Source organism: Rhopalosiphum maidis, chromosome 1 (genome assembly GCF_003676215.2).
Source record: "Rhopalosiphum maidis isolate BTI-1 chromosome 1, ASM367621v3, whole genome shotgun sequence".
Classification (NCBI taxonomy): Eukaryota; Metazoa; Arthropoda; class Insecta; order Hemiptera; family Aphididae; genus Rhopalosiphum; species Rhopalosiphum maidis.
The window spans coordinates 25,288,725-25,410,620 of record NC_040877.1 but is presented as its reverse complement, the minus strand read 5'-3'; the positions used below and the strand labels follow the sequence as shown (position 1 = coordinate 25,410,620).

Here is a 121,896-nt window from a genome sequence, read left to right as displayed (position 1 = left end):
TATATATTTTTCTTTTCGCTATTAAAACATTTTAGCGGCACGCAAATCTACTAGATAATATTCTTACATTTAAATTTTATAATAGGTAAATTCACTGTATTATTGAGCATAAAGGAGTTAAACGGGCTCTTCAAAAAGTACAATTTGCTATGTTATGTATTTGTAAGACAATACTTTCATTCATGTGTGTATAACATCTTAAACTATGGGTGATATCTTAATAGTGTATGCACAAGTTTTATTGGTTAAAGCCGTTTATTTAACTAATTTGTTTTTATAATATTTATTAGATGCTTCAATGTTTTCCAGTCTGATGGTAATACCTCATGGATTATGAACTCACTGAATATTTTTATGAAATAAAGACCTATTGAGTATGAGCATCGATTAATGTGTGCAGTTACCAGGAAGACAATATATTATTAATTATTATACTTATTTATTCTACTTTTTGATTTTGAAACTATTTTGCCTATCAGAGAGTTATGTTATTAATATGTAGATAACATTTGATACGTATTATAGTCGTGATCTGGCTGGTGTCCTTTGAGGCTTAGTGAAACGGTAAAAGACCAAGGGATTAAGAAAGTTCAAAAAATAGGGACTTAATGATCTTAATAATTTTAATGGTCTGATTATTTACAATTTTTTTTTTTTTGAGGAACGTTTGGTAGTTTCAAAATGTGGGTACCAGTTTAATAAGGTTTTTAATCTTTATTTCAATATTTTTTTTGGATACCCATAGTACCTACCTATTAAATAAAACTCCACGTACTAATCGTACAATTTACATTATATTAATATTAAAATTAATTTAAGAACTTATGTTAAAAATTAAATACATTTTATAGTTTAGGATTGATTTCTACAAGAGTATACAATTTTTATAATGAACTAAATATTGAATTATTGATTATAGTAGTTTTTTATTATTATAATAATTGTAGATATTCAGTGTTTCGTTCTGATATAAATATATCATTCATTTTTGTTCAATATATTGTTAATAACATTTGATATGTAAATAAACATTTTTACTGGATTTGCCTGATTTGGGTATGATATTAGTATATATACTGTATTGTATACAGTAGAACCTCGATTATCCGTGCTCACTCTTCCGAAAATTCAAAAATATATAAGGACTGTAGATGTATAACATTATTGTATATATTTCTAATTATAATTAAATACAAAATTTCATTATTATAAAATTTTACCTATGTATTTCTAATTATAATTAAATAAAAAAATTACATCATTATAAAAGTCTTGATTAACCGTGATTTTAATTTATCCGTGTGACCCCCCTCCCCACCATTACCCCTGATAATCGAGGTTCCACTGTAAATAAAATTGTTTATAGTTTATTATGTTTGTATAATTCCACGTGTATATTTACATGTTTAATATATATTAATTTATATATCTTATTGAATGATTTCAGTGGCGTATTTACGGAGCGGTAGTTACCCTGGATCCCCCTAGAACCTATAAAAATAAAAAAACTAAAAATTCTTACATATTAGCAAACCCCGATTTATGTAGGCACGCGTGGGCAATGCAGTTTTTTCCCGCGAACAAAATATTTATATAAAATATAGCTTAAAATTAGCCAACGGACGCGGTCGAACACTCAAAAACCTGCCGCCGTGCGTAAGGTGTAACTAAAATTTTCCTTGTATTGTATATATTACCAATTAGTATTCATTAAGGACCATGTTTACTTACGTAATATTTATTTTCTGTACAGAAATTAGCGAGTGATATGGACGACTATTGTCATAATGCCATATTTCTACAATTTTAACATTTCATTATTTTTACGTATTAACACGAAGTTGACAACATATTAAACTGCTATCGAAATAATATTTATTTTAAACGTGTACTGAGAATAAATTATTAATATTCAACTACGAGCTACGAGGCATATTTTAATATTCGTATAACCTATATTATATACTAAACTTTTAAATACAAAATCATATTATTTATTAATATTTGTGTCGGTTCATAAATGTCTCTGAAAGAAAATGCATAGGTATTGCATAGAATCGTTTTGCAAATCGTCAAATGCAATGATTTTTTTTTTTAACTAACCTTTTGTATAAAATGAGTTATTATAGAATATTTATTTTTAAATAAATTGTTTTCTGATTTGTGATATTAAAAAACATATTTGACAAAACCTAACATTTAATAATTATTTAATAAATACTTCCAAATTTATTTTTTTTATAGTTGTATACTTGTATCTATTTATTGTTTGAAATTGAAATAAATATGTCTTCAAATAAAAAAATAAAACAAAGTTCATTGAAATCATTTATCATTGCACCAGTTGTGTGTCCGCCAGATCAGACAGTCAAATCTCCAACATTATAAATTCTTGAACCACATACAACAACAAAAAACGTTCTTTATCGCCCAATATTGATAAATTTAATATATTTTTTGTCGGATTTATTAAATCCCCCCCCAGGAAAAAATTGAAAATATGCCACTGAATAATTTTACCAGGAATTATTTATCTCAATTTTTATTTAGAGAAACAAAATTTAAAAGAAAAAACCAAAAAAATAATAATAATAATATCAAAAATAAACGTATAAAATTGATACAATTAAGATTTAGACCAATCTAAAAAATAAAATTAAAATTAATGATGTTTTTTATTATAATGATATTAATGAAAGAAAAACTATTTCTATTGATATCTTATCTATATCTTAAATTTTACCAAATAGATTTGCATAATGAAGCATAATGGCGGCTGATGTTTGGCACTGCATCTAGTCATAACTTTTTGGTATGTATTTTTTCAAAAACTCAAAGAAATAATAATAAAAATTTATGAAACCATTTTAATGACATTTCCAGTTTAAAAAGTTGGCTCGTGAGACTTTTGGCACACTGACACTCTTATACTTTTATTGATTGGTACCTACATACAAAATAAAAAAAACCTTAGTTGATCAACATTGTAAAACATTGAAATTGAAAAATAAAACAAACACATTTGTTGATCTGTTAAAAATCAAATCTAGTACCACGTTATAGTCTTAACTAAAATACAAATTGTCACAGTTTTGCAACTAAGTATTTATTGATGGAAGCCCAAGAATATTTTATGTAGCTTAGTAATAATTTTTATATCTACCTAATCAGTATTTAATGTTAGATACTGTAAACTCCATTTGAGCACGTTGGTAATTAAATAGTAATAATAATATGTTTAATTTAAAATGAAACCATTTGGACTAGGGTACTAATAGTTTTAATTTCTCTCCTCCTCTCAGGGGTACTGTTGATATCATCGGTAGTTGTGGCATTTAATTATTGGTGTGCTTTACCTATTATAATTTTTAATGTTATGCTTATGATAGTACATAAAAATGTTAATTTGTAATTTTAATGATTTTCTTATAAGGATTTGTGATGATCACGTTTGCCTAGTTGCTCTTCATCCAATGCACATTTACTACACATTATGGCTTAATACATTCAAACTTAAAACACCCACTGTGTACACCCTCATATAGATAACTAGTATCCTAGGTCCCTAGATGTCTTACAACACTTGCCATAGTGATTTATACAATGTCAAAAGATGTCGTGATTCTCAGTATTTAGCCTAAACCCCTAATTGTTAAAAATATTTAGCTAGATACCAAAAAAAAACTAAAGATCACTCAATTATTTTAAATCCATAGTTATATTATACAAAAGTTGCATAGGCATTTTGTTCTTCAGTCAGTTAATTTACTCTACTTATCTATATCTCAAATATTGATAATATAATATATTTAAAAAAATTTAAAACTATTGTTTTTATTTAATTCATCAATTTCATTATATATACAAACACATTAATATTATAAAGTCAATTGCAATAATACATTTTTACTTCACTTATTATTTAATATTATTTTTTTTGTTTTTTAAAAGTACTTATCAAATGTTAAAATTATACATAAAAAACATATTCAGTATATTACATTTGTTAAATAAATACAACAATTATTATTTAAAAAATTAAGTTCATTTAAAAATTAAAACAATTAAACAGTTTTGCTTTTAATTATAACCTAACAATTTTAATTGATTTGAAACTCCTTATGAAGGATACACACAAATAACGTTCTTAATAATTTTTCTACAAATTGGACAAGTAGAAACTTTCTTTTTTTTTGCTTTTTCAAAACATTCAATACAAAAACACATGTGTGAACATGGTAATAATACAATTGAAGGCTTAAATGGTTCAAGACATATTGAGCATTTTGATGGTTCACATGGCTCATCTATTAATAAAAAATATAGTGTTTATAATAATAAAAAAAAAATAAATATATTTAAATATAATGTTGTACTTTTAGATTTATTGACTTTAACGTTTGGACTGTGATAAGGTACAAATTCATCTGGAGATACCTGATAATTTATTGGTTCTTCTGTATTAAACATCGAACAAACTACTGTCCCAATAACTGCTCCTAAAAAACATAATATTGAAACATTACATAACTCAAATATTATATCCATGTACATTGTACTTATTAATTACTCTATAAATTTTTTTACAAAAATAAAATAAATAAATCTATTATGTAAAATTAAGAAATCTTACCAAACATAGAACCAAGTCTTCCTCCAGCCATAAAACCCAGAAACGTTAATCCTCCAACAATAAGGGATGTTTTTACAATAGAATTGGGTGGCATTTTAATATGAGATTAAACCAATACTGCAATGAAAAATCATATGAGATTATTTAACAGTAAATTACAAATGTTCTATTAAAAATATTTAGAAAAATGTAATTTGCTAAAAAAACTTTCACTATTATCATCTAAATCTTAAAAGAGTAACAAAAAAATATTAAAAAAAATGTCATGCCGATGTTATTTTATACCTGATAAATAATATTATGTTAACTTAAAAGATTCAAATCCGCAGTCAATATATCTACACAAATATTTTTCCACTTCTTTTTTATGAAAAATTTATTATTTGCAAATATACTGATCATATATTATATATTTACTTTGATTATTTATGAATAAACAAATGTATAAAAGTCAATAGTTAATATTAATCATTTATGTGTTAATTTTACATTTAAATTCTAATGATAGCTCTTACCAAGTAGCTAATAAGTGAGACTTTTTAAATGTAAGAATATGTAAGAATAAGAAGTTTGATCTTGAAATACAATACTAACATAAATGTAATAAATTTTGTTCTCAGATTCTTGAAATTTGGGTATAAATCTAGTTTACCAATCTCGTTTTTCAAAATGTGTGTTTTAAGGCACAGAATTTGAATGTGTTTAAAAAATTGTAGCCCATTTTTATTACAAAAGTTATACCAAAAAAACGGGAAAACAACTGATTATTTTAAATATTGTGGTATCCTTGATTTTTGATTGATTTTTTTAGTTGAAAAAGTGTGTTTTTGTACGCTGGTTTTTGAAGTAAAACAATTTATTTGTTTACAAGTAATCGCATTGAGCAAATAGTCCATACAGTTTAGAGGTGCGCACTCAAAATGCATTTGATTTTACCCAGTGACATATTTTAGATGGTTTTGCATAGCAAATAAGAGAGATATTTTCATTTGAACAGTCCAAATGAGCGAATGGGCCATACACTAGAATTGTTCCGAAATTTGTTATACCACGAGTCCACAAGCTTATTGAACTATATTGTCATACCAATATTTTATATTTTTTTCAGCACCATTTAACATTTTTAATAAAATTATATTTATTTAAATTGAACCAAAACCACGTAGTGGCTCTCAGTCCATCAAAAAAATTGTCTTACATAACATAACTTTTCCTTAAAAATATCAAATACCGCACATTGGTCCATAGCACAGATATATCTAAATAAGTATATCTTAATTCGTGGTCAATAAGAAAGTAGTTGATTAATGAGTAATAAGTTAAAGTATAGGTATTGTATTATTTATTGTGTAGTAAGTTTCAATCAATTTTCGACGATCGCACTTAATAATGTTACGTATAAGAATATGAAATTATATTTTAACTAAATCATTAGGAACTATGTAATAGTTCGTTTGTTATGGTGTATACATTACCGGTATAACTATTGTCAACGTGAGAAAATTGGCTGTAACTCCTAAAGTAATAAGTCAAGTAATACTACTAACTAATGAATAAATAACAATTAATATTTTACTTATATTGTTAATTGTTATCGAGAGCGTGAAAAGAGTTTGCAGACTTGAATAAGTAACTAACTAAGGTGACCAATAATTGGCAATTACACAGAATTACAGAAGGAAGAATTTACCATGTTAAATAAAATAATAAATAATTCGTAAACAAAACAAGTGATAATAATATTTTGATAAACATAAAAACATATTGTTGTTATCATTTCTTAACTCTTTGTGTAATTTCCAGTTATTTAATATCATCATAGAACACAATTTACCTAGTCCTAGACGGTAGATCCTATAGTATTACAATTTACAGTAGACGCACTAGTCACTATTGTTTGAGACACTACACAGTTATTAGTCGCATTCAGTCGATTTCTCAATCACGTGAACACTAATACTGTTCACATTGTAACATTTATTATTTATTAGTTGATATTAAATTTACCCACAACTTGCTGCTACACAGTATTTTAGTCGATGCTTGCGGTTCAGCGACATCTTTTACAAATTGTACGGTCGAATGTTCATACTTTGAATTGTACATCACATGAATACAATCGTAACTTAAATAATTAATACAATCGGGCTGTGATTCTGGAGAATAATCATGGCCGAAAGTTCGAGCCTGTGGACTACCAAACAAAGGATTCGTCATTTAGATCTACCAATCAAAAATTTTGTCGAGAACGCAATTCCTTACCAAGTGGAGACATTGAAAACCTTAAAATCTAATCTTGCCAAGGTTAGTGTATTGTCTACAGGTTATACCTATGATTTTATTGTTCTGTTATGTAATTTTTTGCATACAGCAAAGACGTTTAGAAAACCGTAGCAGTATGCGTCAATTACAAATGAAAGCTTCACAATCCATCAAACGCTCTACAGCATTGCTTAGAGAAATGGATACCTTAAGAAATCAAGTTGCTGATGTTGATCTACAAACTTTTGATAACTTAATGAATCCAAGCAGGCAATTGATATTGGAAGCAATTGATATGTTTAAAAGTAATTTTTTTAAATATTTTTTTAGACATTAACTACGGTGAATATTTTTTTTTTTTTTGGTTTGAATAGATGAAGATTTATATGAATACAAATCTAATGCTGTGCTAGAAGATATGTATAAAGACAATACTGAACAATTAGAAGCAGAAAATCAAAAACGTATGTTATTAATATCTATTGAAGAAGAAAAACAAAAACAGGAAAAAATGTTGGCGATTGAATCCGATGTTAAAAATGTAGAGAAAGACATACAAGGCATTCAAGATTTATTTCGTGATCTCAGTAAATTAGTAAATGTATGTATTAGAATTAAGCTTCCTTTTCATTTATCAATTCTAGTAACTAAACTATAAAAAATATTATTTATTTATGCATAGATTTATTATTAATATATTTTCTCTCTATAGTTCTTTCTTTCATAATTATTACATAACTTTCAACTATCTAATCATAACAATTTATCAAAAATAACACATCTGTTAAGATTCTTTAGGAAAATTAATGTAAAAATAAATAATATATATAAATTATAATAGGTATAAACATAATATAAGAAAAAATTAAGTTACAGCCTTCAAATAAAATGTTTTTCTCATATTACAAAATATATCCATGAAAATCTCATAAAAATATGCAAGGAATAATATTACATGTCACTATTAATTAACAGTAATAATTGAAGATAAATTACTTTGATTTGATTTTGATTTTTTATTGGGGCATGTTTACTACTTATTAAAAGATCGTAGAAATCAAGCTATTTTATTTAAATATTACAGATTTTGAAAAAAGTTTGGAATGGATTGGTTTTACAATGTTTTTTTTTCTTTGCACCCTTTTTCAGGAAGCCAAAACATTTCAAAATTATATTGTACGTCTATTAGATAATAATTGAGTCTAGTTGCTACTTTGGTCTTTGAAGAGACAATTTTTTATTTAATAGTTAATTTTCTTAAATGTAAAGAAAATAAACTTTGAAAAATGTTGAAGAAATTTCAGCAAGCATGGGTTTCTTCATGATCATTTTTCCATGATGTTTTATAATATTAATTATTGCTTTCAAATTTATAATAAAACATCACTATTGTTGAGGTGAGTGAAATGTAAAAAATGCCAACATTCATTTTTGTATCTTGTCAGTCTATGTATTACTTTTTTTCCTGCTAGAAATCTTATAAGTAAATATGTCCCTAAAGTAAGAAGTAAAATTTACATTTAAAAACTTGCAAAAATTAATTTGTTCTTACATATTTTGTATACTATTTTACATGAGCTTTTTTCAATTTATATTAAATAATCTCTAATTTCATTTTTGTAAATACTAAAAAGTACATTTTTGTGTTTTGTAATTAATCGTTTAATTTGTCTTAACTATTATTTTTATATTAATATATGAAAATTGTCCAATGATCAATTAGTTTATTTTTGTTGTATTTTTGTTGTTTTTTGTTTAAATTTTAGGATCAAAAAGAAGATGTTGAAAAGGTTGAAGCTCATACTGAGACAACTCAAGAAAATGTAATTCAAGCTGAACAGTCATTACGTAAAGCAGCAAAATTGAAGAAAATGTCTTATCCACTTATTGGAGCTGTGGTTGGGTCTTGTGTTGGAGGTCCATTAGGATGTTTAGCTGGTGCTAAAGTTGGAGTATTTGCCACTGTTACCTGTTTTGTATTAGGTAATATTCATGCTTCTGCAATAAATTCTGCAATCTTTTTACAAAAATAATTATAGTTGTTAATATCAAACTTAAAAAACATGATCCGGTGAAATGAAGATAGAAGTCTTATCATATTGAGGAAATAATTTTGTTTTTAAATTATTGATGTGTTCTATATATCATTCATTCTTTAATTTCATAATTTTTATTAGAAAATCTGCTATTTTAGTGGTTCACCCTATATTTATTACTTAACAATTTATTAATTGTAATATATTGTTTTAATAAATTAATATTATATTGAATTATGATAATATTTAATATTTAAGAATAAAATTTATTCTTAAATAAATTTTAAATTATTTATTCTTGTATTTAATACAAGTATATATACTTAATTTATAGTTTATATACCAGATGAATTCTTTCAAGAATATATTTGATAATAATATTATTTTTTACTCTGATATCTACATACTTATAAAAGTAGAAAATACATTGGTTGTTGGCAGCTACAACGATAATTATTTTATATGGTTCCTCAATAAGTCAATAAGTCTATTTTTATAATTAAATTTTTATTTTTTTTTGTTTTATAATATCCTAGAGATACTCTGAATAATATTAAATTAACAATTTATATTGTCATTCAAAAGAGTAAAAACTTTAAAATTTTGTAAAAAGAAATATTCTCCAATACATAAAAGTTCTAAAATAATGAATATTTTACATTAAATTTATTACCAAAAGCTATTTTAATTTAATTTTACAGGATTTACTGGTGGAAAAGTACTCAAGGATAAATCTAATGCTGTGGAAGAAACAGATAACACAACCAATATTTTAATTAATCAAACAGTAAAATCGCATACCGAATAAGTGATTTTAATGAGATTATAATGACAAATTGAGATTGAAATGAGTAGAAATGGACAATAGTTTACTGACATTATCCAGTTTATATATTTTAATTACTTTATATTTTTATAAGTCTATGTATGTTATATATATTTTTTTAATTATATTTGTCTAAAGATAATTAAATAAAAATTAAAATAACGCACTGTTGATAAATAATTATAGGTAAAAGGTAAAACACATTATTTATTCTCTTTATATTAAATTGAATATATTTATTGTTTCTAATTTTGATTGATACATATAATTGAATAGAAACAACACATAAATATAAATACAATTTGAACTCAATTGGTCAGATAAATACTATAAAAAAAAATTAATATTAAATTGTAAGTATGAAATAAACAGAATATTAAAAATTATCTACTAACTAAAATACACAAATTAGGTACCACAAAAATAAATAATTAATGTCATATTGTAAATCACTACATATATTATATATACAATAAAAATCACATAATTAAATTTTTTATTAATCCAGTCAAAAGTATATTGTAAAAAAGTAATTACTCGTATAAAAGTATATGTATAGTCGTATAGACCCAAATTATAGGACAATTTGATACCATGATCAATTAGTTAATATAATATAAAAAATAATGTCCTTTGAATTATTATAAAATTATTTATTGCATTTACAGTTTTGATAAATACAGTGCATTGTATTTAATGATTGTATGTGTAATCATTATAAAAACAAATAAGAACTGTTTACTTATATTCACATATAATTGTATATAGTTAACAACAAAAAAATCCAGCTCCTTCAAGTGATTTTTACTGTATACACCAATATATGTTACACTCAAATCAATAAAAACACAAATCAAGTAAATATATACTATACTATTCTACACATTTTAAATAAAAAGTCTCTGGTTATTTTATGTTTAAGTCAAAATGTGTATGTATTTTAAATAGCACATTATTGTAATTTCACTAATACAAACTAAAAAGTCTTATGAAATATTAAATATAAATAAACGCATTGTTATTCATGAAAATAACTACAAAATAATAAAAAAAATTATCACTTTACGAGTATTCAATAGCACCCAATGTTAATCATAAAAAAGTAATGTACACTTATGACTAACAGTGTTTAATTGACAGATACATATTTTTAAAACTTTAGAGTCAAAATAGTTAAGTCTTTGTGCATGTAATAATAACTATAGGTACAAGAACAAAGGAACCACAACAGAACCTACAAAGAGGAACATCTTTTTTCAAATAACACAAGTATAGCTTACTAAATAATTGAAAAACTTTAATATAAATATATATACAAAAAATATGGCTGGTTTTATTTAATTAAAAATGTTTGTATGAAGAAACTAGTTCAAACAATTTTATGATATTTACAATTAAATAGTTAGTAGCTAGGTTAAGTCTTCTAAATTTTCTAAATATAATAATTATTTAGATCAAAAATTATAATTATATAATTAAATAGTTTTAATAGTATAAATTAATATAAAGGATTACTTAATTATTAGTTTTCTTGTTGATAAAATAAATATCTGAATTTTTTACTAAATGGATAAAAAAATTATATTTTCTATTATTGAAAATATTACATTTTTTAAGGTTCTTATTTTAATTTTGTTTTTCTAAAAATAAATGTTAGTTGTTGTAACATACTGGGATATTCTTAATTTTATATTTCAAAACTATTAAGAGATCACAGTAATTCAGAATTCACAACATTTTTCTTAATATATAATTAGAAATATCAAATATAAACCGAGGCTATATTTTTTTCCTTTACCTCATTCAGTATATAATTTACAAATAATGTAAAAAATAATTAAAAACTAAAACATAAATGACTATTTAATTTTTAAGAATAAATTATTAAAATCCTTTATACAATTTTTTTTAAATACATACTTGGTAATTTGTAGTAAATAGTGAGTGATAACTCACTTCATTATTTATATACTATTATACTAAAAAATCATTGAGCGTTGGATATATATAATAACAACGAAACATTAAGAAATATACATGAGAAATTAAGCTACCTTTAAAATAGTTATTGTTTTCAAGGAGAACTTTGTTCAAAAAGAACATCATTAGACTGATTATTATAGCTATAATCCAATTGTCCTCCTCCTTCATTGACCATGTTCTGTGTTATATTTGATGAATAGGAATGTTGCATAACTTGTTCATTCTTTAAAAATAAAATAAATAAGTAAAATAAATAATTAATAAGTAAAAGTAATTTTACTCGTTCATGTAATAATAAAACATCAGAAGAAATTAATGGAGGCGTTTCAAACAGTTCTCCACTGGCATCGGAACAAATTATTTGATCGGTAGAGGTCTCTTGTTGAGTTGTTTGCTCAGAAGGCTGCGAGGATGTTTGTAAAGAATCCTAAACATGGTTTTTTAATGTTAGAACAACTTTAAATTGAAACAAACAATAAACCTATGTTACATACATCCACAAATGTTGGCAAAATTCCACATCGGGCCATTAATAATTGTTTAGTTATTTTCTTTAGTTCCTCCTGTTGTTTGACTATAGTTTTTTGCAATTGCTCTTGTTTCCGTTGTAACTGATTTTGAATGAGATTTTCCTGTGACTACATTTATTTTTGCATTTACATTAATGTGTTAATAAGAACAAAATATAAATGTAAATTAAATTATCAGTTTTGGTTTTAATTTTTCATAATTTAAAAATTACAGTTGTTATGACATTTTAATTTGAATGCTATTTTACAACTTATTAGTGTTATAAATTTATAAATATGAAATAACATAGTATTAAACATATATTATTTAAAGCAACTATACTTACTGGGGAAACTGAGCCAGCAGGTAATTTTACTGAAGATTGGGCATTTTCTAAATAATTGTTTAATGTTTCAGAAATATCTTGTTTGTTTTCTATCAATGTCAACGACTCACCTTCACAATTAGAATTTTGAATATCTTCAATTGATCTAATTTTCTAAACATTTAGTACATATATATCAACATTAATTATATATTTATTCAGTAAAAACATATTTTATTTAATTTTTGAAAATAAAAAATTTATTTTAAAATTTTTAACTACATTAGGTTGATGTTTTAAAAAATAAAATATTTTAATTGAAGTTGTCGAGACATAATTATGCCTTAAGAGGATGTCAGAGCACTATTTATTTTCCCTTTGAATCACCCGTAACATGGCAAATTTGTGTTCAGTTGAAACAAACCTTGTGTTATTAGTTTTGGTATAAGAGTGAATTGACCAATTAAACAACTTAAAATTAAGAACATTATGTGTGTTTTAACCATTTTTTTTTACGATACTTAAATTTGTATGTAAAATGTTATAATATAAAAATATTCTTATCTTGCTACAAAATTGAGAGGAAATTGACGAGGTGGCAGATTGAATAATGGTTTAAATATATAAATATATCATTGAAGTTTTTAAGTAATATATCAATAGTTAATATTTTGATTGGTTATTTAAAATATTATGAATTCTAAATTGTAAGCTAATCAACTAGAACAGTCCAGTAGATGACTAAGATTATCATAACCCTAAGCAGTCTACCCTGGCTATTATTATTTACTAAATTATCAAGTTGATACTATTTAATTAACAAACCATTTTTGGCGAGTCTGTACTTTGTTGTTCATAATATCTCTTTGGGTATGAATCATAATCACTATTTGATGATTGATGTTCAATTTCATTTAAAGGAACGTGCCATAATCTTTTTTTACTATTCTTTCTTCCATCATTAGTCTCACTTTCTTTTTTAATAATATTAAAATAATTTATGACTTGATGATGACAAACAATGAATTCAGGTTTTGAGTTCCATTGGTGGTAACTGATATAATATCTTGATTGTAACCATATCCATTGTTGGCCTTTGGTTAAAAACCGATAGTAACAAGATGTTCCTTCGCCTTTCAACATAACTAAAAAATAAATAGTTAATGTTTACTAAAAACATTTATAGTTGTTTACTTACGAGCTTGGTGTGATAATATTACATCTTCTAGGTCATCAATATGGTAATATTCATAACCTGATGTCCCTAGTACTTCAAATGGCATATAGCCAATAATTGATGGACCTCTGAAATTAATACAAAAATACACAAAGTTAAAAATTAAAAGAAATTGTATCAGAATAAATATTTTTTACCTATGATCGAGGAATAAAAATTTCCATTCTAAACTGTGTCTGGAGGTGAATTCACTTTTTATATCCTCCATAACTGGTAATTCTTTTAATAACTGTGGAGTCATAATTCGTCCAATACCAACAAATACTAGGCTAAACATTAAAAATAAATTTTGTTTTTTTGAACTTCATAATTTATATTTCAAAAAATGTATGACTTACTTTAGGTCATCTTCTTCACTGCTAAATGGAGATGAAATCCTAAAATTGTTACCATGATATATTTCACTACTTGGTTGAAAGTAACCGAAAAATTGCACCAATTCAAATTGACTTTTTTCCTCTTTATCTTTAAATGGATCATGTCTTTTACAATGGCAAGAAAATACAATTTGATCTACAGAAAAATAAATAGCATGTATTCATATTAATATTTGCAATACTGATACTTATATTTTATAAATTATTACCATTATCATAATTCTTAGAAAGTCTGGATTCTACAATTCGATCTTGTAACATTGAGTGATCAGCTTCATGAATTATTTTGAATATTGATAAATTTTCCATGGTTTTCTAAAACAAATATAATTTTATGAAAACCACAAAGATATTATAAAGGTACCATTATATACATAATAGGTATAACAATAACGATTAAAGGCAATTAAAAATAGTACCGGAAGATAACCAAGAAGAGCAGTGACAGTTTCTGAAGCATGGAGAATTTTTCCTAATGATGTAAATACTATAATGAATTCATCCAGTGCCTAAATAATTATGAAATTACAAAATGTAGCTTAGACAAAAAAATTTTAAAAATTGATTTTACTTCTAAAATTATATGTGTAAATTCTTCATTCAATAGGAATTCTGGTTTCCAATCATTATCTATTTCGTGTACTCTTGAATTCAATAATATATCTAAAAACGATTGAGAAGTGCAATTTATTATATCTTACAACAGAACAAATAAACACAACAAACCTTTCTGTTTATTTAAATAATTTATAGTTGTTCTCAAAACAGTAGACTTATCCATTTTTCTATTGGTTGTGGACAACATGCGATTTAATTCGTTGATTAAGTTGTTAAATTGATCCCTGCGTTTCTTCTCACTTAGGTTTCTTGACTTTCTAATGATTATTGTTTTCATAACATATCAACGATTAGTAGTAGATACACAACGGTCACAAAACATTGGCAATACCTACCTTTTAGTATCGTCTCTATCGGTCAGTTCGTCGTCATACTTGTCACTGTTGAAACAAGAAAAAAAAATATCCAAGTCACAATCAACGACAAACTACACCTGCCCAATGAGTATAAAATACAACGATGTTTACACATTATACACCAGTCGATCAACTGATGTACAATTGGTCGATTAACCCCCCATAACATTTACATTAGATGGAAAAACAATTAGATATAATATGCGTGTGTTTGGTATGTTTCACACAAGGTTCCCAACCCATCAAAATCTCCACATACGCGTCGTGTGTGTTGCTCGTAAGCACATTTACAGATCGACTTACTCGGATTTCTTAGTGGAGGCGCTACTCAAGTAGTTTGACATAGTGACGTGCGGTCCAGGTACGTATATTACGGGCTTTTTGCTTTTTACCTTCAGGCGCCACAGTACACAAAGTTTACATTTTTACATGCAGCACGGTGTATAATCGGGCCCATTGGTAAGTGCACAAAATAAACAATATTGGGCAGAGTGAACGAGACTAGTTTTCGGAAAACGGCACTATTATGTATGCTCGATGCTGGCGCCTGTCGGCCTGGCGCATGACAAGAGAGCGTTGTAGACTGTAGTTACTGGCTAATCAAACTGTATATATATTGATATAAAATGATATGAAAAAGTTTTGATTTTTAATGCACCGCGAACGGCAGTCGAACCATTTGCTATAATGTAAAAACATTTAAAACAATTATACTCAGGTCCATACTCCACAAGGTAATCGATAATAATAATAAATAATACAAACAACTTTAGACATAATAATGCAATAAAATGTATTATTATAATATAATATGACTACAATCTAGATATGTACACACATGACCAAAACGGTGCACACAGATAAATAAATTATAAAGGTAAACATGAACATTTATAGATATATTATATATATATATATTAATCCGTGGAAATGATACATAACACTGCTATAGAGCCGCTACCCTTACGGACGGTGAGCGATGTTTGTCTAATGCAATTGCTTAGTCCGAGAAATTTGTGTTGAGCTTAAAAATTAAAATTTGTGTGGATGAATGTATAGTACTATAGTCAATTAACATAGTATTTTTTTATTTTAAATTGTTTGTTGGCCTATGTCCTATAATTAAAATTCTAGATTACTATGTACAGTTTTAGATTATATATTATGTTGTAGGAGGTATAGTGGGTGGGTCATTGTTTAAATACTTTGCTTTTAGGGTTTGAAATATGCTCGTCACGCCCCTGCTTACGGATAGACATCGATGAGGACTCGATTGAATTTTAGGGGAGGGGACTACAATCTTTTACATCAAATTTGTTAAATAATAACATAAATTAATAATATTAATCTTAGTTATATGGAGGGCTAAGCCACGCAGATACCAGCTCGCCCAACCCTCCCCCGCCGCTTAATCGCGACCAATGAAAGTATGGTGAATACTGGGTGTAGAAGTATTATAATTAGTCTGAAGCCTCGTTATTGTCAGGGCTGTTGCGACTGTTGAGTCATTGAGTCTTAAAGCCTCCAGCAATCATTTCTGCCCCTTAAGTTCCAAACGGCTGCTTACTACCTTAGACATGGCTAAACTATTAAATATTAGGTAATTTTAAAATTCAAAGACATCTTTTTCGTTTAATAATTAATTTATAAAAAATAATTTGAAATCTAGGAACTTATATCTCCAACAATAACAAATACTCAATATTTAATACATGTCGTAAACTCGTCACTATTTACAACTATTATTATTACTTAATACTTAAAAGTATGAATTTTGTTTGATTTAACTGATTTATGATATCTCCTCACTTCCTCAGTAGCCGATTTGTGATTTTAATATTTATATGATTATTATTTTATAAAGGACAGAGATGGTAAATTTGTTTAACTTGACGTGCATAAAATTGCATAATTTTTGTTTTTTTGTTTCTTGCGTGTCGATGCCATTAAATTATAAAAATATTTTAAAAGTACCTATATATATATATAAGAAAAATGTAAAAAAAATGTTTCGCCGATTTATTCTCTTTGATTATTTGTATTGTCAGTTTTACTTTATTATTAAACTTTTATAAATTATAATAATGTAAATAATGTAATTTAATATTTATTTTTATTATTATTATTGTTATTATTATTAGCTTACCGAATGTTTTTTTAGAATTTGCTAAGTAAAAAAGGTAACATATTGTTTAATTTAAAATCATGATGATTACATAAGAATTGTATTAAACTAGGTATGCCAGTAACAGGAATTTTAATATTATAATTAAAAAGGAAAACGTTCCTGCCTAATAATAATAATGATAAATGCAACATCCAAATTATTTATTTACCATTTTTACCATTAACGTAACACAAAGCTGTTGTTTGTCGAGTAGTTAGATTATTTAAAAATAAACTAAGAAGTCTAGGTCTCAAACCGAAATCTACACATTTTTTTCTACTTATAAACCATGGGTAATGGGAATTTCCCGAGTGTGTCTGGAAATGATTTTAATTTAATGTTTCGAGTGCATTCTTATTAATTTAATTACCCAAACTCTAGAGCACCATGAGCCAAGAGGATGTCAACTGGCTTAGATAGAAGTACACCCCAAAAATATTTGGTTATTATTTTTTATTTAATTATTTTAGCCTAAAAAAAAAAAAAAAATTATAATAATATTTAAAATGTACCCGGTCGGGTGGTACTGCTGAGTGCCTGCCCATAAATGTTAAACTCCTGTCACTAACCATTATAAGATATCAAATTTGCTTTTTGTATTAATTTTTGTATAGATTGTAAATTATTTTAAATAGACGAAAAAAAAAATATTTTAGCCTACAACAGTTTTTTAAATATTGTAGTGTGAGTGTACTAATATTTTATAATGTTTATAATTTAATATAATTTATTTATTTTTGGTTGATATTTTACTGCTATAATTTTCTCATTGCCTGATCTAATTTTGTTAGATATACTTATATTATTATGATTAAAAGTTTAAATCAAAATTGTTGCTTCTATAACAATATTGTATTTATATTTTTAAGAAGGTAATATTATTTACGAATAGTAGATTTCTCCTACGTAGGGGAGTATCGACTATAATGCAAAATACCTGAATACAAACATAATGTAATATACAATGTAGTAATATAGATATCATTATAGTATATGTATTATCAGCAATACAATTTAGGACGCACTTGGGATTTATCAAAATTATTAGCAATATAATCACAGACACTTTTGGGCTCTTAAAAAGGCACGACGATATAGATAACGGGATGCACCCGGGCAACGCCCTTGATCCTATAGGGCTTAGGCTCTAAAACATAAATCTTATGATCGTAAATCACCATACCTATACTTACAGATCACTAATATTCTATATCGTCTATAATATATATAACGACATAGTTGGTTGTGTTTGATTGCTTTATATCGAAAATCTAAAAAATTAAAGTGAGTGACAGTCATGTGAATGCGAGAACCACCGTTCTTGGACATTTGTAAAAAAAGTTTAAAATGATAGCAGCAATAGATAGCGCTACTATTATCGTTTAGATAATTATAATATAACTAGTTGTTCTCGTGTACTTCGTAGTCTGAAAAAATGACATTTCTTATATGATTCAAACTTTGTTTAACTTGTTATTTAATACTGAATGAAATTATGTTTATAACTTTAAAAAAAAAGTATCTTATTATTTATATTCAAATAATAAAATATGTACCTAATATTGTTTAATAATAAATCAAAAATATAAATATTTCATAATCATAAAGTGATAGAAGATAGCACGGTCTTAGAAGATATTTCTTCTAAGACCATGGAAAATAGGATGCCCAGAAATTTATAGACATTTACCTGTCCATGTCGGCGAATTTATTGTTGATATGAAGACCAAGACGTTCGTAAAAATAACTTGTTAAAATGTCCTAACAAGGTTATTATAATCGAAGAAAACAAAGCAAGTTACGAGTAGAAGCTGTACAAATATGTGTTGAGTGTAACAATCTGAGCGGTTTTGATCAAATATAAAACATAGGTTTAAAATGTATCAAATTGTGATAACTATTTTATTTACTGACTTATTTATTTTCTAACAGTCGGAACAAACTACCAAGTCGCTTGTATACACAGACACTCAGTGAAACATCTTTTAACGGATACCTTTAATTAGTACACTTCTCAATGACGAACAAATTTTCCGGTCCATAGCTCCTTAAAAATACTGGATTGCACTCCTCTAAAAACAGACGGACAACAGCTATATACCCACAAAAACGAACATATTGTATATATTATATTTATATAAAAACATTTATTTTTTCTTTATATATAACTTAATTTGATAGGTATATACAATCAATAAATAAATAGGATCGTCCTGTACTCCTGTACGAATGATAATGAGAAAAATACACATTACACGAACAGTAGATGATTACTCATACACATATGTAACTATTATCTACATTCAGTAGGTATCGTACATTCATACCTATTTATCATAGCTTCAGTATGCCACATTGCCACGTCATAGTGCCGTACTGTCGCCTTTGACATTGAAAAATAAAATCGACATAATAAATTAATAAAATGATGCAAAGCAATAAAGCGTTCGTGGATTAATCACCCGATTCAAAGTTGAAAAAACTCAAATCGGAACCATACTCAAGTCATGGGTAGATCTATTGCATAAGTGGTAAAATGAAAACATTGAAAACGTAAATGGGGAGACAAAAAAGTTTATAAGAGAGCATGACTTTGAAATAGATCATGTGTGTAGTGACTATAGTTTTAATCTGGACTATAGAGTCATATAAAGTATTTTATAAGTATATGGTATGGCATTTTATACTCAAATGTATTCATGCACTCTTCGCCAGCAAAAAACAAATATTTTTAATTCAATATACTCGTATTATTATGCATTACAACATCTCCATCGCCTCGTTCAGAATTTAAAATATGTAAATGGTCAATCATCGTCAATCAACATGATAATATTAGATGATTATCCGATAACCTATATAGGTAATACAATTGATATCGATAAGTAGGTATCAATAGCAGGTTAGATATTGTATACTGTCTACCTATCTATTAAACTAGAAAAAACTTAGTAGTTTTTTATAATATTATCTGTTATGAATATGATATACAAGTACCTATGAAATAAATGTAATTATAATTTATTTAGTAAAACGATTTTTTTATTGTGTATATGTTTTTATTGTATTCGATCATTGCTTAAAGTATAGAAGAATTTTTAAAAAACAAATCTACACGTTCATTTGGACCAGCGCCGACCATCTATTGTATAATAAAATAATATTTTTTATTTTACTATTTTGTCCGGAATTTTTACGATAACCTAACCAGGGCAACTCCAGAGTCTTGGAGGTGGGCTAAGTCATAATATTCATAATAATATCATACTATAGCATATTTTATTTATACTTCATAATAGGTAAGGTATACTAATAAGTACCTATACGGCTATATAATCATAACTATACACTTGCACGTTGTACAGTTGTACGCGTCTAGAATAATCGATGGTATATATAATGTATAATACATATATTTTTTTAATTTTGTTTTTTTACAATATATAGTTTTTTAGAAATATGGGTTTAAGGCCTAACGCCTAAGGGACTAAGAGAGGTGTTCTCTAGGCCTTCCTGGAGTCGCCTCTGGTAGGCCCTAGGCCCGAAGATATACCACATAAAGATTCAAGAGTATAGATAGATGATTGTGTAATATTTGCAACTGATTGTAATTGTGTAAATAACATTATAAATTATTATTTATTAAAATACTTCGTATATAACATGCCAGATTGTAAAGTACATTCTTATAATCTTAAAATAATATAATATTCTTAATATAAAATGTTTACATCTACTTACGATTTTATACATTTTATTTTATATGACATGTTGAAAATTCAAGTCATTTTCAATCATTACATTGTTTAAATAGAAAACATCTTTATAAGTCAGATTAAAAAACATAATGTTATTAAAATTTTAACTAAAAAAGATGGGCTGCAATTTAGAAAAATATTGTTTTGCTGAGCATGTGCGGAAAAAAGTTATTAATTTGAATTTTTAATAACTAACCTACTTATACGGTTATTCTTATGTTGGTATAGTTATATAGTACTTACCTATTTCATTTTTGAAAAGAGTAATTTATAGATATGTGTTTGTAAATATGTACTTTTCTTTCAGCTCAATGCTATATCTTATCCACATTATAATCAAGTATGAACTTAAAGATACAAAATATTAATACTGTATTAAACGAAGTACCTAGGTACACATATATAGCACTCATTAATTAATAATTACGCATAAAACCTACTCAATTTAAGTGTTATTATTAAACGTGATGGCTTACTTAAATACATAGTTAAACATGTATCAAATATATACAAATGTATAATATTTTATTTTGACGAATAATTGATATTTTTTATGAGTTATTATATACTTATAATATTTTGACAACATTTAATATTCACAGTTAAAATAATTATTTCTCTTCGAACAATTATTGTAATTTTGTTATAATTAAAAAAAATATTAATAGTAAAACATTTGAAAGTTATATTATTAACTAATGCAATTATAATTTTTAATAGGTTATGAAATTTCGTGTTTATAGTTGAGAATCGTTTTATACTTATGAATTGTGTAGGTACAATACTACAATGTTTATCATTAAATTCAAATTTAACACACCCATAAGAGTTAACCTTCTTAATAAAGAGATATTTAAATAATGTGTGGAACACTTAATATCTACTATATGTTCCCAGGCACGTATACAGGACGGGGTTTTTGCCCCCTCCCCCAAAAAAAAATAATTTCGAGTAACGAAGTAAAAATTGTTTTATTATGTTGCGGCACAATTTGTATTGCTAAATTTTATAACCTCCTCGAATTTTTTTTTATACGTGCCTGTATGTTTTTCTTTTTTTTTGTTTAAAGAACACTAAACCTAACCTAACTATGAGTGGTAATATCAAAAAAATAAAAGTTTCAGTATTTAAAGCTTTTAAATATTATCATGATGTATTAATGTATTAAATTTGGATATTAAATATATAAATTTATAAATAATTTTATAGGTACTTGAGTTGTTTATTTGTTATTTTTTTACAAATAATTGTTCATGATTTTTAGTGTTTTTAATAGCCACAATACCTTGTTTTTATTATTCATTCCTAAATCCTAATTCTCGTTAGTGTTATTTTAACAGTTGCAGTTGCTAATATTGTATCATAATTCATAATACAATATAATAAAAATAACTCCGGAGACCGGACTATACATATTCTCAACAATTATTAAAGCGATAGCGTTTGAGAGTATTAGAATTAATGTCGCCATACCGGTCATGTTTCATGATAAAAAGACTTTTTCAAAGTTTAAAAAGAAATTTGTCATAATACAGGCATAAAGTGTATCCAATTATAATTACTATTTTATTTTATAATTACTAATTTCAATCCTATATAAGAAAAATAATAATCATTTTTTGTGAGCCAATAAATCATTACGTCTAAATACATCTTCATCTATTTCTATGTTATATCCTAATATACCTACTCTATTACCAACAGCTTTCATATAATTCTTATTGCCCAAAGCACTTTATCTCTTTAATTATTATTCATCATCATATTTATAGATTATCTAAATTTTTTTTATAATTATATGTTATTATCATTTATTGTTAATTATGTATAATTATATAATCTAATTGTAATCATTAATTTTATGTTTTATGCATTACTGTTCCTATGTGTGTAAAATTGTAATCACCGAACTGTATTGATTATTGTTGAAATAAACAACAATAACCAAATTATATTTAAATAAAATTAAAAAGAAAGGTATAATATTTAAATTTTTTCTGTTTTAATATTTGACTTCAATTCTATTTTATTAATCTTCCCACATTTTATTATATTTAAACTGTCATTTAGCCTAATACAAGTTTATATAACTATAAAGATTGGTAGGTACTTATACAAAGTTTTGTTGTTTTATAGTTTTATTAAATTATTAATTAATTAAATTTACAATAGTTTATAAATATAGCGTAGGTATAGGCGTATATTTAATAGGCAGTCACTTTCTATCTAGAATTTAGTATTAAAATACATTAAGATTAAAGTCTATAGGATTATTTTTATCGTAGTAACTTTTTTTTGTATTTAAATACTTGATACAATTAATACTTTTTAATATTATTTTTGCATGTCTATATCACTCTACTTGAAAAATAATAGTATAGAATTAATTGAATTATAAATATTACAATAAATAATAACTACGTACTATTGTTTTAGAAAAAGGAAATCAATTAACTTTTTTTCTTAAAGAACACTCACAACTTATAAGAGCGTTCACCAAAGCTTAAACCAAAGGGGGATAAGTTAAATAATAATAATACCAATACAATTAAGGAAATTTTAGCTTGTTACAATAAAGGATTTCTTATTTATATGGTCAATATATAGACAATGATTGCGGAATTAAATAAAAAATGTACTGTAATAGGTATTTTTCAGTCAAAATATTTAATTGCAATTTTACAATGAAAATATAGTATAATATACTTTTCTCTTTGGAAAATATTCACAAAAAAGTCAATAATGTTTTTTTGTCATTTTAAGGGGGGGAGTGGGAAACTCCAATGAATATAAGTATAACACTAACCTAAGTAGAGATTGGACTATATGAGTAATATGAATATATTATACTTATATATTGATATATAAGATAATATATGTTAATGTGTATCAACTGTATAATATAATATACATTGACAATTATTATTTCATTAGACTTGTTAACTTGCTATCTTTAAATACTAAAATAAATTAAAGATTAAACACAATAAAAAGATAAACAATGTAAATATAAAATAGGTAGTAACTAATAAGGCGTATTTATCTAACACTCGAGTCAAGACTCATAGTCATTATATCATTAAATGTCTTACCATGATAAAATATTTGTGTATGCTCATGTAAGAGTAGTTGATGAATTGTATTAGTTTTTAGTTTATAATTTGCATTGCTTAAGTTAACATGTTAAAATTATTATTTTTAATTGTATCTTGCTCCTGCGTTTTTGCGCAGGATGCAACCGAGGTAAGAGAGAAAATGGATGTGTTCCGTTTGCCTAACAATACCGAACCAATATCCTATAGGTTAAATGTACAACCTTTTATTGAACCAGAAAATAACAATTTCACATTCATTGGTACCGTATTAATAACGATTCGCGTGAAAATAACAACAGAAGAATTAACTTTAAATGTAGATGATTTAAAAATTAATAAAATCATTGTAAGGGATACAAATTCATCATCTACAGAAGTCGAGGTGACCGGAAACCATATTGTGGTTAAAAATGAACAACTTATCATTCAACTTAAGACACCTGGACTTATTGCTGATCGAGTGTATGAAGTTGAAATCGCATACTCTGGAGAGTTACGGAACGACATGAGTGGTTTTTATAAAAGTCGGTACACAGACGAAAAGAGTAAAAACACCAAGTGAGTTTTATTTTAGATACATTCGTAATTATCTAGTACGTATATTTTATAAATTATAATTATATTTTATTTACTTCATTGTTACTCGAGTTAAAGTAGTTTAAAATTATTTTTAAATCAATAGAGACTAGATGATAACAAATAAAATCCGTTATTTTTAAAAACACATTGTAAAATCAATACACTTCGCTTAATATATGTATAACTGTTCCTAATTCAAAAAATGAAAAAAAAAATTTGGCTTATTTAACACATTCAATTTTTACAACTTATAAATAGGGCTAAGTTTATTACTCTTTACTTGGGTATACATAATACGTTTATAGGTTGGTAGTTGCTATTTGAGCATTGCCTGTTTGAATTTAAATTTATTATTACCCGTATGAAGATATATATTAAATGTATTCCATTTTTTTTTATATATATTACTCTTTTTTTAGTATGGTTTTTTAGAATTTAGGAGGATAAAATCAAACATTTGGGAAATTTAATCTTAAGTACAGGGTCGTCTTTAACCATTTTGAGGCCCTGGGCAGTGGTATAATGGAGCCCCTATGAATTGGACAGAGTACTATTTTATTAAAACAGGTAAATAGGGTGGTGCAGGAAGACAAAAGTAGATTAATTTAACTATAAATTATTTTTAATTTTTACTTTTTTATTATTATTATTACTATTAGCGATTATTCTTTGATTTTTCTCGAAACAAGTTTATTTATTGGTTGATGATCTGGCAGGAGCTAGGGAGTCTCATCGATCACGAGGCCTTGGGCACGTGCTTAAAATGCCCAATGGGAAAGAAGTGCCTGCTTATGTAAACTTGACGACAAATTCAAACCTGTTTTTAGAATTCTTTACAAGATCATTCGTACTGTTGGAATGAAAACGTGTCTAAATTTCTATATTCCATATTTCCACGTGTGTTAGATATTAGATAAATACAGAAAATCATCGTTTCCAACCTCCTTAATTACTTTAATTTCAAGTATAAACTTTACGTACAACTAATAATGAATAATGTAATAATAAAAATAATTCTATTTACTATTATCTGTATCTAGTATACAATGTCTAATTTTAAATCATAAATTTATCATGTATAGAAATGTATGTGATGTTATAGTAGTATATCCTATAGATAAATTATGTTAAAATTTTATTTTACGTAGGAAATAAGAATAAGATATATATGTGTACATATATTACCATTATGAACTATACAATTGTTTATTAATTTATTATTTATTTCTATTCTGTATTTATTTTAGGTGGTTAGCTGTTACTCAATTTGAACCTACTTATGCTAGAAGGGCGTTCCCGTGTTATGACGAACCTGCATTTAAAACACCTTTTTCAATTGAAGTCACAAGATTAGAAACTCAAATTTCTTTATCAAATATGCCGATAGCAAAACAAACTATCATAGAGTAAGCTTATAAAAAATAATAATAAAAAAATATATTTGACAAAAATAAGTTTTGAAAAGTTATTTAAATATTTTATATTTTAAAATAAAATTTATATTATACAGATCTCCAAAACCTAATTATGTATCTGATCAGTATCAAACTACAGAACCAATCTCTACGTATTTAGTAGCATTTTCAGTTTCTGAATTTGTTAACACCACGAAAGATCAAAAAGTTTATATTTACACGCATGCAGACTATATCAATCAAGTAACATACATCAAAGAAAGGGCGAATAAATTGCTCAATCTGATGGAACTTTACACAAACATACCTTATACATATTCAAAAATAGACCTTTTAGCAATTCCAGACTTTTCGTTCGGTGCGATGGAAAATTGGGGATTAAATACATATAGGTAAAAAAAAAAAAATATTTGTTAATAACAATTATTTACATATATTATAACACACGAGTATAATAATTCAAAAGTAATTTTTGAATTATTAGTGATTACTGATTACATTTATTATGTTTTTACTTTTTGTTTTATATGTACACCATAGAGCGCAATTAGGGCAAAAACGGGAAGCTATTATATTATATCATTTCATATTATATATATATTGGTTATCAAGTACAAATTAGTATAATATACTAATATACTATACTATATGCCAGTACCGCCGAACACAATTTTGAATAGTCAGATCAACAGTCACCCTTAATTTAAATGTAAACACCCACCCTACTATAATACTAGCGATATTTTAATGATTTATACGATTAATTCATTTATTACTCATATACCACATCTACCACATCTAAAAATTTGGTTTGGTCATGATCAGGCTTCAACCCCAAGTTCGGCGCCACGGTAGTATGTACTATAATACTCATTTGACTATTTTAATTAATATTAAAGTTTTAGCTGAAATATATTTTAATTATTTTGATTACTGGAAAATTAAATACGGTATTCAGCTTTCACTTTTTGACTCGCAAAAAAAAAATATCAGACAATTACCATGTCATAATATCCAATAGGGACTATCTCCTCCATCACTATAGGCACAAAGATCGGATATGATTGATAATTAGACATTAAAGCTTAATATAATGATGAAAATAAACATCAGCAATGCAGACCGCATATAAAATAATTAATGCAAATTTAATTGCACCTTGACCTTTTACTTTACCTTTAACTTTAAATACCTAAAGTTTTGACTAAATATTCACTATAGGTAAGTGTATTCTCGAAGAACAGTTAACGGTATTTTTGACGAATCAAAGTTCACTCACTTCTAGGTACATCAACAGCTAGTAATTATATAAAGTTATAATAATAATAATTATTTTCGTGTAGGTATTATATTTACCATTTGATTTTTAATTTAATGAATATAAGTATGGTAAAATGTGTTTCATTCTTAGCCTGAAATAGATACTTATAATTTATAAAACTAAGTAGGTACTATACTCGTACTATAGGTTCTTTCTTGTTAGTTGTTACTTTATTATTAAATATATGTTCCAGAGAAAAATATTTACTGGTGACAGATAAATCTACTGAAAAAGATAAAGAAACTGTAATTACAACGGTTCAACATGAATTGGCACATCAGTGGTTTGGTGATCTTGTAACATGTTCTTGGTGGAATTATGTCTGGTTAAATGAAGCTTTTGCCACATTATTCGAATATTTTGCAGTTCATGTGGTTAGATATTAAAAACGCTATTGTTTTATGAATCAAAATTAATTAAACAATAATTGTTTAATGGTCTCTATAGGCAGAACCTGACTGGCGTATTGGAGATATATTTGTCATTGAACAACATCAAGAAGCATTAGTTTACGATCATAGAACACGTCATCCAATCACAGCAAATGTTAAAGAACCAAATGAAATTCAAAGTATTTTTGATATAATTACTTATAACAAAGGTGCTTCAGTATTAAGAATGTTAAAACATGCATTGAATGATGATATATTTAGAACATCTTTAACATTATACTTAAATACTTATAAGTAAGTTTTAAAAAAACTTAAGTAAGTTATTAGATATAATTTAGATATTACTTGATCAAATTCAGTATTCATTAAAGTTTAAAAATTTAAGTACTTGATCGCAACTATAATAATAGTATCAATCAACTTCATAGAGTTTACTACATAGAGTAATTAAACACCTTTAATCATATAATGATATTAAGAAGTAGGAAAATATTCATATAAATACTTACCTCTCGAGCTGTGCCTATATTATTATTCTGCTCATAAGTTTTACATTCCAAAGATTTTTAATCTAAATTTGTTCATTCATGATTCATGCAAAAAATGTTATTATACTATGGTATTTATATTTTTGACATATTCACGAAAGCAAAGTTTTTTTACACAGCTGTATATAATAACTTCGATACTTTGGTATCATAAATAAAATGTATGGATATAATCATACTTAATTAAATATAAAAAATATCAAGTTCAGTTGTTATAATTGTAAATATTAAAGAACGCTGTAATGGCCGAAAAGGGATAGTGTTAAGTCGAATAGTCATGATTAAAAGGGAACTGAAGTTTTAATAAAAAAAAAGAAGAGTACTACATTTTGGCTAAACATAGTGACGCTCGTTTAATATAGTAGATAGATTAGTAATAATAGGATAGATAGATAATAACTAATAAGTATAAATATTAAAATATTAAATATGTACCTAACAATTATTTTACATGTAATATCTTGATATGTATAATTTAAAAAAACGTGTATGTAGGTAAACACTTAATAAAGACAAAATAGGTCTTATTTAAGACAATGTATTAGCTTATTACCTACCTAATTAATTTTTCTTTAAAAATTAACTAACTGTAGTTATTGTTTAATTTTAGATATAAAGCTGCTGAACCAAAAAATTTATGGAATTCATTTGATAATGTAATATTTGACGCGAATTATAAATCAGGAATATTAGGAAATACAATTACAGTTGAAGAGTATATGAGGTCATGGACTGATCAAGCAGGATATCCTGTAGTAAATGTCGATTCAGGAAATCCCAACTATCTTATTGTAACTCAAGTATGTCGTATTTATATAAGTATTAGCATTAAAATTATTCAATAATATTCATAGGCGTGACTATGGGAGGAACTGGTCAACTGGATATGCACTGCAGACTCCCCCTGCGGATACTATCTTGCACCATAAATTTAATTTAAATTTAACTCTTCAGATACTTAGGTATCTATATTAAAATTTCATTTCTGTCCACTGTTCTCACAGTGCCTAAATCTAAATCTAAATTATTTTAATTATATCCGATTAATTATAAGGATTTAGTTTAGATAGACCTTATGGCTTATGAAAAACTCTCAATTATATTGTAGATACTTATTGTGGAGAGCGATGAGCCGATGAATACCTATTGGCTTTTATAGGACTATAGAATACATCTATGAATACTTATTGACGTTTTACAATGGTAACGTGTTTTTCATTTTTGTGTCCGTCATTAGTCATCACCCACGGAAACAATAGAAATAGTTATATCTTTAACTTTCAACTTAGAGATTTGAATTTGCCATTAAATATTCATAGGTATTAGCATTTTTAAAATATCCTCTTTTCGTGCTATTTATAAATATTTAAAATTTTTGATTTATTAGTTAAATTATTTTTTTTTTATGGGGGGGGGAAGGGAAATACTATTCATTTGTAGGTCAGGTAATTTATTTGTTGCTCCTTTTATTATTTTATTACCTTATTTCGGTATTTTGGAGGAGGTTTAAACTCCCAAAACCTCCCCTGCGTTTGCGCTTGGTTAGTATTATATATTTACAAAATAAATAAGATCGTAATAAACGATTGCCTATTATAATAAAGGTAGGTATATGTATATTAAATACCTATACAATTTAGTTTCGTCAAAAATTAATTCAATCTATATTATTTTTATAGTTATATACATAGGTAGGCAGGTATGAGGTATCCTAATAAAATTATATATGCTGACAGATCATCTCTAGTTAGAATCAATCGTATGTCATAATTATTTAAATTGTTAAATTAAAATTATACGTTATAGGTAGGTAGGTAGGTACCTCATGACACATGCTATGTACGATCTACTATACAGTCGATTGGATTTCCTAGTTTTTTTTATCACCTTGCTCACAAAAAATATTTACCAACATATATAAAAAGTAAATGTGCTATATTGCTATAATTTTTAATTATTCGTATTTGTACTTAGGTAGTAGGAAAAAGCAAAACTAATGTTCAATTAATGTATGGATGAGGGCTTTAACAAATAGGCTTCCCTTGTCATGGCCCACAAAGGTGGTCTGTTCATGTCTATGATAATTTTTGATATAGGTACCTAAGTATTTAACCCACTAAATCCATTTAGGTAGGTACTTAATTGTTATTTAAATGACATGAAAACAATTATTTTTGCAGAAACAATATCAAGTAGACGTACCTAAATTAAATTACACAACTTTGTGGCATATTGGTCTTACATATACTAATCAAAAAAACCAACAATTTAATAATCTTCAACCAACTGTTTGGATGAATAATACAGAAAGCGAAATAACTATACCACTAATGAATGATGCAGGATGGGTAATATTTAATCTTCAATCAACAGGTACCTATGACTTTATTCAATATCGATTTCATTTATTATACCGTTTACAATTTTTATATAATAAGATTTATTAAAATAATTGTATTTATTTGTTTATAGGTTTTTACAGAGTAAATTATGATGTCAAAAATTGGTATCGACTAATTGCCGAGTTGAGGTCTAACCCAAAAACGATACACGTTCTTAACAGAGCACAACTGATTGATGATTCGTTCAACTTAGCAAGAGCAGGCGAATTGTCACATTTTATACCATTTACCTTAGTGACTTATTTAGAGAAAGAAGATGATTTTATTCCAGTGGTACTCAGTGAAGAATAGCATGTCATACATTGTAGAACGGTTAAGACGCTGTTCACATACAGGAGAACAAGTTCAGGTAATATAACTGTTTGTATTTAAAAATCAAATTTTCAAAAAATATAAAATCTAAAAAAAAATTTTAAAACCTTAGAATTTTGCAAAAACGTATGCTGAAATAGTATATAAAAAAGTCAGTGACCAATACGAGAAAAATGACGGTCAACATTTGACAAAGACTAGTATGCAAGAATTCTCAAATTGGGCATGCAAATTAAATGTTGAATCATGTGTTAAAACGGCCTTAAATTATTATAATGCATGGGAGAAAAATGGGACAGAGTAATTTATAAATCGATTAATAGGTATATTTAAAATTTATTTTAAATTAATCCTTACATTTTCTCTCAATAGAATACCGCCAGATGTAAAACAAGCAGCCCTCTGTAGTGGTATCAAAAATGGAACTACTGAAACATGGAATAAAGTTTTTGAATTATTTAACAAAACGTCATCAACCTCAGAAAGACAATCATCACTATTAGCATTGGCTTGCAGTACAAATAAAACAGTATTGTCAGGGTAAATATTATAACATATGAATAAAAAAAAGCAATAAAATGATGATTTTAAATTATAGAATCAAAAAATAATATTCATTGTACTTTAGGTATTTAAACCTTTTACTTGATACTAATTGTCCAATACGTCCACAAGATTATAAAACTGTGTTTAAATCATTAACATCAACTCCAATTGGTATTAACGCAACAACCGACTTTTTACAAAACAAAATCAATGAATCTCTGAGTAATATGTGGGAAGGTGAAGAGATGATTACGCTTATATACTCTTATTTGGCTTCAAGTGTTGCAACAATGAAAGAAATTAATGAGGTATATTACTTGTTTAAATAAAGTAACACACTAACATAATATTAATGAATAAAAAATAATTGTATATATTTTTATGTCTTTTGAGATATTATGAATGTATAAATTTATACTATTTTTATAGTTAAATGCAATCAGAAATTTGACTTATTTATCACCAACATTGAAAAAATCATTTGACGATTCATACAAGGAAGTGGAACTCAACTCTGCTTATTTTGAGAGATGTCATCCACTTATGCATGAGTGGTTCAACCCATCCGATTCAACTACTCAAGCACCATCTAGTGCTATTTCAAATTCATACCCGCATATTAATGTTATTGTTTTATCTTTGTTTTTTATAACAACACTAGTAAATATTAATTATTTCAATGTAATGCAATAATTGTTAATCTGTTTATAATTTATTAATTGTATATTGATGTATCATTTGTGTTGTTAAACAATCAAAATAATATCAGTTATTAATTTTTAATTTAAATTATCTCCCAGCATTTTAAACTAATATCAGTGTTTTTCAATTGTTGTTCATCGTTATCATTTTCATTATGCCTCTGTCCAGATGCTGTTGCTAATAGAGGAAGAGTTGGATGTAAACTGAAAATAGTATTACAAAGTTCACTAATTAATTATAAATATAATAAGGTTATATATTTTTTTTACAAAAGATAATCATCATTGTAATTCTTTAAAAAAATTAAAACTAACCTTATTGAAAAATAAGTCTTAATTTATTACAATTATTATTATTTAATATCTATTAGATGTTATTTCAAACTATTTAATAAGTAAATGTTCATATAATCTGTTATTACTAACCTGACACCATTCACACAGTCATTATGAACAGAAATTTTAGAATTTAAAGTAAGAACACTTTCTACACCATCAGACTTTTCAATATTTTGGTCTAATTTCCAAGTACTAATTTCACCTGTACAATTACCTGAAAATAATATTAAAATTAATGATATTTTATAATTGTCAAGTCTTATAAATAATCCATATAAGTAAATCAACATTCATCAGTAATTAAAATATTGAAAGTTTATAAAGAGTTTCCACAATGTGATTTAACAATCATTAAATTATATTTAATTAATGGTCTTTAAAAATAATTCAATTTCAAAATTAGAAGTTAAATAAATGCACTTTACAAATTATATAATTTTTGAATATATATTAGCTATTTTAAAATTAGATGATTTTACCTGAAACTAAATATTGTCCATCTGATGAAATGTCAAAACAAATTTTTTGATTAGTAGTCACTGTTCTTTCAGCAGAATATAGAGTTTGACCAACATTCCTTAAATCCCAACATACAATATCATTATCACCTTTTCTACTACCTGAATATAATTTCAACCCATCAGGTGAAAATTGTAATTGGGTAATTCCTGACTTATGTCCTCTTAATATGTACATAAGTTGATTACCGCCATATATACCTGGCAAAATATTTTTTTAAATACTTAATATTACAGTAATAATTATATAAAAGAAGAACTCACCAATATCTTTACTGTATGTACCAACGGCAAAAATACTCCTGTCTACTGGATTCATAGTTATGGTCGATATTATTGATCTATGCAAATCTGTTTTAGTAGATATTTCAGTAAATTCACGTCCTGGACGGTCTGTACGGAAAATATTTAATTTTCCATAACTACCACAATAAATTTCTTCTCCAGACCAGTTAAAACATAATGAGTTTACATGAGCCACTTCATCAACACTGTTAGATAATAAATATTATGAAAGCATATAGTACGATACACTTTATACAAATTACAAATTAATATTTTTACAAAATTAGGGGGTATTACAATGTCAAAAAAGATGATTTAAGATTTCCTTTTTCCACAAAAATAATTTTGAAGTTTAAACACATTATGTACATATATATAAAAATACAATATACATAATATATATATTAATATAACTATATAATGAAATAAACAGGTATACCTAGGCCCAAGTTAAGGGAGCAGGGGGCTACTTCCCTATAATTGCAGTTATTCATAATTACTCAACAGTTTGAAATCAATCATATAACAAGTCTCATCAGTTTTTGAAGGAAATTCTTATTTTAAAACAATGCTTAAACCGAGAAGAAACTATCTATATCATGTAAATATTATTATATATTTAATAGTTTCTAAGTTATTAATGTATATATATTATATATATAAACATACTGATCATATACTCTATAAGTTGCTTCTAATTCTCCATCTACAGCGTTCCAAAGGTGAATAGGTGATCGGTTGCTAGTACACAAAATTCTGAAAATATCATGACAATAATTATTAATATTAAACTTGATATTAATTAATTTAATATTTTAGTTTATATACATTTACTAACAACTTTACATCTTTACGATTTTGCACAGTGTTTGGGTACCATACATAATCATATATAGTACCACCTTCTTTAATCTCATTGACTTTTTGAAATTTTTTACATTGATTTGTTTCGTCTGTTTCAATATTGAAAATTCGAAGTCTTCGGTCTTCACTATTTGTTAAAATACTCAGACCATCAGTTGACCTATTTATAATGACAAATAGTATTGAAAATTTTGTATTATTAACAAAATTATTGATAATTTAATTATTTTACCATTTGCATCCTTTTAAACATTGTTGAAATTCTTTGTCATTCACAAGGAAATCATCAGAACACGTGCAAATGAGTTGTAAGTCCTTAAATTGGATAGGATGATTGATTTCCATACTTTTTTTTTGAGTATCTATCAATGAGTCTGTACTCACTACTTACTAATTTTAATATTGTATTTGAAATATTAAATAAGGTAGGTTACAAGGAATATGATAAAATTTAAAATTTATTCTATTATTTAGTTTTAAATTCAACAATAAATAATAATATATCATATACAAATTTAAGGTACCAATAAAAATTTAATTGTTACTAAATTATTATTCTTATGAAAAATTGTACAAAAAATGTTTTTTTAATACAAAGAAAACACAATGATGAGTAAACATTTTTAAATAATATATTTTAAAATTGATTGTAATTTATGTTTCAACTGGAAACTTCAATATTGTTATAAAAATATAAAACACAAGCTCACAGAAAAATTTTTGAATTGTAAAATTATAAAAGGCCAAACTACCACAGGGAAAAATAAAATTTTGATAAGTGATAATCAACGCGTTACGCATGTAGTTTGAAATGATAAAAACGGCTCTAAATCACGGTATATATTTATGATAACATTATGTCTTTTTTAATATTTTAAATTTGATTAGACAAAATCAGTTATTGCATGGCAAATTATTAATTTTATTAAAATTATAATTTGTCATGAGTTATAGGATGATTCGCCTCCCGCCATTCAAAACTTTGTAAATTTTTTATACTTATTTCCATCAATCCACCCATCTTATAATCAATCACTAATTTGCATTTAGAAATTAATTTATGGTTGTATTTTTCTTGCTATATTTATTTATTATCTTCAAACATTCTCAGTACCTATATTCAAATATACATCTATACAAATAAAATAATAATAAATTATAACTATTAATCTTTATTTTTAATCGCATGATCTACTTTTATATAAACACAATGCGATGATTAATGTATTTTTTTAAATTTATTAAATATTAATAAATAAATGAACCAATATTGTAGTACCTAATAAATATTAAGTTATAACCAAAACAATGTGATTTTATTTAATTAAATATTAATAAAATAATTGTGAAATGTATGAATCTGGTATTGATATTCAACTTATTTTGGTTATTTTCTTTTCGACCCAACTTAAGCTTTGACAAACAATTTTGTAAATATATGTAAATAAATGTTATAATTTATTTTTATTATAATTATAAATTATAAATGTAGAATAAATATAATGATATTAAACATCTAGTTATATATTGAGTATATAAAACTAACTTACCTGTTTCAGTTTTTCTTCATTCTGTAGTTATATTATATCTGAGGACTGGGAATCTTAAAGAATTATATGCATTGAGACAAATAGGTCGTATAAATAACAAGAAATCTACATATTTTTCTAAACGAAACAATGGTATTCAATAATATAATATAAATTGTACACAGAAGATGATTTGTAATTTGAATGTTCTATGCTTTCTAATATTTTATTTTATTGTAGGTTTGGCATTGCCAGTTTCTGAGAGATAATCGAGATCACCTTAGCGAACTTATTATGCAAATCTCACGAAAATATAGTTATTTATATAACAGTTTATAAAGTAAATATCAGACTAGAGGGGAGCATTTTATATTATGAACCTCATGTTTTATAATTATAATATAATAGGACTGTTCAACTACGTAATTTGTCGCATATTTATTTACAATGAAAATAATTAAATAAATAATGTTTCAACTAATAATATCAAAAACGCTATGTAAATTACCAACTAAATTTAAAATATTATAATGATAATTAAAAAAATTTAAAATACATAATTAAGTATAGGTACTTATGTATAAACAAACAGATCCAAAATCATAAGGTAAAATTTTATTTTATTTTGGTTTTTGAAAACTTGTCAGTTGAAATATCTTTAATAACATCAACAAAAAATCATGTTTTGAGTTTTTGTAATGTGGAACATTGTACATATCCTGTAATATTATAAAACTCAATTAAATAATTATTATTATTTGCTGTACTATATCAATATAATAATAATAGATAGATAAAAATTTAAGGTTTTAGGGAAATTTGAGGGGTAATCACACATTATTTGGTCCCATTCTTATAACCTATTATTATAAATGAGTATAATAATTTATTCTGATATAACCTATATCACCTATTTGTCATATTTTCGCGATTTGTCCTGCAAACGAACGAACGAGTGTCAGTGACACGTTTATTCGGGTGCGTATTGGCCATTTTTTGTCAAAAATAACGTTGCTATCGTCAAGGAAATTATTAGCTTTACTGTTGAGTATGAAATACGAACATTTATAAATTATGTCTTATTAATAATTCAGAAGTGTGGTGGATAACTACTAACTGCCAAATCGAATATTTTTGAACTCAATATTGTTCGTTGTCTGTTGTTTATCATAAAAATATATATTTTTTAAATTCTTCGATTATGGCTCGATGGGTCCGACTCGGAGTTATAGACAGAGTCGTTAAAGAAGACAGTGTAGTTCAACCTAGGGACTATCGAATAGTGCAGCATGTTATACATCCCGATTATAAACCACCTTCGCTTTACAACGATATAGCTTTGTTCCGGTTGGAAAGGGATATAGAATTTTCTGATGCAGTGCGACCAATTTGTCTTAACTCAAATCCGAATTTAACACCATTAAAACAAATATTAACTGGTTGGGGTAGAATTTCAACAGGTTGGTTTAACATTTTAAATGATTATCTTAAATAGTCAGTATAATCACTGCTATATTTGACTAAACTCTACAACTTTTTTGTTACTGTGTTTTAGCTGGGCCAGTAAGTGACAATTTGTTAAAAGTAGAATTGGATATTTACCCAATAAAGCAGTGTAACGAAAGTTATTATTCAAATAATGATAAAAAATTAGAATTTGGCATATTACCTGATAGTATGATATGTGCTGGTTCTTTTGATGGTGAGAAAGACAGTTGTTCGGTACGAACTATGAAAGCTACAATGCATTGTATAAAAAAATGTATAATTAAATAATATCAAAATGATTATAGGGTGATTCAGGAGGTCCACTTCAATTAGAACATGAAAAATATAGACCAATGTATACTTAATACGGGATTACGTCGTTTGGGAAATTTTGTGGTGACAAAGATACTCCTGGAGTTTATACTAAAGTAGCTAATTATATTTCATGGATTGAAGAAATAGCTTTTTTAAATAATTGAGGATATTTAATAAAAGTTAATCAAATTAAAGAATCGATTTAATATATTATTTTTATTGTGTAACAAATAAAAATGATATCCTGCAAGCCACAATGCCAATATCCTTAAATTTGTTTAAAATGAAAAAGGTACCTTCTTCGGAAGTAAGTCCAACTTTTTGGCATCAATACTGATAATCAGGGCTAGAAATCGATTTCAAAATAGATTTCAAATATCGATAAAAATCGTTAAAAATCTTTTAAAAAATTAAAAGTAATATCAAAATCATGAATGCTTGTTAATGATTTTCAAAATTTCTATTAAAATTGAAAAAAGTTAAAATCGATATTTTATATCAAAATCAAAATCATTACATAATTAAATCGATTTTAAATAAATATAAAAAAATTTTAATTTTAAATTCAAAAGTATTCAAGCATACAGACATCAGGTCTATTTATATTTTATATTGTTCATAGTCACACTCATTGTTAAATTGGGCAATAACATTGACTATACATAATGAATATCATGCACAATAGTGTGTATAGTAATAACTAGGGCTGGAATTTGTATGCAAATACATATTTTTACTAAAACATGATAAATTAAGTATTGCAAAATGATAAATTCATTTCATGTGATTTGCAATAAAACGCACAGATTAAATATTTTTATAATATTCTTCCGCAGCTACTTAACCGTTCACAAGAATGTTTATCGAGATTACACATAGAGTGTCCATCGCCATGAAAATAATCGTGTCTGTGCACCGCAATTTAAGATATTTATTTGATTTTTTTCACTTATAACAAATTGTCTTTATTCATTATTTTTTAATTTATTTAATGAAATAATACCCTCAAATCTCGTACATTAACAAATATGCGATAACTAGTGTTGAGACATATATTCAGATTTTTTTAAATATTCAGCTAGAATGTGATATCCGAATAATTATAATTGCAAAATCTGAATATTCAAGATTATCCGTAATATTCAGTTATCCGAATTCATTTTTATCCAGATTTTAAAATATCAGAGTATCCGGTGTGTTACGGTGTAATATATATTCTCTCGGCGAACGAAGTTTCGATGGACTAAATTTTAATTATTGAAAAATATATTGAACACTACAACAGTAACGTAATCTACTTTGCCTAAACTATACGCCGGGTAACACTCTAACATTGTATGTTAGTGCAAAGTATGTTAAACAATAGTTTATTAATATTAGTACTTTATATTTTAATTACACTTATAAATTTATACTGACGTTGAACGGTCGTTTTTATTCTATAAAAATAATAATTATAATAAGTGTAGCTGTACAACAATAATATAACAATGTTATAATAAATAAATGGAATACCTAAGTTTAAAAAATTGAAGTCTTCGTGTCTCGGAAATAATAATAATAATAATAATAATTTCTTACTATTTATATTATATTTATTAATCGTATTGATTATTGAGCCAACAGGGCCACATATTACTGTTTATAAAATGTATATGCATCTCTAATAGCTTCCCAATAACGGTCAGAAGAGTTATATTGTTTTATATTTGTGTTATTGATATAATGACAAGTATAAATTTAAAAAAAAATACTTGCATACCACATATACACTATACAGTCAATAGAATTTAATTTGCACAATAATGATATAAAAATGGGAAAGTTCAGTGTAATATTTTTCACAGTTGCAAAAAATTCTTAGTCACACATCAATGATGATAATAATTAAAGATATAAATATTAAAATTAAGTGTATAAGTACATAATTTTAATTTTACAAAAATAATCATAGTTAAATTAATCATAATATATTATTAACATACTATAGTATAATAAAATATAAATTATATTTAATTAATATCAATTATTCGATTTAATGATATTTTGATGATGATAGGCGACTCGCACAAAACTTGTTTTAGGGCCACATAGCGGGGCCGCCGCATTTTAGTATAAGGTCCAAGGCTAAATTTTCCCGAGTCGACCAAAACACAGTGCAATAAGTCTACAGGTATCACATAACTACTTTAGTTGCTCCCATCTAATAAGCAAATTTAAGGTTACTATAATTTTTTTTAAAATGAAAACTATTATTATACATTTAAATATTATATTATTTATTTTATGCTTCTTCAAAGAGTCGTCAGAAAAATCAGTTACACTTGATTTAAATGAAGGTACGTACGATATGTTTGTTCTAAATACATAATAATATGTAAGTAACTACTCGAATATTATTGTATTAATATATTATTGCTAGGTTCATATAATACTACTATATATAAAAAAATGAATTATACTTTTGAAAATATTATGAATCAATAGATAAGCCGAATACATATGTTTGTATTTATATTTCAATGGTTTAAATATTATTTATTAAAAACAATTTAAAAATAGTACAGTTAACGATAAAAAATAAAAAAACATATGAAGTTGAAAATTTAAGTATTTTTTCATGTACATATTATGTCTTATCATGTATACTTATTCCAATAAGCTCACACATTATTGTAAAATCAATACATTCATCGTTCCTCTTTAAATATAAATAAGAAAAATTACGGGTTATTTTGATAATTATAATTAAATTTTTTTTCAGGCGATATATGCAAAAAAGGCGATGGATTGAATTCAAATAACTTGTGTAAAAGTTCTGAAAACTGCGAATCCTTGAAAATGATGATTGCAGAAGGAATATATCCTGATTTGTGTTCGTTGAATGGACAAAATCCAATATTTTGTTGTCCACCGACTATTCAAAAAATAAAAATTTTAAATAATTCGATTAATGAAATACCGAGTATTGTTAACGAAAGTATTGCCAGTTTTATTGATATATTTTTATATAGTTTTATCATCATATGCGAATATTTTAACGGTAATTATTACTTTATAGAGTGTCAGGAGTATTCTAAGTTAATGAAAAAGTTTAAAATAGAAGATACTAATTTGACTGCAAAGTTAACAGAGTTTACAACAGAGTCCGGATTTACAAAGAAATACACTTACGTAAGTTTTTCTCCGTGTAATGATGGTAAGTTGCTATCTAACAGTGAATAGTTGAAAAATGTGTATTTAAGTTATAATCTATCTGTCTGTACTAATAATAATGTGTTATTGATTATCGACTTTATTGTTAGCCGTTTTCAATGGAATGTGAAGCAGATTTAAAATCATCAGTAACGAATATTGTCACAGAAAAATACCAAAAAGTTACTAAAAAATCATGTTACACGAAAGTTATTTCAAAAAATATTCCTTTAGCTAAACCAAAAGAATATCCACACATGGTGCGCATTAAAGTTTAATAATTATCAAATAATTATGATATAGTATAATTAATAAATTTATTACTTTTAGGCGATAATTGGTTTTGGGGAGAAGCCGGAAGATAGCTTGTGGGGTTGCGGAGGTTCACTGATTAGTGAAAGATGGATATTATCAGCTGCGCATTGTGAAAAATTGAAAGAGCATAGTGCTATGTAAATCTCTAGTATTTAAAATTAATATTATTTTAAATAAAAATATCACGCTTAATTAAATCACTTATAAATTTTAAACATATATATATATAGGGTGATTCTTTTACCGGAAACCAATCATATCTTTCACGAATCAAGGTCAAAATCAGTAAAACACTTTTTAGTTTTTACCATATATGTTTTTAGTGAGGATTAGAATTCTATAATAATCACCGATATATAATGGATTACAGCTTACAAATTACTTGTTATTTGTTTCTAAAATTAAAAAAATTCCTTGTATTTTCTAAATTATAAATAGGTTTACGATAAAATATTAACTCTGTATTCTATTTGTATACGTACATTTCTGTTTGAAGAAATATGGCACGTTGGGCACGATTAGGAGATTTAAACATAATCTTAACTACAGACGACGCTCGACCGAAAGATTATCGAATTGTGCGACAAGTCATACATCCATGTTTTAAACCACCTTCAAATTACAATGATATAGCTCTGTTCCAGTTGGAAAAAAACGTCGAGTTCTCCGAGTACGTAATGCCGATTTGTCTTAATTCAGATCCGTCTTTAGAACCTCAAATGCAAGTAGCTACTAGTTGGGGTAAACCTTCTTACGGTTAGCATTTACGTACCTATATGTATTAAAATTTAAAAATATATTAAAATACTTATAATATACGTGTCAACAGTCTAAAAATTGAATAAGTATGAATTTTCAGAATCTGTTTCAATGAGCCATGATTTATTAAAAGTAGAACTGAATATCGTCTCCGGGAGTGTTTGCAATGATAGTTATGGCATTTCAAATTCAATTTTAAAATACGGCATATTAAACGACAGAATGATTTGTGCGACTCCACTAGAAGGCACTATCGACGTTTCTGCGGTATATTTTTTAAAGCCAGGTATATTTGAACGGTATAAATAATACATTTATCGAATTGTTTAGGGAGATTCTGGCGGTCCGCTTCAATATAAACACAACGGATCAAGCATACATACCCAATACGGAATAATATCATTTGGAACAAATTTTGGAGATGATCCCGTAGTGTATACTAGAGTATCAAAATATATTTCATGGATTGAAAGTATTGTCTGGTCTTAAATCAAACTTGAACAAAATTATAAATATATTATAATGACTCGTGTTATTAAAATATCAACAATTATTATGTTTAAAATAAATGTTAGTGTGTTTTTTTTATATTGGTTTATTTGACTGTTAAAGGGCTGCTGTACCAACATTTGTTTTCTCTGCAGTCAAAGATATTCGAAAAACGGAAGGATACTGAATACCATTGTAGTCAATGTTGAATACTAATTACTGGATTTTAAAATGTGTGTTTATTTTATACAGATTTTAAGTGTAAAACTGAGTTACGTGTATTCGTTGAATAAGTAATATTATTAAAACACATAACCTATATGTAACAAATCGTGTAATTATCCATCACATAAGTTATAAGTAGATTTACACTAAAATACTGATAGCGGAGCGAAGATTATCCACAAAACGAAATTATTGAAAAAAAATTGTACCTACTTTTATTTTATATTTTTAAATTAAAATTATAATTAATATATTACATAATTTTAAGAATATATAAATATTAATATTATATTATCATACTCTAATTATACGTTATACAACCACTATACAGTAGTTTAATTTTTAATCATATAAAACATTTAAAGTTTTACACTCCCTCGGTCAAAAATTAGAAACCCAACGATAATCGACGCTCTACTTTATAACTTGTGATTGTGATTTTCATGCCGCATATATAAATATGTATTATGCACTACGCAGTTCTACTATAATATTGACCAATTACCCAATAGGTACTACCTATTTAATATATTATAACAGTGATGGTTAAACGATGGTGATAGATCCCCCTCCCCCATTACTTTTTTTCTTTAATATTTATAAAAATTAAATTTATGTATATTATACTGTAATGCTAATGTATTATATTGTGTTTTATTTTTTTCTCAAAACAACGCCTATGCGCGTATAATATTATTATCTAGATTCTAGACTCAATCTATGAACAAGACTATTATTATTATTATTATTGATATTTAGCCGCTTATACAAAATATATGGGAATTACCCCACTCGATGATTGTGAATATTCAATAACCCACTCCTCACTTGTTATAAATAAGGTACCTACTAATTTACCTTAATTTAAAAAATTGATATTGAGCATAAGTGCCAAGTGCATAACCGTAAGTTATATTTTAATGATCAATATAGTAGTGTATATTAAAAAATCAACCATATCCCCTCCCCATGACAAAATTATTTGACCGCCATTATAACTATAGTATATTATAATAATATGTATATTAGTATTGTATTACTCATACATGTAATACTACAACGAGTTTACCTACAGGACACAGTTTCAACAACAGTAATTCATAATTAATATTAAACGTATAACTAGCATATTATATCATACAACTCATCGTTTAAATCACCGGAATTGTTTTCAGAAGTTATACTTATAAATATTTTATTTAAAAATGGGAAATAATATTTTTTTTAAAAATACATTATTAAAAATTACATTAATCGCCTTATGCATTTTAAACGCATCATCACAAATGATAAAAAATCTTGGCTTGAACGAAGGTAAGTACGAAAATATTTATATAATACATATTGATAAATTTAAAATATTCGTGTATTAGTGCAAGCATAATAAATCAGACAAATATAGATTCAATATAATGGTATCGTATATTATTTGAGAATTATAAATATTTCGAATAAAATTACGTTAGTAATATTATATTTAAGAATATGCAACCTTCACGGCGTATTTAAGTCTTAATATTTAAGTGATTTAACTGTAGATACAACAAATTGCAAAAAACTCATATTTTAAATACTGTTATAATTATGCTTCTAGAAGTTTTCATATTATAAACTATTGGTAGTTGCCAAGGATTAACGAAATAATAATAAATAATAATATTTGTTTAGTCTACATAGTTTATAAACTATATTATAATTATAATAACTTTTACATTCATTTTAAAATAAATAGTAAAAAAATTAAAAAGATATTATTTTACTATGTTTTGTATACTGGATTACACACAATATTGTATTGTACTCACATAAAATAAATATATAAATTAAAATATTAAAAAAAATAAATACACTTGGATAGAAATCATTAATATAGTAACTTACTCAAATATTTTAAAACTTAAATTCGTATTCAAATTTTAAATAATTTGCGTTTAATAACTAATTAGTAATTACTAATATAATGAGTAATACGTCATACATTTATAAATACCTAAGAACTTTATTAATTATAACTATACGTATTTAAAGTTTCCACTGAGCAATAATTACATAAAACCGGTTTTATTTAAAATAGTAATATCTTAATGATACAAAATATAATTTATAATTTACAAATATTTCTTATTAATGATTATAATTATACAACATAACATGAGCGATTAAAGGGAATAATTCATATACTTATTTATTTTTTAAACATATTAATAAATTAATAATATTTTTGTGATAAGCTTGGACGAGAAAAGTTTTTCATTCATTAATGACACTCATGAAACCACATTAAATTAAAAATTAATTTAAATAAAAGAAAAAATTATTTATTTATATCTATAATGTTTTAGCTTCAATGTATCTTTAATTTAGGTGATATATGTCGTACAGCTCAAAGATCAAATGAAGATTATGTGTGTACTCATGCAAGAGATTGTAAAGCTTTTAAAGAAAGTATTATAACTCGTAATTATCTTGATGTATGTGAGTTCATTGGTTTAGAGCCGATAGTTTGTTGTCCGGCTAATAAACAGTTAATTGAAATATCTACAGAAACTAATAATGGAAATTCAATATCTGCTGATGAAAGTATGAATACACAATAATTTATTAGTAATTTATATTATTTACCTGTAAAAACTTAAATATCATTAATATCAATTAGAAATCATTGCTTGAAAGTTAAAATACTTTTTAAAATTTTATATTTAAACAAATAATAAAGATTTTAGTTTTAATTGACTGGGTATTTGTTGAAAAATACATCTTTTAAAATAAATGTTATGAATTGAATAAATTTTAGAATGCAATCAATATTTTCAATTGATACCAAATAAGTTTGGAATTACAGCTGTTGGTGGTACACCAGTTAAAGCAAAAGAATTTCCACACATGGTAATATTGAATTATACACATTATAAAAATCAAGATAGATATTAACAATTGTTACTTTTTTATTATTAAGCATTATTGTAACTGTAACTATAGGCGTTAATAGGATATGGTGACACCACAAAAGATGGAGATGATTGGAGATGCGGAGGTTCGCTGATTAGCGAAAGATGGATATTGACAGCAGCACATTGTCAGAAATTTGGGTAAATATTATAATACAATTAAACACTAATTATTATTATTTAGGTACAATTATTAGTATCTTTAAATCAATATCTTGCGTTGTCTGTAATTTATAATAAATATATATATTTTTTAAGTTCTTCGATTATGGCTCGATGGGTCCGACTCGGAGTTATAGACAGAGTCGTTAAAGAAGACAGTGTAGTTCAACCTAGGGACTATCGAATAGTGCAGCATGTTATACATCCCGGTTATAAACCACCTTCGCTTTACAACGATATAGCTTTGTTCCGGTTGGAAAGGGATGTAGAATTTTCTGATGCAGTGCGACCAATTTGTCTTAACTCGGATCCGTCTAATACACCTTTAAAACAGATATTAACTGGTTGGGGTAGAATTTCAACAGGTTGGTTTAACATTTTAAATGATTATCTTAAATAGTCAGTATAATCACTGCTATATTTGACTAAACTCTACAACTTTTTTGTTATTGTGTTTTAGCTGGGTCAGTAAGTGACAATTTGTTAAAAGTAGAATTGGATATTTACCCAATAAAGCAGTGTAACGAAAGTTATTATTCAAATAATGATAAAAAATTAGAATTTGGCATATTACCTGATAGTATGATATGTGCTGGTTCTTTTGATGGTGAAAAAGACAGTTGTTCGGTACGAACTATGAAAGCTACAATGCATTGTATAAAAAAATGTATAATTAAATAATATCAAAATTATTATAGGGTGATTCAGGAGGTCCACTTCAATTAGAACATGAATTCTATAAGAATATGTATACTCAATACGGGATTACATCGTTTGGGAAATTTTGTGCTGACAAGGATACTCCTGGAGTTTATACTAAAGTAGCTAATTATATTACATGGATCGAAAAAATAGCATTTTTAAATAACTGAGAATATTCAATAAAAGTTAATAAAATTAAAAAATAAATACAATATATTGTTATTATTTTGTAACAAGTATATTCTAGACTGTAAATTTCTTTTAAACTTTTTAAAATGAAATGCTTTCTGTAAGCGTAAGTCCAACTTTTTGGTACACTATTGATATTTTGAAAATCCACTAATATAATATTTTATCAATCACTTGTTTGAATTTATGTAGTATTTAGATTTAAAGCTTACTGCTTTTTCATACACCAGATTTAATAAAAGTTATTTCTAAACAACTTAATATTCTAAGTGAACGTTTTATATTATATAGCTTGGCTAAGGTGTTTACTAGTTACCGTCAAAATAAAAAATTACGTACTAGTTGCAGTGGTCAACCAACTGAAAGGTTATCTACTAATTGCGGTCATTGTTTGCGCTTTTATAACTCAATAGTGGAATAAAAGCACAAAAATATATAAAAATTTCTTAAATATATTGTATTTTTATATTTCAAAAACAACAGTGATGGACTTCAGTTGAAGTTAAGTGTTATAATTATCATATCGTCTTTTATCTAACAAACTACGGTGACGGTTGATAATTATTTAAGATTACTATATAGTATAAACTTACTTAAAATGGTATTTAATAGCTCTAAAGTGAACTCCAATATACTTGTACATACAAAAACAATCCCCAGATTGGATTACTTAAAAACCGTAGTCTTCAAACTTCAAATTAAATTTTTTTAGTACTCATTATAATATTATATTAGTTAATACTAATATATAATTTGAATTCTATTTTTTTTTAACTCATTTTATTATCACTGTAAAAGCTCAGTCTTTGCTGTGACCGCAATTTAGATATTACCTACAATTGCAATGACCGCAACTGTTATAATATGTGCTTATCTCAAAAATCATCCATGACCGCAACTAGTATACAGCACTTGGCTACTATCATATACGTAAATGTCTTATTTCCCCACGAATAATGTTTTTGTTCTATATTTAGTGATAATAAGTAAAACACCCATTAAAATGATCCACTCAGTACTTAATGTACAGTTAAGTAACTTAAGTGGGATCCAATTTCCTACCATTTTTTTTTGTCTGTTACATAATGATTATAATATCGATATGAGAGAGAAAAAAAGAAATGATTGAATATAAAATTCATCCTTTTGAAGTAGTTCGAGATACATAATTATTATATGATATACAATTATTTACTATAAATTTATTAAGACCATCATAAAAAACAGATGCTCTTTTCTGTTTTTATGGCAATTAAAAAATTATTTTATATGTAGTAGCATGTTAATCTGCTTTTTATATAAAAAATAAAAGGTTGAATAAGAAACGTTGCTAATATTTATGACAAATCTCGGGTTTGTCTAAAATATACTCTGAAACATCAATGCTCGATCGTAATTCCCACTCCACACTACATATTTAATAGGTATTGCGTAGTTATACTATAACATTATTAATATTGAATACTATATGATTTCGGTACTACTTAATACTTGTACATAGTAGTACTAACAGTCGTATAATAGAAATAAACAATTTTTTATAATATATTCCTGTGTATCATAGGAATACCTTGCCATTTTTATCACCGTAGTTTGTCGTAAGTTTTTAGGTGTACCTATATAAATACTTTATTTTTTAAAAATGGAAAATAACCAATTATTTAAAGTTATATTATGTAATATTATATTAATCGTTTTTTACGTTTTCAACATATCATCACAACGAGTTGTAAAAAATCTTGGCTTGGACAAAGGTATGTCGATTTGCTTTAAGTATTGATTAATGTATCTACATCGTATTAAACAAAAATATTACAAACATTGCAAAACACGATTTATCATTATTGACTATAACTAATGTTATGAATGTTGTTCTAATACTCGTAATTAAATAATAATTAACCTAAATTATAATATATAGTCGATATTATGTTGTTATATCTCATTTTTAATACCTTCTATTTTTAGGGATATCTAACCTACTTAATGTAATTTAAGACATTACTACAGTATAATGTATACATATTTAGTTTATATTTTAAATATACATTGCTTTAAGTGTTTAGCTTTAGTTACCTAGTTGTTCTAATTATGCATGTATTTTGTATTTTGTGTTTAGTTTTCATAGATTATTAAAATAATAATAATATTAATAGAATAGAATATTTATAGGGATTACATTTAGATTACACTGTATGTCTGTATTTTCCACACAAGTCAAAATAACTATATTTAAAGTACGTTTTTAATTATAAAAATGAAAATTATTATTAAATATTTTATTTGCTAGATTTTAAGCAATATTTATAAAACTCTGAAATTAGGTATTCAATATAATAACTAGATACGAAGAACCCTAAATCTACGATGACTTTAATTAATTTAAAATACGTTTTATTTGTAAGAACAACTAAGAATCTTTTTACCAGTTTTATTTATGTTTATTTTTCGCGTTTTTACTGTAACATTTAAATATTTATTTTTATATAACAGGACATAATTGTGTATTTAAATTATGCAGTGTTGAATAGTCTTAAACCCTAATGGTAGCAGTAAATTATTCAAATATTTTTGTACTCCAATAAATAAAGTGGTTAATATTAAGATTATTTTCATACTAATTACCATATAGGTAATATAGTAAGTACATAGTGTTAAATAAGTGCTAAATTTAAAATAGTTTAAAAGGGGCAGAGATACAGCAAAAACTAAAATTCAAATTTTTGCTCTTACCGAGATAAAATAAATTTAAATTAAAAAAAAAAAACGGTAATAATTGTTGAGTACATAGTTTTATGCATACATTTTCTTTACATTTTTAGTAAAAAAGAAATGGCGATGAATCTTACATGACATTTTCAAGCTTTGACAACAAATATTTTGTTACCTATACATAAATTGACAGTACAAATTTTTATAAATATCACAGAAATAATCAACATACTATCGTTTAAAAATTATGAAAGGTTGCTGATTAAACGTTTTCACGTTAAGAAATATTGTAATATTTGAATAATACAGGTTGCAGCGTACAAAGTAATAAATTATGAGTTTAAATGTATAACAACCAAGGATTTTAATTAAAATTTAAAACTAAAAAAGCTTAGTTATCTTAGTACATTTTCTAGATATTATTTATGTTGAACCGGTTTTTTTATATAATCGCCCTCTGATAACTTTAAATTTTAATGTATTCATTATTGAGAAGGTTGCTGCCGTGGATATGTTAAATTTGAAATCAAATATTAATCGTTATGAATACGAAAATGCGATTCTCGAAAGAGTAGGGAACTGGTGGATCAGTATATTATTTTTTATGGGGATATAGTTTATCTTAAATTATATTTTTATATTACTATATTATAAAAATTAGTACTATACTGTCATGAATTCGATAGGATAAGCAATATTTTTCATTGAGTATACTATAGATTTTAAGTTAATACCGATTTCATGACGTATAGAAAATATCGGAATGAAATAAAAGCAATGTGTATGTGTGAAAGAGATCCACAGCTAAGTCTATCGCACTTTACAACGTTCTTACGGCTGCTAGTCGTTGCAGTCATTGCACTCATTGCAGGTAACGCCGTACCGCCGTCGTCTGTCCGGTCCGTATGTGCGATATTATAAATTATAATATACAATATACCTACTATATGCAATGGCGGTGGCGCAACTCGACCACCGGAATCCCAAGACGTATAAACCGGATAGCCAGCGGACCACGCCGCTCACATCCCGATTAGGATTTCTGTGCATATATTATTAATTATTATTGGCCAGTCGGTCGTGTGCCTGTATCCGGTCGTCACCGCAGATCTGACCCCCCCGCACCGTACCCGAGCCGCAACCGCTGGAGGGCCGGCACTGTACATACAAACGTTTTTCATTTTTGCTTATTTGCACACCGTCATAGTCAATAAATAAATCGTCATCGCCGCGGGGCCGCGTCGTTACGGTTGTCGTACTGACCTCGGCGGACATATTGTATTAAATTTGTAGGTTTTCCCCAGACGGTTACGGATCTGAGAATCCGTACACGAGTTATACAAGTATCACGAGATGTCGAGATTTGCGACCTGTGCACGCGGGCGATGTACACACACTGTAGTCGATTCATTACGGCTATAAAAAATATTCAAGGTAAGGTACTTTAGGTATTGATGTAGTAGGTACTGACTAGGTAGTACACTCGCGTGTTTCCTGTAACTCGAAATTATTCTCTTCGTCTCCTTTTCACGGGCAATGACATTTTCCACATTATATTCATCATAATATCCGTATTTTTCAACCATTCCGTGAGTGTGTGTGTGTGTGTGTATGTAATATTTCGTCGTGTTGGTATGCCGCTGTTCGTGTTTAGGATATATATTTTTGAATTTTATATTCCAATCATATTATTAGTATAGTACAGGGGTGGCCAGCTTTAATAGACTTGTGATCGACCTCCAAAATTTGCTAGGTTATCGCATTTGACCAAAAAAAAAAATATATATATAGGTACAAATTTACAAAAAAAAAAAATATTTTAATTGTTTTCTGAAAAAAATTCAAAAATTTATGAAAATGCGAAAGGGTGTCACGATCGACTCAAATTCATCTCGCAATCGACCAGTCGATCGCGATGGACTGGTTGGCCACTCCTGGTATAGTGTATACTAAAACATCATATTTCAGTCGAACTGTTAGTGCAGAATCTGGAGAATATGTATACTGAATTTTTGAAATTTTTAAGTTTTGTACTTTTTTGAAAAACATCATTCATTTTTAATTTCATATTCTGAAACAGAATATTTTTCGGACTATTTCGATCTATAAAAATCAATATTCGGATGAACATTTATGAGTTATAATCATTTTAAGTTTAGAAGAATGGAGTGGAGTAGTAGGTAATACCACATTACCGCGCAAGATTATGTTGGCCTAATACTTTGCTCATCTAAGATTTAAACACTTCATAAACTACTCATCCGAGTTTTGATTTTTACATATCAAATTATTTCGAAAAATATTTTGTTTCAGAATATGAAATTAAAAATGTACCTACGTTTTCATTCAAAAAAAGGAAAAATTAAAATAAAATCATTTCATTTCATCTGTAAACAGTATAAAAGAAGTATTTTCAAAAATTTTAATATTTTTTGAAATAATAAGAGTGGTTCATATTAAAAGAATCACTCTTACGCTTACACATATGGAAAATGGTAAATACGGAAAACGTGATTGAAATTCGAAAAACAATGTTACATTGTATTTAAGCATTTACTTGAATTATTATAATATGTAAGGCAACACGGTGTTCCCATTTTTTAGTGTTCACTTTTCTGAAAAATGGGAAAAAACAATCCTATCCTGTGCAATGTACATATTATAATATTGAATGTTTATTCATCTATCTATCAATGTTAATCAAAGCCGACGATTCTGTGACTGTGTGTGTGTGCGAATTTTTAAAATGTTACCTTTTAAAAGGGGATTTACACAGATAATTATTGGCTAACTAAATTGTTTTCTTTTTTGTTTATTTGGTTTTATTGTTAGTTAAAGAAAAAAAAATATGCTGATCAACTAGACATAATTTGTGTCCTATATTATATAATATTTAGTAAAAACAACCCAAATAATTGTATTAAAAATCAGAGCAGTTTACATTTTACGGAGCTTAAATGTATTTAGTATTTACCCCTTTAGTAAATCAATGGGCGTTTAATTTGTCACGGGCAACACTATCAGTATTATATTAATATATTTTGAAATTTCTATGTGTATAGAAAATGATGATATAAGTAGGTAATATTGAAATGTTTTTATTTAACGATTAGTATTGAAATCAGAATAACTGCAAAGTATAATATCACCTTTAAAAAAACCTGTTATACCTATTACATTTGGATAACCAATTTTATTAAAATCAAAACTTTGAGTATTAGAATAAAGCTAAATAAAATATCAGTAATTGTTTCTCCCCCAAAATAGATACCGTCTAAATCTAATTTTCTACAAAAATTGACTATACAAGTTGAAAATCGAAATATTTTAACTACTTTCAAAGGTGACGTCGGATAAAAAAAAACACAAATTTTAAAACTTTATTCAATTTTAATTTTATAGTAAAACAAAATATTTATCGCTGCTTAAAATCTAAAATTATTGAATAATATCATACTCAAATATATTCGTACATTTTTTAGGTGATATATGTCGAAAAGGCCAAAGACCAGAACAAGATTATGTGTGCACGGATGCAAGGAATTGTAAAGCTTTACAAGAAAGTATTAATACTCGTAAATATCTTGATATTTGTAAATTCAATGGCTTACAACCGATAGTTTGCTGTCCGATAATGGCTAACGAACCGTTAATTGAAATACCAGAAAATAATAAAAACAATGCAATATCTGTCGATAAAAGTACGAAAATTAATTTTCAACATAAATTATTAATGTTTATACCTTTACGGCTTTACATATAATATGTGTAAATACCCAAAATTAGTTAAAAATAGTTGATTACTGATTTTTTTTAGATATGGTATTTATAACTTTTTATTGCAAAACAGTAATAAAATATATACTATTATCAACATAGAACGTACATCATAGGTAAATCATTTCAATATACAATATTTTTATTAGAATTGTTTATTTTAAAACTATAAATAAACAGTGAATTTTTTAATAATTAAAAATAAGTACAAAAATATGGCAAATTCTTTTCTGGTGATAATAATATTATGGTAAAATAATTTTAAATTTATATTTAATTTAAGTTTTCTTCAATTTGTGCCGTTGGATTTACTAAAGGAAGAGAAATTGTTGAAAGCCTATAATACTATATGTTCAATTTCAAAAACTTTTAATATCATAAAAACAAAAATATTTTTGTATTATTTATTTTCTGAAATATATTTAAAAATCGTATAGAGCGCTTAAGACTTTTAACGATTTTTGGATATTTATTACAACGTAAACATATATTTGATCTTACCAACTAAAACAAATGTTATAAACTGAATAATTTACAGAATGTAATGAATATTTCAAATTAGCGAACACAGTACAATCTGAAACTCCGTTGAATACTCGATCAGAGAATGGTCCGTATTTAGCTGTGGGCGGTATACCAACTAGCATAAAACAGTTTCCACACATGGTAATCTTAGATCATTCATTTTATCAAAATCAAGATAGTTATAAATTTATAGTATTATTTATTATTGTACTTGTATAAGGATAGGCGCTAATAGGATTTGGTGAAACCACAGAAAATGGAGAGGATTGGAGATGTGGGGGCTCGCTGATTAGTGAAAGGTGGATATTGACTGCAGCACACTGTCAACAAACAAATGTTGGGTAAATAGTATGATAAAATTAAATATTAAAATATTAATTAAATACGTTAAAATTATTATTGTGCGTTGTCTTTTATTTATCATAGAAATATATTTCTTTTAATTTTAAGAGTATGGCTCGTTGGGCTCGCCTCGGAGTTTCGGAAAGAGTCGTTGATGAAAGCAACTTAGATAAACCTAAAGACTATCAAATAGTACAGCATGTAATACATCCCGGTTATAAACCACCTTCGCTATACAACGATATAGCTCTATTCCGTTTGGAAAGGGATGTAGAATTTTCTGATGCAGTGCGACCGATTTGTCTTAACTCAAATCCGAATTTAACACCATTAAAACAGATACTTACTGGTTGGGGACGAATCTCAACGGGTTGGTTTATATGATTATTACAAAAAAAAAAAAAAATCCAAAACCATTATTATAGTAGGTAAAACATTATCATTTCTTATCATTGCATGCAATTTTTCAGCTGGACCTCTTAGTGATAATTTGTTGAAAGTGGATTTAGATATTTTCTCGACAAAACAGTGTAATGAAAGCTATTTTTCAAATAATAATCCAAAATTACAATTTGGCATATTGCCTGATAGCATGATATGTGCTGGTTCGTTTGATGGTGAAAAAGACAGTTGTTCGGTACGGACAGTTGTAATAAATTGTATATAACTAAATACTCATAATTAAATAATATCAAAATAATTATAGGGTGATTCCGGAGGCCCACTTCAATTAGAACATGACAATTACACCGGAATGTATACACAATACGGAATTACATCTTTTGGGAAATTTTGTGGTGACAAGGATACACCTGGAATTTATACTAGAGTATCCAAATACATAGCTTGGATCGAAAAAATAGTTTTTTAAATAATTAAAGATATTCAATAATAGTTGATCAAATTAAAAACATGATTCCTTTTTTTTTCTATAAAAAGCTTGTGCTACATTGCTGACTTGCGCTCAACTCTTCGTAATGGTTCTTCAGATGATTTTCACTAAAATAGTTATTAATTGTTTGAACACCAATTTGATCATTTTAACACCTCATTAGTATTAAAATATTTAGTAACCTGGTTGGATACTAGTATTTTAGCGTATTTATTTTAGAATATTAAAAGCCTATCTGATGCTCTATGACTATGAAAATCTCGAGTTTTGACCTATTTTCATTTTTCACCACATTTTGTACATTATTTGGGGTCCGTGGCAGGCCGTAGACTAATTTTTATCCCTGGAATTAACCCTTAAATGTTGGCTTACACATAAATTTAATTTTGCCTCGCTGAAAACAGATAATCTTTTAGATACATATATTGTTGCCATTGCAGGTTATATAAAACAAAATAAATATTATGAATTATGGTTAAGTGTAATTTTTTTTATTGTATTATATGTGTATAATAAAAGTGTTAGTAGGTAATTATTGAAGAAACTTAGTACAAATATAGCCAATTTCAATGTTAATATATATTTTTTTCCTTGTCATAAGCAATGTCACCTATTACCAATATAACCTATAGATGATGTGTAGAAATTCCTAGAAATTACCTTAGAATGCAAGAGCTACTACATACTGATAATGTATTAATAAGAAAGACATTTCTACTTTGCAGCTTATTATAGTCATTTTTTATTCTGAAGTAATATATAATAGTATAGCCAGTATATGTAGTTATATTATTTGTCTACATTAAATTGCATTAAATTGCATTCTATTATGATCTTATAACAACGAAAGTAATAAAATAAGACGAGTTACATTCAATATGTATCTATGATAGCTGTTATGATAAATCATAGTAATAAAAAGATGGGCCATTAAAACAGATAAGTACCTACTGGTTATAGACGAATTTTAATAGGTAAGTTTGAATGATTATCTAAAATAGTTAGTATACCCACTACTCTACTTGACTTAAAGTTATAATTTGTTTTATTACTATGTTTTAGCCGGAATAGTTACGATTTACTAAAAATTGTATTGGTAACTTTCCCGATCAAATAGTGCAATAAAAGTTATATTTCAAAAAATAATACAAAATTACAATTCGGCCATCTATAATTCATAAACTCAAAAATTGTAATAGTTAATATTTACTTAATACTTGATTGTTCTCTAGTTTTGAATTTTTTTTTTTTTTGTTCTTTTTTGTCTTACCTTGTAATATTATTAATTATTTAATATTTAGAATTTGTACTGTACTAATGCCCCTGAGGCGTCGATATATAAAATAAATAAATAATTAAAAAATACAAGAACAATTTATTACGCCCCCCTTTAAAAAGTTATATTATGTATGTAAGACCTAAAGTCAAATCATAAATATTGTGTTTACAAAATTATATGAATATAATAATATTAAAAATGTTGTCCTCGCTGCCCTCCCCCCCCCAGAAAAAAATCCTAGATCCGCCACCGGTCATTGGTTACTTCTTCATGTTGAACAATTATAAAATTACAAGTATTTGGGATATGATGCCTTTTAAGTATTTCTTAGAATTCAAAAACTAAAATTTTAATAAATGCATTGCAAGTTTCAAAGTTAAAAGAAAATTGTGTTTACTCTGTGAATAAGTGGCATCTATAAGAAACACCGCTTATAATAAATTGTGTATTTATCCATGATATAAGTAAGTAGATAGACTCAAATACTTATTGATGTTCGAGCATAATTTTAACACCTTATAGGATAAATATATTGTTCTGCAAAGTGCATAGCACTACTATAACATTAACTTACCACTACTACGTATAGTATATTAGTACTACATTATCCAAAAGTGTATTAATACAGCGGGAGTATAGAACACAGTTTCCATAACAATAATATATAATTAATATTATATACTAGCATATTATCATACAATTAGTCTTTTATATAATCGGAATTGTTTTCAGAGGTTATGTATAATATTTTATTCGAATATGGGAAATAACATATTTTTTAAAGTTATATTATTTAGCATTATATTTATCATCTTATGTATTATTAATACATTATCTGCACAATTCACAATTAGTGGTAAAAAATCTTGGCTTAAGCAAAGGTACGTCAATTTATTTTATAAAATAGTAATATAAGCATAACAAATTAGACAAATAAAGATTCAGTATAATTATATAGTTATCGTATATTATCTAAGGATCGTAAATATTTTGAATAAACTTACATTGACAATATTACAAAATCTTTATTATTTTATCTGAAAACATTCAACCTATGCTCAGCGTATTTTAAGTCTTCAGATTTAAGTGATCTAACTGTAGGTATACTGTATACATATTATAAATAAATTAAATACCTACTGTTATGATTATGTATCTGCCATCTAAGTATTCTCATATCATAAGTTATTGTTAGTTGTTGAGTATTATCTAAACAATAATAATAAAAAAGAATATTTATTTATACAACACTATTATGAATAAACTATATTATTATATTAATAACTTCAATGTCCTTTTTGAATCATAAGTGTTAAAATTTAAAAGGAATTTCGTTTACTGGATTATAAACAATATTGAATTAGACAGGCTATAAAATGATTATCAAATAATTATGAAAATATTTTAAAAAAATAATAAGACTTGAATAGAACCCGAAGAACTTAATTTATTATAAAACTATTTTACTTCTTCTACATTACTTCTAACATGCAACTTAAATACGTTTTAATTATTGAACATTTTTTTAGTCAAATATCAAATAATGTATACCAACGGGCTAATGAGTAATAGCTATAGTAAGAGTTAAATTGCACATAATGTGTATAATAATGTATTTTTAGCGGTACGATATTTGTAGATAGTTTTCAAAATAATGAAAAATAAAAAATTTGAAATTACAGCCTTGTTTAATTGAAAACTAGATTACCTAATGTTATGTTCAAAATGAAAATAATTTATTAATTATTTACGTAGTGCCTACTATGTATAGTAGTACTTATATTTGAATGAAGTCAATTTTTTTTGTCATAATACGAAAAATAAGTCAAAAAATTAAAAAATGCATTAAACAGTCGAAAATGCCTCAAAAAAATTTGTGGTCAGAATACGGAGTGCTTGGAACACATTTGTAGCTTTGAAAGTATCGTATAAGATATTCCAGAGAAAAAGATGCAAATATATTAAAATCCGAGGCCTAATTATAGCTATATATAGTTATACGTATTTAAAGTTTCCACTGAGCAATAATTGCAAAAAAAAAAACCAGTTTTATTAAAAAAAAATAATATCTTAATGATATAAAATATTATTTATAATGTACAAATATTTCTTATTGATGATTATAATTATATTACATAGCATAAACGGTTAAAAGAAGTATTTCATATGCTTATTTATTTTTTAAACAGATTAATAAATAAATAATATTTTTGTGATAAGCTTTGATGAGAAGTCATTCATTCATTAATGACACTCATGAAATCACATTAAATTAAAAATTAATTTAAATAAAAGAAAAAAATGATTAATTTATATCTAATGTTTTTAGCTCAAATATATATTTAATTTAGGTGATATATGTCGTAAAGCTCAATGATCAAATAAAGATTATGTGTGTACTCATGCAAAAGATTGTAAAGCTTTTAAAGAAAGTATTATAACTCGTAATTATTATCTTGACATGTGTGCAGAGTTCATTCATTTAGAACCTGTAGTTATTGTTGTCCAGTGTTGGCTAATAAACGGTTAATTGAAATACCATTAACTAAAAATGGAAATTCAACATCCGCTAATGAAAGTATGATCACGCATTATCAAATTTCTATCATATATTTAATGTTATTTACCAATAAAATCGTAAATACACAAAATCAGTTAAAAGTTATTTCTTACAGTATTTTTTAATTTTGTTCTAAATAATAACATACGTATTGAAATAATATTATATGATACTATTATATTATATGTTGACGCTGTAATGTTATATACTTTTATAGTTTTATACCTGCTAAATATTGATAATAACTTTACAATACATTTATAATATTAATTTTAATATAATGGTATATACCTAAACTTTTATAATTTGTATACCTAACTGTGTTTACTAATTTCCACAAAAACGTTGTAGGATAAGTTTATATAGAAAGTTCTATCTCATGGGGTGTCTCCAGTTTCCATCCAAAAATACCTTTCCATTTTTTAATGGAATTTATATTATGTATTATATTATATTAAAAATAGAAAAAAATTATTTACTTTGTTATTTATGTATGCAATATTTTTACAGAATCATCCGGGGATTTCGATTACCCGGCTCACAACATTATACATTATATGTATATCCTTGTGCGATTGGATACCATGACAACTGTTTTACGTAGCAGTTGGAAGCACTTTATTGAGCGATTATTAGAAACTGATTTACTGATACTTAACATTCAATAACTGAGAGCTTTTTGCTCTTACCAAGTTTCAAATAATCAAATACCACCACACTTCACTGGCTCTCAGTAATCAGTATATACCGTTCCGAACGCTAACTACTATTTACTGTAGCACTGAACAGTATTATACATACGTGATACGTAGGTACTACATACTACAAGATATTTTTGGATATTATAGAATATTAGAATAAATATATTTACAATGCTTTATAATATTATAAATTCAGCTATATATTCAGCGATTCAGCCCTAGACAGAAATATAATCTTCTGTACTTATTTAAATTTTCATTCTATTAATAATATATAAAATAAATAAAATGATTTATCTTTTAATAAAAACCCACAAGAATAATGAATATTTAATCATAATTTTTTTTTAAACCTGTTTTCTACTCACTTCTGGGTAAAAATCCTGATTTTTTTTTAATGCGTATTATTTTTAAATTATAATTTAAATAATATAAAACATTAAACAACAATTTTCAAACGAAATATTAATGATGCATAAAGATATTATAGCTGAATTGTGCTCAAAAGTATATGTAAGTAGAAAAGTGTATTGTGTTTTCCCCATATTATTTGTCGTTAAACAAAGGTTAATATTTCACCGACATTCATCCAAAATGTTTGCAAAAAACAAACTAAAATTACGAACATAATATTATTTGAATTTATCATGAATGCAATCCATGGTGCTAAATGTGGTAAAATACAATTATAGATTATTAGTTACTTTAGCAATTATATTTAGGTATAACTTATTAACTATTTTAACTATATTTAGGTATATTTAGATAGTAAACAGAAACTATTAATTCGTTTTAAATTCAAACCTAAATGCAATTGCCATACACAAATTTTAAAGAGTATTATTTGATAGCATTAAGATCCGAACTCTAAATTAATTATAAATTCGACAATTAAACCTAACCAGCGATTACAGAAATAAACTAAAATAGACCACTGATCACTTAATTGCTTATTATTTTTATTACTATTTACCAATTTTATCATGCCTACATAAAAGTATGATTGAAAAAATTAAAAAAAATTTAAGAGTGTTATAGTTGCTAAACCACAAACGAGTATCGTAATTATAGAATTATCCAAAATCAATACTCTTGAAACCATCCACAAATTATTTTTTATAAAGTTAACTTATTAAACGAGCCTTTAATTTTTACTGAATTGTATCCACTTAGAACTCGTATCATATTACAGTACACATTAGTTATTAACTGAAGTAATGATATTTTCTTTATCTCAAAAATAACCTGTTTGGCTCAAGTTAAGTACTTAATGTAATATTAAATTTTTAACCTTGGTACCTTGGTATTATTAATGTAAACATAATATACATAAATATAAATATTCTTTTCATTATTTAGAATGTGGTGGGATAAACAAGCAAAACTGCTTATTCGTATTATCATAGTCACATCAGTTTTACAACAGCAACAATACAAAAAAATGTATTTTAAAATTAAATGCTCATACTTTAAAACTTTATTAGCTTTAATAGTATGTCTATTAATTTCTGGACAAAAAGCAGCAAATATACTTAATTTGTACGAAGGTGAGTTTAAAATATGGATAAGTTATCAAGTTTTAATATAGGTAGCACATTATTATTAAACGTTTGTATCAATTTATTTGTATTTAAATTAACATTTTAACATTCAAATATAGAATTATAAAGTCATGGTTGGCTATTGGAAGGAAGATTAGCCCCAAATATCCGCCTAGGTATATTAGAAATATTAATTGATGACAACAGATGACAATATTATTTTAGTACTGTCATTATTATAGATAACTATTAAATAGGTAATTTAAAACGATGATAAATAAACACTTAATTATTGACCATTGTAATCATCTATAAACATTTAAAATTACATTTTTTTTTTATTTGATCGTGTACTTATAACTTTTCTAAAAATTTAAGTTGTATTACGTAATTGTGTTTATCTAAGTAACAGAAATTCAACTTTTCGAAAATGTATCTAATATAATTCATACTTTATAGACATATGTTATATGTACATACAGTGTCAGTCTGGCCCACCCGACTATCCGGCGATCGCCGGGGGCCCTTCGATATTTTTCAATATTAAGGGCCTATAGCCAATCGTAAACGTAATAAAAAATATGTATGTGTTTAAAATTTTAATCGGGTACAACTCTAATAAATATGTAAATATTGAACATAGATACATGGTAATTATTGTGGTCTGGTGATAAGGATAAACGCAGTATTTAGCTTACTTACTTGTCTACGGGATAAATTCTTTTTGAACTTACTACCAAAACGGGCTTATACACTGTACATAGCATTAAGATATGTTCTTATACTTCTATGCACACAAGTTAAATGTGAACGAGTGTTTTCAAAACTAAAAATTTTAAAAACTAAACTTAGATCTTCATTAAGCCAGCAATATTTGGATCCTTTAACTTGTTTATTTGTTGAAGATGATATCATTCAATTTATAAACAAAGATAAAGTTATTGATATGTTAGGATCGTCAAGCAATGAATTAAAAAAATTACTTTTTAATAATTTAATTATTTAATGTTAATTTTTAATTCAAATTTTGTATTTATTTGTAAAATTGTTAAGTAACAATGTTGGTTTACATTTTTATATTTCTAATTATTTTTACAAAGGCATTGAAAAAAAAAACGACCTAATTATTATGTATTTTATTATTAATTATGTATAAAATAGTCTAAATTTTTTATTAAATGACAGTTAAATTTTTTTTCGTTTAAGTTAAAATTAAGTTTGTAGGGGGCACATTCGAAATTAGTTAACCAGGGGCCCAGTCATGAGCTTCACCGACACTACGTACATATAATAGATATATATTTAATACAACAACGTTTATACTTTTATATTCTATAGGTGAAATATGTAAAACAGAGAAGAACAACACTATAAATTCTGTCTGCAAACAACCAGAAAATTGTACATCGTTAGAACAGGACATCCGACGCCAGAATTTCCCGCCTATATGTTCCTTTATAAAACATAAGCCAATAGTCTGCTGTTCACCCACAGTAACAGTCAACATAACAAATAAAAAGCCGCCCTTAAGCACTACCAATACTTCATCGTCATACTCTGCCACTGAAAGTACGTATCAAAATTCTAGCTAAGACAACGTTTAATAAATTATGACTTGTTCTCGTAACCTCTGTGCAGTGTGTCGCCAGTACTCGGAACTGGTTTATGAAAAGGTTAACACATCTTCATCCAACGCGGGATCGCCAGTGAAAATTCTTGACTGTCACAATGTATTAACATTGATCGTTGGAGGCTCCAAAGCCGAGCCGAAAGAATTTCCGCATATGGTATGATAGCTATATTGTGCCGTAAATATTTGAAATAAAAAATAAAAAATGAAAATTGAGCAATTGAAACATTGCCTCCTGCAGGCACTGTTAGGTTATGGGTCCAACAAGAATGAACAAAGAGCATGGGCTTGCGGAGGTTCGTTGATAAGCAACAGGTGGATCCTGAGCGCGGCACATTGTAACAAAAATTCTGAGTGAGTAAAATATTTACGTGTAAAAGGATTTTAAATACAAACATTTGTGAAAACGTTTTATTACAAAGACGTTTGGTGAACTGGGCACGCCTGGGCGAATTAAACATCTATTCAGATAACAGTCCGGTTGACTACGAAATCGTGGAGCGTGTGATGCATCCTAAGTACAATCCGACTTACGTGTACAATGACATAGCGCTGTTCCGTTTGAGGGAAGAAGTTAAGTTTTCAGCGTACATACGACCCGTGTGCCTAAACACAGTCCAAAAGTTTCGCTTCAATATAGCCACGGCTATCGGCTGGGGTCGGACTTCGAACGGTAAGTATTAATTTTATACTATACCTATCATTTTACCAGCGTGGTAGACTGAGATTTCACATTCTTGGTGCGTTTCAAAAGTTAACACCTACCATAACAAAAATCTATGCGTGTTCATCGGCCTTATAAAATTAAACATAGCACTATAGTATAGACAGCTATTACGGTTATAATAGTTCTAGTATAATACCTATACGATTAATATATTTTTCAAACCTACTACTTATGAACAAATTCCCTAAAATAGACATTCAATTTATGAATACATTTCTACCTCAAAACCGATATATTTAATTGATATTTTACAAAGCTACTTCTGGACTTATGGCATCATTCGCTTTAATTTGGTAGCATGGCGAAAGTGTCAAAATCTCTGCCGTAGAACCGGATATGACAGAGCTTTTTTCGAGATCTCAAACTGTTTGCTATAATTACGGTATACTCATAACGAACTTTCAATAGCTATATGTGATCTGTGCAGATGGGCCGATTAGTTACGACTTGTTAAAAGTGGATCTAGCTCCAATATCAATTGGCTATTGTAAGTATAGTTATCCTCCAAGTTCCAACCCGAGAATAAACTTCGGAATAATCGAAGACAGCATGATATGCGCTGGCGACATTAGAGATGGAATCGACACATGTACGGTAAGGAAACAATAATAATATCAGTCAAGGATTGACACGGAGTTTTCCTTGCACATTTTAATAATTATAATAATATATATTTAACGTATACATTTTACTGTAGGGCGATTCTGGAGGTCCATTGCTAGTCAAACACTCCAACTACCCGTGTATGCATACTCAAATCGGCATAACGTCGTTCGGGAAATATTGTGGCAATAAGGACACACCGGGCATCTACACCAGAGTGTCCTATTATATTCCATGGATCGAAAAGATCGTTTGGCCAAAAAGTTAAATGAAAATGAAACTCACCAGACGATTTTTTAAATAAAAAGGCAGAAATGATGTCTGATATATTGTAGTGCGTAAGCATGTTGTTAATTAAGTCCATTGTGGGATACTTAATTAAACGTATGCACTCAATAATTATGCCCTTATAATCTTAATAATGCTAATTTTTATACTTAGATTAAATTAAAAATATATTATTACTTATTACGGTGTATTTAATATTTATCATTTTTTTACGCTATGAAAAAAATAAAGATATTTAATACACTTAAAGCCGACCATTGCAAATTCACGATTAATGTATAAGTTATGATAAATTATAATATAATTATATAAATATTATAAATGGAATTAAATGATATTTATGAATTATACGGTTTATATATGGCATTGTATAGTATAGAATGTTGTTTCAATTAGCATTCATTAATTCTTATAGATTCTATGAGATCCTGTCTATCCCATGGGTTTAGATATTCTTACTTCTATTAATTTTCTAATAGAAAACTCACTACATGGATTGCCTAAACATAATATTGACAATTTGTCGGTCAATAAATTTATCGGTGATAGAGAGTGCAATAACCTGTCCTGTACAACACGTATACAAGATACAACGTGTTACACGTTAGGACTCAATAGAACTAGGAATAATAGTAATGTCAACTATACAGAGACGAAACAAACGGAACAAAAAACTAAAGATCAACCATTCAAATCGATATCATGCTCGTGTTGATACACTCATTTTACCCTTTATAAAAGTGTCTGACTAATATAAGCAATTATTACAAATGTTCGTCCAAGACTTAACGATGTCGTAAGAATTTGACCCCATTATACCTAACAATAATTCGAGATCTAAAAAATGTGATTTTCTACTATGTGCTCCTTGCTCATAAACTACATGAGCCTACGTGGTACTTACTAAATAAATTGTTTTACATTATTGTTATTACGATTTATTTCTAATTTTGCGTACACCAAATACGGTTACGTTGATATATAGCAGGTCATATCACTCATATATAATATCAAATTTGTTGTCCATATAGTCACTTGCTGACCATCAATTTTTTACGTTTATTTTTAGTTATTATTGTTATTATTATTGTAAACTGTACAGAGATTATTATGTTCTATTATCGTTGTCACGATGTATTTTTAAATAATTATTTATTTATATCTTATTTATTGCATTATATTTTAAATTTTAAATTTATTATTTTCAACTCATCATACTATGCAATCTTTATGTTTAATTTGTACCATTAATAATATTGTGTATAATTTCATATTATTCAGTTGTGTACACAAGGATAGGGTTCTAAAGTATTTACATCCCTTCTCTGAAAACTTTTTCTGCTATAAAAAAAACATAATTGGCCATAAATTCACAGATTAATTGCTAACCATTTTTAATAGATATAAAATAAATTATAAAATCATAATCAAATCGAGAATCTTCTTTTCATTCTATTTTTTTTCAATTCACTTTGCCCGGGCATTATCGTAACCCTACATTATAACCCTATCATTACCCTAACCTCACCATGCCCGGTGAATGTATGAAAAATTGTAATATTAAAAAATTCATTCTTATATTAGTCAAAATATTCTGAAATCGTGCACATTTCCCGGGCTTTATATCACAATATCCGGATTTCCTAATTTGCTTGTAATAACATATATGTAATGTACCTATATTTAAATATAATATACAATAGGTATACATTAAAACTATTTTTCAAGGTGAACCTAATCATCCATGTTATAAAAAAATAACATATTGTATAAAATACTATAATCTTATCAATTATCGCGTATCTACGTGACGACAATGCTAATATTCAATTTGAATACACGACTAATGCGTGTTTTCAAAAGTCATTGTCTTGCTGATGGCTCCGCGCGAGTATTATTAATATAGATACTACACAGAAATTAAAAAAAATTACAGTCCACATTGTTTTAAATATTGTTCATTATTATTTAAACCATTATCATACTACACGCTTTTTTACACAAATTATTGGATTAATATTTTTATTTTTATTTTTAGTTGACAAGGGCTATACGATTTATTATTTGCAATTATTGTCATTTTATTAGTATATAGATACATACATACATATATACACACATTCAACTTACAATAATATTATGAATATGCTATAATATATGTAAATTATGCTTATGCTATTTAAGTTTACTATTATAATACAATTTACATCGAAAAATATACCCTCTACTTTATTATAATTAAGTAAGAAGTAAGCCATTTTATTGAATCTAATAAAATACCTATTGTATTTGTATATTACTAATTTGAAACTATTTAGTTATTCCTAAAAAAAATTTTAAACTATGTTGTATGATAAAGTTATATTTATTGTTATACTCATAAACAATATATCACTGACATATAATTTAGAAACAATTAAATGGAAAACAATCTCCATCCACTCCCAAACCCTTTAATTATGACAATGTAATAACCAAATAGAAATTTATTCCAGAGTCGTAACTATATAGGGTGAGGCGAGCGAAGCGCTTGTCTTAGGCGCCAGATGTTGGGAGACGCAAAAAATATTAAATAATTAACTTAAGAAAAAATATTATTAACTAGGTATATAAGATTTTTCACCAATCGGTAGATAAAATGTTGAGAATTACATACTTGTGGATAAAATTGTATTTCTTGTTTTGGTCGAAACCTAATTAGTAATATTCAGATATTTTCGATTTTCATTAACAAATATTAAAAACTTCGAGTGAGTCACCCTAACCATCCAGGTGGTGTATTACTAGAATTTTGCCTTAGGATAAAAAATGGCTCGGTATAATTGGTTTATTCACAAGAAGTGAGAAAAAATGCAAACTAAGTACAGTAGGACAGCGGCTATCACGATTATTCTATACTAAACGATCAAATATGTAAGATTACACTAATTATTAACGTCCTTGAATTTTATTCGGAGTTCTTCTAGAGGTCATTAATGTATATAATTATTATTATTTAATTTATAAAAATTGTATTTTATAACATTAATTTTTAACTATTTTTATTTATCCATGCGCAAGTAAAAAGTTCTAAGACAAAAAACAAAATACCTGCAATCCCGACGGGATTCCTCATTTTTCTAAGCAACTTTGATTAAACAAGTTTTTTATATCTTCAAAATTAGCTTTTTTAGGGTAATCTAAAATTTTACTAAATTTAAAAAAAAATGTGTATTCGAATATCACATTTATAAAAATTACAATATAAATAATTATATTAATATTTATAAATACTCAATAACTTTATTTTAATACTTAACAATATAAGTTCACGAAGCAAAGTTTCAATAAAACACTATAGGACCAAATCAATTATTTTACACATCATATCTTCGTATTCTTAATTCCTAAGACAATTGAAATAACTAAAACGAAACTAAAGTTTAAAAATAGATAACACAATTTCAAGATAAGTTATATCTTATATCCTGTTTTCTTCCACTCTTTTATTTCGTACCAGACAAGAAATACTCAATTAATTCAAAGTAAACATATTGATATTGTAAATAAATATTTTTTTTTTTTTGAAAGAAAAAAAATATAAAATATAAAACATAGTCATCAACTTTCTACTAAAATTCTCTGAACTAATTAATTCTAACAGATTTATATAAATGATAATTCAAAAAAGAAAAGGATAGATAATATAGGTAAACGCTTTGTTGTACCGTACATGAGTCGAGTATAATATATGAACCTCTTCATTGAATACTTTGACTATATAGATCTATTAATTTATTTTACGCGTGTATTTAATATTTATATGTTTATTTAAATTGTATTGTTTATAATACTAATTACACATAACGTAATTTTTTTTACTTTTATTAATACTGTAAGTTGAATTCATTTTTGCATTTTTCATATTATTAATATTTAATTATTATGATTAACGATCACAATTTATAAATTTATTTAAACACAACAAAATAACTAAAATCATTATTCTTCGTTTAAATTAGTATCTAATTTTGTCTTAATTTTAATTTCAAATGTTTTTTTTTTTAAATTCCGATTCTTTATTTTTTAGATTTTTCAGTTTCATTTTAAATTAGTTATGAAGATTTATAAATAATTTTCTAGCTTACGCTATAAATATTTAACTATAAAATAATTTGAAAATGATCGTGATTTTGACAAATTTTGTCAACATTAGAACTTTAAACAATTTTAACATCTATAAAGGCTATAAATGCTCTAAAATAGTCAAAATATTTTTAAAATAATAATCTTATGTACAAGAAATGACAATATACTTATATATTATAATATACGATTTCAGCCAAAGTTTTGAAAACAGTTGTTGCGTATAAGATACTCACTTTAAATACGCTACCCCTATTTTGTTTTCGTCGTTTTTGCAATTATTAAAAAGAGTAGATACTTGGAAATTATTTGACCACTAAATAATACCTCTTAAATAGTTGATATTCTAACTCAACGTTATTTTCTTATGTAATTATAATAATTATATACAAAGTTTTTAGTATTTTTTTGATGATATAATAATTATAGTTATTATCGTATAACTTTTTTTCTTAATCAATTTAGTTTCAGCTTTTTTCATAATGGTTGAAGGTTTAAAAACTATGTGATGGTATGTGTCAGTATGAATTTATTATATTTTTTTTTTATATTTTTACAGTAAATTTTTTTTAGTCTCGAGGTCATGTAATAATTATAAAGTTATAATAATATTATAACTAATTATTTAATCAATACATAAAATTAGCATTTGTATAAGAGCCATACATAACAACAATGATAATAATAATAATATAGTCGTTATCTATCCTATCCTTATGGATATTAATGTTGAATTTCAGATATTGTATAATTATATATAACATTTTTTTCATTATTATTTCCATAAATTGAATCTGTTACTATTATGAACACAGAAAAATTATTTAATCCATTGGTGTTGAACGAATTTTGCACGTCCTCGGGATTGAAGTCGAGATTTTTATAACAGATAAATAGAAATAATATGATTTAAACACAATAATGTATTTTATCATTTTTATGTGATATTATACAGTTTTTTCCACAGTAACACATTATACCATCAAATTGTCGGATGTCAAAATTACAAGGTCTTAATAAATTAATAGGAAAACTGTGTAAAAATAAGCTTCGAAAAGGTATATAAGACCCAGTGCTTATAGTTTTTCCTACTAAACAGTGACAAACTGACAAGTATCAAGTTTAAATTACTTAAATACTTGTTCAATCAGCATTTATTATAACGCTACACAAATTTATTTGTTTGGTGTACCAGATTTTATACAACCGGACTCAACATGATAATCAAAAAGACATTGTTGGTATCAATGTTTGTACTTCTCGGTTGCATGTTTTCTATCAATAAGGCAAGTACCTATGTTCATTAAAATATATATAAATAAAATAATACAATAGTATAATATAACGAATAATTCGTCGTTTAAAAATAAGTTTATATCTAAATTTTAAGCAAGTAAAAATGTTGTTATTGGTATTATTTTTATGTTTTATACTTTTATAGTTCAACGCTTATTATTTTAATTAATAACATGCGTAAAACTTGCCACTAAAGTAGATAGGTATTACTAGCCTAATTTATTTGAATTTTTTTTGTAAAAGTAAGTACCATTAAGTTCTAATAGTTTTATAAATATCAATTCCATTTTAACAAAAAATTGCATTAGAAATACTGGTTACTTGCAATTTACAGGCGCGAATCTAAAGGGGCGAGTGTGGAAGTGTTTAATGTATAAATTAAACATTATACCCATCATACGTATTTCGGTAGACTCTTAATATTATTACAATAGTCTTATAGGATTTGAATTTTGAAATATATAAGTACAAGTAATGTTAAAAAATTCTAGATAACTACTTTTCTAGATAATCTGGAAAAATAAAAAAAAAATACGGAAAAACCAATACTTGACAAAATTAATTTTTTTATTAAATATTATAATTAAAAATGAACAAGTAACAAATAACAAATAGTTCATAAATATTAAATATTTGATAATTTCACCTAAGATTTGTATTATATTTATATTAGCATTTTCTAGAAATGGTATACCATATTTTCAAATGTTATTGTCCTTTTTTAGCTATTAATAAGCATTTAAACTTTTTTTTTCTATAAATATTTTTAAAAATGTTTTGCTTGGTTAAAAAAATAAAAAAATTAGTAGTAAGTTCATTTTTAGCTACAAAAATATATATATTTAGTTAATAATGTTTTATAAGTGTTTGAATTTTAAATATTAAACACTACACAATTCGTTAAAATGGCAAAATTTAATAATCTACGAATTATTTTATAGTAGTCAAAAATTCATTACATTTAAATTTTTTAACTTGAAAATGTAGTGTAAAATTCTTATATCACTACACCTACCTCTGAACAATGAAAATATTTATGCACATTTTTTAAAGACATTTCAAATTCAAAATATTAAACAACAACATTTTAGTTATTTTGTTTTTATTTAAAAAAAAAATTATTCGTGGTGTTTGAAGCTTTTTTTTTGACATGACGTATATTATTATTTACTATACACAATAAATTCAAAAAATGAATAATAATAATATTTTAATAAGCTATTAATATTGTTTGATAGGCAATAGCTATTATATTTTTGGATCTACACCTGCTTATTAATTTTTATTTCTGATTACTTCAGGCCTCTGATGATGCAGATGCAGGGGATAAGGAATTAATGTCAAAATTATTCACTGTGGTTTTTAAATGCTTTAAGGATGCCGATTGGGGTAAATAACACGTTTATAATAAATAATTAATTTATAATTTTATTATATTTACAATATTGTCGATTGGAAAATATATTAATTTGATGACTTGTAACCTTGTAACAAATACTAAATAAAGATATCAAATATCGATCAAATAATTTGATATCCTATCCATCATAAAAATAATATAAATTATATTCGAAAGATGCATATATAAACGTAATTATTATTATATATTATCATATAAATATTTATATTGTCCATTGTTAAATATTAAAAATATATTAAAGACAATTTGTTAATAATATAAGCTATTATGTATTGCAAAGGCATCATTTGGGGAGGGATTAAGGTGTGCGGTTTCACCCCTTACTTTTAAAATATTTCCAATTAGCCAACACATTGATGTAATAATGCACGGTTATTAATTCAGTTGAGCTAGAAGGCCACCCCACATATAGATCAAAAAATCGAAAACATTTTAGTTATGTGAGCTGTAGGTACCTACAGCCCTGTCTTATTGGAATCATATATGTCTCCCAAGTCAAGTTCTTCAGTTATTTCTTCCAATCTGTACGCAGATTTAGTAACATTGAAGTATAACGATCAGAAATTACAGTGATGATCATCTTTTCTTCCTCAAAAATATTAAACAAACTGTCAAACGTCAGTATGAGCGTATGACACAACACACCGTTACTTTAGAATAAAGCGGTCTATCAATTAACTATCATGGAGTATCCGAAAGTTATATTTTCAACCCAGCATTGACAATATTCTTTATTCACAACTCTGGAAAGAAGACAGTGGGCATCATCGGCTATCACTAAGTATTGATAAAAGTTGAACTCGGAAGGATTTGTTGAATATTTTTAATTATTTAGAATATTAGATAAATTAAAATTTATAAACATAAACTGAGAGCTTTTATCAAAATATTATTCTTGATTAAATTAGTTGTGTAAGTATTTGGCGGCGTGTAAGTAGGTACTGTGAAAACATTCCTATGGTGTCGTACTGTCATCGATTCTAAATAGAAAAAAAATGTATAGAATGTTAAATCTTTTTAGGTACCATAGCTATATTAATTAACTCGTGCAGTTTGATATGTATACCTATAGGCGCGTACACACGTGGAGTTTTGGGGGTTCATAAATTGTTTTTGTGTACGCGCCTGTACACCTATAACGATAATGTAAAATTGATTAAACATTTAATATTTATTTTTAATAGGTAATTATTGAAATATATATAAATAAATAATAATAAAACTATAATAATATATGAATATAGTAATATTTTAAACAGTTCATCAATAATAAAATAATTTATTCAATTATTATGATGACATTTTACTTTTCTATTATATTATAATACCTAATCCATATTATTTTAGGCACATGTGGTGAAATGGTGACAACTAAATATGACATAACTCAAGCTAAATATAAACAATGTACTGTACGTATTATAATTTACAATTAAATATCTATTCATATTTCGTATGTTTTTCCAACTTTATTGGTTTCTCATCATAAAATATATTAATACAGTAATATATATATTTAAGTATGTAATGTATTTATACTTTCTATAGTGTCACATGGCGTGTGCCGGGGAAGAACTTGGAATGGTAAGTTATAACTTTTAAAATCGTAACATACAGATTATCTTTTGAGTTAATATTGTAGGAAGGTTCAAGGTAATACGATTTTCGTCAATTTTTGTCTAAGTTTCTCACTATTTAAATGCTTTTGTTCAATCTTATATGTTATGGGATATTTCATATTAGGATATAATTAATATAATATGTAGGTAGTAGGCACAAAGAATTTTTGAAATGAGAAGATAAACTATATATAATAAAGCTACTTGTTCCGCACAAAAAATTAATCATTTTAACGAAATGTGTGAAAACATTCGTACCTACGATTATGTACTACATAATATCGGTAGGTAATAATTTCGTGATTTTTAGTTTAAGTCATAGTAAAATGTAAATTATTAATCGTTTTTGTAAAAATATTTACAAAATATGTTTAAGATTGGTACCTACTTATTAAAATAGGTAATAAATTATGCACAATGAAAGGCACGCCGGGCTCAGTGGAAAGTCCTAACCTGACCCCTCTCATGTTTTATTTTTAAATATTTTAAATTTATAGCTTAATAATCTCGATCTTAATAAACTATTAAACTACTTACTTATAATTAATAGACGTATAAATAAATTAAATTCTAAGACTAAACAATTTGACCCCTTATCAAAAAATCACTCACATTGGTAAAACTTACATTTTTTCGGGGAAAAAAGAGAACTTGACATATGAATACCTGAATTTTTGTATACACATTGAAAATATAGTAAATTCAGACATTTATATACTCGGTATAATTGGTACAAATTCAAGTTATAAAATCCTCCTTTTCTGTATTTTTTAAGAGCTAAAATTGTGTATAAATAAAATATATGTATACTTAAATAGTTAAATGCACTAATACATATAGTTCGTACTTCGTAGAACTATTGGAAATATATAATTGGAGTGGAAAATAATCTGATTACATTTTCAAAGGAACTTAGGTCTATATTTTAAACTTTAAGAAGGATAAGTTCACAATCTACTTAAGATTTCTACCTTTGAAATAAATAACTGCCAAAAAATTAGCATTTTATAACAAATGAATAATCGATAACCTAAATATCCCTAAACCTAATTATAAATAGGTACCTAAATAGGTTATAAATAATAATTAAATTGTTCTTTTCACCAATAGATAAATAGTAATGGACAACCCGAACCTGCTAAATTCCTAGAATATGTGAACCGTATCAATAATCCTGGCATTAAGAGTCAATTACAACATATTTACGACAAATGTCAAAATGGTAAGTTTTCATACATTATTACTAAATATTGTTAGTTATTATAATTTAGAATATTACCTTATAATTAATCAATATTTTTATTTATGAAGTCAAAGGTGCGGATAAATGCGATCTCGCAGAGCAATTTGCTATGTGTGCTTTTAAGGAATCACCCGCAGTAAGTAATATCAGTAATAAAAAGTATACCTACCTCTGATAGTCCGATTTCTGATGGTATAATAATTATATTTTAAATATCAATTTATATTATTACGTTTTTTTACTTAGCTGAAGGAACGCGTGATTACATTGATTGAAATGCTAATGAAGATGAAACCGAAATCGAAATAAATCTCTGCAATTACTCAAACTATATAGTTGTCCATTTTTATATCCGTTTTACTTAATAATATTACATAGGAACTATTAATACATTCAGGATCAATAATTATATTTACATATTATGTGATTAAATAAAAATGCAATTTTAATAAATTATGTATGTATTTTCCTATTTATGACAATACTTATTAATAGTATAATATGAAGTGATAACATTGGTAATTACTAATTAGTACCTAAACAAGATAAGATGCGTATTTTTTCGACCAGATTCAAGAGGTTGATATTGGATCGATTGAAGAAATTATAGTCACTAGTCAATTTATACAAATTAAAAATATCATACACTAGTACCTAAATAACTCCTCCTATAAATTACACGTAACACGCAATAATTCGAACTTCTATTGTCAATAAAAATAAATCATGCATAAATATTTTTGAAATTTTCCAATTTTCTGACTTGGAAAACCACATTTTTTTAAACATAAATCACAAATTAAAGAAAATCTAAGTATTAAATGTCAAATGTCTAAATAGGTCAAATTAGATTCATCACTCAGTATAAATTCTAAGTATAGGTATTTTAATTAAAATTAAATTTCATAAAATACAGTTTTAGTCACAACTTACAATGTTATTTATTTTATAAATAATAATAAATATGTTTTTTTTTTACAAATTACAAATAAAATTAGTGGAGGTATAGAAGTTACCTAACTATAGATTCACTATTTTAGTAAGTTATCAGTTAGGTATAACTTTAATATAAAAGTGTAATACCTACTTGTGGATTATAAATTATTATATTAAATATATTTTACTAAAAAATAAGTACTTAAAGGTTAAAAAATAAATAAAAAACTTATTGAACAATATAAATATATTATAAGTAAACATTGGTATTTAGTAGCAATAGTGTTTACCTATTTCTACAATCTATAAAATGATAATAATCACAAGTAACTAGGAACACGGAAAAGAATAAAATTAATAATATAGTCAGAATGACAGCCTATAACTAAAGTATAGATAAACTATAAAATAGGTAAGTCAAAAGTAAAAAATGTCCAAGACTTTTCATAAATAGGAAAAACAATTTAATACAAAGTTCCTCATAATTGGTTCTAGGAAGTGGTGCAACTAGAAAAAACCCTTGACCCTCCTCCCCCCGGTTATACCACTGGTTTTAGGTATTTTAGAAATTTACAAAGCATAATTAAAAATTAAATTTTAAATAAAAATAATAATATAAATTGCCAAAATGTCTAGCATTTTATATTTGTTTGTAATAAATACTAATCAGTCATTCCCATTACTATGCTAGTAATACTATATTATTAAATGAACATTTCAAAGCATTTCAGTTGAAAATGTTGAATTTTTGAAAAATAATGACAAAAAAATATCAAAATTCACTATTTTTTTCTTCTGAATAATAGACTATAATTAAGAAAAACAGTTAAAAACATGTTTTTTTTTCATAAAAACGTTATTATGAAATTTATTATTATAAGCATATTTTAAGGGTATCAATAGGTATAATAACTAATATTTAAAATGAATTATTCCCCAATGTTCAGTCTTCTTCACTAAATTAGTTAAATATGCTTTCTGAGTAGGTATGTCTAATGAAAATCAATATATTTTTCTACTTACAACCAAAAGGAATATCATTTTATAAAAATAAATATATACCAATTAATTACATATTGTTTACTAAGATGATAAAAAAAAAGTACTTAAATCATACAATTTATAATAATTATAATACATTATTATTTTGTTAGGTTCGACAATGTAAATCTTTTTCAAATCGGTCATCAAAAAATGTACTATTTAAAAGTGACAAAGTACTTAATTGATTTTCATCACATATTTTAGCAAAGCATTTGAATTTATTCTTTAAAACCATTAGTGCTACTTCTGGTGCTAACACTGTGTATACATATTTAACGCTCTAAACAAATAAATAAAAATTATATCAATACTCATTATTTAATACACAAATATATTTAACCATTTTAACCTGTTATTAATCCTTTGACTCTGCTATCATGTTAACACTTTCTTCTTGTTTATAGTATATAGAATAAAAATTTCCAATCAAAAAAAGTATAAAGAATAAAATTAATTTGATACAGTAGCAGTACAGCCAAGTATAGCAATATTTTAATGGAGCAGTCAAAGGATTAATAATATTATAAACTGCAAATAAATGTACTCACTGCAAATTCATGAGGTGGGATATTTAGTACTTCCCTTATTTGTGAATATATCCAAACTTTTTGAACAGGATTAAATATGGTTCTTAGCAATAGTTTAGCTACATATAAATGATACTAAAAATAATAAAATTAATGGAGTCAAATTAAAATTTATACTGTCATAAAAAAAAAATTTAAACTTTTATGAAAAAAATTATTAGTGATCTACCAGAACTCTAATTGAAATGGGCGAACATTTAATATTAAGTTTAATTTAGTAGAGCTCTATATTTTAATTGGATCTATTTTGAATAAAAACTACATAATTTACCCGATCTGGACGGCGTTTTGCTATTCGTATTAATTCAAATTTATTTTGTTTTATAATCCTTTGAAATGTTGGTAGTTTTAATTCACGTATTACCTTATAGCTATATATAAATAATAATACATACATATTAGTATTATTATTATTGATTTTTAATGAATCTAAAATTATAAAAGTTAAATAATAAAATTCTTACACATGATCAAGAGATAATTCTGAATTTTGTGTTTTTTTGGTTTGTTTTAATTCTTTTGTTTGTTCTAAAATAATAAAATAAAATAAAATTGATTCATAAGTATTTTGACTTTTAAAAATATACCTCACTTAATTACGTTTATTATCTATTGTGAATTGTATGTATTTATTTACCTTTTGTTATTGTTTCTTTATTCTCCTTTGGCATTATACTGTAACCTTTAAATTATTAAAAAAATATTTTATTAAATAGTTTAAATAAAATATTTGTTTTTTTACAATTTATTCTTACTTAAATAATCAGGTTTTCCACTATCATCATCAATTTCACAGTCAACAATTGGTCCAACGCCTAGTAAAGGAAAAGATAAATATTATAGAATAGAAAAAAAAAATTTATATTATTATTAAATAATTATTTAATTTACCATATGGCAAAAATGGTCTTCTTTCAGGTGATAATCTAGATTTTTTTGTTGATTTGATAACATATGCTGCAAAATAAAATATTAATTAAAATTGTTATCTGTAGAAAAAACTAATAATTCAATTATTTATGATACTTTCTATATATTTTGTTATATAAATTAATATAATTATATTTTACTATTATTCACTTTTAAGTTATTTGTACAAGAATAACAAGAGGAATTGGATATTTGAATTTATTCATTTTAGTGACTTTTTTATTGATTGAAGATCATAGGCGTGCACACGGGGGCAACAGAGACAGCATATGCTACCCCTGGACTTTCTTTGGGGCTACCAGGGCCGGCAAATATTAAATAATGAGCCTTAGTAAAATTATATTTTCACAAATGATTTTTTTTTTTTTTGGTAAAGTAAATATAAATATTTTATAATTATAGAATTTACCAGTATAAAACTAATAGAACTGTCTACAAGCCCTGATTAACGCATGCAAATGGAGCACTTGCACTTGGCTCCCAATTTCTAAGTTGTAAGAAATTTTTTTTTTTAATTAATTCCACAAAAATGTATTTCCATATTTCTAAAGAATCATCAATAAAATATTAATTTTATTTTAGTATGATATAATTTAAATATATAGTACATTGGCGCAACTAGGGAGTACACAGGGACTTATGTATCTCTGACTTTAAAATGTGTACCCCCAAAATTAAAAACATTTCTCTATTACAATTTAACTATTTTGAAGTAAATACTTTAATTAATTAAAATATTTTGTAATATACTAAATACTGAAAAAAAAAGGTACACATAATGTTCCCAGCTATCTGTAAGTTGTTCACTTAAAATATTAGTTCAGTTACGCCTATGATATTGTATACTATATATAGTATAGGAGCGGCCACAAAAAGGCTCACAATACAGCATCTTGAGTCAGTGTCATGCAGTTTTTGATAGCAAGCTTAAATAATTCTAATATTACAACAATTATTAACTAAATTATTTTATAAATATCTCTCAACAATGTGGCTAGCTTCATAAATTTGTGACTCCCAAAATTAAGGTCAGTGGCCACACTTGGTATATTATTACAATGCTCAGTAAAACGATTATCAATAATTTATTTAAAAAATCCATAAATTTAAAATTTTCAAAATAATTACCTGAATATCTGACTTCATGTTCACCAATTTCTGGTTCTGCATCAAAATTGGATTTATAAACTTTTTTTATCATACTTATCTTAGCACATAGAACCTAATTGAAACAAAGCACAAAAACAAAATATAATAAAATAAACAATAAGTTTATATAGTTTATTATCCTGTTTGTTTTTTATTTTCTTAAGATGTATCAATAAATTTTATATGATACATTATACTTAAGCAACCCATTCCAATGTAAATATTAAATTAAAGATTTAATAAAAACTTCAGGTAATTTTATTATGCTTTTTGACAAGCTAGAGAAGTAGGGCATAACAATTATTCTAATACAATTTATACTAATATTGTATTCAAAATCGAAGTAATAATAAAAATGTATAACAAAAAAATATAAATAACTGTATAATAGGTAATAATAAAAAGAAGGATCCCAGTAAAGTTGTTTGACAAATCCTGAATAAAATACCAAACTTTTTCAAATATCATAAGATATTTGTATGTCTGATGTATTAGGAAGTTATGTTAAATAATAAATCAATTAATAAGGTTGAATTCTCTTAATTTCTGTCTTACATTTTTATAGAACTAAAATATTTATTGGTATAATAAACATGTGTGTTTTGAAAAAGATACTCAATTTTTTACTTATATAATATTATATTTAACTATTAAATTAGGAATTAAATTACTATAGGTATATGAACTTTAATTATGAAGTATTGTTAAAATTTCTAAAACAAATAAAATTCAATAATTTCAAATTATTGTTCTTTGAAAAATTAAAGATTCCTTTCCCTAGCCACACTTAGTATTGAAAATAAATTATACATCAAATAATAATATTTCGATAACAAAACAGAGACAAAATAATCACTGAATATCAATAATGCAATTAATTAAATTAAAAATTGAATGCTTAATTTCCTAGTTCCTTCTATAATCAGATTATTAGAGATTGATATTGTAGTTATCTAAATGTATTATGTACCAAAGTTACCAATGCAATTTATCAATGTACTTATGTGTAGATTAAAAATACAGAGAAACTTTCATAAAATGGATCTCATTTATTCATACAAGTTAGAATAGTCAATATATCTAATGATTATTTATTTTTAACTATATTTAGTATATAGATTATTTAGGTATATACTATATAGTATCAATATTTATTTTTATGGCTTTCAAAAATAGTTAACAGTCCTAAAATAATTAAAATTAGATTACAATACAAAAGTATTGTTCAACTAAACCATCGTAATTTTTTATTTGCAAACCTACAGCAATATGTTGTTTCTCATTGCCTTGTTCCGTAATAATATTCATAATTTTATATACCTACATCATTTTTAATACTTTTATTTAATATTTATAATTATAAAATATTTATTTTTTTGTAATTTTTAATACTAATACATTTCTTCAATATTTATATAGTTTTGATATTTTAAACCATATTTTAAGAAAAATTAATACATAATATATGTACATATTATATTGATTTTTGTATTTCAATAAAATCTGTCCCCTATTAATATTCAATAAACCAAGGTATTATACATTATAAATTTATAATTTGTCAAAAATTTAATAGGTAAGATTGAACCAAGTTACACTTTTAATAATAGGTACTTCAACTTCGTGCTAATATTTTTTTATAAAAATACGAAATTGATTTTTTTTATCTTTAGACCAAATTGTACCAAATACAAATCTGTAAATAATTATATTTTCATTTTCAACTAATTTAAAAACAATAAAATAGCAATTTATCACCACTTTAATATTATCAATAAACAAATTATTGTGCATACTCTGTTCTTAGAATTATATTCATCGCAGTAAAAAAAGCTATTAAGATTATTAAATTTAAAAAAATATGTATATAATAGACGGTAAATCATCTATAATAAGCACATATTACATTAGAAAGAAAATATAAGGTAATTAAATTTGTATAAAATAGCAATTGTAAATACTTAAGTAGGTATTTGTATAAATAGGAACATATTTTAAAATTAATGTTTAAACATAATCATGTTATATTACTCTACACGTCTTCCCATTGAACAAGTAAATTTGAATACAATAAAATGTCATTATTCAAGTTTAAATAGTAAAATTTTACCAAATACAAAATAGGATGATTAGGAGATTAAAACCATATTTATTTTTCATTATTTCAAATAAAGTTTATAAAGTATAACATACAACTATAATAGTGAACTATACACTATTCAATATTTTACTTACCAGCTTAATCTTTAACCAATGAGATGACCTATCATTTGTAGAGGGTAGTGGAAGTAGAGCACACCAGTACGTTTATCACAATATCGGTAAAAAAAAAGAACTTATATGTCGTCGAATGTGTACTTAAGTAAATTACGAGAATCCATCAAAACCCCAATTCGTCTAACAAAACCGAGCTTAATTAAAAAACCATTAACTCAAATTGATGAGAACTCCGTGTCTTTGTATAAACTCGGAACGCGCATGAATGTGAAAAATCAATAATTCCATAACTCAAAAGAGTAAAGACATTATTATTTATGCAGAATATTATTTTACTGTTTAATGTTGTGTAGTGTGTTTACTGTTTACTTTAAGCTTTAAGTTATTAAGCTATATAGGTATACATATATCTTAGTCCGCGGTATACACCCATTTCCTTATCACTTTCCAAGTTAGAATGGCGGATCGTGCTACTGATAACAGCATTTAAAAATACTATAATTTTTTATCTTTATTGTTTTCGCTGTTATTTTAATAATTGGTTCTGGTTGAGCTGGTTGATAGGCGGATAGCGGATAAGGATAACTACCTACGTACTTACCTATAGTCGTAGTCGATACACAGTATAGAATATAGAACAATACAATTGTTATAATCTACCTGCAGGTAACAGGTGATGAAGGTATGGCGAACAGTATATTGTTCTATGGTATGAGTGTATGACACGACTGCTTTATAGTTTATGCCTCAATAGTCAATAGCTCTATGCGATCTACACACACAGTACGCATTTACGGGCGTTTTATCCGTATATTATTGTATATTATTATGATGTAGGATATCGCTTGGATAGTAAAATGGCATTATACATCGCGACTCACACGACTCGAATACTCGATATTCATTAAATACTATCCATTTTCCATATCGGAATTTGGGAGCATTCACGACATTGTCGAAATTACGTTATCGGCGGTGCTGCACGGTAATCGTACGACGCGATAACATTATTACCATCGAATTTTGTGTGGCCGTTATCGTTCCAAGAAAAAGGCCCGACTTGAAGACTTCATAAATTACAATAATATAATATAGAGAGCTCTAATATAATACGTAGACATTGGCATACATATTGCATGTTAAGATTGCTGGTGTTTTAAGTAAAATAACTGAATAATAAACAGTTCAGTGACGTAGACGGAAGGGGACGATTGATACATTCCATATTTTGAAAGTCAAATTTGTTGTTTTAAAAAAAAGGAAAACCAAGTAAATATCTGTCCGGATTTTATACAATATTTAACTATCTATGTAGATACAATTTAAGATATAACTTATACGAGTACGTATATATCAATCTATTTATTTCCGATTTTGTAGTGGAATGCTTCTTCTGTTTTGTTAAGTTTTGTATTGATTTAATATCAATGTCGATAATTATGATAATACCGTGTCGCTAGGAAGTTGTTTATTTTGCATTAACCAGTTTGTGGTTGGTTTAAGACTACTGGACACTACGGTTGTGGAAAAATGCTCACTTCGCAATACGCCAATACTTACTAAATAATTAGAATCAGGAGCTCGTAATACATTTATGGTTCTGCATAATAAAAAAATCTATTAATTATTCAACCATGAAATACTAAATTTTAGTGGAAGTGTTATTATTTATACTGGGAAAAAGTTATACTGAATTAAAATAATACAAGTAAAAATATCCACCTTGAAAAGTACTAGCTAGATTTAATTTCATACCACTCTCAAAGTTATCAATCTAAATGACACATTTAATTACTAATATGCTAATTTATACCAATACTAATTTAGTACATTACTCTGTTTTAATATAGATGATATTAATAATCAAACCATCGCATTTTAAAGCCATTTGATGAAAGGTTGATAGTCAAGGGGGAGATCTCTACTCAGTCTACTCATCCTAGACTCGTCACTTAAACTAATCTTTAGCCAGTAGACAGTGATAGAAGTTTTAAATTTTAGTTCAATGAACATTGTATATATTGTAAACAATGTAAACAATTTCAGATCAAAAACAGGCTGTAACATATTTCTAAGGATTTTCTACATATTATATTACTATTGGTAATTTTTGTTCAATAGTAATACGGTACTGAGTAGAATAATTTTTTAATAAACACAAATCACATCACGGAATAAATATTAATTATTATTATATCATTAGAAATATTATAATTATATATAAGCTTTTATTAACTTTATTAACTTAATTATACTCTTCTACTTATCTATTGTATGTCAAATGTCAATACTAACGTACCGCGTGTAGCCGATATATTTACATACACCTTGATATATTACAGTACCAATATAGAAACACTATAGAAACTCGATTAACTGTCACCGTCGAGACCGGAACTATGACGGTAAAGGTTAAACGAATTGAACTTATCAATAAACGTTTATATTTTACAACAAATGTACCTATAATAATAATAATAAAATTAAGGTAAAATAAACGTACATACTAGAGTTCGCGATTTTGACCGTGTACCAACACATGTACACGGATCCCGTATAAATCGAAAATAAACTAAACAATTTTTTATAAATATCTATAAATAGCATTTCGAACATCGTGTCGTGTCTTAAAAATAATACTATGTTAACATTTACTTGATTTTATCAAGGCTCTACAATTATTTCTTTTCAGTTACAAAATAAAAAAATTGTTTTTCCTCTTATTATTAAAGAAAATTACTAGAAATTTTTAATTTCTCCCTACGTACCAACTAGATCTAATGTATTTATATAAAGATAAACATCGAAATTCAACACTTCATCTCCTAAACAGAATGTTTTATACCCATTTAAATACTGGATACCGCAGTGCTGTATAAGCACATAGGAATTAAAATCACTGTGCCTAGGACCAAGGCTGCAACTGAAAAAAATTTCGGAGGGGGGTTCAACATTTTTTTTAAATATAAATACTGAAAATTTATAGTCAATTAACTTTATTCATCACTATACAATATTTCTATTTTTAAAACATCTTGGGAGGTCCAGACCCCTGGACCCTCCTCCAGTTACGGCTTTGCCTAGGGCCTACGATTGTATTAATAAAGGGTCTGATTGCAATAACTAATAAGTAATATTTTAATTAAGAATCATTAGGAGGTACCTATGATTATCCTTAAATTACGTTTTATATGGATATATTTCATGAATAAATTATGTGCAAATAAATAAATAATGCGGTAAACCTTAACAACAATCACATTAAAAATATATATTTTAGAGTTTTATGTTTATTTATTTATTTGTATACAAAATTTTACTTTACAATTCTTTCTTTTGCTTTTTCTATTCGAACCATGTTGAGAGTAAAAGACATTAAAACAACATAATATCTAATGTTACTAGAAAACTTAATAGATGTTTATAATTAACATTTATCAATTTGAATTTTGCTATTATTGATCTATTAGGTTAAACTGGTTAAAGTGTTATAATTTATAACGATAGTTGTTATGTATTTTTCGTTGTAAATCGTGTTGATGATAAATATTAATTATTACGAAATTATGGATACTTGGGCAAGGTTTTCCAAGAAATGCTATTACATTACTAAATGGTTCTTAGAAATAATTCAGTATTTTTACTTATAAACGATGCATGCGTCATGAATAATATGAATAAAAAAGAATGTATAATTGGGGAATATTTAAATTTATTATTTAGGTACTTCACTTAATTAAAACTTTAATTTCTTAAAATATATTGCTACACGCTAATTTTTATAAAAAATAAAAATAATGGATATTTTAATTAAATCCTCTAAGAACAATTCAAAATATATAAATATAAACGAATAACCAATCATCACCACTGACCAGTTGATAAACAAAAAAATATAATTTTCAACTCACTGATCATTAATTAGTAATTATAATAGGTAAGGATGTGACCTTGACTACTGAATGTAAATATTCTTAAGTTAGGTATAAAAATATAATATAATATTGCATTCCATGGTCAAGAACCAGTATAGCGAAGTGGGGTTTATTATCATTTATGTGTGTGTGTGTGTATTTGCTGTATAATTAACCAATTTAAACAAATCTACAATAAATTGTAGGTCTGTATACTTAGTCGATTATTGTAAACAAAAATATTAATAAACTCTTGTTAAAATAAGATATTAAAATTATTTTATTAATAATGAAAAGTTATACTAACTTGCAATATCTTTTGACTGTGTTTATATTATGTTTTATGAATTTGGGATACAAAGCACAAATACTGGAATTATATGAAGGTATGATTACGTTTTGATATTTTTATTATATATAGTCCAAATTCTTAAATAATTGTCTCGACATATCGGATATACATATATATATGTGCAAGTGTTGACCTATTGGTTTTACAATAATATTTATTTTTTAGGAGTTGACCTATATAAGAGTTAAATATAAAAAATGTCATAATATAGTTACTACAACATAATTATTATACTTTGTAATATAGAGTGACAGACTGTCTTCGTCGGCTTCGTCCAGAATCGTGTGTAAATGTGTAATAACTAATAATATTGAATTAAAATTTTACTCGGACATTACAGTTGCTTACTCAATGATGAAGTACACTCAAAATCCACTATGTAACATAGTGGTTACTTCTTTTTATATTTTATCTTTAATTATTCTAAGGGTTTTTAACGCTATAAACTATTGTTTTAAAGAAATGTGATGACAAATAACAATATTAACTGATTAACTGTAATGTAAACTACATTTAATAAGTTAAAAAAAATATTTTTATATTTTTATATTTTACCTCAAAAAAGTCCATATTATCTACAATTATTTTTTTTATATATTTTTTTTTATGTATAGTTCTTGATTTCATTTTCACGTAAAAGTATAAAAACATTATTCGTTATGCAATTTTGATAATTTTAACAAATCGTTATCAGGTCATTTACTGTTCTCATGATTATTTTTGATCATTTAGACATTTGTAGACTTGTAGTGTGTTTAAACTTGATACTTGAAAGACAACAGATTATCATTGGATATTTTTAAATTATCCAAATATCAAATAATATTTATCACACAGGATAAATAAAGTAGTGTTTGAATTTTACATTACAGTATTAACAATATCAATAAATTGACTATCAAAATAAACTGAAGTATTAACGATAGGTATTTATATATTATTCATGTATAGGTGATATTTGTCGCAAAGGTAATGGGAAATCTCCCGATTCCATTTGTCGGAATATTGAAAATTGTCCGGTTGCAAAGGAAGGACTCAAGAAAAATATTAGACCGCAATTATGCTCATTCAGTGGATCAATTCCAATAGTTTGTTGTCCTCCAGCAAATAAAAACCCTACCATTCCACCCCCTACCAGTCCATCCTCTGCAATTTCATCCTCTAAACCATCTACTTCTACAACAAAAAAACCAATTGTGAGAACATATTCAGCCACTGAAAGTATGTATAATACATATATACCTATAGGTATATTACTGCAATAAGTAATTTATTATTATTTATTAAATCACTTTGTAACAATATTTATCTAATAATTATTTTTTATATATTTTTATTTTAAACATAGTGTGCATTCAGTATTCAGAATTAATTTATTTTATAATTCAGGATCCTATATTAACGTCAAATAATGAGGAATACATCAAAGTTAAAGATTGCTATGATGCCATTACCTTAATTACCAACGGTACAGAAGCTAAACCGAAGGAATTTCCTCACATGGTGACAAAAATGTGAAATATACAATATTTATTTTTTTTTAATTAATATTATATAATTACAGGCTTTGTTAGGTTTTAATGAAAAACCAGATTCGTGGGCATGTGGAGGATCGTTAATAAGTAAGAATTTTGTACTAACGGCAGCTCACTGTGAAAAACAAGATAAAAAACCGTATGTTTACTTACATATACACACATTATATTGACTTAATAAACTGTTATAAAACAATTATGTTTTAAGGGCAAAATGGGCCCGCTTAGGTGATCTAGATTATGCTTCGGACACTGACGAGGCTAAACCTAATGACTATAAAATAGTTGAACGGATAATACATCCAAATTACAAACCACCTTCTTTATACAACGATATAGCATTATTTCGCTTAGAAAGAGATGTAGACTTCTCGCCATTTGTACGACCTATTTGTCTCAATACAGATCATTCTTTAAGACCACCAGCAATAATAGCTACAGGATGGGGAAGAACTGATACAGGTAAGTTAATATTTTTGTATTCAATATTTTATTTAATATACCTATAACTTATAAATATAATGAAAATAAAAATATTTAGCTGAATCTGTAAGCTCGAAATTATTAAAAGTAAGTATAAACACTATTCCGACCAAACAGTGCGATCAGAGTTACTTATACATGGCAAACAGAAATCAAAAATTGTCTCGAGGAATAGTTGATGACCTTATGTTATGTACTGGCAATCCAGAAGGTGGAAATGATACTTGTACAGTAAGTATTTTATATTTCTTTACATATAATTACATTTTTGCATCGTGAATATTTTTTTTTAAATTACAATTTATTTTTATAATTTTATAGGGCGATTCAGGTGGCCCGATTCAAATAATACATAATAAGTACATGTGTATGTATTCACAAATAGGAATAACGTCATTTTCGGGGGTATACTGTGGAACGGATACACCTGGTGTTTATACTCGGGTATCGAATTACATTTCATGGATTGAACAGATCGTTTGGCCAAGAATTAAATAACTAATGACTAATAAAATAATAAAACACATATACGAATTACATTTTCTTTATCCTTAATCAAAACATATATAATCATGTTCAAATTTATATTTTAATTGTGTATAGTAACTGTGAGTTATGATGTTAATCATTCTATACTTCAATATTGTTTGTATCTTTAACATAATAGATTTAAATTAATACAAAAATATATGTATTTGATCTTTTTTTTTTTTTTTTTAATAACGCAATCTATTATAATTTTCTACCTAATATACATAATAGCTAAACAAGCGATAAATATAAAATATTATTTTAAAATTTAAATGTAGGTACTTTGGCGCATAAAAAATAATACGTTAAAATAATAAATTATTCAATAACAGTTATTGAAAATAAAAATGTGCGTGATTCGACAATTTCATTTGCCGTACGTATAAGTATAATAGAACGAATATTTATGTGGACTCGTAGTTGTTGTATTGATCTATTCTTGAGATTAGAATATCCAATAACCCATTGTTACATCAAACACGACCTATTGCCTATATTACAATGGGCAGAAAGATGAACGATTAGCACCAAATGAATAACTGAAAATAAAACAACTCAGATGACCCCACCTTTAGTCATATAATCTGCGCACATCAATGTCAACTGTCAAGTTCAAGTCGGTCAGTACCCTTAACCAAGCATACCTACAGTAAAAGACAAAAGTCAACAATCGCAAAATCGTTTGTGATTGCTTAAGTCCGACTCTAATGTACATACATTAGAATTTAGAGCCGTATATAGATAATAATGAGTGATAATAGTTATACTTATAACTTATCACAGATATCAAAAATTATTCTAAATTGACCAATTTTGGTTTTGTATCTTTTTGCATTTTCCTTGATGATTAAAACATTTAGAGTTACAAACTTAGTCAATTAACTACATCTTGTAAAAAAGATAGTTATATATATATAATAATTGTTTTTCATTATCTTTTATATTTTAAGGGGATTGGAACAACATAGGATTATATAGACGTGTTAGTGTGTTACATTTCCAACGTACCCATTGATATAATGCAGCTATAAGAATTTTGAAAAAAATTTGAATTTGGCATCAAGTCTTCTTGAGATTGACTTTTCCAAAATGTTGATTATTTAATTTTAACTTTTCCAAAAATATACTTGTATGCCTATGTCATTTTTATAACAATTTGTGTTATTGAATAATACTTTGAAATTTATATAGATTGTCAATTTATTATTAAATTTATATAAGCTATAACATATAACGTTAAATGTTTTTTATTATATCTTGTTTAAAATAGCTAAAATTAATAGGTAGGTATAAAAAATCGTTTTTTGTTAACAGTAAAATTATTTAGGTTTTAAAATGTTTAAAACATCAAAGATTTTGTTTTGATCTGTTCCTTGGCATTTTAAACTAGTCAACCTTTACGTAAGTATCATAAATTAAGTAAATAAAATGTATATAAAATTTTCAACATTTTAGTTTAAGTAGTAATATCTACATATATTAGGTAGGCGAGAGTCTACAAGGTGTCTAAGTGTATCATACAAATCATACAATATATAATATTGTATAATACTACCATTACTTATTACTAGCAATACTACCACTGTTTAACTAATTGTAGGTAGGTATTATTGTATTATGATATAATGTGATTAATAAACAATAATTAAGAAACGTCCTAAAATTATTCATTTCATAATTTTGTGTCACGTATTTATAGTTTTATAATGACATAATTTAATGGCACATTATAATTATTCTTACGTCTACTGTCTACATCAGTTCAAGACATGTTATTTTTTTTTAACATAATATACTATTTATACACTGTTATTTTTTATAATAAGCATACGTTTTGTTAGTTATTAAATTTTTACTAGTAGTCTAGTCTTATTTTCTCAGAAAATAAATCATTCATTAGTGAAACTTTCATCTGTAAAATTTTACTATTTAAAGTCGTAACTTGTAACAGCATTTTTTTTGTTACAAAAAGGAGTAGGTATATTAGTATGTGTAAAAAATAAAATGTAGTTGGTTTTATAAAAAAATAAGGAATAAGTGTCACCATTGAGTGGCAGGTTTTATTTCATGTACTCTTTTATTATATCAAAACTTATTAAGTACACGTCAACACGTGATAAATGATAATGCACTGTAACTGAACAATTGTATATGCATATTTCAAATACTACATTTACAGATTGTATATATTATTTCAAATGAAATAATATAATGCTAATCTATTATATACAAGAAATAAGAGGACACCATTAAATTACATAGTAGAAAAATTGTATACAAAAACAATATTTATTTTTAATTTAAATATATTTTAATTCAAACCAAAAGATATTAAGAAGTCTAATTTGACTATAACATTTTATTCCTGTATTTTTTATTTAAAACTGTTATCTAACACAAAACACGTATTTTACTATCTTATTTGCATATGAACATAATATAGTTTTTACAATAAAAATGAGCTAATATCACAAAAGAAAACTTAATTTAATGTTAATTCAATAACACTTTATATAGATAGTATAGTAATCTTTATAAAGTTATTACTTATTTCTATGTTGGGTTTTTAATTTGCATACATGCAAACAAAAAATTTGATTACAATGTTAATTCAATATACACGCCAATTATTGACTAGTCATCAGTCATAACGACAATCCTTTTGTGTCGCCGGTTGATTCTTAAATTAGATTTTAAATCCAAATGAACCAAATGCACAAAAGTGTCATTAATCATAAATCATATTATTTAGGTACATCTCAAACCCTTATACGCCTCGAATATTGCAATGTTCACGCGTCCTCCTACTCAAGTTCAACAACCGTCTCGAATGTGTTGATGATGACTGGTTCACACCATTGTTGGAGGTTGATTGGTACGCCTAATTCATTGTCTTATGATAAATAATGATAAAAAACCGTTGTAAATACTTTGAAGGATATATTGGGTATTCGTGGACCACTATATAAAAGTCACCGTACAATTTGCATTCACGGTCAGTGTTGAATAAGAGGTTTGAAAATATACGCTACACGGTAACAGACATCACGCACAATGATGATCCAAGTAAGCAGGACCATTTATATATTCCGTGTATCTTATACGTTTGAGTGTAAATTGTATGAAACGATACCTGAGTTTGAGTATCTAACTCTTTTAATTATATCTATTACTATTATAATTTACGGTGAAATTAAAGTATATATTGTATCTGTAACACTACGGCTATCTACTGTTCTACTTAAATTATAACGATTAAATTATTAATAGTACCTATTTACTTAAAAGCATTTAAATAATACAATCAACAATACAAAACCAAAATATTCTTATTACGTTTAGGTATTTTCAATTTTGCTGGTGATTATATCCGGCATCCTTTGCAGCGGGACGCAGCAAGGAGTATCCAGTACCCAAACTGGCCAGACATTGCAAATACAGCCCAATGTAAGAAAGTACAACAAACACACTGCTACGGAAAGTAAGTTTTTAAAATATAAATAAATTTATTTTATTTTTTTAATAATGGAGCAAATACAAAATTATGATATATAAATTAATAATTATTAATTATTATAAATATTAAAATGTATGACTAACTTCCCATACAACTGTTTATAATATATATATATATATATATTACTATATTAGGTGGTATAAACATATTAAATCTACCATTTTGATTTGCTATAATCTACTAAATATATATATATTCTATATATTTCATGTTTCAATATATCGTTGGCATACTTGTGTTTATGGCTTATAAATTAAAATAATTAAAAATTACAGATAGATATTTTAATATTTTCAATTAATTTTATCTATTCATAGGTTATTTTAACTTATTGGATTATTAGCGTTTCAATGTTTTATACATAATATGTATATATATACAGAGTGATTATTTTATCAAACAACACTCATTATTTCAAAAAGTATTAATGTTTTTGAAAATATTTTCTTACATAGTTTCAAATTGTTAAAAAAACAATTATTAAAAAATTATATTTTTAAATATTTTTTATCCTTATAATTTTTTAAGTTTTTTACTTTTTTGAATGTAACATAGATTTTTAATTTCATATTCCAAAGCAGAATAATTTTTTGAGTATTTCGATACATAAAAATCAAATTTAGGGCGAGTAGTTTATGAGTTATACGTATTTAAAGTTTAGTTGTGCGGAGTGGTGTCGTACAGGGTAACCACGCAAAATGTTAGTCCACTACTTTGCTTGTCTAAACTTTAAATAAGTTTAACTCATAAACTACTCGCCCTAAATTTGATTTTTATGTATAAAAATACTCAAAAAAATATTCTGCTTTGGAATATAAAATTAAAAATCTATGTTGTCATTCAAAAAAGTAAAAAACTTAAAAAATTATAAGGATAAAAAATATTTAAAAATATAAATTTTTAATAAAAACGTTATTTTTTAACAACTTGAAACTATGTAAGAAAATATTTTCAAAAACATTAATACTTGTTGAAATAATGAGTGTTGTTTGATAAAAGAACCACTCTGTATATATATATATTATATAGTTTATAATGTTTATATACTCTAAAGTCTATACCTAATAATTGATTTTAACTGATGTATTAAGTTAAAATAGATAATTAGTATTATAATTGTGATAATTGATTCCAAATTAAATTTAAAAAAATTGTATCCATTAATAATTTTGATCTAATTCAGTACAACTGCAGTACTTAATTCACCATTATACCATAAGTATAAATAAGAATATTTTTTTTCTTATTAAATAATTAAATTAACATAAATTATTGCACCTTAATATTGAATATTATACCTAAATATATATTATCGATACACGTTAGGTGTTCACATCATGGGTTAATTTCTGTAAGCAAGTGATGCAGTATGCTACCTACAAAGTTTAATATAAAAATAAAAATATTTTATCTCACGCTTGTTGTATGTAATAAACTATCAAAATATAATAACTATATAGTCATAATAGTTATTAATTATAAGTTATAACTGATACTCCAGGGCCGTACTAAGGCCGGTTTTCTTGAGTCATTTGTCCAAGGCCCGGATCTAAACTTATTTTTAAGGGGTTTTTAATTATTTTGTAAATAGAAAATAATTAAAACTCCTAACGGGCCCCGACTATAGTTTAGGTAATAGACCCTAACCACTTTTTAGAACTTATCGATTTATTAATTATTAATATTGTATCTATACGGATTATTGTATATAAATTAATTATTAGTTTTTTGTGTATAATAAGAAACATTTTTCTTTATAAATTCATGTTTAACCCTAAGGAAAAAATAAGGGGTTTCGGAAGATTTAATTTACTCGGTGCTCGCCAAAGCTGAGACGGCCCTGTGCTAAATAATAGGAATACCAAAATTTGTCATGTAGGCACTATATGCAGCGTCAAATCTAGCATATATTTTACCTGAGGAATAGTATAAAATTAGCGCCCTAGCTCTCTCTATATTATGCTACTGTTATACTTATTATACGAGTTATACTCTCTCTAAAAAAAAAATGAGAAAAAAAATTTTAGGTATTTGAAAAAAATGTGTATTAAATACAAACCTTCAAATAAAATTGTATCTTGACTTGTACGTTTTACAATAAAAAATTTTTATCATAAATAATCCGTATGGAAAATGGAGGTATTCTTATCCAAAGTAAAATTAAAATTGTAATTTGTATTATATAATGAATAATAACTGTTAATATAAAATAAATTCACTTATTATTTGGTAATTTGGCATTCCCCCCCCGACTAAGACTTCTTGAGCAAGTGCTCCGGTTCGTCCCATCCTATAGATTCGGCCCTGTGCGTAAGAATAGCATAACACGCGTGTTAATAATGTCATATATTAAATACGATAAAAATAAGTCATATAGTAGTTTTAAAAATACACAAACCAAACAAATAAATCGTTGTTATCATTATTAATTTTATATAAAAAACAAAATATTTGAATATCATTTAACCCTGGTTATTTTCGATTATTTTAAGAACCTTGTACCACTGCAGGCTCGCCGACGGGCACGCGAAAGGAAAAACCGGACAACTTATCAGACCCGCAGGACTATGTGCCCGTTGGCGGCGCGGCTGGACCCGGATATCCTTATCCGTACCCATATCCTTATCAACCGTTGGGCCCTTACCAACCAGCTGGCCCTTACTTGCAGCCAACCGGCCCTGTGCTGGTGCCGAGCGGCAACCCGTATCGGCCGCTGCAGTACCCGTACGAACCGCAATACGCCGTGGACGGAGCACCACCGCCACCGTACAACTACGCACCATATTACCCCCCCGGGCCACCATACGTAGCAGCGCCTCCGCCGTATTATCCGGCCACACCGCAGCCGCTTTACGAACAACAGCCGACCGTAGTGGACGCGTATCGCTCGCCGCTGTACCCGCCGCAGCCGGTGGATCAGCCTCAGTTTTTCAGACAGCCCGCCGCCGCCGGAGGTTTACCGCCGTATTACTCATCGCCACACTTCAGAGCCCACGCTTACAACAGACCATCGCTATTTCTCCAACAACGTGACGCCCCATTTCTTCAGCAACGGGATGCCGCAGTTACCCCTGCCACCGCCACCACTGCCGCCGCTACCAACAACGCTGAACCACAGTACGAACAACAACAGTCCGGACCGTTCGACGGCAACCAATTTCATTACTAACACGGTCGATCGTATCAAAAACGTTTACTACCTGGTAACCACTGCGCCTCATGATAGACTTAGTACGGTTCTATACATTATTCGCAATATTATAATTCATTGAACGTCAACCCGACTGCAGTCTCAATAATGTGTATTCTATTTGTATGATATTATAAAAATATATACAGTTCAATTAAATCAAACAAAAAGATACGTATTACAATGCAAGTAGATATTACGGATGTATGTCGCAGTGACACCAAACATACACTAATTTAAGCGGTGTATAATATCCATAAAAATGTCTAGGACATAATATAGTTGTAATCGTTTCGATTTAAGAATATTATATTCTATTGGTTTTAAAATATTTTTGTTAGCTCTGTATGCAGTGCATATAGTATATCAGGGGTTAGTTCTTATAAATAAGTAATAACTACAGTTATTATAGTGATAGTTTATTAATTATGTTTATGTGTTTAACATATAGAACATTATTATAATAAATTTGCAATTACGTATTTTATAAACTATTAGTCACGTTTGTGAGCAGTAATCGTTCATCACTGTATTTTATGACAAGTAATTACAAATTTATATACAATATTTATTTACTATTAAGACTACGGTATTGTGACTTTATTTTTCCGATTAAATACAAAAATACTATTTAAACCTACTTGTTATAGTTGTATATTATTTAAATTGAATATAAAACTCATATATTGTTTTTAGATGCATATAGTAATTCTTCGTAATCCGCGAAACTTTTCTAGAACATAAATTCCGCGGATTAACGAGGGATTATCGTATTTCAACTATAGGTACCTAAAAATGAGTTCAACTTTTCTTTTTAAATTTTAAATGTCTAACAACTTTTATACTTTAAGATGCATTTATTGCAAAGTTAATTTGACAAATGAAAAATATAATTTGATCTGATATAAACATTTATTACTTAACACCAACCTACTGCATATATTAAGCGTGTATTAAAATTCAAAACACTTACGTCTTCCAGCTAAGTGCCTTGAAGTTAGAACTATAAAAACTAAGTATGTATTAAAGATATTTAGTCATGAAAAAGCTTTGATTTTAAGCAAAACTGATTATTCTAGTATGGAACTATATTATCCAAAGCAATAAATTACAATAATTACATAACAATTTTATAATTATCGCATAAAGCTTCCTGGAATGTCACCGGATAAAACACTTCATAACAATTTATTTGCAATTAAATATATACATAATTACGTATATCAAAAGAAAACAAATAGTATAAAAACCGTATAAAAACAGTACATATTTTACTTAGCGCACATCATAGTCCAGTCGCAATTGGAAATCCATTATTTATACAATACTATTCCAATATCTCCCGTATCCGGTGAAACATAATTATTCTATTTTGTATAATGGCAATTGGTAGGAGATAACCCAAAAAGTGACAAAATTCACTTATCAATAAATTTATCTGTAAATTTCTAAGTCTTAAAGAACAAGACTATCTTTGATTTTTGAAACATATTATAAAATATGTTTATTTTATATCATCAGAAAACACAAGGATCCAAATTCTAAGATCCAACACCTGACAACAATAAATAAGTCATAATAATCAACAGAATAAATAGTATTTAGAAAGATGTTAAATAATAGTGAGAGGAAGTGAACGGACGAAGTACCAAAGAGACTAATAAAACTAAAGGATTTATATACTCAATAAAATTTTATCCAGATTCTAGGATAAAAGTGATTCACCGCAATATAGCCAATAGTTAAAACATACATACCAAGAAATCATGATTGATTGTATCAAAAGTCTTTGAAAAATCAATACCTATAAATTTACCAACTTGAAATTTAGATTAAAATTCTTAAGAGTCTTGTCTCAGTGGCCTCTATCTTACATAGGTAGCAAATTCTTATATACCGAATTCTTATTAAGGTTTATAACAAAAAATTTATAGGCAAATTTATAACCTATGTTGATCGAAACAGAGAGGACTAAAATTATCAGATTTTGAATAATAGTTATGTTTACAAATAATAAAGTTGATGGTTTTTTGTTTTGAAATAATATTAATAATATTTTTATTAAAATCTATTAAAATTGCCTATATCAAGCGCCTTATAAATTCGAGAATGGTTATTTGGTAGCGTCTTCATTGCAAGTATCTTACTACAACATCGAAACTGCATCTAAATAATTATTTATATAATACTTGAAATGGTAGTATTAATCCTGTCATATTTCATATTGTACCATTTGTATCATATGAACTGCGCGTCCTCCGTACCAAAACGAATTGTTTTTTAATATTTCCTAGTATTACTATTTTTGTTAATAAACTTTTTTATTTCTCTTGCTATCAATGGGTGTATAGATGGGCCAAATTGTATACCTTTTTCTAATAGTGCCGTCTCCAAAATTTAGTTTCTACTTTCAGACCATAGGTATAATATTTATACGTCTATGACCTATAATTAATATTTGATTTGTATTGATTATTTAAGTCAATGATCAATTATTTGAGTTGATTCATTGATATTAAAATTAAACGTACATGCCTTAAGTGAACTCTAATCTCTATATCATATTGAGTTCAACGTGTACCGTATACCGTTACCTTATATGTATCAATAACGATTATAGATAAAATATTGGTTACTATACGGAGCGTCTGTGTGGTGTAACTTAAGATTTATAGATAATTAACTATTATCTATAAACCTTGGGTGTAATTTACACCACTGATATGTAAAAAAAAAATACGAATTTGTGGCACCATCCACTACTTTGGCTTTACATGTGTATTTTTTGCGTTTCTATAGTTTTCAATGGGAAATTTCAATAACTAATATTAGTTACCGAAATTATTATGATTTTAATATTATCTATATCACGGTATTTACGATTTTCGATAAAACACTAAACATCTGAAATTTGTTTTTACTTATTATTTTTTTTTAATAAAAAACTTTGGTTACTTGTACAATTTAATTATTTACAATAGTCAATCGGCAATTGATATATAAAAATATGAAACACCCAAGTTTTGAGTTTTATTTTGTTATTTAAAAAATGAGTAAATATTATATTATAATATTATTAGTATTTCAATTAATTTAAAAAGATATCTATAATCGTGGTAAGTATAGTAAATTAGTAAAACCGGAGTTTTAGAATATTGGTGAAAACAACATCTAGTTCATGTTCATTATGAATATTATTAAGTTATCAAAGATGTATGAAATAATAACCAAAATCTCATTCTTCCATGACATTTCATCAGGGCTGCAGATAACAGCTCAAACAGATGTTTAATACATCGAAGAAATTTTTTACGAAACGCTAACACTGAAACACTTCTTAATGCTTATTAGTTAATACCGAAATTCTTCACTATTGCTTATTTGCTTCAATCGGAATATTAATTTGTGTTGCGCTTGTGATTTATTTCCCATCTCGGAAAGTTGTATATCTATTTTGGATTCATTCACCAAACTGGTAAATATTATTTGAAATTTTCACAGACATCAAAGTTTATTACTTTAGACAATGTCCGTAATTTTCAGTTGATAATGTGAAGGTCAATCTTTGACAATTATGTATAAGTTTAATTTAGTCACGAATTTTGGATACTCAAATACCAATTTATTGATTTGTAAAAATCAGGAATTATTTTCCTTATGAAAATGTTGCGTGTTAACTTATTGTTTAATATAAATTATATTTCATGAATCATGTTATAAGTAGTTGTTAAAACACAATCTTGAACTCAAAATAAATTTTTCAGGAATGACCATTGTGTGGTGCTAAAAAGAAATCTCATCGATTATTAATCTATTTTAAATTGAATATACCAGAAACCAAAGTTTGCTTAACATTGACTCTAGTTTTATGATGTAATTTTAACGAGTGTAAATTTTCATATGAAAAAATTACGTCAAAATATAATTATTTACTTTTTACTCGAGTTAGAATTATAATATATCATATCAACTTTTATAATTTAAAATTGTTTAATAAGACAATACACCTTTAAAATAATCATACATTTTGTCATTTATAGATAAAATATGTTAGGATCATTATAATTTACCTCATAAATAAGGAATAACATTGTTTGCAGAAATAATCTTAATATAGCATTTATATTTTTATATTTATAATAATTTTACATTAACTTCTATTTTAGAACCATGTCTGCTGGAGCTGTAGTACAAAAATTAGCAAAACCACAATTACGTGGACTTTATGATAAGAAAACCAAGTTCCACCTTGTGTTTAGTGTTGTTTTATCTATTGGAGTTGGTGTGGCATACAAATATGGCATTGGTGAACCTCGTAAGAAGGCTTACGCAGAATTTTACAAGTAATTTATAAAACTTTCTTTAGTGTAAATAGTATTTAACATGTTTAATCTTTTGTTTTATAGACACTATGATGCCGAACAGGATTTTGAAAGAATGAGGAAGTTAGGACTTTTCTCATCTTGTCCTGTTGATGATTAAAATAACCTATGTCATAATGTAACTAACTAGTTGTTCTATGTAAATTTATTTGATCAGAAAAGTCAATGAATACATTTTTGTATTGATAAAATATAATTAATTATTATGTGCTACAGATTTTATTCTACTATTTATGTGTGTATGTATGAAAACCACAGTGTTATAGATAATTTGTAGCAATATTTTATCACTGAAAACATAAAATACTTCAATATTATAAAGTTAACAGTATAATCTATTTTTAAATATTTTTTATATTGAGAAAAAAATTGGTATATCAAATACTTGAGAAAATTTTAAGTGTTTTCTCTTTTTCAAAACACAAAATCCCCTGAATTGTGACTATTGTTATACAAGTACTAGTAAAGCTACACATTGGCTGAGTGAGTACAACGAGATGAGTTACTGGATAATTATTACTAACAAACTAAAACATTGTTATATGGTACATTTATTACTCATCGTACGGCTATGCCTAAAATTTAATTTAACACTGGCCAGTATTTAAACTATTAGATTCTGGACGATCTGAACCATGACGAAATCATTTGTTAATCGTTAATTTCAATTTTGGAATCATCCACTATCGTTATCTATCACCAATTAATATATTCGAGATTTTATATGATTTTCGACAGTGTATTTGCGATAACATCAGGTGCGCCAACCCATTAGAGCTGGTGGTAACAAGACTAGTCATAGGGTTAAAAGTCGTTACTACGCGGGATTTCTGCACCAGTAAGGTCTGCTACCGAAGTCATCTTTTTTGCTGAACCGTCGACGATTTATTCAACAGTATTAATTTATTCGATTATTACATTATTCTGTGCTTGTAGCGGGGTGACAGATAGCAACGTAAACGGCATATTTTATTATTCGAATTTGCGTGATTTGCATCAACTCATCATCAACTTACTTTATGGCGTGTGCAGTGCGACCAACTGGTCGGGGCTACTGCTGATCCTTCCGGTTGGATTTTCCGAAAATACCGAAAATAGATGAAGCGTAAATCTAGCACCTCCCCGACAACAGGGTCCATCTGTTCACAATTTTTGACATTCATGATTCGGTCAACCGATAAGATCATGGGACGCGGTGGCGTAGAACACCGCTACCGCCGGGACATTTAGCGCGTTGACACATTGGCGGCACTGCGACGGGCAGTGATGTGCATTGCAAATGGCCGATCTTGTTATTGTTCCGCAGTCCCGTAGCGTTTCGCGATTTAACACGATAATATACCCCCGAACTCGCGAAAGCTCGTCGTCGTCGTCTTCGTCGTCGCCCCGCACGGATAACCGCAGTGTTGGTGATTGCCGTCGTGTACCTACCGTTTGTTAATCGTCCGTCCAACGAAATACAAACGTCTTCGCCGCGAACGCATCGGCGGCGTTTCTCCCGTGTGTGTGTGTGTGCGTGAGTGTGTGCGCGTAGACCGCAATATTAATATTATTATTACGACTTTGTGTGAGTGTGTGTGTGTGCGCGAAAAGTGTCCGATGTATAGTAACAACGTCCATTGGATTACACTCCGGCCGCCAGGAATAACATGTACGTAACAGATCGGTTAACGCCGAGCTTTGTATAGGGTTTTTGTTGGTGGCGGCGGCGGCGGTGGCGGTCGGGCGTTTCGGGTTGGCCGTTGCACCACCGCCGTCGCTCCCTTGGCCAACACAAAATGGTGGTCGGGTTCGTCGGACGACAGCGTAGTCCGCCCATGTAAAGGACTTGATTTTTCTCTCCCGTGGCCGAGTGGCCGAAGGAACCACCTTGGCCACTTGACTAGGGGGCCCCCGGCCGCCCGCCCGCCTACCACAGCAGTGTTATTATTATTATTATTATTATTATTATTATTATTGTGATGGTCGCACAGTCGGGGCCACGTTCTTTAGTAAGGAGGGGAGGGGTTGAACATTTTTTTGAGTTTTGACAAGACACTGATCGAATTTGGAAATGTTAATCGCGCCCACGGACCAAAACGATTTTGTTATTTCAGTTATTTGTCGTTGTCTTGTGTTTCGAGATGAATGTGGTCGACACGCGCCCAATGGATGTCAATCCTAAACGAAGTCGACCTAACACTACTTTGTTGGTGTCGCGTCATTTTCGATAATTTTTTTTTTTATCTCGCCAACAATTTTGTCGTGTTTGTAAATGTGTAGAGTATAAATTAGTATAAATAATCATTTCATTTGAGATAACCATTGCATGATCATAATATGATTGTCTTAGTTGGTAAGTAAAGTTTTTAAGATTGTGTATCTGACACTGGCATGAACTAAGAAAGACCATCGCTTTACGAACGTTGACTTGACTAGTCTGTGATAACATATTTCATTATATTTTTTCGCAATTTTTAAAAGTCAATAATTTAAAATTAAACACTTTATTGTAAGCATTTGCATTTCAACTTAGGTAGTATAATAATATTTTATATTTAGCAATTTTAAGATATTATACCTATTTGTATACATTTTTAGTGGTTTTATTGTTTTCTTAATTGCGTGTGAATGTCGTGCTCACTGCTGATGTAATTGTCAATATCAACATTTTTTTTATTAAAATAAGTTTAGGATCATAATTTAAAAAATTTAAAAGTACAATAACAATACTTTCTTTATAGTTTCATTATGATGACAGCGCCCTGTACTTGTTTTTAAATACAAAATCAGGATCATTGTCTAAATTATCTAGTTATTAAAAAGAATCTTAACTTTCAATTCTATAACCCTTGTCTATAACTAAATAAAAACAACAAAAATAATTGAATTGCTTAATTTTTAGAGAATTTATATAATCTTATGATTTTATTTTATTTTATTTAGTATTTAAATCTATTAAAAGTATTTTTTATATACAAGATAAATTAGACTATACAAATGTATTTTAATGACTTTTAATGTTAATGCAGCATTCAAATGTCACCACTGACTTGATTAAACTCAACAAAAAAAAAATGTCTTAAATGTATGGATTAAACATGATTTTATATTGAGCAGTGGTCTTGTAGCCAACTAGTGTTTTGTTCTTATACATTTTAATAATAATTTTAATACCGTATATTTTCATTTTTACTGCAATATTTTAATGTATAGATTCCAATCAAATTAAAATAAGTCAATCTAATAAATTTATAGTTATACTTAAATTATTTTCTTGTAGCAGTTGTAGGTATCACTTACTCTAGTTTGATATCATCTATTTTGTGAAATTATTATTATACTTATTATTATTTAGTAGTATAATAGTTTTATTTAAAATTTTTTTTTCTTGAATTTTTGAACAATTACATATTTACTCATTTGATAGTATTATAAATGATATTAAAACTTATCATCTTAAGTATCAATTAAGTAATTCATTAGCTACTGATTTTGAAATAAACATAATCTATTTTTGTCATTTTAACATCTATTTATCTGTTTATTTATTTAAAAATATATTAAACATTTATTAAAATTGTATTTATAGTATTGTTAAAAATATAATTAATATGTAGTTCTATGGTATCTATTGGTAAGTTGTTGTTTAAAGAATTTGAAATAGGCAATTTTATTATGATATATAAAATAGGGAATCAGGTATTGTAGTTTAATAAGTCTTGAAGCTCATTGCTTTTCGGGATGCTTTTTCAATTGTCCATGACTGAACAATTAAAAAAAAATAATCGCATTATTACCATGTTTGTTTTAAACAAATTTTATTTAAAAATAAGAGTATGTTTCTATTTAATACTTCAGGTTTGTTTGTAGTTAATTCCTAAGTGTATAACTTGACTTAATACAATTTACACATTTTGGGGTTAATTTGACTTGATGCAGCTGCATACACGTGGATTATAGAATTTATTATTGGGTAAACCTTTTTTAAAAAATATATAATATTAAATACAAATTTATTTTAATTTTGATTTTTATAACTAATAATATTCCAAGTTATATTGATATTAACTAACTATTTTTATAATTTACATTTTTACATCTCTTTTTTTGTGTATTAAGCGTTAATTAATTCCAATTAAATCTTGATTAAATTTAAAGTAATAAAACAAAGTATTATTATATTAATAATTAGATACAATTATAAATATCTATTTTTCAAATAGCTTATTATGAATTTTTATTGCTGAATCATACAAAAACTAAATTATATGTTTTATGTATAATATGTAATACAATACCTGTAGTTGGATAGCACTTATTACTTAATAATATTTTTTTATAATTGATTATTGTAATTTGATTTAAAATTAATTTTAGCTAGGAAACTTTTAATAGAGGATTATTAGAGTTAGAAGTTATTCCTATGTAGGTACCAATTGGTTAGATTTTTTTTTAATGCATTATTAGCTCAATTATTATTTGTAAGGTACCTATGATATAAACAATTTTATTTTAATCTATACTAATATAAGATAATATTAAAACATTTAAGAATTAAAATAAAATCGATCTTATCTCTAATAATTATAAGTTTTATTATACATAATTGACTATCTTATTTGTTTATAGTATGTATCTGTTATATTATGAGCTTAAAAAGTTAAATTTGTCTAAATTTATTAAATATATTTAATTATAAACAAATGATAAGACATATTATAGACATAAATTTATCCACAAATTGATATATTAAAAAGTTTAGGAATGTATTATCTATGTTTTCGATCTGTCAATCTAATCATGGGTGTTTAGTTCTTTCTCATTTTACTAAATTAACTTAGAATTTAAATATGTTCTAAGTATTTAAGTAAAATATATTTACCTAATATGATCATTTATTTTTGCTATAGCTATCTAATGTTTAGACTATAAGTATATGTTTTTAAATTAAAAAACAAAATTTAGGTTTATAATTTAGATAACTAAATATTCAGAAATTTGTAAAGTAATATATAGTAAAATGTGTTAAAAGAAAAATATTGGGATAATTAAACACCTGTTTTAGATTTTGAGCAATCAATGTGAAAATTGGTTTTATATTAATAGGTACTCTATTTTCATCTTTTCGTGTTAAGATTGTGTTTAATTTATTAAATATTTTACTTAAACTAATATTAATATATACCGTTTTGATAAATAACCCAATGTGGTGACACTGATCATTTTGCTTATATTTTTGTATTTTTTGAACCATTAGGTAGTTCATAGTATACAATAAACCCAATGCTGGCTACACACTTATTTATCCTACCTTATTATTATTAACAATATAAACATAATAAAATATACTAAGTAGCTAAAATAATATTAATTATTGTATTTATTAATATTAGACAAAATTTTACTCTGAATTGTTTTTCTTTTACCTAATGATTAATCATTTAATTCAAATTTAATATATTTAATAAAATAACCTATTTACTAATTTGGCTCACTTGATACCTAATATACAGCAGAGTAAATTCCCCAATTTTTAAATTTTAAATTTTCTTATAATTCATTGTTTATGTTAAAGTTGTCTTGCGAATAACATAAATAAATAATTGTGTAATAATATTCTGTGTTGGTTAATTAATTAATGAAAAAAATTATTAAAATACCTTTAATTACAATTATAGGTACTAGTCTTAAATATTTTTTTTTTATTAATAAATAAATTTATATTTATAATGAATTATTGTAGATCACAATATTTAAGTTTGAGTATGTGAAAATATCTACTATAAATTATTTTATTTCATTTGATAACTGTTTTATTTATGTATGTTTTAGGCTAAACAAATAGTTGGATTTAAACCCAATTTGTAAGAAAATGGAAGATCTGGTTATGGTATGTTTATATAGTTTAAGTGGTTAAATTTATATTAAATGTATTATTTCATAATTTCAGTGAAATGGCCGCAAATAGCGATGGTACTACTCAGCTGGTTACAACCATTGTCACATGCGAAGGGGATCTGAATGACCCTCAATTTAACCAACAGTTTGATAAGATTGTGAAAGATCTAAACAAACTTTTATTTCAAGGTAAATTCATACTTGATATATTTAAAAATATCCATTATTTTATTAAGTTTAATATTTTTGTTTTTCTTTTGTTTCTTTTTTTATTAGGAACTATACAAGCACCTGTAGATTATTTTAAAAAACCCATAGCATGCAATGTAGACTAGACATGAATGGTACTTACTTGAGATAAATAATAAATGAACATAATACATATTACTTTAATTTTCTAAAATTGAATAATTTTCATTTTTATTTATAATTTTTTTTAGGTTCGGCTGAAGAGAAAGGGATTTATGTAAACAAACTTGAGCCATGGAATTCTGTAAGGGTAACTATTACTGTGCCACGAGAAGCTGCTACAAAGCTTCAGCAGTTGGCACAACAAGGGGATGCAGCTCTTTCCAGGCTCGGAATTTTATCTGTCCAAGTCGAAGGCGATCAGGTTTGTTAAAATAAAAGTATTTCATATTTAATATCTATTATTTTATGAAATGTTTGTGTTTAGATGATTTCCTTAAGACTCGGCGGCAATCGGTTTGGTGGAGAAAGCCAAGAATTAGTGTTAAGAACATCAGCTGGCCCATCAAATACCAATCAGTCAACAGCTTCAGAAGAAAGTGCTGCTGTGAATTCATTGATCAAAGCTATGGCGTCCGCAACATCTCCTGCTCTGCAGTCTCCATCGCCTCAATTGTCAACACCCCAGTTCAAAAGCCCCAACGTAGTGGCTGTCGATTCTACCCCTTTGCCTCCGATACCACCTTTGCCCTCCACGGCAGAACCATCCCCAAGACCCCACATATGGCCGTTTGTAAGCATGAACCAAGCTGCTCAGACCATACACAACCGAGAGTCGATGCACACAGGACCTCCACCTCCACCACCTTATCCAGGATCTCAAAACGGAGTGTATAAAACCCAAAGATCAGGGGATGCAAATGCATCAGTGCACTCAAGTCCGTTGTTGGTTAATTTGTTACAAAATGAAGGTGCTGGAAAAATGCCTCCACCAATGGACAAACATAAGAAACCGTTAATACCTTCTCCAAGTGTGGTGAAAAATCAAGATGGTTTTTCTGGTTCAGAGTTTACTCAATCTGCATTTGCTAATGTTGCTTCAGATGTTCAAGTTGTCCAAAGGCTACAAAAGCTACCAGATTCAGTTACCAACAGTGCTCAGAATCGAGTAGATTCCATTGGATCTCCTAATGGACCAACTGCTAGGTTGGTTAACAAACACAATGTGCCTTCCCAAGAGCTCTCACAAACCCAGAAGATTGTTGGCTCATCAAATGTACAAACTTCTTATGCTGTTAGGCATGCCTTTTTGTCAAGCTCACCAATTACCCAAAATCGTTTACAAACTGTTCCCCAAAATGTCACTATCACTACCAATCAATTAAAACTTAACCAAGGTTATATCAATCAAATGAGGCAAGGTTCAAATCATCTGATGGCTAAGCCAAATATTACTCAACAATTTGTTCAACCTCAAATAAGGTTACAAACACAGTATAGCCCAGCAGGGTCGCATAAACCAATTCAGACCAATGCCATATTGCAACAAAGGACAGATTTGATGTCTACTCAATTAACAACTGTTAGCAGCCATGATTCTACCCTAATGCTAAAAAGTCCATCGGTTTCAAGTCAATCCCAAAACATCACTTCCAATAATTCATTCCATCCTGTACCTAATCAGATAACAAATGTTTCTCAAACCTCTTGTACATATAATGAAACGTCTCAGCAAAATTTTAATAATCTTATACAGGGTACTCATAATCATAGTCAGGCACAAACTATTACTGTAAATAAAAAACCTGATCCATCATCCAATGAAATTAGCTTGCAACAAAGATTGATTACTCAGCAACCTTCAGAAAATACATGTCAAGAAATTCAAAAAAGTGTGGTAACTAGTCAACCGATAAAATCTCCACCTTTAACTTCTTCTGGTAAACAGCGGCAGTTTCTTATAAATCCGTTGACTGGAGATATGGAACCTATGTCTAGTGATAGTAGTTCAGAAAGTGATACAGAAGAAAAAATTAAAAATTTGCCAGTAGTAGATGATAGCTTTTATAATTTTTCTTCGCCGATAACAAATGATAGGTCGAATTCTGTATTTTCGGATGATGAGGATACTGGTTCTCCTACCTCGCGTCGTAATGATACTACTACTGATCAATCTGATTCTGAAGCCACTGTAAGATCAACAAATAGTGAAGCATCTTCTCGTCATCGATCAAGTCCGTTACCTGCTCCTGCTGAAAAAATAAAGCTGCGGTTGAAGAAATTGACTGAAAAGAAAGAACCATATAAAGTTGATGTTTCATTTGGTAGTTCTCCTTTGTGTAAAGTAGACAAAAGGCACTTTGGAAATCCATCAACGCCATTAGCTGGGTCTTCTGCTGAAGGACTTCGTGTACCGCCTTTACATATTTCATTAAGAGGAAGAAATGCTGCTGTGGTAATTGGTTCAAGAAAGGAGAAGAAATGGAAAGACTCTGATGATGAAAGTAAGAAATCGACAGGGTGTAAAGTAAAAACAAGTGTAAATCACTTAAAAGCCAAGAGTTCAAACCAGGACTTACTAAAAATTTGTTCAAAACAAATAAAACTAGAAAATATTGAAGACGATGATTCGAGAGTAAAACTAAAAAAAATTGAAGAAAGTGTTGAGCCTGTATCTTCATCAATTGATTCTAATGAACCCACCAGCAGTTACAATCCTGTTCTACCCCCTGGAAGGATATATCCAACTGAAGCTGAAGTAGCATCAATTTTAAGGTCCATGCCTAGTGATAAACATAATAAAATGAGCTTGAGCTTTAATAAAGTTAAAAAAAGAGAGTCTAAGAAGAAATGTTTACCTAGGGAAAGGACAGGATCTGTAGACAGCCCCAATTTGCATAGAATTGTTGAAAGAACCCATTCTAAAACTAAAATTAATAAAAGTAGTGCAGTTTCGCTGTTTAAAAATGTTGTAAAATCATCGGCAGTTAAAGAAGCTAGAATGCTTGCAGCTGCTACTTTTGGAAATAGAAACAATTTTCATGAAAAACAACGGGCTTTGAACAATGGACTGGATACTGTTACTCAACCTAGTGGATCACAATCAAATAATCAAAGACGAACTAGTGTTGATATACCATTTACAGGTAACTTATTTTTACTTAATTGAAATATAAATAACAATTATTTGGTAATTAGTAATTATGTATTTATAATTTATTTAGGTACTCATACATTGAATTCTTCAATGACAAAATTGAACAGATCTCTTAGTGGTCAGTCTAATGATACATATCTACCATCTAGCCACTTTTCCAACCACCTTTTACCTGGTCAAAAATTGCAGGGACCTAATACCTTTCATAAAGATATGAATAAGAAACCATTAACTGTAGTCAGTCGAAAAGTGACTAATTCAAAAAGTAAAGATAGTAGAAATTCTAAACTTGAAAGTGGAGTAAAACGAAAAGAATTTCAATTGACTACAAAACGCAACGATCATTTTATTCAAAAATTTGATGTTGATAAACCTAATTGTGTCACTGTTGGGTGTGTTCAAATAGAAAAACGTGAAGAACATCTAACACTGCCTATTACAGATATTGATGTATCTGAAAAAAATTTAAAACAAAGGTTACTAGAAGATACTATACCACAAATTAGAAATGTTATGAGGATAGAAACTCCTACAATAGAAGATATCAAATGTGAACGTGTTCAAACTGAAACTAAAAACATGAACGGAAGTGAAAGTCCTGCTGGCCATGGTAACACTCAAGGAGAAGATTCAGGTATTGAGTCTATGGATGCTTTATCAGAGAAAAGTCCTAACCAAGGAGAAAGTCCTTGTAGGAAAGATGATCAAACAACTGGTCAAAAACCAGCTGTTCCATTGAAACAAGAAGAAACTAAAATACCTGTTGCATCTATAGACCAACAGAGCACAGCAGATTCTCCTGATTTAGATGATATTCAGCCATTTCGTGTAACACCAGCGCTATATACATATTCTAATCCAGAAAAAATTAGAGACGATTCTCCTCCTGTTTCGCCTAAATTGGATATTGAAGATGTTCTAGATCCAACAGAACCACACCTTGTTTCTTCTTCAGAAACTGATGGAGATTTACCCTCTGTTAAACTAAAGAAAAGGAAGCGTATGGATTCTGAAGATAGTAAGACTGATTGTGATGCCCCTGTACTAAAAAAACCAAGTAAGTAAAAGCTTTTAATGGACCATAAACAACACGCAGAAAAACACTGAGCAGATTATATAATTTTAATTAAAATTTTTTAATGTTTTCTTTTTGTTAAAAATATATATCCAACATAATTTATTTTGGTTTTTATTTATTTATAATAAAATATAAATTATTTTAATTTTTAAAGATATTGAAAATGATATGATTGGAAAATCAGATATAGTATCTATGAATGTTGCCTCAGAAAAATCTCTATTAGAACAACTTTTGATAGATATACCAATTGATTCCGATGCAGCCAAAAAATCAGCAGTTACTACAAGAAGCACGCGTTCTCATAGGTACTAAGCATATAACTTATAATTAATTTGTTTCATTGAATAACTTTTTTTTTACTGATAGAACAAATACGCGAGTATCTGTACAAGTTACCTCGGGAGCTCCATCTCAACCAAGCTTACCATCACCCACGCGTCGATCTAATCGTAACACACATCCACCTAACAGAACGTGTGCTGGCAAGTCTTGTGATAGGTCTACGCCTAGTAAAACTATTGAAAAAAAGGAGAAGAATACACTTTCTACACCTACTAAACTTGATAAAACACCTCTCCGACCTCAATCAACAGCTGTTACTATTAACACTAGGGCTGCAAGTGCTTCAAAGCAAACTGTGACAATAACATCTCCTTCATCAGAAATTATGACTACTGAAGTTGATAAACAGACTACTAGAAGGAAAACAAGGAGCACGTTGCCTAATAGTAAGTAAGAATTTCGATTATTGATTTCTTATTTATTGTTAAGTTCCAGAATCCTATCACTTTTTATTTTTCTCACCCATGATAGCAAATTTACATTCTGCAGAACCAATCTTGTGTTGTAAAATGCTCAATGCTTATGTATCACAAAAAAATTTAAATATACAGTGGAGTGTCGATCATATGCACTTATTGGAATCAAGTGGGAATGTGGATAATGAAACAATGAATAAAAATATACAATGAACATAATTTAAATGTTTTATATAATTAAAAATAAAACTAATGTGCTGTACGTATAATTTGATAAAATAAATTTACATTTCTTTTTAAATCTTTGGAAACTAGATGCTTCACTGTAGTGTAGTTAAAAACCCAGTGAACAAAGAGATTTATGTTTGATACTATAATATTACATTTACATTATATAAATTTGAAATTTTCTTCTTTATTTTTTAATTTTTATGTTATTGAATATAAATTGAAATATTTTAACAAACTAGTTTTTGACAAAGTATTTTTTTTTGTTTTAAATAAAAAAAAATAACTAGAAATTTTTTAAAATATCCTGTATAGCTTTTTTTTAGATCATATATATTATATGATTTTTTAGGTATGAGGCTAACACAGATGACTAATATTTAATTAAATTACTGTAATTTAAGTTTTTTTTCCAATCATAAAGAACATTATTTAAAAAAACAAAGACTGTATATAAATAAGTAACAACTAATAACTTCATTATTTTTATTTTGTTATTAGTGGATCCGGAGAATGTAGCGAGACGTCGACGAGCGTCACGTGATGGTAAATGACATACACAACCGGTGCCGACGCCGACGACACATAATACTGCGTCATCTCCGGCCATCGTCGTCGGACCCGGGTAATTTCTATTAAGTTCTTTTTCTTTTTTATATAGCAAAATATTGTATCCCCTTTTCTGTTTGTTAAATTTAATGTGTTTGGATTCTATTAAGCTTACAATTCGAGATATATATATATATATATATATACATTTATTTTTATTATTTTTATTATTGGTATATCATATGTACGAATGTCTGTATGTATCTGTATGTGAATGAATGTATGTTTGTATGTATATGTATATGTATATATATTATATAATTTTTTTATACAAAAAATGTATTCAGATTTTATAAGAGGTGTAGTAAAACTATAAATCCAGTTTCTCATATAATTTATTATTAAATATTTTTTATTCTTTTATTTTCAATAAATAGTTATTTGTTATTTTTATCATTGCTGTCTATATACTTATATATATATATATACACATAAATATATATAAATACTGTTGGTTGTTGTCTTAGGAATATTATTATTAGAGCAAAAACAATTGAAGTACTAAATTAATTTTATTTACGATTTGCTTGAAGTATTTTTTTCCTTTTTTACATCAGTGTTTCTTGTTATGTAAATATTAAATGTAAAATAATGTTGGACATTTTGTTGCGTTTTCAAAAAGTAAAATAAAATTTAAAAAAAAATATATATATATATATTGAAATGAATATTCATAAATTTTAAATTTACACATGATTTTTGTATAATGTGTCATAGGTGTCTTGTGCATTTTGTTGTCCCTTAAACATTTTTATGTAAATAATTTCATGTAATATTAAGTTAAACATTCTTGTAAAATTTAAGTAAACCTTGTTACTCGTGTTTTTTTTCTTTTTTTTTTAATGGGTGAAAATAATGTGTTTCTTCTTGAGCTTTATTATTATTATTATTATTATTATTATTATTATTATTATATTATTATTTTATTTTATTTTATTATATTATATTATTATTATTTTTTATATATATACAATCTGATCGTTGATGACGATTAGTGACAATAAAACTTTAATCTAAACAATCTTAACAGTAAAAAAAGTAAGTGCAATAATTTTGTGTGTGTAAATAATTTACCTTTTTTATAGTGATAATTATTATGATTAGCTACACATTTTTAAAAAACAAATTATGTTAAATTTCCTTTTTTTCTGTCATTGGTGCAATTATCACGTGTACACTATTGGCAGCTTTAAAAAAAAATCAAATTGCGAAAATTAGTTTTCGAATTTATTACATTTTTAAATTACATATTTTGTTTGCATTACACCTTCTTAATGATAAAAAAAAAACTAGAGAATAAAAAAATTGTAATTGTTTAATTTTTTTATAGTAATTATATATGGTATTGTAGATTCTATTTATAAATAATTAAACAATTTTGATGTATAAATCAATATACATACATATGTACAATTATATATTTGAGACGACATATACACATTTTATTATTGTAAATAGTTGTTCAGTTTTAAGAAATATATATGTTTCAGGTAATCATATTTTATATTTTACTTAATAATTATTTTAAAAGATTCAATATTTTCAAAAAATAAATTGGAATGTATCGGTGTAACATCAAGTGTTTAAGAAGTTAAATTCTTTACTGAAACATACTGAAGTCATCAGTATGTAGCTGATACGTTAACAGTTTTTCTTCTTGAAAATCTTGATCTTTAACAATAATGGTAACCTTTAAATTTTCTTTGAAATTGCATAATCTAAATATTTATCATTTTTAATTGTAATATTTCTAAAATATTATTTGTTCCAGAAGTTGTCTAATTATTTAGTAATATAGTCATTGTTAGAAAACATAATTAAAGTTAGAAACCATCTATTATTTAACTATTGAAGAGCATGTAATTAAATGGTTTAATGCATATTGATGTCCTTTAGGAAGTGACACAGTGGAGGAGATAACTCTTTTTCCAGAAGAAAATATTTCTCCTTTGACCAATGGATTTTTGTGCAGTATAAGTACATTTCTTCCTAAATAATTTTTCAAATATTAAAAATAGATATTTGAATTAAACATTGAAAACAATCAATATATTATAACAATTGTATGCTATTTGATAAATTTTTTAAATTTTATTTATGATAAATTACAATCCATTTAGTTTACAATAGGGAATTTATTTCAATGAAGTAATATAAGTTAAAAATGCATGAAAAGAAGTTGAGATATTTAAGGATTGTAATTTAGGTATTAAAAAATGCAGCTAGTGGCACCAGTTTTCAGTCATTTGTTATTTCTGAAATAGTAATTTTTCCTTAACTTTATTTAAAGTAGAAATTTTTTTTGAAATATTTGTATACTGACATTAATCAAAAAAATGTCTCTAATTATATGACAATTATCTTTTCAAATGAACATGACCGTACATAAGGATACAACAAAAACTACAATTAGAATAAATATGAGTGACAATTGTAATAAATTTAAAAATTATTAAAAGTGTAGTAAAAGTACAGAACATCAGCTTGATAATACGATTATAGTATTAACTATAATATAGTGATAATGATATAGGCTGTCGGCCTATCATGGTTCGTCACCCCAAAATATAATTTACAAAAAAGATATACTATTTATTTTTGATATATATTTCAAAAATAGTATTTGTTATAGATTTAAAAATATATATTGTGTGTAGTTTGCAGAATAAAATCATAATGTTCTTACTACGGATATTGTTATCTGATTTACTTGTTGATATTCAAATTAAACACTTAATTCTGTGATTTAACTTTATAAATATAATTTATCTGAATATTCTGTACATTGTGAATTAAACTCATGTTATTAGATTAATTATTATGTATAACCTTTGTTTAAACTAGGATTAACTTTAACAGATACAATTATATATTCTAGACCACGGTCTTAAATCCCCAAATTGTATTTATTATCAATTACAAACTAGGAAAGAACTGATTGGCGGTGGACTGTGGTGCTCATCACAAAATTATTCCTCTACTACTCTACACAGCCAACCAATAGTACAGTGTCATTCAAACTTCAAAATCTCCATATTCTATACCCAATTAAGAACGTTTAGTGAGTAGTGACACTGACAGCCGACAGGTAATTCTAATGGCTGTACAATGGCCGTATTCTTTATCGTGAATTGTATTAACATGTTCTTATTCATTATTATGAATAACATGAATTCATGATGACTAAAATCATGACAAAATATATATATTATGTAATATATTTTGTCATGAGTAAAATTAATATATTAATAATTGGGTAATAAATGTTAACAATTAATAATTATCATTAGTAACACTGTTGATACTGCTACATACTAATTTTATGGTCATGTACTCATATTGTTAATTATTAGCTTAGTTAAGAAAATATATTATACATTTATATATTAAAAATTTTAATTAGTATATTGATACAATTAGTCATGACAAAATAGATATTTTGTCATGCAATTAGTGACTAATGACTAATGAGTACCGCGGTGATATCACAAAATAATTCTGTTAATAATAATTAATAACACAATATCAGCATGTCAGTCCACGTTGTAAAAATTTAAGATCTTAAAATTTAAATTGTGTATCGTACTATCGTTCCTTAATCAGCGGAATATGGATGAGAGAGCAGCTCTCTCTATATCGTGGAATTATGGATAAAGAATCAATCACAACCACGCTATGTATTCTCGATTGTTGTTCTTAGCAAAAAAAAAAAGAGAAAATTTTGTTTGTTCCTCCATGAAAACCCCCATCGACAACACATTCGTGATTTGCAATTTTATTAAACAAGTTAGGTAATTTTATGTTGATATGAATTACGAACAGTTTTAAAGTTGTATTACTTTTACACTTCTTAGTTCTTTCAGTTCTTTGTACCTTGAGTGAATTGAAATACATATAAGAAACTCTATCGTTCAACTGAAAATATGTAAGTGCCATACTATAATACCCAATTTATGTTCTTGCTCCTCAGATTTTTTTTTGTATTTCCTTTGTATATGTTTAAACGATGGTATTGAAATCAAAAATGTATTTTATTTAAAATAAAGATCAATATGATGGATAATTTGGAACCTTTGACTACCGATGGTGGTCGTATAGTGAAAATGGAAGTGGACTACAGTGATACATGCGATGAAAAAATTGCTATTGCTGAGAGTTTGGCAGCCAGTGGTAAACTACAAGAAGCATTGGATACATTACTCATGCTTGAAAAACAAACTAGGACTGTAAGTTATTCTTTTTATATCATAACAACTACATATTTGATCATGTATTTTGATTACTTATTAGTATCTATACTTTAAATGTATGTACATATTTTGTACCTATTTAATATAAAGTAACTTTAAATGTCACCCATGTTTTGTATAAATCTATTTTTAAAGATTGTTATTTGTTTCAATTGCATTAGTTAAGATTTTTTATCATTGTAATATCTAAGGGTGATTAAATGTGTTAGACTATGGTTTGGGATTTATTGCACTAAAAATAATTAAAATATGCATTTAAAAATATGAAATAATGCAAAATTTGTATAAATATTTTTTTTTAACTGCATATATGTAAATACTAATTGTTATGTATTTTTAATTTGATTTGGTTAAAGAATTAAATAATTCCATTAGTAAAAAATATATTTTCTCTCTGAACCCCCTGTTATATATTGACTTATACAACTATTATTTAATATTAATACATTTTTAAACTCCAAATATTAATATATTCAAAAATATACACCTAACTATGTAGGCTAGTTGATAAATAGTAATATGACGGTAACAATACATATACATATAGTATATAGTATATTACATATACTGATTTTTTCAAAATGTTATTAAGTTTCTTATTGCAATTTTGTACAATAAAATAAATAATATTAGTTATTTGTTGATGACAAGACCTTCAATTACTGATGGATAAAGATAATCATACATTTTTATGTCAAGATGACTATTTAAAAAAATTCTTTTGAACTTAATACAAACACAATATTAGCCAACAAAATTAAGATCACTTAGCTAAAAAAAAAATTGAAAAATTGACTAATATGCTAAAAAATTTGCAAATTTGCTCTTTTTTAAAAAATGACGAAATATACAAAAAAAATTACATCGCAAAAATAATTTCCATCTAACCAAAAGCATTCTACGAGCATTACAAAAAAAAAAACATGCAAATGCAAGTCCCAACCCTTAGTTAAGAGTTTATAACTTATGTTTGAAAGCCTCTGAAGATACTTTATGTTTTATCATTAAGATTAATACATTTTTTGAATAGTAATTTATATAAACATATAATAAACCTACTTTGAATTAAAAAAATAAATGTTCTAATATATTATTATTTTTTAGGGATCTGATATGGCTTCAACTAGTCGAGTTTTAGTTGCTATTGTTAAACTATGTTTTGAAGCTAAAGAATGGGCATTACTAAATGAACATATTGTTATGTTAACTAAAAGAAGATCACAGTTGAAACTTGCAGTTGCAGCGATGGTCAGAGAATGTTGTACATTCATTGACCAAACACCAGATAAAGAGACAAAATTGAAATTAATTGAATCCCTTAGAAATGTTACTGAAGGAAAGGTAAATAACTCCATTTTTATTTTAAATTAAAACAATCCGATGGTATAAATTTAAATGTTGTATTATTGAATTTTATTATTAATTTAGTTTATTAAAACTAAAATATAATATTTTAGAATAAAAGTACAATTTATTATTTTTTAGATATATGTGGAAGTAGAAAGAGCTCGTCTAACACAGAAGTTGGCTCTAATTAAAGAAAATGAAGGTGATGTAACTGGTGCTGCAAATATTATTCAAGAATTGCAGGTGGAGACATACGGTTCAATGAAAAAACAAGAAAAAGTTGAACTCATTTTAGAACAGATGAGATTATGTTTGGCTAAGAAAGATTATATTCGTACACAGATTATCTCTAAGAAAATAAACACAAAGTTTTTTGATGATGATAAACCTGAAATACAACAGCTTAAATTAAAATACTACAAGTAAGAATTATAAAATTTAAATTTTAAATTTTTAAATAGTTATTATTAATTATATTTTGCAGATTAATGATTGAACTGGGTGAACACGATGGTTTATACTTAGATATTTGCCGCCATTATAGAGCTATTCAAGTTACTCCTGAGATTAATGCTGATGAAACAAAATGCAATGCCGCTTTGCAAAATGCTATATTATACCTCATATTAGCTCCATACGATAATCATCAGTCTGATTTAACTCACCGAATTCTTGAAGATGAAACTTTACAAAAAATACCAAAATACAAGTATGTATTTTTATACTTAATGTAAATATTATATATAATAATATACATAATATATGTTATTATGATAAATAGATCATTTCTGCAATTATTTACTACCATGGAATTAATTCAATGGAAAGAGTTGAGCAAGGATTATGAAAGTGAACTAAAATCTGGATCTACAGCTACAGATGTATTTTCAGAAAGCACTGAAAAGGGGAAAAAACGTTGGGCTGATCTTAAAAATAGAGTTGCTGAACACGTATGTATTCAAATACAATTTTTAAGTTTAAAATACATTTTATATTAATATTTATAGCCCCTTTCAATAATTATTGTTTATAGACAATTATAATTGTTGTTTTTTATTTATATTTATAGAATGTACGTGTAATGGCCAAATATTATTCAAGAATCAGAGTTATTCGAATGGCTCAGTTATTAGATATGACTTTAGAGGTTAGATGATAATAATGTTACTCTTCATTAAATTAAATTCAAATCATTTTGTCATATAAAAAAAAACAACTAAATATTTGTTTTAGGATACCGAACAATTGTTATCTAATATGGTTGTAGATAAATCTGTAAAAGCAAAAATTGATCGTCCTTCAGGTGTGGTTGAGTTTTCAGTTGCAAAATCAGTTAATGAAGTGTTGAATGAATGGTCATTTGGACTCAATGACCTCATGAAGCTAGTGAATAATACTACTCATCTCATCAACAAAGAACAGATGGTTCACAAACATTTACTGTCTCATTAAGAAATAATTAACATTTGTAAATTTCCCCAAAAACACAAATTTAATAATAATTTAATTGTTATTTTAATTACGATAAATTATACTCATCCAAAAGTGTTTTGCTCGTTTTCAATTTTATATAGTTTGAATGAGTATAAACAATTTATATTTTTTACATTAACTATACACATAAAACAATGATAGGGGCGATAAGAAGAGAATTACATATTAATGAGTGAAAAAAAAATTGTGAATATTTTAGGAATAAATTCAATATAATATAATTAAATTAATAAGTGCTTGTTATGTCTAAGTACGGCTGGCTTCAAATTATTTTGTTGTTTATAATCCTGCAACAATTATTCTAGGATCCTCAATGGCAGCTTTAATTTTGCGCAAGAATAATACAGCTTCACGTCCATCTACAAGTCTATGATCGTATGTTAAGGCTATGTACATCATGGGTCTTATGACAACCTAATTAATAAAATAGAAATTATTATTATCAAGAACAAGAAACTGCAGTTATAGTTTTACCTGTCCTTTAACAGCAATAGGTCGTTCAAAAATTCCATGCATTCCCAAAATTGCAGATTGTGGTGGGTTGATAATTGGTGTTCCCATTAGAGATCCAAAAACTCCACCATTACTGACAGTAAAAGTACCACCGTCCATATCTTCAACATCAATAGCACCTCTTTTTGCTTTTTCACCAAGAGCAGCAATAGTTTTTTCAATATCTGCATAGTTCATATCTTGTACATTGCGCACAACAGGCACTAATAAACCCTATTAATAATATATTATATACTTAAAACAATTTTACAAATTGTGCTGTTAATACTAAAATATATACTTTGGGAGTTGCTACAGCTACAGATATGTCTACATAATCTCTGTAGATAATTTCATTGCCTTCTATTACAGCATTGACAACTGGTTGATCTTGTAGGGCATAAGCTGACGCTTTTAAGAATGCAGACATGAAACCTAATTTCAAACCGTGCTTCTTTTGAAAAGCATCAAGGTTAGTTTTACGGAAATCCATGATCGAGCTAAATTTGAATTTAAAATTGTAAGATATGAATTATCTTAATAAAAATATTTTAAAAAGTTGAAGATTACCTCATATCTATCTCATTAAAAGTGGTCAACATGGCATTAACATTTTGAGCATCCTTCAAACGTTGAGCGATACGTAATCGCATACGATTCATTTTAACACGGTATTCTGATCTAGTTCCAGTTATCTCTTTGGTGGGATCAGCTGGTGGTAATTTAACAATGGCAGCTTGTTGTTTTGATATTTGGGGGGCAGCTGCTAGTGGTGCAGCTACTCTTGGTGGAGGAGGTGGTGGTGGCGATTGTTGTGCCTGTGGGGGAGGTGTTACAGGAGCAGGAGCAGCTACTGTTGCAGCCACAGGTGTTACTGATTCTGCAGTTTTAGGGGTGTCATCAACTTTAGGAGCTGCTTTGGCGGGTGCTCCTTCTAATAATTTATTGAAACATAATATTTGTGAAATCAACTATAAAAAACTATCTTTACCCGTAATGGTAATTGTACATAAGTCTTGTCCAGCTTTAACAGTAGCACCATCTTCAACAAGTCGTTTTTCAATAACTCCATTGACTGGTGAAGGAACAGGAACTGACGTCTTAAAAAATTAATAAGAATAGCAATTTAATATTGATTTAAGAATATTTATTTATTTTATTATAAGTATTTTCTCACTTTATCTGTTTCAATTTCACAAACTACTTCGTCTACTGCTACTGTGTCTCCAACATCTGTAAAACAAAAAAATAAACAATTGTAATTTATTCAATAATTTCAACAAAGTATATAGAGGCTTATTGTACACAGTAGGTAACTACAAGCCATGTTAGTAAAGTTCCATTTTTATATATTATATATTGCACAAGTAAAATGTAATAAAATTATATTTTAGCAAAAATCAATTACTATAATGTGTTGCAATTTACTTACTTTTTTCCCACCTCATGTCACCTTCAGAGACTGAATCGGCAAAAGCTGGTGTCTTCAAGACGTGTTCTTCCCCTAATAATAAACATGATATTAATTATATTATAGTATTTCTAATAAATATTTAATTTGTATGTTATGTTATTCTTACAGAGGATTGCGCTTGTTTGAAAATAGCGGCATTGATCAAAAGACCGTCTATTAGATGAACTATAAAGCGATGTCCTGAGAAAAAGGAATATTAAAAAACACTGAAATTTAAAAATCTGGGTATTAATAACTACTTACGGATGAGAAATGGTAACTGTTGACAATGCCCTCCTTAGACAGGTAGGTTTGTTACTTTGGAGGACCCTCCATGTATCGTTTGAGACCTGGTAGTGTGATAAAATAGAGAGGATGAAACAAAAATATACATATTAGCTCTATCAGTCGACTACCAGTTTTCTGGGCAGTAGTCTATTCGCCGACAGCCTCACGTATAACTTACCTCAAACTGGGCCGTCCGTCTGGCGGCGGCGGTGGTCTTCAGGGCATTTTTGTGGAGACCCCTGACGACGTGCAACATACCGTAGGCCATTTCGGCTTACAGCGATCAATCGCGAAACGCGTTCGGGGAGAGAACAAAAACCGTGGACTGTGTTCGTCACGTCGTTAGCCTTTGACTTACCTGTGCGAAAACGGAAGAAGGGGGCCTGATAGAGATGACGAGGTCGGTGTTTTCGTCTGGTCCTGTCTCTCGGAGACTAGGTGAGATAAATAATTTTTCGGGTCACTTTTGTCGTAGTATGCGTAGCTGCGGCGCGAGAGAGGTCAGTGTCATACAACTAGGACACAGAAAAGATAACATTCGGTGATAAAAAAAAACCTAACACATGTTTCACACACTCCGGCACTCGTGACTTATTTTATTAATTCGCGACACGACTGCGCGGCAATTACGCGTGAATTCAAATCGAACGACGTTCGGAAAATACGTGAGTACGCGTCGCAAAATCGCAACGAATGAGGAATAGCGATGATGGCGAAATGGCAAGATTAATCTACATATATTTATTCTCGAAACAAAAATGTACAAACTTGTAATTTGTATAAACACTCTCAGCGACGGGACGCGTTGTCCTTCGTGATCAAATCTATCGTCGTCGCCATACCTACTACGAAATATAATATAAATACGCAATACTTATGCTCACTTAGATTCGCACTAATATTATTATTATTAATCTGGCGTTGACCTGATCAGCCGTTATCGTTGTTATAATTTTTTTTATTAAATTAGACATTAAACTGTAAAAGAATAATTTATTATTAGATAGTCTCGAAAACGCACATATCGCAAGCGCAAAAGACGCGATTGAGATATTCACAATTATACCTACATTCCGTCCTAATTATATCAATTATATATTATATCATATGTGTACTATATATATATATGCCTATATCATGTATAACCTACATATTATTATTATAATACAATAATAATCTAATTAAAAACTAACAATAAAGTTGAGTATGATTAATCTAGCAGTAGTATAGGCTTGTGTTCGGCTTTTATCTCTACTACATATAAAGTGTAAATAATATATTATACTTTATAGTGTATACATATATATAAAATAAATTACGGAAAAGTATCGAAAAACCATTTTAGGTATAATTTATTACAACCAATATCATAAGGAATTATCACAAGAGATAAGATATTCAAAACAATTTTATAGTAAAAAAATCTTCCAATTATAATTGATTGAAAAAACTAACTGCAATAGTTATTATCTACTAGCGAATTATTATAATAAAGTAAATTAGATAATGTAAGATAGGTAATTTAATATTTAAGGGAATTGGAAGTGGTGATTTTTCGTCTTTGTCTAACACACACGTAACATAGGATTATACGCATGTTTTATTTCCAACGTACTGATTGATATAATGAAGCGATATGAATTCTGGACACAGATTTGAATTTGTCGTCATTTCGTCAAGTCTACTTGAGATTGACTTTCTCACATTTTTGATTTTATCCCTCCAAAATCCTAAAAACGTTATATTAAAAAATGGACATATTTCAATTTTTGAAGAACTTGAAACCAAAAATTCAAAAATGTGAAAAAGTCGATCCCAAGAAGACTTGACGCAAATTCAAATCTGTTTTTAGAATTCTTATTGCTTCATTCTATCAATCAGTACGTTGGAAATGGAACAAGT

General features: G+C 26.8%; 16 protein-coding genes across 21 annotated transcripts; 11 read left to right on the top strand and 5 right to left on the bottom strand.

The window, feature by feature from the left end:
- Nucleotides 1-4,059: 4,059 nt before the first annotated feature.
- Nucleotides 4,060-6,338, bottom strand: LOC113548920 (mitochondrial ubiquitin ligase activator of NFKB 1). 2 transcript variants are annotated; one of them, XM_026950022.1, is made up of 4 exons: nt 6,210-6,338; nt 4,634-4,750; nt 4,377-4,499; nt 4,060-4,307 (listed from the first exon to the last, which is right to left on the bottom strand). In XM_026950022.1, exons 2-4 carry the CDS (start codon nt 4,725-4,727, stop codon nt 4,120-4,122), a joined length of 405 nt encoding a protein of 134 aa, XP_026805823.1. In that variant the 5' UTR covers nt 4,728-4,750; nt 6,210-6,338; the 3' UTR covers nt 4,060-4,119. The 2 variants fall into 2 exon arrangements, with proteins under 2 accessions (XP_026805823.1, XP_026805822.1); XM_026950021.1 differs by having other exon boundaries at nt 4,065-4,307; nt 6,109-6,332.
- A 118-nt stretch (nt 6,339-6,456) lies between these two features.
- On the top strand, nt 6,457-9,909 carry LOC113548744 (syntaxin-17). The gene is made up of 5 exons (XM_026949785.1): nt 6,457-6,937; nt 7,005-7,200; nt 7,270-7,496; nt 8,662-8,878; nt 9,633-9,909. The coding sequence occupies exons 1-5, from the start codon at nt 6,803-6,805 to the stop codon at nt 9,737-9,739; spliced, it is 882 nt and encodes a 293-aa protein (XP_026805586.1). The 5' UTR covers nt 6,457-6,802; the 3' UTR covers nt 9,740-9,909.
- A 1,717-nt stretch (nt 9,910-11,626) lies between these two features.
- Nucleotides 11,627-15,771, bottom strand: LOC113552632 (circadian locomoter output cycles protein kaput-like). Its single transcript, XM_026955483.1, has 14 exons — nt 15,467-15,771; nt 15,143-15,187; nt 14,916-15,064; nt 14,761-14,852; nt 14,609-14,698; nt 14,399-14,504; nt 14,151-14,325; nt 13,950-14,081; nt 13,774-13,880; nt 13,401-13,720; nt 12,597-12,749; nt 12,235-12,378; nt 12,021-12,167; nt 11,627-11,963 (listed from the first exon to the last, which is right to left on the bottom strand). The coding sequence occupies exons 1-14, from the start codon at nt 15,505-15,507 to the stop codon at nt 11,832-11,834; spliced, it is 1,833 nt and encodes a 610-aa protein (XP_026811284.1). The 5' UTR covers nt 15,508-15,771; the 3' UTR covers nt 11,627-11,831.
- Nucleotides 15,772-24,268: 8,497 nt separating this feature from the next.
- On the top strand, nt 24,269-32,422 carry LOC113550252 (aminopeptidase N-like). Its single transcript, XM_026951988.1, is given in 13 exon segments — nt 24,269-24,741; nt 26,010-26,168; nt 26,273-26,569; nt 27,692-27,872; nt 27,946-28,184; nt 29,049-29,238; nt 30,619-30,811; nt 30,911-31,110; nt 31,112-31,189; nt 31,265-31,452; nt 31,525-31,692; nt 31,781-32,006; nt 32,128-32,422. Coding segments are annotated over 13 exon segments (2,856 nt in total). The 3' UTR covers nt 32,392-32,422.
- Nucleotides 32,392-34,891, bottom strand: LOC113550261 (telomerase Cajal body protein 1). Its single transcript, XM_026951996.1, has 7 exons — nt 34,638-34,891; nt 34,380-34,565; nt 34,211-34,297; nt 33,521-33,747; nt 33,218-33,457; nt 32,826-32,952; nt 32,392-32,603 (listed from the first exon to the last, which is right to left on the bottom strand). Exons 1-7 carry the CDS (start codon nt 34,748-34,750, stop codon nt 32,483-32,485), a joined length of 1,101 nt encoding a protein of 366 aa, XP_026807797.1. The 5' UTR covers nt 34,751-34,891; the 3' UTR covers nt 32,392-32,482.
- Nucleotides 34,892-37,135: 2,244 nt separating this feature from the next.
- Nucleotides 37,136-37,901, top strand: LOC113550605 (serine protease snake-like). The gene is given in 3 exon segments (XM_026952548.1): nt 37,136-37,394; nt 37,490-37,656; nt 37,728-37,901. Coding segments are annotated over 3 exon segments (600 nt in total).
- A 1,995-nt stretch (nt 37,902-39,896) lies between these two features.
- On the top strand, nt 39,897-43,284 carry LOC113550572 (venom protease-like). Of its 2 annotated transcripts, XM_026952511.1 has the most exons (9): nt 39,897-39,958; nt 40,038-40,076; nt 40,502-40,717; nt 40,799-40,911; nt 41,043-41,192; nt 41,263-41,384; nt 41,744-42,003; nt 42,107-42,273; nt 42,337-43,284. In XM_026952511.1, exons 3-9 carry the CDS (start codon nt 40,579-40,581, stop codon nt 42,493-42,495), a joined length of 1,110 nt encoding a protein of 369 aa, XP_026808312.1. In that variant the 5' UTR covers nt 39,897-39,958; nt 40,038-40,076; nt 40,502-40,578; the 3' UTR covers nt 42,496-43,284. The 2 variants fall into 2 exon arrangements, with proteins under 2 accessions (XP_026808312.1, XP_026808305.1); XM_026952504.1 differs by having other exon boundaries at nt 39,909-40,076.
- Nucleotides 43,285-43,754: 470 nt separating this feature from the next.
- On the top strand, nt 43,755-64,481 carry LOC113560509. The gene is given in 21 exon segments (XM_026966420.1): nt 43,755-44,034; nt 45,085-45,300; nt 45,515-45,606; nt 45,700-45,809; nt 45,927-46,195; nt 46,291-46,457; nt 46,529-46,696; nt 50,714-50,867; nt 52,916-53,134; nt 53,749-53,876; nt 53,961-54,076; nt 54,185-54,447; nt 54,548-54,714; nt 54,784-54,948; nt 60,849-61,056; nt 62,389-62,619; nt 62,689-62,837; nt 62,922-63,034; nt 63,103-63,353; nt 63,835-64,001; nt 64,105-64,481. Coding segments are annotated over 21 exon segments (3,636 nt in total). The 5' UTR covers nt 43,755-43,925; the 3' UTR covers nt 64,279-64,481.
- A 5,048-nt stretch (nt 64,482-69,529) lies between these two features.
- Nucleotides 69,530-74,440, top strand: LOC113550612. Its single transcript, XM_026952561.1, has 7 exons — nt 69,530-69,709; nt 71,021-71,108; nt 72,487-72,551; nt 72,688-72,723; nt 73,869-73,980; nt 74,070-74,137; nt 74,248-74,440. The coding sequence occupies exons 1-7, from the start codon at nt 69,641-69,643 to the stop codon at nt 74,308-74,310; spliced, it is 501 nt and encodes a 166-aa protein (XP_026808362.1). The 5' UTR covers nt 69,530-69,640; the 3' UTR covers nt 74,311-74,440.
- Nucleotides 74,441-74,444: 4 nt separating this feature from the next.
- LOC113550597 lies at nt 74,445-81,301 on the bottom strand. Its single transcript, XM_026952536.1, has 9 exons — nt 80,883-81,301; nt 78,627-78,720; nt 77,460-77,525; nt 77,324-77,383; nt 77,206-77,250; nt 77,033-77,096; nt 76,840-76,939; nt 76,530-76,643; nt 74,445-76,261 (listed from the first exon to the last, which is right to left on the bottom strand). The coding sequence occupies exons 2-9, from the start codon at nt 78,697-78,699 to the stop codon at nt 76,088-76,090; spliced, it is 696 nt and encodes a 231-aa protein (XP_026808337.1). The 5' UTR covers nt 78,700-78,720; nt 80,883-81,301; the 3' UTR covers nt 74,445-76,087.
- Nucleotides 81,302-84,989: 3,688 nt separating this feature from the next.
- Nucleotides 84,990-87,674, top strand: LOC113550587 (serine protease snake-like). Its single transcript, XM_026952525.1, has 7 exons — nt 84,990-85,164; nt 86,082-86,351; nt 86,479-86,633; nt 86,695-86,804; nt 86,874-87,127; nt 87,207-87,379; nt 87,470-87,674. The coding sequence occupies exons 1-7, from the start codon at nt 85,068-85,070 to the stop codon at nt 87,644-87,646; spliced, it is 1,236 nt and encodes a 411-aa protein (XP_026808326.1). The 5' UTR covers nt 84,990-85,067; the 3' UTR covers nt 87,647-87,674.
- A 2,923-nt stretch (nt 87,675-90,597) lies between these two features.
- Nucleotides 90,598-95,214, top strand: LOC113548310 (proline-rich protein 2-like). Of its 2 annotated transcripts, none has more exons than XM_026949120.1 (3): nt 90,598-90,745; nt 91,022-91,160; nt 93,707-95,214. In XM_026949120.1, the coding sequence occupies exons 1-3, from the start codon at nt 90,734-90,736 to the stop codon at nt 94,363-94,365; spliced, it is 810 nt and encodes a 269-aa protein (XP_026804921.1). In that variant the 5' UTR covers nt 90,598-90,733; the 3' UTR covers nt 94,366-95,214. The 2 variants fall into 2 exon arrangements, with proteins under 2 accessions (XP_026804921.1, XP_026804920.1); XM_026949119.1 differs by having other exon boundaries at nt 93,689-95,208.
- A 2,467-nt stretch (nt 95,215-97,681) lies between these two features.
- LOC113548662 (cytochrome c oxidase subunit 6C) lies at nt 97,682-98,985 on the top strand. Its single transcript, XM_026949661.1, has 3 exons — nt 97,682-97,861; nt 98,553-98,729; nt 98,793-98,985. Exons 2-3 carry the CDS (start codon nt 98,557-98,559, stop codon nt 98,866-98,868), a joined length of 249 nt encoding a protein of 82 aa, XP_026805462.1. The 5' UTR covers nt 97,682-97,861; nt 98,553-98,556; the 3' UTR covers nt 98,869-98,985.
- A 1,072-nt stretch (nt 98,986-100,057) lies between these two features.
- On the top strand, nt 100,058-111,043 carry LOC113560341. Of its 3 annotated transcripts, none has more exons than XM_026966164.1 (9): nt 100,058-100,419; nt 104,583-104,640; nt 104,701-104,837; nt 105,089-105,261; nt 105,325-107,983; nt 108,062-109,051; nt 109,227-109,380; nt 109,442-109,807; nt 110,563-111,043. In XM_026966164.1, exons 3-9 carry the CDS (start codon nt 104,705-104,707, stop codon nt 110,603-110,605), a joined length of 4,518 nt encoding a protein of 1,505 aa, XP_026821965.1. In that variant the 5' UTR covers nt 100,058-100,419; nt 104,583-104,640; nt 104,701-104,704; the 3' UTR covers nt 110,606-111,043. The 3 variants fall into 3 exon arrangements, with proteins under 3 accessions (XP_026821965.1, XP_026821964.1, XP_026821966.1); XM_026966163.1 differs by having other exon boundaries at nt 109,442-109,803; nt 110,563-111,035; XM_026966165.1 differs by lacking the exons at nt 100,058-100,419; nt 104,583-104,640 and adding an exon at nt 104,925-104,992 and having other exon boundaries at nt 104,700-104,837; nt 109,442-109,803; nt 110,563-111,032.
- A 3,390-nt stretch (nt 111,044-114,433) lies between these two features.
- LOC113551917 (26S proteasome non-ATPase regulatory subunit 12) lies at nt 114,434-117,816 on the top strand. Its single transcript, XM_026954496.1, has 8 exons — nt 114,434-114,595; nt 114,717-114,896; nt 116,025-116,261; nt 116,406-116,689; nt 116,752-116,976; nt 117,049-117,217; nt 117,337-117,414; nt 117,501-117,816. Exons 2-8 carry the CDS (start codon nt 114,723-114,725, stop codon nt 117,717-117,719), a joined length of 1,386 nt encoding a protein of 461 aa, XP_026810297.1. The 5' UTR covers nt 114,434-114,595; nt 114,717-114,722; the 3' UTR covers nt 117,720-117,816.
- Nucleotides 117,814-120,828, bottom strand: LOC113551909 (dihydrolipoyllysine-residue succinyltransferase component of 2-oxoglutarate dehydrogenase complex, mitochondrial). Its single transcript, XM_026954484.1, has 10 exons — nt 120,173-120,828; nt 119,971-120,056; nt 119,834-119,907; nt 119,686-119,757; nt 119,431-119,486; nt 119,245-119,353; nt 118,824-119,187; nt 118,555-118,753; nt 118,236-118,487; nt 117,814-118,175 (listed from the first exon to the last, which is right to left on the bottom strand). The coding sequence occupies exons 1-10, from the start codon at nt 120,260-120,262 to the stop codon at nt 118,041-118,043; spliced, it is 1,437 nt and encodes a 478-aa protein (XP_026810285.1). The 5' UTR covers nt 120,263-120,828; the 3' UTR covers nt 117,814-118,040.
- Nucleotides 120,829-121,896: the final 1,068 nt, after the last annotated feature.

What these genes read in the sequence shown, in the direction of transcription:
- LOC113550597 (XM_026952536.1), bottom strand. Translation starts at nt 78,699, where the DNA reads ATGATAAAAAAAGTTTATAAATCCAATTTTGATGCAGAACCAGAAATT. An exon ending in ACATGAAGTCAGATATTCAG is followed by an intron (nt 77,526 to 78,626) that starts GTAATTATTTTG and finishes TTTATTTTGCAG; the next exon opens with CATATGTTATCAAATCAACA. An exon ending in AAGACCATTTTTGCCATATG is followed by an intron (nt 77,384 to 77,459) that starts GTAAATTAAATA and finishes TTCCTTTACTAG; the next exon opens with GCGTTGGACCAATTGTTGAC.
- LOC113548744 (XM_026949785.1), top strand. Translation starts at nt 6,803, where the DNA reads ATGGCCGAAAGTTCGAGCCTGTGGACTACCAAACAAAGGATTCGTCAT. An exon ending in AGCAATTGATATGTTTAAAA is followed by an intron (nt 7,201 to 7,269) that starts GTAATTTTTTTA and finishes TGGTTTGAATAG; the next exon opens with ATGAAGATTTATATGAATAC. An exon ending in TGTTACCTGTTTTGTATTAG is followed by an intron (nt 8,879 to 9,632) that starts GTAATATTCATG and finishes TTAATTTTACAG; the next exon opens with GATTTACTGGTGGAAAAGTA.
- LOC113551917 (XM_026954496.1), top strand. Translation starts at nt 114,723, where the DNA reads ATGATGGATAATTTGGAACCTTTGACTACCGATGGTGGTCGTATAGTG. An exon ending in AAAATAGAGTTGCTGAACAC is followed by an intron (nt 117,218 to 117,336) that starts GTATGTATTCAA and finishes TTATATTTATAG; the next exon opens with AATGTACGTGTAATGGCCAA. An exon ending in TATTAGATATGACTTTAGAG is followed by an intron (nt 117,415 to 117,500) that starts GTTAGATGATAA and finishes TATTTGTTTTAG; the next exon opens with GATACCGAACAATTGTTATC.
- LOC113550572 (XM_026952504.1), top strand. Translation starts at nt 39,980, where the DNA reads ATGAAAACTATTATTATACATTTAAATATTATATTATTTATTTTATGC. An exon ending in TTACAAAGAAATACACTTAC is followed by an intron (nt 40,912 to 41,042) that starts GTAAGTTTTTCT and finishes CTTTATTGTTAG; the next exon opens with CCGTTTTCAATGGAATGTGA. An exon ending in TTGGGGTAAACCTTCTTACG is followed by an intron (nt 42,004 to 42,106) that starts GTTAGCATTTAC and finishes ATGAATTTTCAG; the next exon opens with AATCTGTTTCAATGAGCCAT.
- LOC113550587 (XM_026952525.1), top strand. Translation starts at nt 85,068, where the DNA reads ATGAAAAGTTATACTAACTTGCAATATCTTTTGACTGTGTTTATATTA. An exon ending in AACATATTCAGCCACTGAAA is followed by an intron (nt 86,352 to 86,478) that starts GTATGTATAATA and finishes TTTTAAACATAG; the next exon opens with TGTGCATTCAGTATTCAGAA. An exon ending in CGAAGGAATTTCCTCACATG is followed by an intron (nt 86,634 to 86,694) that starts GTGACAAAAATG and finishes ATATAATTACAG; the next exon opens with GCTTTGTTAGGTTTTAATGA.
- LOC113551909 (XM_026954484.1), bottom strand. Translation starts at nt 120,262, where the DNA reads ATGGCCTACGGTATGTTGCACGTCGTCAGGGGTCTCCACAAAAATGCC. An exon ending in GACGGACGGCCCAGTTTGAG is followed by an intron (nt 120,057 to 120,172) that starts GTAAGTTATACG and finishes TCACACTACCAG; the next exon opens with GTCTCAAACGATACATGGAG. An exon ending in TAGCTGTAGCAACTCCCAAA is followed by an intron (nt 118,488 to 118,554) that starts GTATATATTTTA and finishes TATTATTAATAG; the next exon opens with GGTTTATTAGTGCCTGTTGT.
- LOC113550612 (XM_026952561.1), top strand. Translation starts at nt 69,641, where the DNA reads ATGATAATCAAAAAGACATTGTTGGTATCAATGTTTGTACTTCTCGGT. An exon ending in GCATGTTTTCTATCAATAAG is followed by an intron (nt 69,710 to 71,020) that starts GCAAGTACCTAT and finishes TGATTACTTCAG; the next exon opens with GCCTCTGATGATGCAGATGC. An exon ending in TTACGACAAATGTCAAAATG is followed by an intron (nt 73,981 to 74,069) that starts GTAAGTTTTCAT and finishes TTATTTATGAAG; the next exon opens with TCAAAGGTGCGGATAAATGC.
- LOC113560341 (XM_026966163.1), top strand. Translation starts at nt 104,705, where the DNA reads ATGGCCGCAAATAGCGATGGTACTACTCAGCTGGTTACAACCATTGTC. An exon ending in CCCTGTACTAAAAAAACCAA is followed by an intron (nt 109,052 to 109,226) that starts GTAAGTAAAAGC and finishes TAATTTTTAAAG; the next exon opens with ATATTGAAAATGATATGATT. An exon ending in AGAAGCACGCGTTCTCATAG is followed by an intron (nt 109,381 to 109,441) that starts GTACTAAGCATA and finishes TTTTACTGATAG; the next exon opens with AACAAATACGCGAGTATCTG.
- LOC113548310 (XM_026949119.1), top strand. An exon ending in CAAACACACTGCTACGGAAA is followed by an intron (nt 91,161 to 93,688) that starts GTAAGTTTTTAA and finishes GATTATTTTAAG; the next exon opens with AACCTTGTACCACTGCAGGC.
- LOC113548920 (XM_026950022.1), bottom strand. Translation starts at nt 4,727, where the DNA reads ATGCCACCCAATTCTATTGTAAAAACATCCCTTATTGTTGGAGGATTA. An exon ending in AAGACTTGGTTCTATGTTTG is followed by an intron (nt 4,500 to 4,633) that starts GTAAGATTTCTT and finishes TATGTTTTTTAG; the next exon opens with GAGCAGTTATTGGGACAGTA. An exon ending in TAAAGTCAATAAATCTAAAA is followed by an intron (nt 4,308 to 4,376) that starts GTACAACATTAT and finishes TTTTATTAATAG; the next exon opens with ATGAGCCATGTGAACCATCA.
- LOC113552632 (XM_026955483.1), bottom strand. Translation starts at nt 15,507, where the DNA reads ATGTCAAACTACTTGAGTAGCGCCTCCACTAAGAAATCCGA. An exon ending in TTCTAAGAATTATGATAATG is followed by an intron (nt 14,326 to 14,398) that starts GTAATAATTTAT and finishes ATTTTTCTGTAG; the next exon opens with ATCAAATTGTATTTTCTTGC. An exon ending in TTTTGCCAACATTTGTGGAT is followed by an intron (nt 12,168 to 12,234) that starts GTATGTAACATA and finishes AACCATGTTTAG; the next exon opens with GATTCTTTACAAACATCCTC.
- LOC113550261 (XM_026951996.1), bottom strand. Translation starts at nt 34,750, where the DNA reads ATGGAAATCAATCATCCTATCCAATTTAAGGACTTACAACTCATTTGC. An exon ending in ACTTATAGAGTATATGATCA is followed by an intron (nt 33,748 to 34,210) that starts GTATGTTTATAT and finishes ATTATCTAACAG; the next exon opens with TGTTGATGAAGTGGCTCATG. An exon ending in TACATACAGTAAAGATATTG is followed by an intron (nt 33,458 to 33,520) that starts GTGAGTTCTTCT and finishes ATATTTTGCCAG; the next exon opens with GTATATATGGCGGTAATCAA.
- LOC113548662 (XM_026949661.1), top strand. Translation starts at nt 98,557, where the DNA reads ATGTCTGCTGGAGCTGTAGTACAAAAATTAGCAAAACCACAATTACGT. An exon ending in GCTTACGCAGAATTTTACAA is followed by an intron (nt 98,730 to 98,792) that starts GTAATTTATAAA and finishes TTTGTTTTATAG; the next exon opens with ACACTATGATGCCGAACAGG.